Source organism: Opisthocomus hoazin, chromosome 6, assembly GCF_030867145.1.
Source record: "Opisthocomus hoazin isolate bOpiHoa1 chromosome 6, bOpiHoa1.hap1, whole genome shotgun sequence".
NCBI classification, from domain to species: Eukaryota; Metazoa; Chordata; class Aves; order Opisthocomiformes; family Opisthocomidae; genus Opisthocomus; species Opisthocomus hoazin.
The window spans coordinates 79,644,723-79,777,454 of record NC_134419.1 but is presented as its reverse complement, the minus strand read 5'-3'; the positions used below and the strand labels follow the sequence as shown (position 1 = coordinate 79,777,454).

Sequence of the window (132,732 nt, the reverse complement as noted above, 5' to 3'; positions counted from 1 at the left end):
GCCCAGAGCCGTACAGCAGCTCCGGGGGGATGGGGTGATCCCCTACAGCCCGATCTTGAGTGATGGGAATAATTCTTTGTATTTGCTACTCAAGTCGATATCATGTAGTGGGATAACGCGCTACCAGAAACTGCAAGTATACAAGAAATCTATTTATTGCTATTTTTTGTGTAAATCTGTCTATTAGAAAGACATAGTAAAAAAGGAACAATAGAACTACTCCACCACTTTCCATAACCTTTCCCAGTCTTTCCCTTCGGACTGCGCCGAGCGCTTTCTCCCCTTGATCTGGGGGGGGTGAAGCCGTGCCCACCTGCGTGCGGCTCTGCAACCTGGCAGGGGGGTCAGTGGCGTCTTCAAGCTGGAAATTCACGTCGGGCTGCTACAGGATGGTTTAACCGTTTATGCAGTTCTTAATAGAAGTTCCTTCTGAGCTAAAAGTTTCTTCTTAAAACACAAGAAAGTAACCTTTTATAGTGTTTTCTGCACTAATTTTCAAGGCTGAAAGCCACAGCTCGGTCAGTGATATTCAGGGCCTGTGTGAAATGGGGGGACCAGTAACTCTCTCTCTCTTTCTCTCTTGGAAATGTAAGAAGCTGCTGGTGTGTCCTAACGAGCAGCTCCTCGGCATCAGTTGCTGGCCTCACCAGTTTGGCTTTGCCAGCCATCACTTACTGTGTGCTGGACCATATCCTGACATGGTGACTGCATCCGAGCCGGCAGCTGAGCCTTGGGCTTCCTGGGGAAAGGAGGGAAGCGTTGCAGCTCCGGAGCCCCGCGGTTGGCAGACCAAGCCCTGTTGCTGCTTCTGTGAGTGAGAGCCCTGCAGGGACAGATCCAGCACAGGGACTGGTGCGGGGTTTGGGGATGGGGCTGGATGCAGGAGCTCTCCCTCGCTCCTGGTGTGCTGGTGCCCAGCAGCATGCACCATCACCCGCCTCCCCCCTTGCCCATTCCCGCACCAGGGCTGGGAACTGGATCCGAGAGATGAGCTGGAGCCTCCCCAGCATCTCCTCTTCCTCCCCCTCCCCTGGGCATCCTCACTGGAGGCAGACGAAGTTGCAGGCTGTTGCTGCTGTACCTTGCGCCCTTGCTCTGAGCTGCGTGCCCTGGGGATGAGGGTGCTGGAGGGATGCTCTGATCCCTCAGGGATGGAGCACAACTGCTCCTCTGGGACGGTGGCTACCCAAGGCAGCAGGTCCGAGTCCTACCCCCAGAACCAAACTGTGAGATGTAACTGGCATCTACTCCAACTGGCATCTACTCCCAGCGTACTGGTATCTGCTTACCATGCAACAGCCAGGAGCTTAGCACTTACTGGAGCAGCTTGGACCGGGTTTTGTTCTTGGCCAGAAGACTTCCAGGCGCTGGAGGCTTCTGGCAGACCGTGGACCCCCCTTCTCTGGGGCTTGAGTGCCTCATGAGCACGGCAGCATGGCCTTCTCTGGAGGGCAGCAGCACGCGCCCAGCTCAGGAGCAGGGATTTTAGTGCAAGCATTTGTTTTTAGAACAGTTTTACATTCTACCTGATTCCCAAGTGAGTGGCAGAGCGCTTTAATATGTCTGGAAACCAGACGCCTTCTATCCAGCCCTAGCTGGCCAGCCTGCCCGCGACGGAGGTGAAACGCGGTGCCCGGCCCCGCTCCTAGGCTTGCCAGCCCTCCGAATGGCAGGAGAAGGGACTGGGGGTGGAATAAACGACCTAAGCCAACCACCAACTGCAAAGTAAAATCACCCCTGCGATGGGTAATTAGGCAGCAGGCGACAGTAGCTGCAATCAGGAGGGACCGGGAGAGCTCTGTCCTGAAATCACGGTGAAACGCTGCGCTGGGAGCGGAGCAGAACCCATCACAGCTGAGCGACTGAAGAACGACACCAGCGGATTTAATGCTGGGGAAATTAAAGCTGAAGGTTTCCAGATGGAATAATTAGTTCTTGGTACATTTTTTTTGTAACTTGACACTGATTATTTCCACATTGGTTCCCAAAATGGTTTTGGAGGTAGGTACGTGATCTGGTATGCTGTCTCCACCACGGAATCCAGAATAGTAGCGATGTTATTTAAGAGCAATAATCTGGGAAGAGAAATAATTAGGTACGGAAAGTGTATTAAAGTTACTACAACGAGGATAAAGCTCATAAAAATTAAATTGCTCGGCTGATAAAGTGGAGTTTTAAACTTGTAACGAGCTTTGACATAACCGTGTTAACACGGGGAGGTAAACCACCTAATTAAGAAGCTAAGAACATGTATTTGTACCTTGGAATAATGTGTACAAAGTAGAGGTAGTAACGATTTTTCACCTTCTGCAAGGGACCAAAGTGCCCACGACTCGCCCTCCCTCCCCTCATGTATTTTAAATAACCTGAGTTCAGCGTAACCAACTGTCTCCTCGCGCCGCCTTTGCAATCAGCCCTTCCAAGCGATTTGTGAAAATAGCGTGTGGGCTGATGGTAATTAGGTGCCTCAGGAGAAGTCTGTCCTTGGCACGAAACGCTTCTGTCTCTTCCCCAGCCGATCCGGTGCGTGGTGTGTACGTGGGGAGAGCGGTGGGTGGGTGCAGCACCTTTCAAACCCACCCACGGGGCATCCAGGACGTGGCTGGGGGCATCACGGCCGCCCCCAGGAGCCTTCTCCTCGTCTGGTGGATGGTGTGGCCATCCTTCGAGGACCAGCCATCGCTGTGCGTGCTGGAAACGGAGCTCTGGGGTGGAAAATTGCGCCCCGTGGGCAGTTTTGAAGACTTTGTTCAGGAGGCAACCTGCTGAATGGCTGTGTCCAGCCAACGGCAAAGCTGACCACGCTTTTTGTTGTTCTCAGCGTTACCCGCGTTTCAGAGCTGTTCTTGTTGTTCCTGTCGTTCAGAGGTTCACCGCTGGGTTTCAGTAAAGCAGATTTCAGGAAGGGCCTTGCGACTATCAGCTGAAGTGTGGGGCTGTTCTGTCTGATGTCTTACCAGTTAATGCAGTGCTGCTCCCACCTCTTTTCTGGAAAACTGAGCTTTTCTAAAGCGGAGATCAGGCAATAACAAATGGGCTTCCAGGACTGCAAGACCTGGTACGAAGACACCTCTACTTCCAACTTCCACCCAAACCACCATGTTAAAATGCTGAGTGGTCTACAGCAGTGAGGACAATTTTTTTGCCCCTCCAGCATGAAATGCACCTTGCATTTGCGAGCAGACAAACAGCTTGCTGAGTAAGGGACAGACTGTCTTGCTGGACTGTGGGACCTCCTGCCTGCCCGGCTCCTGCTTCGGAGTGTGCAGATTTGATTACTGCTCTTCAGCTTTTATTGATAAACTAGCTACTAGTGGGCACCAAAAAAATCTGAATCTTTATACTCTAAACCCTACTTGTCTTTCTACAAGGGAGCTCATCTGACTATCCATCAAGTATCTCTTCAGAGTAGTAGGTAGATGTGAGATGGCACCATCTGTTGTTTGTTGTTTTGGAATCCACAGCTTTTTGACTAGCTAGATGTTTTGAGCTTGTCACATACCTATTTCTTCTAAATTTAATGAAACAGTTAATTTCTAAGCAAGTTATTTTGAGCAAATTCATTGATCCGACTTCACTGAGAACCTGGAATGCTCAAAATGTCTTCCTAGCTACCTGAGGTACCCGAAACACATGAGGCACATGGTGATGCAGAGGACCAGATCTCCAGGCTTTCAGCGATTGCTGAAGAATGTAAATCAGGAAAGCATCCCTCTTTTGCAAAGTTAAAAATAAAACACCCCTACTGATTGTCTTCTGGGGCATACCAGCTGCAGTCCAATGTCTTCTCTGGAAACCCTCAACGCTAAGCATGTGCCTCAGTATTCTGGAGGACTAGGAAGGTACAAATCTGATTCTGAGCAGGCTCACTTTCTGCAATAGTTCTCCTCGGAGAACCATGGATTCCTCCCAGACAATCTTTAGGCTCTGAAAGACAGGAGGAAATAAGGAAATTTTCTCTTTCTGCTTGTGGTCAGCAACGCCTACCAGGAATATCTCCTGTGGAAAGCCCTTAGGGCCCTTCATGAGCATGTAGACCAGCACTGGGTCAACACACTTGCCTCAGCAATGCTTGTACATAGGGGAGGTGACCATAGCTGGCTAGGAGGGAGTTTCTCCCTCACATCCATTTCCCGACATCAGGGAGAAGCTCCCCTCCCTTCACGTAACGCTTTGCCAAAAGCAGCTACTGGACTTCCAGATTTCACAGGCACGGGGTGCTTGAGGGCAGGATCACTGCCCCGGCTGCATGACACGAAGTCCAGGCACTGATTGAGGATGCGGTCTCATGCATTTTAGCCATCCTCACCTGACCTGCCTGGATTTAGAGGGGAGATGGTTTGGTGCATCTGTGGATTGCTTGGTCCCAAACTAGCATGGGAACTTTCTGGAGTCTTTTAAAGGAAAACCCCGATCAAAGTGAGTTGTGTGTGCTCTCAAGAGTGTTCTGGGACAAAGGGTGGCCAAAGGTAGATAGCTTTATCCTAGGGGTTTTGTATCCTTCTGCACCTGTGAAGTGGAACTGTGGGGATGGCTACCAAAAAGGGTTAACATTTGACCAAAGAGGTATTCCATCTGATTAGTTAAAGAGCAAATCCTGCCTTAAATGACTGTGCTTTTTGCTTTTTAATTCACAAGGGAAATGTTTCCTGCTACTTCTTCTCTTGCATGAGCATGCAAAATATGCTGGGTTTTTGTGTTTCTCTTGGTTTGAACGCCTTTCTGTTTCTTTTCTTGGCTGCCTGAATTGATCTTCCTATATGCAAAACCCTGCAGAGCTTTACTCTGGACTATGCATTAGTTGTTCTGTTTTAAAGAAAAGGAGGCACGTTTGACTTCTGCATCCAACATAATTAGAATAAATTTAGGATTTTATGTGCCTGCAGTCCTGGTGGGTGATGTTTGCCTGCCCCCTCCATGTTCCTGCTTGCAGTTGACCATGCAACAGAAGGACAGTGATCTCTCTTTTGTTTTCCCTTTCTAAACAGCCACTGTTTGAAATTTTGATATCAATAACTCCATCTTTGTACTAAAGAAAACACGCTTAAGGATATTGTATAAGAAATCAGAAAGCAAATTGATTGTAGTGGAAAGGGAATTAATATTTTACAGCTTAACTTGCCAGTTAAGCATCTTTGTGCAATCATGTCCTTCTCTGACAGCTGCTCAGACTGCCAGCAGGTCAATCTGGCACCCAGCAAGGTGAAGATTAGCCATAATCTCCTGGTCGAACCACCAAGCAACCTGAAGGCTGGCAAGTGTGAAGAGAGAGTGAAAAAGGAACACACGGCTAACTTGAAATGGAAAAGTGGCAATGGCAGCGCAGCTCCAGAAATCAGCAGCAGCATTAGGAGGACCCGGTTCATTCGCACCAGCAGAAGGTGTTGAGGTCTGCTGGGGCAGGCTGGGGATGGAGGAATGCTTTCCCACCCATTTCCCCACCCAGAAATGATTTTCTACACTCACCTTTCTGTAAGTCGCAAGCCAGCCCCGCTCCCCGGCTGACCTGCAGGACCACAGGCAAACCCGCAGCTGTTCTGCCTGGTCTCCAGGCCACGGCCAAATCCTCCTGGTTGCTCCTCCATCGCTCATTCTCACACCAACTCATTTCAGTATCTCTAACCTCTGAGGGTTACAACCTGTTACCACCTCTGGAACTCGTTAAGCATGGTGATCCCTTCAACCCAAAGAAATCCAGACGATCTCTTTGTAGGCTTCTATAGTGTCTTCCCTTATTTAACCACTCTTCTCTGCTCTCTGACTTCTTAATTCTTCCTGCCTGTCTCCTGTTGCGGTGCTTGGGTACTTGGCGGTGCTGGTCTGACAGCCCGCCCAGGTTTGCCATGGATCATCCCATGCCGGAGAGCTGGGAGAGCCCTCCCGGGGAGCCGGGTCCCTCAAGGCGATTCTCATCTTTGCCAGGGACTGAAAAAGGACCCCTAGGAAGGCTGAAGTTACGCATCGTTCATGTTTTCCTGCAGTGATTTTTATGCATCAAAGCTACTGTTCACTTGACTCCTTTTTCTTTGATTTCTCTTAATGGGGTTGAAACGGGCTTGGTGCGCTGCATGTGGAAATCGATGGAATCTAGCACAAACCAAATCAGGGATCAGGTATTTCACGCTACAGGGATGGCATCAAAAGGTCATTTTACTCTGGGATTTTTCATTTGAAATGTCTGCCCTGGAGACTCTGTCCAGTGGAGGACTGACTTCTGCTCCGAGGAGCGGTGGGATCCACTCATGCCATGTAGCTCCTCCTCGGTGCAGGCAGCAGCAGCTCAGTCTCACAAGAACCTGACTGATTTAGGCATCGGGGTTTAATCCCTCTACCCAGGCACAGAGGGACTACGGCTTGGTAGCCATCATTTCCAAACAGCGAGATCTGTCAAAGCTTCAGATGAGCTGCACAGGAGAATAAAAATAGCATCTGTGGTTCTGCTAGCTAGAATAAAAGATGTAGGAACAATCAGTCCTGGTGCTGCAGACTGTAAGCTGATTGCTAGCTGGACTCCAGCTCGTTTCCCTTCGTGGTGTGGTACTGCACAATTAGGCGCATGGTGGGTTTATCTGACACATTTCTGAAATATCTGCTATTTACCGCTGTTGGAAACAAATGACTAATGCAGCAGATAAGGCTTAACCCAAGGGAAAGACTATTAGTCTATGTTGTTAGGAGAAAGCTCAACAGAATAATCACCTCACCCGGTCATTTGTTTGGCCAGATATTGTGACAGCTCTGCTTGGGCAGAAAGAAGAGCTCCCCAGATGGGGTTCCTGCCTGCTGCACAGTACCCCAAAAGAAAAACCTGCCTGCCTTCACGCTTGCTTCCTCAGACAGCACCAGATGCCTAAGGATGGTGGAGGAGATTCCCTCTTCTTGCTCCAGCCCCTCTGCACGGTACGAAACGAGCAGTTGAACCCGAGAGGCAGACGCTGGCAAGGATAGCTGCAAACCTCATTCCCCGGGACTCAGCTCACAGCGTGCGTGGAAGCAGGGAGGAATTTCTTTATTAGGGATCTTCTGAAGCGTGTAGCTGCCGAGATTCTGGTCAGTGCTATCATCTACCAGCAACTTCAGCTCGTTCAAACATACATGGCTACAAATATGCCTGTATACAGGGGCTTCCACATAATGCCTTCTGCGTCGTGGTACAGAATGCTGTTCTCTTCATGTGCGTCATACCAAGTTAAATTTATCCCTATGGATGGCTGCTGTGCTGCAATGGAGAGTTAGATCGCCTGTTCCATAAAATAGTTTGGTAATTACCTGATATTGTCTCGCAAGACAACGGCGGCGTGAAGAAAAGTGGTGAATAACAAAAGAAAAGTCTGTATTTAGATTTCAATGAAAGGGATCCCTTTTTGATTGTTTAGACCCATTTTCAGACTTAAAAACGAAGATGATGTGTCTAAACCTCTTATTCCAGTGCTACATTGGCTTTTTGGCTGCCCAGGGTGCGCTTTGTGGCATCGGAGGGCTGACGCGCGCACCCGACAGGAGGCTGCTCAGCTGTCCCTGGTGCCTTTTTCCCCCCGAAGCGCTTCCAAGGTGAAGCTGCAATAGCTGAAAGATGTTATGCCCTAAACACTTCTCTCTTCTTTCACCACAGCCTTTCTATTAACTCTCACTTTGGTCATGAGAGGTGAAAAATACCCCTTCTGTGTCCCTTTCTCACCCTAAGAAAACTCTTCCAAGGCCTAAACTCGATTTTTCTTGCTACAGTTGAGGACTGCTGCTACGTGTGCTACCCACCAGGAGCACGAAAAGCAGACTAACCCCTTCTTCTCGTCAGCAGCCCTTGTGCATATTTACAGCATATTAACCCATCCCTGCTCCCCCCTTTCCTTTCCACTCTTCAGCCCCAGCAAGCCCCCGGCATCTCCAGCCCACCAGCGTCACTGTCATGAACTTCACCGAGCACTGGGGAGAGACTCCCCGAGCCAGTTAGCACCGGAGCTGGGGTGACTGGGAGGGCCTGTTGCTGAGTGCTGGGTGGGTGACTGCACCACGCTCTCGGTGATGTACGCCGTTTCAAGCACATTGGGCTTTAAGATGACTGTAAATGCCCCCTGCATTCACGGCAACGTGTAGCATCATCTTCATCAGAGGAAGAGCACGATTGCCACGGGCGCTGGGAATAAGCTCCAGGAGGAACTGGGGAACTACCCAGACCCGTGTTACTCCTCCCTGGTACTCAAGGACATCCCTCCAGCCTTTGCTTTACGGAAAGTGCGAGGGTCGGGCAGGAGCAGGGTGTGCGTTCAGGGCAGCCCCGGTAAAACGAAGCGACCTGAGGAGGGAGGAAGCAGCCGGTGGCAAGGAGCACTGGGGATGCCACCCACTGCTTTGGGCAGGCCACCCCGTGCTCTGGAGATGAGCACGATGCAGGGACCGAGTCCAGAACGTGAGAACTTTATCTGAACCTTTTCACCTTGCAGAGCGGGGTGAGCGGAGGCTGCCCTCGGCCTCTGGCACCGCTGCTGGGGGCTTGTTCCCAGCCACGGCCATCGCTGCCGGAACGCTGGCTGCGGGCTCGGCTTCATCGCCGCGCTGAGCTGGGCTCGGCATCACTGCCGCTCGCTGGGCTGGCCGGGAAAAGCAGAGCCCGGCAGCGTGCATCGCCTGGCTCTGCTGGGGGGTGCAGCCCTCGTCCCTGCCATCACCCCGCATCCCTGCCGTCACCCCGCATCCCTGCTGTCACCCCGCATCCCTGCCGTCACCACTCGCCCCTGCTGTCACCCCTCATCCCTGCTGTCACCCGGCATCCCTGCCGTCACCCCTCATCCCTGCTGTCACCCGGCATCCCTGCCGTCACCCCTCATCCCTGCCGTCACCACTCGCCCCTGCCGTCACCCCTCATCCCTGCTGTCACCCCGCATCCCTGCCGTCACCCCGCATCCCTGCCGTCACCCCGCATCCCTGCCGTCACCCCTCGTCCCTGCTGTCACCCCTCATCCCTGCCGTCACCCCTCATCCCTGCTGTCACCCGGCATCCCTGCCGTCACCCCTCATCCCTGCCGTCACCACTCGCCCCTGCCATCACCCCTCATCCCTGCTGTCACCCCGCATCCCTGCCGTCACCCCGCATCCCTGCCGTCACCCCGCATCCCTGCCGTCACCCCTCGTCCCTGCTGTCACCCCTCATCCCTGCCGTCACCCCGCATCCCTGCTGTCACCCCTCATCCCTGCCGTCACCGCTCCCCTCCTGGGCTGCAGCGTGCGAGCACTGAGCTTGGACCACGACGAGCCAACCTGCCGCACAAACAGCCTGGGAGACACCCAGACACTTCCCCAGCTGCAGGGAGGATGGCAGCAATAATTTTATTACCTTTTTTAAAGTGTAGAAAAAGGAAGGCTAAGGAAAAAACGCAGTTGGTGCTCGTGTGTGCATCCCTCAGCCAGATGAGCAGCTCTGCCCCGGCCCCCGCTGACCCAAGCAAGCTGGGACTTTCTGAAGCCACGTTAGATAGACAGACTTTCCCACGTGTTACTAAGAAAGTGTCGAGTAAGACTGCCCACGGGCGAGAAATCCTAATGATTTGGATCTATTAATCAGCGGTTTCGATGGTCTAAATAACAACGCTGCTTTGTGCTCGGAATAGTTACACAGAGGCTGCCTCTAGCCTGGCCCCCGGTGAGTTCGGTGGGCTGACGCTACTCATGGCTTCAACGCAGGGAGTAAAGCCCTCGAAGAAACAATCTTTCTTCTGGACCCTAAACAGAAGGAGCAGCCGTGGGGGTGCTGCGTGCCTCGGGAAAGCGCGGCCGTACGTGTCCCCCCGCTCTGGCAGGGGTGCAGCCACGCGCGGGGCACTCACGGCTGCTGCACGTCTCCAGACGCCCCGTCAGCCTGCTCCCTCCCCACAATAAGTCTTCAGCCACTAACAACAAAAAAAAATGCTCTATTTTGCTGTTATTTTCAGTATTCTATAGATGAACTATTGCATTTAAAACCGACTGCTCGAGGACCGCTGCATTTCGGAGGAAACAACCTTCTCCTGGTTTCTCTCCTTGCTGTTGCCGTTATGTTTCGGTTTCTCTGCTCACTTACAATTACCAGGCAGTGATTTTTGAGTTTAACAAACAGCCAAGCACTAAAGCCTTTAGGAGTGATCTTCTCTTGATCTGATTTAGTCACTTTGTAGATGACTCAAATGTGCATTTCCCAGTCTCTCCATGAGGATAATTGTTAGCGATGCATTGCCCTGATCGCGTGTTTATCCACAGGTCATCATAATTTGATTTCAAAACTCCTTGGGAATTACCTTTGCTAAGGTTATTCGCTGCCCCGGGAGGTCCAGTTCCCTTGCAGACCAAATAAAATTAGAGAGCCTGAGGAGTTAAAGATGAATTTCTGAGACCTTTGACTTTCTCCCATGCAGGAGGGAAGAGAAGGCAGGAGGAACAAGCCCACAGGCTGCGAGCAAACCAGTTGCTCACCCCGGGACTGGCTGAACTGGGCCGGAGGATGGAGCTGCTCTCGGGCGGTTGCAGGGGGGGTCGGCGCTGGCTTTTCCCCAAATCACCATGCCCAGGTATGACAGCTCAGGGTACCCGCGTCCGAGCAACCGGGGCTTCATCTTCAACAGGCCACCCACGGCTTCTCCCACGGCCATGCGTAGGGGGGGTGGGTTCGGGTGGTCTCCTGGGGTGCATCAAGAGGAGTGTGGCCAGCAGGTCGAGGGAGGTTCTCCTTCCCCTCTACTCTGCCCTGGTGAGGCCCCACCTGCAGTGCTGTGTGTAGTGCTGGGCTCCCCAGTTCAAGAAGAATGAGGAGCTACTGGAGAGAGTCCAGCGGAGGGCTACGAGGATGATGAGGGGACTGGAGCATCTCTCCTATGAGGAGAGGCTGAGGGAGCTGGGCTTGTTCAGCCTGGAGAAGAGAAGGCTGAGAGGGGACCTTAGAAATGCCTCTAAATATCTGCAGGGTGGGGGTCAGGAGGATGGGGCCAGACTCTTTCCAGGGGTGCCCAGCGACAGGACAAGGGGCAACGGGCACAAACTGAAGCCGAGGAAACTCCAGCTGAACCCGAGGAAGAACTTCTTCCCTCTGAGGGTGCCGGAGCCCTGGCCCAGGCTGCCCAGGGAGGCTGTGGAGTCTCCTTCTCTGGAGATATTCCAGCCCCGCCTGGCCGCGGTGCTGTGCAGCCTGCTCTGGGTGACCCTGCTTGGGCAGGGGGTTGGGCTGGGTGACCCACAGAGGTCCCTGCCAACCCCTGCCATGCTGGGATTCTGTGAGTCTGTCCCGGGTGGGGGGGGGGTGTTCGGGGCGGGGGTCTCCCCCTACTCCCCGCTCAGCAGCATCACCCGCCGGGGCGGGCACTGGGGACGCCCCTTCCCAAATCGCCTTTTTTCCCCGCCCGTAAGGACCGCGGCAGGACCACCCCCCCCCGCCCCCCCCGCCCCTCCCCTCCCCCCGGGCGGAGCCAGCCGCCGCCTCCCTCCCCGCCGCCCCCCTCCCGCAGCTCCACTCGGCGGTGCGGCGGCTGCGGTGCGGAGCGTGGGGCGGCCGGGCTCCGCCGCGCCCCGTGCCATGCGGGATGCTGCCGGCCCCCGCAGCCCAGCGCCCGCCGACCCTGCTCTGGGCCCCCCCCCCCGCCGCCGCCGAGCCCCCGCCGCCCCCCGCCTGGGCCTGGGTGCTGCCGGCGGCCGCGGGGCTCCTCCGGCTCGGGGCCGCCGGGGCTGCCCCCCCCCCCCCCGCCGCCGCCGCCGCCGCTGCTGCTCCCGGCGCCGCCGCCCCCCGCGCTGCTGCCGCCCGCCCCGGGCTGGCGGGTCCGCTGCTCCCCGCCGCTGCTCCCCGCCGAGCCGCCCGGCCCCGCGCTGCTCCGCCGCCAGGTGAGGGGCTCCGGGGTGGGGGGGGGGGGTTGGGGCTGAGCCCCGGGAGCGGCGGGGTCTTCCCCGGGGGGAGCGGGGCTCAGACCCCGCCGCGGCGGGATGCGCCTGCTGCTGCCCGGACCGGGGAGGGGTGCGGGCAGCCCCGCATCCTGCCCGCTTCTCCCGAATATCCCCAGAAACCAAAGTTCGGAGCGGCGGCGGGCTCGCCGGTGCGCGCCGCCGGGAAGATCCCCGTTACTCGCTGCCGTCGGGAGGCTGCGGGAGGTTCCCCGCGCATCCCGCTCCGTCCTGGCGCGGTGGAGGTGGTCGCGCAAGATGCGCTCCTCGTTCTGCCTCGGCTTTACGGTTTGTTTTCCTACATGGAAGGAGCGAAGAGGGCTCGGGGGTTCGCTCCGTGCCGTGGGAGGGTTTCCAGCCTCTCCGGGCGTCTCTTGCGGTTCGGGGTGCGTGGGAGGGTGAAGGCGGGAGCTGCGGGGCTGGCGGAGCGGCAGCGTGCGTGATGCCCCAGCCCGGGGCCGCTCCGGTAAGCGGCAGAGGCGGCTTCGCTGTGGCAGCCCGAGTGCCGGGCGGGTCGGAGTCGAGGGGAAATGCGTTTCCGACGCTGCCTTTGGCTCGCGTTTGCCGGGGGATGGATTTTAAAGACGCTTTCGGGCGGTGTTTTTGTTCTGCCTGTGAGATTCTGCTCGAGCGGAGGAAAACCGAGCTCGCCGGGCGACGGGCAGCCGTGAGCCGGGCACTGCGCGGCCGGGCTGCTGCCGTGGGGCTTCCACGCAGGTCGGGACGGCGGTGCCGGGTGCCCAGGGAAGCACCAGCAGATGGACTGCAGAGACCTGTCAGAAACTGGCTGTGCTCGTCCCTTATCTCATGAGGAGATCGTGAAAAGCATCGGTTTACTCAGGGTAAAACCCCGTTGTTAACTTTTCTTCTTCTTTGTTTTTTTTTTCTCCTTCCCCCCCTCAGTGGATATTTGGAGCTCATTCTCCAGTCATAGGATTTTCCCCTTCTTCGAGCGTGGAATTTGTTCCTGTTTTTCCACCTGTCTACGCGTCTACGGTTCCGCCCCACGCCGGGAAAAACTGGATCGACAAAAGGCTCCCGAACTGCAAGGTGAGTCTGATCCTGGTGTGCTGGGGTGTTCTTAAGGCTAAAGTGCGTAAGCTGAAAAATGCGGTGGGTTCTGTGGATTGCGAAGGCGCGCGGAAGGTCGGTGGTTTGTGAGGCGAAACCCCGCGGAGCAGGGAGGTTGGGAGGGATGGGGAATGCAGCCGTTACACATCTTCACTTCTCTAAGTTATAGAAAGACCAAAATGCCTGTAATATTTATCTCTAGTACGCTGAGTAGAACGTTTTAATTTTGCTACCGGGTGTGGTTATGAGAGTTTTCCGCTCTCCCTCTCCTCTTGGTACTCCCGCTGCTTTTCCCCCAAAGGGATGCGCGGTACGGCGCTGGCAGCGGTGACGTCACCCCGAGCGCTGCCGTGTCCCCGGCGCCCGGGTGCCGCAGGTGGGCCTCGTGCCGCCCGTGCCTCCCGCCAGCCGCGCAGGTACCCACCGGAGCCGGTAAAGCGCGGCTGCGTGCCCTGGTCGCGCCTCGGGAGGCGGCTGGGCTCGCGTCGGCGTGGCGGGTTGGGGACACAGCTGCCGTCAGCTGCGCTCTCCTGCGCGTGATGCTGCGGCAGCTGATTAGTTGTGTTAAATCTGATTAATTTTTAAATGGTCAGAGAAAGTCAGCCTGCAACACCTATGGAGCAGAAATCAGTCTGTTCTTGGAAGTTTGTCCCTGGACTGGGATACTATCGGTCCTGTAGTAGTGAGTTAAAGGTGCTTTATTCTCACTTTTATTTCTGAATCTTGTCTCTCAAACCTTAACGTTCTTTTATTTATTTGTTTTGGACAGATCTACTTGAACAATGCATTTGCTCTGGATTCAGCAATACAGTGGATACATCCCGAGGAGTCGAGACTCTTCCAGGGAAACGAGAAACCTCTGTTAATGACCAATCAAGTAGCCATGGCTGTCGCCAGGCCAGCTGCTGCCTCCAGGCCTCTTCCCACAGTGGTGCTGGCACCTCAGCTGATACCAGGTCAGTAGGACATAAATAATTAAGTATTTACTTTTTTAAAAATGCATCTTCCCACAGATGCGTAAGCCGTTCTCTACAGTAAAGGGTTTCATTCCTCTTAGCTGAAGATCTCTTGCTTGACGTGAGCCTTGATGGCAAAGTGCATTTCATCCTCTAAATGGCTTTGAAGGGAAGAGAAGTCCCTGTGTAATTACAGAAGACTGTAACAGATTATCCATAACTGGTGGCTGACGTGTGGCACGGAGGGGCCGGCCGCTCCCAACGCACTTGGTTTATTTTCAAACGGGAAATTGCCGACGCAGTGCGTGTAGAATTCTGCTTCTGGCCGCTCATTTGAAGGGTGCGGCGTGGCCCGTGTAGACAGCTGTCAGTGGAGCAGAGCGATTGATCCATCGCCTTGTTGAGATTCCGTTGTGCACGGTGATAATTGTGCGATAAATTCCATTAATCCGCGTAACTCGGGTACGTCACAGCCGTTAGCGAAGAGCTGAGCTTTAGGCTTGGAGGAGGACAGGACACACAGCTTGCGGGAAGGCTGAATCTCCGCCTTGGCGCTGCGGTACTCATTTGAAATAGCAGTTGCTCGTAGGAAAGGTTGGGAAGCAAAGTGCTACTGATGCTGAAACTCCTGGCGTGTGTTCTCACCTTCAGAGTCGGGGTACCCGCAATGGCTTGCTGTCATTTCTTCCTTTCTCAGACCGAAGGGGACGTCTGCTCAGCTGGCAGCAGAGCCCCTCTTACTTGGCCCTTGCCCTGTCGAGCACCCCTTATTTAGCGGCGGGGTGGCCCCCGGGAAGCCTGCCTGTGCTTTGCCAGTGGGAGGGTGCTGGAGGAGGTCCCTGCTGTTTGGGTTCGTTTGCCAGGCCGATGGATGAGCAGTGAATATTGTTCTGTGTTGAGAAGTGTTGAACCACACGAACCAGGCCCAGGTTTGGATGTGTTCACAAGCCGTCGCAGTGAGCTGCCATCTCCCCCTGCCAGAGCCGGGAGCTGGGACCGGAGCCCTGGAGTGTGGCCGCATCCTGCCCAGGGAGCTGGTGAGGAGTGAACCCCCCGTGCTCCCGGTTGGGTGGGAGAGGCGCAGGGAGGAGCACGAAGACCCCCCCAGCCATCTTTCCAAACCTCCCCGTCCCTCTTGACACCTGATTCCTGATGGATGCTTGTCCAGCGGCATCCCCAGCCGCGTGCGAGCTCCCGAGCGGGCGCGGAGGAGCGTGCGCGGCGGTGGCGATGCTGGGGGGTGGCAGTGCCAGTGCCCCACGGCCGTAACCAGAAGCTGCTCCCAGGAAGCGTCGTGGTGGTGCTGGAGGTGCTTCCTATATAATCTTTACACTTAAAATGAAGAGTAATAAAAATAACTGAGGGCAAATTGCTTAGTTAAGTGGTTTAAACTGAGAAATTAATAAGCTTTTTGCAGGCTGTGCGGCTGCATTCGTTTGGAAAGCGTGTCTCACGGCAGGCCTGCCTTCTGCAGGTACCGGTGATGATATAATTGTTTTCCCAGTGTATCAGCAAAGTTACCAAGATAAAGGAATGGAGCACTGGAGGCTGGTGGATGGTAGTGCACATATTTAACAGCTGCGAGCTCCAGCTACGAGAAAGTGTTATTTTCTGTAAGAAAAGGCAGCGTGCATATTGCTAAACACAAATTTACGTACGTTTTGCGTATCTGAAGTGAACAGTGACACCTTATTTTCCCACCTTGGAATGACAGCTTGTTTTATGTCTGCTGGATACCGCGGTTCTTGCGAGGAAGGCAGCGTCTAGGCATTTTTGTGGAGAATGGACTAATATTTTTGTCCCCTGCTTTGTGCTCTCTGCCGTGCAGATGAAGTCGGGGCTGGTTTGGTCCCGAGCTGGGTGTGCCTGTCTGACATCGGCACGTTCTGCGCATCCCTCTGCGGTCAGTGCCCGCTGGACATGCGGTGAGGGACCACCGGCAGGACCCCGTGGTGGCACCCACTAGGTGAAAGCTGGAGCCCACCTTGTATATGGTGTCCAGTGCTTTTACTATTATTGAGGCTATTTTAAATGTTTGAAGGTGCGGTCTTGGAGTTTGGCATTCCTGGCTCTCAAGAGCGTCGCTGACAGTGGTTTCTTGCAAAGGGTGTGTTCTTACTGGTTTGTTCAAAGCAGGTTTTCCTAGGAAGCCTTGGAGAACAAGCCTGTCATCCAGCCTCCTGGGAGGGAGGGAGCTGGAGGTGCGGGTGGAAGTGTGGTGGTATCCCTTCAAGAAGCAAAGTTCCCCAGAACTGGTCCAGGAGCGGCCGGTGGGAGAGGCCGGGCAGAGCCCGCTCCGACGTGGCTGGGTGGTGAGGGGACAGAGGGAACCATCCCCATTGAGGTCAAAAATTCAGTGATTTTGCTGAGTTGAGGTGGTGGCTTTCAGCTTAGAGCCCTTGAGATCCGTGTTTGCCTCCTGCTTGCTGGAGGGCGGCTGTAACGTGCGTGGTTAGCGAGTTGATGTCTCCTCTCGTTGCGTGCTCGGCCCCGTACCGCACAGGCTCCGGTGTTGGCAGGGGCTGACAGCGTGCTGGCTCTCCAGCAAACCCCAGTGTGATGTGAAGCCCAACAGTACGTAGGCACTGGGGTAGAACCAGTAATGTAAAGGTCGCTACTGGGCTCCTTACTGAAGGCCATAAGACTCTGCAGCTCATTTTGGGGTATCATGCTTTGGGCAGATCGTCTGCACGCAGACCCAGGAACTCTGTAGGGGGACCTTCGTCCCGTGATAAGGATGTCCATCCTCGCCTCAACCAAGGCCCGGCACAACCAGCGTGGACACGAAGGCTGCTTCCCTTAACGTCGCCGATGGCTCGTTGAATAAACGTCCTCCAGAGCTTCTTGGGGTTCAAGCTGCGGGCAGTTGCTCAGCAGCAGGTGGGAGACTTGCCTAGCTTCGGAATTAGTGTTCACGGTGCAGGAGCTCCAGCTGCGTGGTGCGGTGAATGGAGCCTGGGCGCTGCTTCTACCCCGAGCAGAGGAAGCTCTAGCATGGGAGCATCTGTCTTGGTGTTGAAACATTTGACAGTCCTCAAACAGGTATTTTTTCCCCCCGCATTTCAACAAAAATCTCATTTTCTTGGTGATGATGAGGGTTGTGCTGGGTCTGGTGCTGTGGACGCCTGTGGTAAGACCTGCCAGGGTGCACACAGAGGAACGCGCCGCGGCACGCGCCTTGCGTTCGCGGGGGTCACCTGAGAGCGTGGGGAGGAGACGCTGCAGAGCTGGAAGCCTGGTGATGTTTTTTGTCTTTAAGAAAATGCTCAGAGTATTTTTTTCATTTGTAGCAGGGGCAGTCCAACCTGGAACGAAGCCTTTCACTCTTGGTTTCCTTGGCAGAAAATAGTCTTCTTAAATCAGATTTATTCTTTTTTTTTTTTTTATGGAATGATTTTTCAATAGAAAATATTTTCTGCTAAGTCAAAGCTTCATTGCTGCCTCTACATTTCCACAGTGTCTCTTTGCTCAAAAGCAATCTTTTTGCTCTTTCATCCACTGGTGTTGAGATCAGAAGTGCCAGAATAAAGCGTTCATGTACATTCTTTCACCAGATAGCTTTAGCCTTACCGATCCGATGTAGATGAAAAATTTGATCCTTCCCATTAGTATTCTTGTCTTTCTTTTAATCCCACTAACCTTTAGAGAACTGATCTAATGTTTTTCATCGCAAGTATCAGTATTAGAGTTTATAGACGTGTATCTGTACAGGTATAGTGTTTCAGACACTATGAGTCTATGAAGAAATGCTGTTGCTCTGTTAGATTTGGGTTGCGTTTTCTTAGGGCTTTTCACAGTTTTGAGATACACGAGGCAGGACCTCTGCCTGCTGTGTTTCCTAACCACAAGCTTTGTGTTTGGAGCACATGTGTGTATAGAAGTAGTCAGGCTTTGGGCCTCTGGGGTTGGGTTTTTTTGTGTTTAATGTGCGCATGCTGGGGCTCCCTGGCTGTAGAGCGAGAGCAGCTCGGCAGGAGCCTCGGGACGCCGGGAACCCGCTCTGTGCGGACCATTCAGGCACTTTATGAAGTCTCTGGGCATGCTTGCCTTGAATCATGGCCCTTAGAAAGTTTTGCTTTTCTTACAAGGTTTGTGCTTTTTTGGTGCCTTTTTCGCTATCTACCCTAATCAAGTGCAAACTTTATCCCAGTTAAGATTTTATTAATTTTTATTTTCCACTTAAATTGTAGAAAGAAGACTACATATAATGTGTTTGTGGGAGAGGCCAGTAGTTCTGACCCTTGCATAATGTTGCCTTACCTGCCCCAAGACCTCATTATAAAGAAATCCAGATCTGGGTGATTTGCAGAGGCTGTTTTTGTTTGTGAGGAGCCAGGCATTTTGATTTATTGCGTAGGAGTGGAACAGTGAGCCGTGAGTGGTGATGTTACCGGCAGACTGGTGCGATAGACGGAGTTTACAGATGGAGAAGACAATAAGCTGCTCTGCCTCCCCTTGGGCTACAGAAGATGGGGCTATCGATATGTTTTCCTGTGCGTTGAGATAAATATGCTATTTCGATCAATCCATTGCTTCATTTTATTGACGGATCAACGCGGCTCCGGTTGCTGGGCAGCGGTGTTTCAGACCATGTGCAGTTGAGGTAGCGGGGCCAGCAGGTTCCCCATCATCTGTGTTCTGCAGGTGTCAATACTGGTGCTACAGACGTCTGTGCTGCAGGTCCTCCAAGCGTTAGTGCTTGGTGAAAAGAGAAAATCTCCTTGCGAGAGGCGTCGGGCAGGCTGCGGCGTTTAGAAATTGCTCTTCGGTGAAGTTTGGGTGGCGTCAGAAACGACAGGAGGGGATTAACCAAGAAGCAACCATGTCTCCATCTCCACACAGAATCACAGAATCACAGAATAGTAGGGGTCGGAAGGGACCTCTATGGGTCATCTAGTCCAACCCCCCTGCCGAAGCAGGGTCACCTACAGCAGGCTGCACAGGACCTTGTCCAGGCGGGTCTTGAATATCTCCAGAGAAGGAGACTCCACAGCCTCCCTGGGCAGCCTGGGCCAGGGCTCCGTCACCCTCAGAGGGAAGAAGTTCTTCCTCATGTTCAGACGGAACTTCCTGTGCCTCAGTTTGTGCCCATTGCCCCTTGTCCTGTCACTGGGCACCACTGAAAAGAGCTTGGCCCCATCCTCCTGACACCCACCCTTCAGATATTTGTAGGCATTTATAAGGTCCCCTCTGAGCCTTCTCTTCTTCAGGCTGAACAAGCCCAGTTCCCTCAATCTCTCCTCGTAGGGGAGTTGTCAGTTTTAATTCTGACGACAGTCTAATAAAGAACTGTCATCTAAAAAAATTTAGTTTATGGACTCTACAGATGAAGGGAAAGGGAGTGAGGGATGATAAACAGTAATTCCCATTTTGCTTTTTTTCTTTCTTTCTTGCAGAGTTGTTTTTCACACATCTTTGGAAGCTGTGTGAAGTGTTTTGTGGTGGCTGTTGCCCGAGAGTTACACCGGCCGCGGTGCTGGGCTGGGCTCTGGTCTCAGTCTCCCCGGGCTGGTGCGTGTGGTGGGTGCAGATGCGATGGAGCTGCCGCGTCGGCTCCTCGTTACTGCTCCCTCCTCTCGACCCCTCCGGCAGCAGGAGCTGATCGGGGAACGTGTTCTGGGGGAAGAACTCAAAACCCCTTCTCGAAAGGCACGGGTGGGCTTCAGGCCGGCGCGCTGGGCTGGCTGTGGCTGCGTGACCCCAAACCCACCGCTCCCGGGGCAGCCGAGCTGGGCAGCAGCAGCGGAGCTTCAGGGAACGCTGCTGAAATGGCTTTGCAGTCACAGATGGTGGCCTTGTGACATTTTGGGGTTTTTTTTGAATAGCGGTGGTGATCGTGGGCAGCGGGGAGACCCCAAACCCGGAGATGCAGGCGGTCAGGGCGTTAGGGATTAGCTGGGTTAGGAATAAAAATAAGGAGCTCGTGTATTGCTTTAAAAAGAAGTGAGAGGGGTGTACATCCTTCTGCGAGGGAGGTTTAGGACCTCAACATTACTAACTCTTATTAACTCTGGGGTCAAAGTATTTAACTTCTATTTAATTGAATTGGTGTTTAATGTTATATGAGCTCCATAGCATACACAAACTTGAAACCCTTCAAGATATTTTTTATTTTAAATACCCTTGGAAAATATTTCAGATCCCTTAGGAAGCTACTCAGTAATTTGCTATTTTTTTTTAAATTTTTTTTCCTGTAGCGTTGGGTTCTGGTGGCCTTTTCCCATGCCACTCTCACAGCCGAGCACGGGAACCAGCGCTGCCGCGGGAGGTTTGGTGGCTGGAAAGCTCTGCCCGACATCAAGCGCTGTGCGTTTCCCTGTGCCGGGGGTTCACCCGGGCAGAGACGGGTCAGCAAGTTGCAGTGGGGATCCGTTTGTGTCGTAATGGTGTCTTTGGGCTATTCTGGGCAAAAAAGAGGAGGTGGCCAGGTCGGTGTCTGCGCCCGGGTCCTGTGGTCCTGCCCCGAAGGAGGACCTCCTATGTGGACCTGCTCTTATGGGGCCTTTGGGTGCTTGCGGTAGCTCAGGGGCTGAAGGGCAAGCAAAACCCAGGGATTCATGGGATCATTAGAAACCGTTACAAAGAACGTTATGCTCATGCGTATTAATAAATGCTTACATATATCTGCAGGGTGGGTGTCAGGAGGATGGGGCCAAGCTCTTTCCAGTGGTGCCCAGCGACAGGACAAGGGGCAACGGGCACAAACTGAGGCACAGGAAGCTCCAGCTGAACAGGAGGAAGAACTTCTTCCCTCTAAGGTTGACGGAGCCCTGGCCCAGGCTGCCCAGGGAGGCTGTGGAGTCTCCTTCTCTGGAGATATTCCAGCCCCGCCTGGACGCGGTGCTGTGCAGCCTGCTCTGGGTGACCCTGCTTGGGCAGGGGGTTGGGCTGGGTGACCCACAGAGGGCCCTGCCACCCCCGAACATGCTGGGATTCTGTGAATACTTTTTTTTTTCTCCAAGAGAAACGAAGAGTTCAAGAGGTCTTTAACCTGCTTGAAATTTTCCTCCCTTTTTTTTCACATGGGTCTTCTGGGGAAGAGACTCATAACCCTTTGGAAAGGGTGTTTGCCTGTAGGCAAAACTGAAGACAAAGACTGAAAGACTCTGATGATGATGATGATGAGTGCAATTTAAAATTCATTACACTGTGAAGACTTACTTTACAGACAATACCGATAACTTTTTTTTTTTAAATCTGAAAGGAAAGGTCTTGAATTACCCTTTTTAGGTAAGAGTGGGCCTTCATCTCTCACAAGTGTTGGTAGCCTTCACCCTTGTCTTGTTAAATAGAGTAATTTCTGTTCTTTTAGGTGCTTTTTCTTCAAGGAGGAAAATCTCGTGGTTTCAGTTGTTGAGGAGTGAGATGGTATCAGCAGCCTCAGGGTGGCTTTGGTGTGCTCTGGGTGCAGAGGCCATGTGAGAGTGTGGAGGGGGCAGGGGGAGTGGGGGAGTTTGGTGGGTTTTGGAAGGGGAGCTGAACATGTGCTGTGCTGGATGCGACGCGGCTGGTGGGTCTCAGCGGGGTCGGCCGTCATGTTGCTGAGGGTCGGCTTCCTTCCCGGCAGGCGATGGAGTCTTCTTGAGGGCACAGCATCGTGCCGCGTGATTTGGTGTGTGCCGTGGGACCACCATGTCTGTCTGTTGGGTTTGCGTGCCTGTGTAGGGTGGGCTCGGAGCCTGTTCTTGGTGTCCTGAAACCCCAGGAAGCAAACGCTGGCTTTGGGTGGTGGAGGTTGTGCTGTTCCATCGAGCTGTCTGCTGGCTGGGCACAGCAAGGTGGCCCGGGCTGGTTTCTTCTACACCAGGAGCGGTACCTGATGGTTCAGTGACATACAGGTTTGCTGCGTGAAGATGGGTCTTCTGGATCCAGAAATCGGGTACAATTCACAAACTTTTGTGGACGATGATGCTGTGCTGGAAGAGAAGGCACAACAGAAACATCTCCTCTTTGACGCCTCTGCACATGAACCCTTCTCCACACGGATGGTAGCAGGTAGATACTTGGTGATCAGGCGTCATCCCTTGTGAGGGGTTTGCTGCCTGGTTCCAGTGCCTTCACCTCATTTCACCACCCTCAGTGAATTAGCTGTGAATAATCTCTTCACTGCTTCTTCAGCTGCTCTCTGCTCTTCTTCACGCCAAAATGTGCTGCCCGTTGTGGATGTTTCCCCCCAGTCTGTTTGCCTGAGCAGAGCTGGGAGGCTGGGGAAGGGACTGCAACTGGGGGTGGTTATTTCAGCAGGCAAGGGTTACCGTACTACCCAGCGTGCAGTGGAACGTGGCAGAAAACAGATTGGGGGAAACCACTCTTGCTAGGAAAAAAATTGCATTTTTTTTTTCCCTTGAGGTTATATTGGTGATAGGGTTTTACTACTGTTTTCAAGGCATTTAACTCTTGAAATGCATGTAAATGTAGGGGGATGAATGATGATTCTAAGAAGCCCTTTGAAGAAGTTTTTGGGACTACTGACAGTAAAATCTGGTTTGTTTCTGAGAACTTCTCTCCAGGTTCGCTGAGTTCGGGTGCAAGTCCCTAGCTCCCAACAAGCCACGTCCTAGGCCGGCCTCCTGTTGCTTTGGCAAATCATACGTTACGTTAGAGGTTGGTAAACAGCTGAGATGGTTGTTCAGTTGAATGCACAGCGAGAGGGTGGGCTTGATGACCCCCAGACACCCTGTCCATACTCTCTTCTCAAGTATTAGCAGTTATTGGGGTAGTCCTTTCTTTGTGGAATTCTATAGCAGGAGAGAGGGAGAGAGAACTTCATCAAAGGTGGGGAAATCACCAAAACTTCGCTTTCAACTGACTGATGAAAATTTAATAAGAGGATTGATGAAACTTTAATAAGGAAGCCCCGCTTCAGGAGCGTTACTCATCTGTGCTGGTGGAAGACTTCGGCTATCCGAGCAGCTCGGGCTGAACGTTATTGTGCTGCGTTCCTGGGCTCTTCGGGGAAATTGCGTCTCCTCCAAAAGGAAAGATTCGGATGAGAAGTAAGCAACCTTGCTGCTCACGTACCCTGTAGGAAACCAGTAGAAAAGTCATTTTTCTAGACAACGTTGGTTTTCATGCGAGCTGGAGAAAATGTTTTGTGAATTTTTCCCAACTGCCGATGTCTGGAAGTAGGAATGAGTGCAGGCTCTGGGAGGCCGGGTGTTCAACCAGATCTAATGGTGTTGGTCCTCAGGAGAATGAACTCGTGTTAACTGGTTGGATTAGTTGGGCACTGATTATTTTTTTCTTTTTTAATTTCCATTGTGAATGGGGCTGGCTAGATAATCTGTTTTTTATCTGTCCACGTTTGAATGATCAAAACTTTAATATTTCAGGTTTTTTTTGCCTGCGTGCCTGTTAATTAGTGCATGTGCAGCTGTTTTACGTGAATTCTTCTTGGCATTGACGAGTGCAGTAGAAATAATAGCAGGGTTTTTTGTGATGCTTACTGAAAATACTTGACTTCTGTTTTGCTAATGCAGGGCTTGTTTTGTTGGCAAATAATTCTTTATAAAGAGTCAGGAGCAAAGCTGCCAAAAGTTAGTGTAATAGGTGGCCTCAGGAGCCCCAATTAGCTGCAACCAAAGCGGGTTCCTTTCCAAAACCCTCTCACCCACTCTTTCACCGACGCCAGCTGAGACCAAAGCAGCATTTGGTGTCTGAAAGTCAAGACTTTTTAGGTGTCTGAAGCCAGAGCAGGATGGAAGCATCTGGGCTCTGTAGCTCTGTAGGCGACTATGGTCTTCACCCCAAGGCTTGCCAGGCTGCGGTTCTCTCTTACCCACAGCAGCGGTGTTCACAGAGTCACAGGATGGTTTGGGTTGGAAGGGACCTTACAGATCATCTATTTCCACCCCTATGCCCTGGGCAGGGACCGCTTCCCCCAGCCCAGGGTGCTCAGAGCTCCATCCAACCTGGCCTTGAGCACTGCCAGGGAGGGGCCATCCACAGCTTCTCTGGGCAGCCTGGGAAAGGGCCTCACCACCCTCAAGGTGAAGAGTTTCTTCCTTATGTCTAATCTAAACCTACTCTCAGTGTAAAGCCATCACCCCTTGTCCTGCTGCTCCATGTGCTTGTCAGATGCCCTTCTCCAGCTCTCTTGCAGGCCCCTGCAGGTACTGGCAGCTGCTCCTCCCCGTGCAGAGGGGCTGCATCACCCACCCCAACGCCCCAATGGCCACGCAACCCATGGTCGTGGGTCGATTCCGTGTGTTCCTTGCAGTGATGCACGTAGAAGAGCAACAGCTACAGGCTCATGGGACGCCTGAAGTGAGGAGTCTGATCAAACCGATCTTCTGCAGAGCTGCAGTTGGCTCTTGCTGCCTGAAGGATTTCCACACGAATGGAAAACATTTGCTAAATGACATAATAAGCTAATGATTGCTTAATTTTTGAATACATAGCTCAGCATAGAGGGAGTAACAGCTGGTGTTTGTCAAATTAGGTTTTCTCCTTAAGATTTTTACTACTCATTTTCTTGTTTATTTAACATACTTAGCCAAGATTGAGCTCCGAAGGTCTTCCCCCCCCAAGCTTGTTAGACTTAAAGGTAAATGATATATAGTGTAAAGTGGGTTTGAGCCTGAATCTGGGGGACTTCTGAGTTCCGTGTGAAACAGTTGGAAGTTTCCTGCGTGGCGTGTTGTCAAGATGAAGGACACCGGCGTGTAAAACTTGTAAAACTCAGATGTTTGCGTGCACGTTACGGGTGAAAAACTGGCAGATAACAGTAACGTGGGGTGGTTAATACAGCGAGTAACAGAAGTGTTCAGCTTTGAAATCAGCCAACTTACATTTAGGAAAATGGAGAACGAGGACGGTCGTGCATCATTATGAAGCTGTGGGAGCTGAAGAAAATGCCGACCAACGTGTTCAAATATTTGACTTTTTTATTGAGTTTTTGTCATTTAAATTTCATAGCTCTGCTCAGTTTATATGTGCCTCACTAGTGTCTTTTCCCTCTAGGTTATAATGGTATGTTCGCGTATATGGCGTTTTAATATCTGAAAATGCAGCACCCATAACCTAGGGCTCTAAGAACAACGATTAGGAGAGGGGCTTTGAGAGTCCTTAGAAAATAAGTTATATACTATATTCAAAAGCTAGTGTCTCGCTGAGAGGGACACGCAAGCAGAGGAGGCCAGGTGGAAATTGTTGCCGACTTCTGTTCCATCTTGTGGTGAAATTCGGAATGCTAAAAACATCATCTTAGGTAAATCCCCTGGTTTTCAGTTAAAAAAACTCTGTTGTCTCTCGCTCTTCCGCAGGGGGTTGCCAGAACAGCCTCAAGGCGGTGGGCGGCCATCAGACCCTGGCACTGGCCACCGCCGCCATGGTCTCGGTGGAGCCTGAAGCCCCCCAGGGACCTCCCGCACCCAGCGTCCAGCCCTGCCGCCTGCTGACCTTCTCCCCCATCAAAATTCCGGTGCTGGCTTCGCCGTTGCCAGGTAAGGTCACTCCTGGTGGCACTGACGGGCAGCGTTTTGTTACTTACTTTGCTGCTGAGCGTGAGTTTTGGTCAATACTCGGGGGATATAGGTGGCATTACTGTCATCTGGAATTAAAGTTATTTTTTGTGGTGCTGCTTAGAGGCGTTGTCTGAAATAGCGTGTTAAAAGTGAGCTGGGAGCCCCGCCTGCGTCTGCAGTGTGGCTGTGACGCTGGCAGGCAGTGTGTGAGCTGAGATGCTCCCTCTGCCACCTTGGTGGCTTCTGTGAGAAAGCGCGGTCGTGGCGGCACCGGGTCCGTGCAGCAGATCTCCGGGTGCAGCTGGAAGGCGTCTTCTCGACGTACGATCAAGACTGAAGTGTATTGTTTGGGTGTTTAGAATTATAAAATATGCTGGAAGAACGTAGCCATGGCTTTGTATTTTTTCTGATAGGTTTACATGTGGTTGCTTACTGGAAAAAAATTATATGTTCTTAGCATGACTTGTGTAAGAACTTTCTGAACGTGGCAGCTGGGGCAGGGCTGTGGCATCCCTGGCTCGCCGTGCACGTCGGACTGATTTAAAGCCTTTAGGGGAATTTTTGAAACCGTTTGCACTTTGAATGCTTGATGCTGTATTTCAGAAACGCTGTGTACCAATTAAGTTAAGAATTTAAACTAGTGTGCATTTCCCATCTTTTTGGTACTTGAAGTGTAACACAGCAAGATAGATCGAGACTGAATTTTGCAGAAGGTGTGCGGGTAGGGTTTTTGATGTTCGGATGGAATCTTCATTTGGGGAACGCAGCTTGGTAATTATTGCTCCTGTGGAGCAGCCGTTGGAATCGGCGGGGAGGTGCCTGCCCGGGTTGCGGGGCTGGGGGTCCGGCGAGCAGCCGGGAGTGGAGGCACGGTGGAAGGACGGTGCTGGGGTGAGAGCAGAACGCGCAGCTAAGCGCGGCGGTGGGCAGGGAGTTGGTGGTGCTTCCCCCGGGGGTTACTGCACCCACAGAAACCCGTTTGCAAGTGAGCAGCTTAGAGGAGAATCCGGAGGGGAAAAACCTCCTGCTTGCTTGGTGCTGAAGAGCAGAATGACATTCTGGATGTGTTCTGCCCTGAACTGAGCTGCTCGGGCTATCTGGGAAGGAGCCGGCGCAGGACTCGTGATTTACAGCGGCGGAGGTGAGCTCAGCGTGAGGTGTGTTAGAATCACAGAATGGTAGGGATTGGAAGGGACCTTTGTGGGTCACCCAGTCCAACCCTCCTGCCGAAGCAGGGTCACCTACAGCAGGCTGTAGAGGACCTTGTCCAGGCGGGGCTGGAATATCTCCAGAGAAGGAGACTCCACAACCTCCCTGGGCAGCCTGTTCCAGGGCCCTGTCACCCTCAGAGGGAAGAAGTTCTTCCTCGGGTTCAGCTGGAGCTTCCTGTGCTCCAATTTGTGCCCGTTGCCCCTTGTCCTGTCGCTGGGCACCACTGGAAAGAGTCTGGCCCCATCCTCCTGACCCCACCCTGCAGATATTTAGAGGCATTTCTAAGGTCCCCTCGCAGCCTTCTCTTCTCCAGGCTGAACAAGCCCAGCTCCCTCAGCCTCTCCTCATAGGAGAGATGCTCCAGTCCCCTCCTCATCCTCGTAGCCCTCCGCTGGACTCTCTCCAGTAGCTCCTCATCTTTCTTGAACTGGGCAGCCCAGAACTGGACAATAGTACTCCAGGTGAGGCGTGATCGAATATTGTAATGCCGGGAAGCTCCACCACCCCGGCAGCGGGCTGAGCTCGTGATGATGACCACGTCAGCCCGTGAGAGCCGCCGCTTTCCTTGTGAAGGAGGGTATGGCCGGCTATCAGATACCCCGCTCGGAGAGCCTGAGCAGTCATCCCGTTATCAACCATCCGCAGCACCACACGCTGCTGGGCGTTTGCTCCTGCAGAATGTAGAGCAGCTGTTTGGAAAAGAAAGCTTGGAAATGCGCAGTCCACGTACAACAAACCGGAGATCCCGCTAACCGCTTTTCTCTGTTAATCATCGTCTCTGGAGGGAAGGCTGGCACCTTCCTTGCGTAAAATGCTTGTGTGAAGTTCTTTTTTATTGTGCTGGTGAGGACTGGCGGGTGCTGGGTTTGGCTTCAGCCCCATGGGTCACCTGCAGCCCGGGGAGCTGGGTGGGAGCTGGGTGGGAGCATCCCTGTGTCCCGCATCTGAGCGCTGAGCAGGGCTGGCGTCTGCTGCCCGGCTGCGGGGAGGACTGGCCGGAGCTCCCTGGTGGAACAGGGATGGGAGCTTCCAAAGCTGCGGGCAAGGAGCCGGGCTTGGGGTGGGCAGGAGGGAAGGGCAGGGAGAGGGATGTGCAGAAGCTCTGCGCCCAGCGCGTGCTCGGCAGGGCTGCCCCGGCTCTCGGCTGCCGAAACGCGGTGGGCGAGGTGCTGGCACTGGGTTCAGCTGAATTTACAGGAAAAAAAATGGTCGGTTGGCCAAAGGTGGCTTTCTACTTCAGAAATAAATGTCTCTGTTGCTGTCTAAGTTAGTGGCTGGGAAAGCATCAAGAAAGCGTAATCCAATGTACAGGTAATCCCCAGTGTGGAGCGTGCTTTATAACCCTGTTGGCCCCTCGGTTAAAAACATCCGTGGGTTGGCGTTTATTAAAGATGATTTATTGTTCTCAGAGAAATATGTCTTGGAGAGAGCGTAGTCCGTGGAACCTGGGGGAAGCTGCGTTTTTCTTGGTCCTGGTAGGATTTATAAAGCAGCATGGCAATTAATGAACTTCCCATGTTCTCCTTGTCTAAAGCTGATGCGGGCAATGTTCACATCACAGGAATGAACTTGGGAAACAAGAGTAAATGATTTCCAACTTCCATCTACGTGTGAACTACTTCAATCTACAGGGGTGAATGCTGTGTGCTTAGTTATACGCTGTTAATTGGTTATACTGGAGATCGCTCGTATAACACCACCTTGTGCAGTGCTGTGTTTCTAATCGCAGCGCTTTGTTCAATCAATAATCTTATAATTAAATATTTACTTTTAAGGAGGCCTTTTAATATGATTAGTTTTGCAGCCTTACAGTTTGGCTCTGCTTCTTTCCGCCAGTCTAATTAGTAAACTTGTGGAGTTAGTAAGAACGAGCAAGTTAATGAGAGGAGGTGGGCTGCCGGGGAGGTACGGCCCGGGTCCAGGCTCCGGTGTTTCTCCAGCCTCGCAGAGGGAGTTTTTAGGAGCTTCCTTGAAGCAAGTCACCAGGTCCCGTGAGCGAAGGAGAGCAGGAAGTCTGCTGAGTGCGGTGGTGATGTTTACAAGCTCATTTTAACCCCAGAAGAGGTGTAATAGAGTAGAGGGGGTTTGGGGAGTTCCAACCCTTTGGTGGCTTTTCCGTGCGCGGGATGCGGGGAAGGGTCCGGCGGGGTCTGTGGCCCTGGGCTAAGCAGCCGAGGGAGGGGTGCGCTGCTCCCTTGGCTCTGGGGCGGGAGAAGCTTCTGGAGTGGTTTGTGCTGTTGGGTGTTTGGCACCGTGCTGATCTTGGAAACTTTTAACGATGAAATAAATTTATGGGAAAGATGAAACATAATATAGCCTATATTTAAGGTTGAGGAACCTGTTTGTCGCTGCATGAAGTGGTCTGTGATCATGAGGGGCTACGGCTGCGTGTTACAACCTAATGCAAAACCAAACACAAGCAAAACTCTGACCACCAGCGAGCAGCCAAAAAAAGAAAGGCGGAGGGACACGGCTCTTTGGGACCCTCAGAAGCTCGTGCTCGGGCGTTTGTGTATCCCCCTGGTCTTGGGTTGAGGGCTCGGCGCCTCTGTGCTGAGGCCGATGGCCAGCTCGGGGCACGGCATCCCTGGACGTTACAGAATCACAGAATCCCAGCATGGTTGGCGTTGGAAGGGACCTCTGTGGGTCACCCAGTCCAACCCCCTGCCGAAGAGGACCTTGTCCAGGTGGGTCTTGAATATCTCCAGAGAAGGAGACTCCACAACCTCTCTGGGCAGCCTGGGCCAGGGCTCTGTCACCCTCAGAGGGAAGAAGTTCTTCCTCATGTTCAGACGGAACTTCCTCTGCTTCAGTTTGTGCCCGTTGCCCCTTGTCCTGTCACTGGGCACCACTGGAAAGAGCTTGGCCCCATCCTCCTGACACCCACCCTTCAGATATCTGTAAGTATATATTAGGTCCCCTCTCAGCCTTCTCTTCTCCAGGCAGTTACCCAAACCCACCGTGCTGGGGCTTGGTGTGTGGGAAGTGTTGCTTTTTTCTAGCCGTAAGACATTGCCTTGGGCCCGAGAACCCGCTGCAGCCGCAGTCCCTCCTGGTTCAGGACACGAACCTTCTGCTCTTAACGCTTCTGGGCTTGACGTTTAAACTGTTAACATCCATTGAAATCAGAAACCCAGCTGAATTTCGGTAGGATGTGGTCATTTGGATAAATTGGTGCTACAGAAGCTTGCCTTGGTGCTGCGGGGGCTGAAATGGAATACCAGGGTCCTGCCCGGTTTGTGTTTGGGCTCGTTTTCCGCTCGCAGGATTGACAAGGGTCATTCCTGATCTCTACCAGACGGTTCCTGCCCTTGCCCTGGTCAGGGGCTGTGTGAGGGGGTCGTGCAGTTCGCCTGGGAGCTGCCGGAGTCGGAGCAGCGCGGGGGGCAGACGGGGCCGAGCAGGGGGTTGTGGCTCTCCTTCCTCAGAAGAACCTTGACTTTGGTGAATGTGCGTGGGGAACATGGATATTGAGGTTCTCTTCAAAATTATTTTTATTTGATAATAGTTTCAGAGCAAATCTGTTTCTTGTAGCCACCAGAAAAGCACCCCATTCCCCGCTACCCTTCCAAACCCTGCTGGTGGCCGGGTTCCCGGTGCCCTGACTCCAGCGTGGTACCAGCAGCGGGGATTTGCTGGTGACTCGAATGGCCGCAGGGTCACATCTGCAAACAGGGAGGAGGTGTTGGAGACTGAGAAATCTTGATATCCTGGTATGTGGTGTTAGGGAAAGGTGAAGCTAAATGCAGACCAGATGTGATCTGGAAAGCAAACAGTGCCTGGAAATAGTGAGGCTCTGGGAGACTGCAGAAAATAAATACATAAAATGAAATTAAAATTAAAACAGAATGTCAAGTCAAAAGTCTCTTTGAACTGTGGCACCTGGTGGTGCTGGCTCCTCTAGCCGTGCCCCAGGGAGGTGTAATGGGAGGTCCTGGGCATCTGTGTCGAACTGGAAGAGAGCGTTGTTCTTCCGCTCTCTGCTTCTCTAGACTGGTTGGGTTGGGTTGGGTTAGCCATTGCTCATTTGGGGTAAAAAAAAAAAAAAAAAAAAAAAAAAAAAAAAAAAAAAAAAGGCAAGTGGTGTGGAAACACACGGGGAAAAGCGGAGAATTTTGTTCTGGAAAGTAGCTTGATTAGTTTCTGGAGGAATGTGATACTTGAAATGTTTGCAGGTGAAAACTGGTGCCCCTTAGACTTGGTTTTGAGATTTTTATCCTCTTCAGCCATTCCTGTCTTTAAGTGCTGGTCTCAAGCCATGCAAGACGAGTCCTGTGGTGATCAATCAGTTTTGTAACATAGTTTCTAAATATCTCCACAATTACCAGATGCATTATTCTGTTTTCTGTCCGCCGGAATGTAGGATTCTGTCTCAATTCATTGTGGCATTTTCCCACAACCCCCTAGCAGGCTGCACTGATGCCGTTTTTGTTTACAGAAGTCCTTTTTTTTCCCTGAGATTTTGTATACAAAGTTAAATGTTTCAGTTTTCCTTTGCTGACAGAGATTTTGATGTGCTTGTGATCTTTTAGTGAGGTTGCACTGGGTTTAGCGTTGGGTCTCGTACTGTTCTCTTACGGTGAGCTCTGCTTCTGACCCGTGAAAACGCAGAGCAGCGGCAGCCCCTCGGAGAGCTTGGCTGGAACTATGTGGTGTCTTCCATACAGTAGATAGAGCCAGATAAATGCTGATTTAACCATCTTCTGGTGGTGAATATCTTGAACTTTGTAACTAGACTTCTCTCTTAAAGTGGGTAAAGCTGTGATTATTAGGGACTTCTGCAGTGGTGAAATTAATTCTTTGGCACCACTTTACGTTTGTTTTCATAGAAGCATAGAATCAGCAGTTTGGGTTGGAAAGGACTTTTAGAGGTCATCTAGCCCAACCCCTCTGCCATGTGCAGGGACACCTTCCAGTAGATCAGGCTGCTCAGAGCCCCGTCCAGCCTGGCCTTGGATCTTTCCAGGGATGGGGCCTCCACTACCTCTCTGGGAAACCTGTGCCAGGGTTTCACCACCTTAATTGTGAAAAGTATCTTCCTTATATCCAGTCTAAATCTACTTTTAACCGCTGTTAAACCTCCAGCGATCAGTTTTGGGGAGGTCTGTGTTGTGGTCAGACGGCGTTGGCTCTTGGAGAGAGGGATGTTCAAGATGGCAGTGTGTGACCTAGAGTGCTCACGCTGCGATTATCAACTGGCAGCTTCTGGAGGACAAGGTGGAGTTATTTTACCTTACGTTTTAGCTATGATGACTTGAGATAAGCCTCAGCCAAGCTGGAGATACAGTGTCAGTCCTGTTGGCTCAACAAATGTGAAAACGCCGGCAGCTGTGTCATTCATAAGCTGTTCACTGAAACATCCCTGTGTATCCGACGTAGCCGTGTGAACGCTCCCTTTAACGGGCTTCAGGCGTTAGTGTCTGCTGGGAAAAAATACCAAATACCCTCATCCTTGGAAAAAAAATTGTCCTTGAGCAGATGGCAGCCAGCTGGGTGAATCTGAGATGCGGGCTTGGTACGTGGCACTGTGACCTTCAGGGTGAAGCGTCTGCTTTCTGAGGGTTCTGCGTCCCAAAAGCAGTTGGACCTTTGCTACATCATTTGTTAAATGGTCACTTTGCTCGTCCCTTTTCCAAAGAACCTCATGATTTAGGTTCAACTGTTTGCAAGCAGCAAGTGTCTTATAAGCAATGCTTCTTTGAAAAAATTCAGTGTTTCTTTGAATACAGAATCACAGAATAGTAGGGTTTGGAAGGGACCTCTGTGGGTCATCTAGTCCAACCCCCCTGCCGAAGCAGGGTCACCTACAGCAGGCTGCACAGGACCTTGTCCAGGCGGATCTTGAATATCTCCAGAGAAGGAGATACCTCTAGCTTCCATCAGCCGGGATTAAGAGAGGGTGTAAAAGCTCGTGAGGAGCAGTGGTAGGAAGAGATTCAAACCAGACTGGAGCCCGGAGGTCGTTGGTGATGCAGGGCCGGGGCCGGCCGTGGTCCTGCCTGGAGCATCGCCCAGCCTGGGGAAGCATCCCTGGTTGGTCAGGTCTCCCCCCAGACGGGCTCTGTTCCGACGGTCTGTGCTGGGGACAGCCTTGTCTTGGGATCGGGCACGGGAACCTTCACTGGAATAAAATTCAAGTACCCGGGCATGGAGCTGTTGATAAACGCTGTGCAGCGAGAAGGGTCCTCGCACACTTTCTGTCCTTTCTGCTGAGCACGGGGTCAGCTGTTCTCACATCGACGAGCTGAAATGGAGAAGGTTCCAGCAATGTTACCCGAGCTCCATTTTGGGTTATTTGTTCCTTCTTTTCTTTCTTCTTTTTTCTTCCGCTGGTGGTTCTGCTCGTGCGTGGACCAGGCAGAATGTTCCCTGGCATATTTAAAGTCAGCCTTGCTGCTAACTTAGCTTTTGTGCCAGATTTAACATAAAGACTAAATAGGAGCCTGTGGAGATGCAGCTACTCAGTGAACTGGGCTGCATCTTCATGCTTATTTGCTCTGCTGGTAAAGAGAAAACTTAATTTTCCAGCGCTATCAAGCCAAGTCTGTGAAGAGGACTCTGTCTTAAAAAAACCAAAATGCAATAAAGTTTGGGAATGTAAATAGTGATGTGGAGTAATTGAGATATGGGATATCTAGTAGTCTCTAATACCACTTTTATGGCTGCTGTATTAAGAATTGGGATATTTATTTTCTTACCCTCATATACGATTTCTTAATTATTTGAGTGAAAAAGGTAAGATATGAGGCTGTGGTTATGGACTCTGTAAATTAGCAGTGAGTACAAATATTAAAAAAGGCACCATCTGCCATGTAAACCATTTGCCACCTGTTCCCTTGCTTTCAGAATTATTTAATGGTTTAAATTTAATGTTTTAGCCTGCCACAGAACAGCTGGGAAGTGACTAAGTATTTTTCCTATCAGTACCTTAACGGCCAAGCAACATTCTATGCTAAAAGCAGCTCTTAATGCCAGCGTTTTTCTACATGCGCTTTCGTGTGGCTGTCAGCTTGCTTCATTAGCAAATTCTGCTGATATAAAACACATTTTCATAACAACAATTACTCAATTGTTTTTGTGGTGTTGTTTGGAAGAAACCGCTTATCTTCAGCAGCAGGCAGAAGCGATGGCAAGCTCAGAGCGGTCACGGTGCCTCGTAAGGGGCCAGCGCACGCTGGGGGAAGGCAGCGTGAGTTAATCCTGCGAAACCCCGAAGCTCAGCCTAGCACCTTCCCTCCCCAGTTGCTTACTGCTGTCGTAGGTGAGGCTGAATGAATGAGGTGAGATGAAATTTGTCTGTAAGAAATATTTTCTTCCGGGGAACAGAATTTAATAAATCGAGGAGAGTGAGGTTGGACATCTCTAGCGTCTTCCAGGAGGTTTGTTCTGCTCACCTTCCTCCCAGGGGCCAGTGAGCTGTGGGGCTGGGGAAATTTGTGTACTGCAAGAGCTTTTCTTTCTTAACAAGGTTAATTTAAAAAATGTAATCCAGTGAGTAAATACTTGGAGAGCTTGAGCAGTTCTGGGCCTTTGGATGGTTTCTGCCCGCCCTGCGGGTCCGGGTGCGCTGCGGGGCTGTATCCCCACGGACTCATGGCCATAGTTGAGACGCTTCACGCGGTGGTGACTTGCCTTGTGCGTTTGTGGTTTCAGGTAGTCTAGCCATCATACGTACCGGAGTTCCTAGATTTTAGATGAGCAAGAAATAGCATTTATGGAAAAGCCAGTGAGCAGATGGAAACATGCCAGCCAGAAGTGGGATGCTCGTCTGTTCAGGAAGCGTTTCTTTCCCCTTCCTGGGTGTCCTGCGTCTCTAGGAGTAGAACAGGCTCGACTTGGAATACTGAGTAGCTCTAACAAGCTGCTTGTAAATGATCTGCCCAGCTTTAATGCTGTGTAACGAAGCAAGCAAATGAATGTTTATAGTTATTAAAGTGATAACTTCCTACTCGAGCTAATATTCAGCATAAAATTACTTTTCCGTTTCATATCTGTGTTGGCACGTGCAAGGCCGGCGTGCGTGTACCGTGGGTTTCTAAGCTAAAATAATGCCAGAGATCACATTTAAATCAGTATCAATTTTCTTCTGCCGCTGAACAGTAAATCTCTGCTGGAAACCGCGAGTGCTCAGCTGCCCAGTTAAGACTCTGCGAGAAGCGGGATGATCGTGCTGGAGAAGGTTCTTGTTGTTTGTGTGGAAACTCAGCCATTTCTTTTCTGTCCTTCTTAAAAAAGCTGGATGGCCCCGCACGGCGTGGGTGGTGAGGAGGGCTCACCGAGGCAAACGTGCTGCGTGAGCAGGAGATGCAGAGCAGGCACAACTCTTTGATACTGCAAATTTTTCACACGGTCCCCAAGGAGGAATAAATTCAGTCATGGAGCGTTTATTGATGCGGGTATGTGTACTGGAGTACTGTGTCCAGTTCTGGGCTCCCCAGTTCAAGAAAGATGAAGAGCTACTGGAGAGAGTCCAGCGGAGGGCTACAAGGATGGTGAGGGGACTGGAGCATCTCTCCTACGAGGAGAGGCTGAGGGAGCTGGGCTTGTTCAGCCTGAAGAAGAGAAGGCTGCGAGGGGACCTTATAAATGCCTACAAATATCTGCAGGGTGGGTGTCAGGAGGAAGGGGCCAGACTCTTTCCAGTGGTGCCCAGCGACAGGACAAGGGGCAATGGGCACAAACTGAGGCACAGGAAGTTCCGTCTGAACATGAGGAAGAACTTCTTCCCTCTGAGGGTGACGGAGCACTGGAACAGGCTGCCCAGGGAGGTTGTGGAGTCTCCTTCTCTGGAGATATTCCAGACCCGCCTGGACAATATCCTGTGCAGCCTGCTGTGGGTGACCCTGCTTCGGCAGGAGGATTGGACTAGATGACCCACAGAGGTCCCTTCCAACCCCTACTATTCTGTGATTCTGTGGATGGGCCAAACTGGCTGTATGGTTCGGGACGCAGTCACTCTGTGCAAGTAGACAGTGATTTCCAGGCGCGAAGATGACGTCTGTCTGAGCCTGTCTTGTGTGTCTGTAGGAAAATACGTCTCTAATCCTCCTTGTCCTGGAATATCATTGCTATAACTAACCAGAAGTAGAAGGCAAGATCTTCTGACGGGATAAAAAGGCACTTGTGTCCTGCTGGGGTAGTCCATCGTATCTCTTGCAGGAATCACAGAATCACAGAATAGTAGGGGCTGGAAGGGACCTCTGTGGGTCATCTAGTCCAACCCCCCTGCCGAAGCAGGGTCACCTACAGCAGGCCGCACAGGACCCCGTCCAGGCGGGTCTTGAATATCTCCAGAGAAGGAGACTCCACAACCTCCCTGGGCAGCCTGGGCCAGGGCTCCGTCACCCTCAGAGGGAAGAAGTTCTTCCTCATGTTCAGACGGAACTTCCTGTGCCTCAGTTTGTGCCCATTGCCCCTTGTCCTGTCACTGGGCACCACTGAAAAGAGCTTGGCCCCATCCTCCTGACACCCACCCTTCAGGTATTTGTAGGCATTTACAAGGTCCCCTCGCAGCCTTCTCTTCTTCAGGCTGAACAAGCCCAGTTCCCTCAGCCTCTCCTCGTAGGGGAGATGCTCCAGTCCCCTCACCATCCTCGTAGCCCTAATCCTACGGCCAGGCTGGTATCGGTGACAAATCGGTCCCGCTTCGTTTATGCTGTGTTCCTGGATAAACAGCTTTTTTCTCTCGCGGGAACCAGGAGAAACTGGTTCGGTGTCTTGAATGTGGTATCAAGATATTAACAATAGCAAAAACTTAATTAAATATTTCGTGTAGTATTTGGAAAAGAGAAGCAGCCCAGATCCTTTCGTTCATGCCCAGCTGTTTGCTGGGTAAATGTCATGAAAGTCAGACTTGTTGTAACAAGCAGCTGAGCGTACAGGCAGTGAAGGAGTAGGGTTTTTCCTTTGAAAAATGCCAGCACGCTGCTGCGGAGAGAGCTGAAATCAGATTTCTCGTGTTAGTAATAGCATTTACGCTGTTAAAATACCTGCGGGGTGGATTTTCCCTGTTCAGGAGACAAGCGAGTGGTGCAGACCCAGGCAGTTGTTGCTGCTGGAGCTTGGAAGATTAATACCAACACAGCGGTTAGCAATTTTCCCTGCGGAAAGCACAGGCACTTGGAGGAATTTGGTCTGAACTGGCCACGTTTTGCTTTGTCCCCAGCAGGATGGGCCTCTGGGCCACCGTGCTGCCCGATTCCTCTTGTGCGTGGGGAGTGAGCAAAGGGCGCGCTGGAGAGCCCTTCGCTTCCGATTTTGTGTTCAGCAATGGTTTGCCCGGCCTCATCGTATTTTAATCTCTGTCTTGGAGGTCTGAGCTCCTGCCTGGGCGGGGTGTGGGGGCCCCAGCCCTCTTGATCCCTGCCTGAGGTGGGGGGCTGGGATCCCTGCGGGTATCACTCATGGCTTTCTGGGCAGATCCCTCCCAGTACGGGCAAGCGGGACCCCAGGCGTCCATGGGGGAAGGGTCTTCTCCTCTGGGCATCTGTAGGGGGGAGCATCCCTAGGGAAAGGGTCTCCTCCTCTGGGCATCCATGGGGGAAGGGTCTCCTCCTCTGGACATCTGTAGGGGGGATCATCCCTAGGGAAAGGGTCTCCTCCTCCGGGCACCCGTGGGGGAAGGGTCTCCTCCTCCGGGCACCCGTGGGGGAAGGGTCTCCTCCTCCGGGCACCCGTGGGGGAAGGGTCTCCTTCTCCGGGCACCCGTGGGGGAAGGGTCTCCTTCTCCGGGCACCCGTGGGGGAAGGGTCTCCTCCTCCGGGCACCCGTGGGGGAAGGGTCTCCTCCTCCGGGCACCTGTGGGGAAAGGGTCTCCTTCTCCATAGGGCGCCTGCCCGTGCGACCCCGAGGCCGGATCCCTGGGCTGGGGGCAGTCGGTGGGTCAGGGCGCTTGTTTCGCAGCCTTGCGTTTCAGACCAGCTCCTCGTTAGCTACAGGAGACACCGCTCCCCCCACCCCCCCGAAGGCTTCTCAAGGAGGGATTCTCCTGCTTCGTGTTTTTTCTGTCGCAGACAAATTGCGTTGAGATTTCGGTGGCTTAAAGCAGAGCCTTGGCTGAGCTTGATGGATCGTAAGTGGAGCAGAAGTCTTGGAAGAAAAAAACAAATTGACTGAAAGGAAGAAATAGGTCTTGGGAGGAGAACGTGGTGGTTTCAGGAGGGGAGTTGTTAGATTGCTCCCATCCAGGAGAAGATGAACAGGCGAGAATTAGTGTTTACGATCGTGAGTTTTAAATCAGAGCTGAAGGAACCGATTGTTTTGGTGGCTGCTGTTGTTGTTTCCTTAAATTTATTTATGCAATTAAGCCATTAGGAACTTTGCATGCATTGCCAAGGCTTAATACAGTTACGATGTAATGTTGCTGCAATGCAGAATAATTCAAGGTACGATGAGGCAAGGCCATCTCTTCCGAACTGCGCCTTGGTACCCACAGAAATGTCGTGGAGATCTTGGGATTGGTGCAGCGGAGCAGATATTGTGAAGGTGCATGTGAAAGGTGGAAAGATACAACAGGAGTGACGTTACTTGGTGTGCGTTTCTCTTGAGACAGAGAAAATTTCAAGTATATTATTAGTAAGAAGTGCCTGCTTTTCTTAAAATCATTTTTCATAATACCTTCAGCCGACTTCATTCTATTTTTCAGATTGCTTTTTTTTTTTGGGGGGGGGAAGCTTATTCTGATCTTGTAAAATGAAGCTGTAGTGTGGGTTTCAACCACCACGTTCTCGGTGTTTGACCTGAATTTGCAGTGCTGGATCAGGTCTGTAGGTAGTGTAAACGTGGTGCAAAACCGCCATCGGATGGAGGAAGAAATGCTGTGGTCTCAGTGGATCAATCTCCTCTTGTAAAAGTTGCATCCGCAGACTCTTGTACCTTCTGGTAGAAAATTCTCAGTGTGATGTGTTAGAGAAGGAAATAATTTCACAGCATTCCCTGAAATAGAATGGGTTCTCGAAAGGCTAAGAGTTCGTTAATTTTCTCCTGAGCAGTTTGTCTAACGTAATTGTGAACCGAGTAAACCCCGGGCCACAAAAGCTTCCTTCAGATAATTGAAGAACGCCATTGCGCTTAATCTTGGAAATTAAAAATAACGTAGAAATACCTGTTTGGAAGATTATTTTAAGGAAACCCAAATGTAAATATGGATTCTGGGGAACCGTAGCAGTTCCGGGCGCTTGTGGGGAGCTGGCACAGCCAAGGCAGGACAGCAGGCAGGGGACGCCTTCCCGCTGCTGTCACCAACATTGGTCCAGCGCAGCGGCTACGCCCGCTCAGCTGCTTCGGTGGTGAGGAGCACGCTTCTGGTCACTGCCATGGCATTTTTAACCCGCTGTGGCTAGGAATCGTGCGCCTTTTCTGGTTGGCTTCATGCGTTTCTCAATCAGGCCCCACTGTATAAGTGTAAATAAATTTAACGAGGGAAAATGAATCTTAGTTTGTTGGCCAGAATATAAATAAGGAAAATTAATTAAATTCCACAATTTCAAGTGTGCCATAGCTGCTTCCCTAGAGTAACTAAATAGAATTTCATTGATTTTATTGCACGTTTAGTCCCTTTGCTTCCATGGCGTGACGATGCTGTTCCGGCGGCCGAGGCATCGCTGGGACGGGCTGGGGGCTGGGGCCGGCACCGCGCTGACCCTCACCCCGTGCCGGAGGCAGGCGGGGGGCTGTGGGTGCAGGACCCCACTGCAAACCCCAGCGCCGGCGGGGAGGGGGCTCTGCCTGCAGCCATGCCGGGCACGTGCGGAGCCCGCGGCGGTGACGTCAGGCCAAGGCACATGGCATCACGCCGTGAAAACCTGGAGTAAGATACGGGGGTGAGAAGTGTTCAGCTGAAGGTTTACCAAGGAGCCGGGCTGCTGGGTTTGAGGAGCTGGCAGCAGATAGCCCAGAGCAGAGCGTCCGTCTGTCTCGGGGTTGTTTTGGAGAACGGACGAAGCTACGGAGAGAAGCTGGACCAGACCCCCACCGTTTCAGGGAAGAAAACCCCTCCAGCCAAGTCCTGTATCGTGTCGACTTCCCACTGTGATTTCAAGAACCACTTATCTTAAATCTCGGCTCAGATGCCATCATCAAAATTGTGCAAGAGTCACATTTCTGGTTTCTGCTTTACTGGTTTCAAAATTCCAAACCTAATTTATAACTCAAACCCTCATAGAAATAAGTATTTAAAGATTTTACTCTGAAACACAAAGGATTAGTTCATGCAGAAATAATTACTCTGATACGACGGAGAGAAAGTGGAAGTTCTGGAGGTTTGATACTGCATAATTTAGTGTATTCTCTCAGAATTGCATCCTATTAAATAAGAAGATTGAAATTTTATGCTGGAGTTAGTTTTCATAAGGCTGGCAATGAATCATAAAAGTTTTGCAAATGGGACTGTGTTGAGGAGCAGTGAGAAGCGGTGCGGGGTGATCGTCGTCGTCCCCGGCCCCGGCGTGGGGCCAGTGGGTGCAGGACGGGGACGCTGCAGCCCTCGTCCCTGTTTGCTGCTGCGTCCCTCGGCCTGGGGACCCACCGTGCTCCCAGCCTCGGAGGCTCCGTTACCTGCAAAGTGAGCTGAGGTGCACGTGGCAGAAATCATGGCTCGTGGGTTTGGGGCCCTCCATCCTTGTTTTGCATTTTCAGATGATGGGTTGGATGAAAATCCAACAGGAGCCTTTCATCTGATACTGGCGGTCGTGTTCCTGGGCTCGGGAGGTCCCCCTGCGCAGGGGAGTCACCCCCCTTAGGTGCTGCTGCACTCAGAAACTTGCCGAAAATCCAATACAACTTTTCCTTCCAACTGAGGGGACTGCGTCACGCTCTGGGTCGCAACAGGAGCCGGCGGTGCCCAAAGTGCCCTCGGCGGAGGCTCAGACGTGTGTTCCTCGACACGCGTCCGAAGTGCCGCGAGAGAAACGCGGCGGCGCGGGTGCCGCTCCTCTGCGCCAGCGGTTACACCTCGATTGTGTTTTACTGAAGGGCAGAACAGTAATGGCACGGTCCTGCCCTTCATAAAAGGGAATTAAGAGGAGGCAACATTTAAAAGGAGAATCCATAAAAATTTAAGTTGTTGGTTCTTTAATATCAATATTAATAATTACATAATTTTAAATATCAGTAATTCAAATGTTGAACATGCTTGTTCAGTTCTGGATCTATAAGTTACGACGGCAGAATAAAGCGGACTTTAGGGTGCTGCTATTGTAGCGGTGGTCCCGCTGTGGGGACCTGGCACAGAGGATGCGGTGCCGTCCTCTCTCCCTCCCAGTCTGAGCAGGAGGGGCTGTCAGGCGCGGAGGATGATGGTGGCAGCGAGCGATTCCCCTCTGCAGCGGTGGCAGCGGCTCTTTGCATCCAGCAGTCTGTGTCGGTTCCTCTAGCGTCACGCAGAAGGGATCTGGGGTCATGAAGTCGCAGAATGGTTTGGGTCGGAAGGGACCTTTAAAGGCCATCCAGTCCAACCTGAGCAGGGACATCTTCAGCTGGATCAGGGTGCTCAGAGCCCTGTTCAATCTGACCTTGAATGTGTCCAGGGAGGGGACATGCACAGCTTCTCTGGGCAGCCTGGGCCAGGGCCTCACCACCCTCATGGTGAAGAATTTCTGCCTTACATCCAGTCAGAACCTACCCTCTTTCAGTGTGAAGCCATCCCCCCTTGTCCCATCACCCCCTGCCCTTGTCCCAGCCCCTCTCCAGCTCTCTCGCAGACCCTCCAGGCCCTGGCAGCTGCTCTGAGGTCTCCCCGCAGCCTTCTCCTCCCCAGGCTGAGCAGCCCCAGCTCTCCCAGCCCTTCTTTGTAGGATCTCTTGCCCAGTATCCATCAGCTGGGAAGGTGCAGGGCCCTGGGTCTGTCGCCTGTTCTCCCGGGAAGGGGGGCTGGGAGCAGGAGGCACGGCAGCCCCGGCAGCTGCCCGCACATCCCTCGGGAGCAGCGGGGCTGGAGAGAGCTCCTGGTGGCAGCAACCATGGCCCTCCGTCCATCTTCAGCAGCGGCGAAGCTGGGGCTGGAGATGGATCGGGGACCCAGAGCCCCGCTGCAGCCCCCGGCACTGCCAGCGACTGCTGCTTGTGTGTGCATTCGAGAAGTCCCTTCGGGAGTGACGGTCTGCGTGGTGTCATCTTCTGTCGGGTGGCATTGGTTTTACTGGCCGTGAAAATGAAGCTCGGAAGAGAAACAGTCTTAAAATAAAAAGGTAAACTATCCTTTGTTTTTTTTTTTTTTATTTTAAAGTAGACAGAAGAGCTTGGTTTCGCTTCACACGTTGCTTATTTTGATGGTAAATCTGGAGGAGGATTTAATTCCAGGGGCTTTGTAGCTCGCACAGAGTAAGCATCCGGATTTCACTGGCGTTTTGCAGCCGAGCAGAGCGCGCTCTTTCCTGTAGGTAAAGATGATTTTGCTGCGGGAATGGTGCAGTTTGGAGTTTTTTTCTGAATTAGCATATTGTTTGCTTTGCAGAGGATCGCACTCACCAGGCTGCTCGGGTTTAGAAGGCTGTAGTGGCTTTGGAAGGAATAAAGACGACTGCGCTCGGCGCCGTTGTGGACGCTTCCTCTGCAAGCGTACGGTGCTGGCCGTGGGTTCCCGAGGCGTGCGGCGGGATTTAATTTAATTGTTACGCGGTGGTGGGCTCAGACCGTGCGTGGGAATGGAAAGGGGCATCAGTGCTACCAGCCAGTGAGGTCTGCTGGGTGCTGCCTGGTCCCCGCCTGCGCGTCGCGGGTGCTGGGGGGTCGGACTGGAGTCGCTGCTGGAGCCGGGTGGCATCGCGGGTCTGACAGGGCGCGTGCTGGGCTCTGTCCTGCCGAGCAGGCGATGTCGCGGGGGGCAGAGCGCTTCCCTTTTTGTTATTGTCCCCCTTCTGTCTTTTCTTCTGTCTTTCTTTCTTTTCTTCTGTCTTTCTTTTCTTCTGTCTGTCTTTTCTTCTGTCTGTCTTTTCTTCTGTCTTTCTTTTCTTCTGTCTTTCTTTTCTTCTGTCTTTCTTTTCTTCTGTCTGTCTTTTCTTCTGTCTGTCTTTTCTTCTGTCTGTCTTTTCTTCTGTCTTTGTCTTTTCTTCTGTCTTTTCTTGTGTCTTTTCCCTCTCCAGCCTCCCAGCCTGGGTCAGCTAGAAAAGTTTTCAGTATTTTTTATTTTCCTACTGAATCCCACTGCCTCAGACATTGCCACCATTACCATAATGGCAGCCAGCCCTTAGGTGCCTCATTTTTTGACACAATTCTGGCAAGATTTCTCTTTAACCGGTGCTACCACCTTGATACGTTTTTCTCAGTGTGGTGTTTTGAAAAACCAGGAGAGTGCTCAACGGGAAGGGTGTTGGCGTGAGGAGAGCAGCAGACGTGGGGCACGGCCTCTGTGGGGTCAGGGGCACGAGCCGGTCCCGGGGAGCGTGGGACGCGGGGCGTCCCTCTGTGCCGCTGAGGGAGTGCCACTGCCCGCCTTGCCGGAGCAGTGCCGTGACTCCCAGAAACCCGTCAGGAATCGGAATAATCCCAGGAAGCGCGCCGTAGGGGTCTGCTTGTTTGCGGTTTCCCAGCGGAGGGCTGCGAGGATGAGGAGGGGACTGGAGCATCTCTCCTCCGAGGAGAGGCTGAGGGAGCTGGGCTTGTTCAGCCTGGAGAAGAGAAGGCTGCGAGGGGACCTTAGAAATGCCTCTAAATATCTGCAGGGTGGGGGTCAGGAGGATGGGGCCAGACTCTTTCCAGTGGTGCCCAGCGCCAGGACAAGGGGCAACGGGCACAAACTGAAGCAGAGGAAGCTCCAGCTGAACCCGAGGAAGAACTTCTTCCCTCTGAGGGTGACGGAGCCCTGGCCCAGGCTGCCCAGGGAGGCTGTGGAGTCTCCTTCTCTGGAGATGTTCCAGCCCCGCCTGGACGCGGTGCTGTGCCCCCTGCTCTGGGTGACCCTGCTTGGGCAGGGGGTTGGGCTGGGTGACCCACAGAGGTCCTTGCCCACCCCGAACGTTCTGTGATGCTGTGTGTCTTTTGGTGTCTGTTGTTACCCTGTCCCCTTCCCACCAAGCAGGCTGGAGGAGAAGCAGCCCCTGGGGCTGTGCTGCCTTTCTGTGGGCACACAGGGCAGGGAAGGGTCTCGCGGTTTGGCTTAGACAGCATCGGCACAGGAAAAAAAAGGCAAAGAAACAAGTAAAGAGGATTAATTTTCTGTACTGTGGCTTGTTGGGTGGGCAGTGTGCATGTGTGTACCTCGATCAATGGCAAGGCTGGGCCGGGCGGTGGAGGTGCTGCCGGGCTGGCAGCTCCCTCGGGCACTGGCACGGCCGGTGCTGGGAATCGCACGGTGCCAGGCAGAAAGCGAAAGCTTGGGGCTAATTTTCTTTGTTGACTAGAGCTGCGGCAAATATTTGTTTTCCTTTTTAATCATTCATGTGTGAGCAGTGGTTATTGTCACATCCCTTTCCAGGGGCAGGCGACGGCGGGGGGGTGCTGGGCTGCTGCCTCCTGCCCGTCGCAGTGGCAGAGCGTCACCCTCAGCTGGAAGCGGTGGCACTCAGATTTGAAGACTTAATGGGTGCTTTCTGGAAGCCCACTCAGGTTACTGGCATAAAATACAGGAAATTTCTCTAGTCTGATACTTGGCCTTTTTTTTTGTTTTTACTTTCTTTTTCTTTTCTATGGAACTGCCTCCCTTCGGCAGGAGGGTTGGACTAGATGACCCACAGAGGTCCCTTCCAACCCCTACTATTCTGTGATTCTGTGAATCTCGTTTCATACTTGATGTACGCTGCTGTTAGGAAGCTTGCTGTAAATGGTGGGAAATGGCGCTGCAGATCTCTGCTATGAAATGTATCAAGGTCTTGCCTGGGGTTGAAATCTCAGGGGCGTCTGTCGGTCCCCTGCTGTGGCCGCCCGCCCTGTGAAACTGCAGGAAAAGCTGACGTGTTAGATATGGGGGGTTCCACCTCTGGGACTTCAGGTGGGGAGTCACTGTTTGATGGCTCAGAAGCTGGGTATCTGCTGGGTCGTACTATTCATCTTTACAAATAAAAAGGGGGATGAAAAACTGCCGGACGGGATTTGTGTTTCCTGTCTTCTCAAGATGTGGAATCTAAGCCCGAGCCAAGCGTCTCGGGCGCTGGTTGAGCAGAAGGCCAGAGAGCCGAGCAGTCACGTGGGGACACCAGCTGAGACTCTGGGGATTCGCATCATTTGCTTTTCTAACTGTGGGCCTTAAAGTGGTGTTTAATAGTCTTGTTATTTCTGTTATTAAATATGTCATTTTCCGTACTGTTAGGGTGACTCTTGCTTTTATGGTGATTTTGATGGGGAATCTCATTAGAAATTGGAAAATGGTTTGTGTTGACTTTTGCTGGCCACAGAGCTCTCGTTTGAATTGGGACTGTTTTTTTACAGTTAAAGCCCAGTGACAGAGGAGCACAGAGGGGATTAATTCCTGCTGGAGCCTGCAGACGTGTGATGTCCCCCAGAGGAGGGGGGAGCGGAGCGCTGTCGGCTCTGGGCGAGGTGTCTCTCGGGGAGGGTGTAGGGACTGGAAGAACCATTTCTCCTCAAAAGGCAAGAAATGAGGACACTGAAATCCCATCTTAAAAATAACTCCTCTGAGAAATCTTTTAAATCGAGAAGCTTCAGCTTTCCCTGCCGTGACAACAAGACTTTTGAGGAGCTGTCGGAGTTGTCGCTGCTGCGAGGAGCGCCTGTGGAATGGCAAGGCCATGGCGGGGAGGGGACTGGGGACTGGCCTGACGGCTGTCTCGGGGGGCTGCTGGGGCTGGCTGGCCGTGCGGGAGCCGTGGGAGGTGCAGAAAAATCCGGGTGGTTGGGAGAAGAGAAAGCGGATAGAAGGATCTCAGCCCGGCTCGGCTCGTTGGCAGAAGATGCTCGTTGACACTTAGTACTTACTCTGCAGATTTACAGAAATATTTGCTGACTTTCTATCTGCACATCTTCAGTTCCCACTCCAGCGAGCAATTTACTTCAGCGTTTACTTGTTCCTGAAGTGGCTGTGCCAGTGCAGATTGAAATGAAAGCTTCAAATTATCCTGCCGAAAGAGCAGCACAGCCAGTGCCCGAGCCGCAGCGGGTGCGGGACGCGGGTGCCAGCCGGGGTTTCGCATTCACCGTTCGAGGTATCCCAGCATGGTCGGGGTTGGCAAGGACCTCTGTGGGTCACCCAGCCCAACCCCCTGCCCAAGCAGGGTCACCCAGAGCAGGGGGCACAGCACTGCGTCCAGGCGGGTCTGGAATATCTCCAGAGAAGGAGACTCCACAGCCCCTCTGGGCAGCCTGTTCCAGGGCTCCGTCACCCTCAGAGGGAAGAAGTTCTTCCTCGGGTTCAGCTGGAGCTTCCTCTGCTTCAGTTTGTGCCCGTTGTCCAAATGTGATGACTTCAGCGTTTCCCACCTTCGTTGGAGAGTTAGGGGAAAGCTGCTTGCCTTTACGGTAGGACCAGATACGGAGTGAGGCCTTTGGAGCTTGGGTAAAGGAAAAGTAAGACCAGATTGCGGCAGGCAGTGGTGGAGGACAGCGGGAAACCGTTTCATGGGAGGAGGAACAGCATGGGGAGCTTGCACGAAGGGGGCTGAAACCCACCTTTGCTCCCCCTTACAAGCAAGCATGGGCTGTAGGAGCTTCCCCACTTGACCCAAAGATGTCCAGATTTACTGTCAGAGACTTGCAGAAGTGTTGGGGCTCTGTTTAATGATTTTAACGTACTGGGCAGGGTCAGCTGCCGGTGGCACTCCCACAGGTGTTCCCGATACCTTCTGCTGGTGGTTTGCCATCTCCACTTCTAGACAGCATCCTCCAGCTACCCAGTTAGTGCACGTGCTTGCATTTTGGTTTCCTATGATCCTATGTCAGATGTAGTTACATCCTCACCTTGTTTTTCAGAGCAGCTTTGCTGCCGGGCTGCCGTGCCTCCATCTCTGTCCATCTGATCTCTTCTGCCACCCGAACCTGTTCCGCTGAGGAGAATTTGGTGTCTCTCCTCAGATCATGGCTCCTATTTGCCAAAATAATTCTGAGAAGAAGAAACAAAATAAGTCTCAGCTTTCTCTTTGATATTGGTCTTTACCCAGCTTCTGTTTTCTACTAGGAGCAACGTGATGGAAATTCAAACCTGGCTGGAGGTCAGGGTGCCCTGGGCGTCCAGCTCGGCTGCTTGGTGGGCTGCTCAGGTGGCTGGGGAATTTTGGAAACTTTTATACCCTCAGCCTTTCTGACAAATTCATTTTGCTTGCATAAATTGGCATAAACGGGTAGTTGGAAGATTCAGAAAAACTTCCTGATTCAGCTTGGCTGCAAAGCCAGATTCTTCCTTGAGATGTCCAGTTGCTGCTCAGGGCTTTCCGTGGGAATCTGGGCGTTTGGCTGAACAGGCGTCGCCAGGGGTTTGTGATCAGGTGTGAAGGACGAGGGTGAGGAGGTAGCGGTGAGCCCTGGCTGGGAGTCTGGGCTTGGCTGTGGGCGGGTGGATCACACGTGGGTCATGGACTCATTCGCCTCCTCCAGCACGTGTAGACCCTGCTCTTTTTTCAGGATTTTAAAGTCAGGATCAGATTTCTTTGCACTGCTGATTGTTTCCTGCACCGGTCTCTCTTGAGCTGGAGATTTGTGTGCCCGGTGTCTTTTTATTAAAAGTGACAACTCGTATCGCCGCTTGAGCAGCTGCTTATGTCCCACTTCGCTTGGGGCTGCGTTTCCTGGAGACTCCGTCAATAAGGTTTTTATCACGTTTATGCTGGAAGAATTTTTTTCCTTTTTTTTTTCCTTTTTTTTTAAGGAAAGTCATGGCAGCACATTATGGCAGGTGCTTGCACAGGCGTCAGATGAGTGCCGAGCTGCTTTAAATGCCGTCGGTGTCCATCCACACATCGCGTGCTCCTCCTGTAGGGCTCCAGCTGACGGGGAATCCAGGCTGGAGAGCACCTACAATCTGCTAAACAAGGCTCATCATCAAAGTGGAGCGGCTGATTTTGCTCTGTTTCCACCCAATTGTTATTTCTCTGTGTGTGTCTGCAATATATACTTGATATCAGTACACATCACTCTGAAGGAGAGATTTTTCTAGTGTAAGCTTTAGTAGAAGCGAAGTAATTTAAAACCATGTCAGTCTAGCACAGATTGTAATCTAATATTTGTGGCCATCTTGTCTTTATGATTTGTATCTCGTAAATATCCGCTTGCATGAAATGAGATGAAATCATATTTTCCCTTAGTCTTTAAAAATCAATTGTCCTGTTAACATCGCAGTGAATGAAAATTGTGCATCGTACTTTGCAGTTGTGTGGGGCGGTCTGACCATTTTTCTGGTCTGTTCGTGGCGATGAGGACGGTCACCTCCATCCTTCCTTTATCAAGGAGAAGGGGGGGAGGGTGTAGTTAGGACCCGTGGCGGGTCCAGGTGGTACCCGCGCCAGGAGGTGTAGGAGGGATAAATGGTACCAAACCCATCAGCGCAGGAGGCTGAAGAGCACCCCGAGGTGGAAGGCTTCGGCGGGGGGGGCTCCTGGGTGGGGAGGGCCGTTGGTCCGTCCAGCTCTGGGCTGGGCTGGGTCGGTCCGTGCTGGCGTCGTGCAAATTCTGGCTGCGGAAGGATGACGCCGAGCCTGCCGTTACTGGGCAGCGATGTGGAAGCGGCGGTTTTGTTTTTCCAAAAGCTCTTTAGATAGTTTAAGACCCGAGTTTAAAACAAGACAGTAATGAAGATGCAGGAGGACAGTGCTATATGATCTCGACTGGGCTCTATAGAAGTAATTGCTGTATTTCTGCGATGTGGCTCTGCTCCAGAATACATCTCACTTAATTATCTGAAACTGATAGTGACACACAGCTTGCCAATTATTTGACATAACTTATTTTTGATTTGATCTTTAAGGGAACAAGGGATCACTGCACATAAAAATATAGACCCCGTGAACTCACAAATGTTGTTTTTTAAAAATGACGTGTTTCTCTTAGCACCTCATCATCTTGTTTTCCTGTTAAATTTTGTGTATTTCTTTTCTGAGGAAAACAAACGCCGATTCAGGTTTGGTGTAACCCAGTGCTTGCTGAACAATGAAATATGGCTAGAAAATAGGAGATGCTCCCAGAATTTTCCTCTGATCAGCTACGGTAGTGGAAGGACTCAGTTGCTTCGTAGGTTCCTAGCTGGGTGTTGAAGACTGACCCGTCCAGCCCCGTGGGCTGCAGATGAGCGTCCCCGTGGGCTGCCTGGTCTGATCCCCCAGCCCTGCTCGGGGGGAATTTGTTCCCCCAACCCCAATGCCCAGGTCAGGCTCTCGATGTGAAGGAACGGGCTCCTTTCTTCAGCCTCACGTGAGGATGGAGCAGGAGGTTGGATTCAGGGAGGAGGTTTCGAGCCGTGGAGCAGAGCGGGCTGGCGGTGCTGGGGCTGCCGTGGTGCGTCCAGAGAGCTCCGGCTGCCGAGCAGTCTTGGTGCGTGCCCGTGGTCTGTGCTTTCTGGGTCCCGAGGTGTCAGGAGCAGTCTGTCTCGTGATTTAGCCATAAGAGCACGCACTGGTGCTCAGCCTTGGCTATTTGCATTTGCAGGCAGTGTCAGCTGTGCAAGAAGAATGGACGGTTCTGCACACCAAAACGTTCAGGTTCAGCTCGGTTTGGTTCTGATGCATGGAACAGTGCGGAACGTACGGTCCTGCCTTTACCGTGATGTGGCTGCATTTTGTTTCTCCCTTTGGTTTGGAAAAAAAAACACCCAGCCCAGAAAACTAGTGTTACTTCCACTGTGGGCTGTAAAGTTATGGAGCTGGTGGCAATTAAATATTCAGCTTCCCCACCCTGTCTGTAAATCTGAGCTGGGTGGCTGTGCGCTGGTGGCTCTGTTACCAGATCAGCGTTGTGGAACCTGCACGCTGCTGGAGACCAGTCAGACGTAGAAGATTTCCAGTGAGAGGGCATCTTACGCGATGAAATGGTGGCCTGGGAAAATGGCGTGAGTGGGAAGCTGGAGGTGTGCCCTGTACGTGGGGGAAAGGGAGTTTTGCAGCGCTGCGAAGCCTCCCTGCCTTTGGGAGAGGATATTCATCAGCAGGGGTCTGGTGCGGTGCTTCGGGTTTGGTCTCGGGGGGAAACAGGCTTTGTTTTAATTTCTCTTCGCAGCCCACGTTCTGATTTCTGTGCCTAGCCATACCTGAGGATCGCTGAAACCAAAGGAAGCTGGTGGGGAAAAAAAAGGTGCCAAACAAATGTGTTTACTTAGGATCCCTAATTCCTCTTTAATGAGCTATAATGTCATGCATCATTTTAAGCCCACATTTTGCATATTTTTAAAATACATTTTTACAGAAAACTGTATCTGTTGCCCATACCTCCCAGCTGATCTAGACCTGGTGCAATGTTCTGCTTCCTTTAAAATTTCACGATAGAAAATGTTCCTAGCCCAGAACAGCTACTGTTGCTGTAGCTGGCAGAGAATCAGATGCAGAATACTCTGGTGGGTTTGCATTAATATGGATTGGTTTGGCTCAAGAAAGATCCCTTTTCTTTTCTAGCCTTTTTGGCAGCTTAGAAGGTGCCCTGTTTCAGTTGTTTTCTGTTGCTGATTCTTCCAAGCAGATATTTCAGAAGTAATGACTTCAGTCTGAGGAGAGTGGCTGCTGCGCAGTGCCAAGGAAGCCAACACTTTTCCACAGGCGTTGCAAATTAATTGATCTATTCCAAGAACTTGAGAGACTTCCAATATTTCCAAATATGGGAAACAGACAGAAACACGTTAAGAGCACGCCAAAGCCGAGGTCAAAATGATTTGAGGAGAATTCCCGCTGCAGAGGTTTCAGCAGGCTTGCCCTGGAGAAGGAGCCCAAAGAGCAGATGGGTGGGCTGCTGGTGTCCCTGGCCGAGCTCGCCCACCTGCTGACTCCGACGGCACCCAAAGGAGAGCAGCAGCATCCCCCACTGAGGAGCGGCGTGGGTGAAGGGAGGTGGTGGGGAGCTCGGCCGGGACGTGCAGGACAGCGTCCAGCACATCCCCAGGAGCCGAACGCCGGTGGAGTCCTCACAGCCAGAACCGAGCAGCCCCGAATTCCTCGGCGAGAAAGGATGGTGAAACAAGGCTTTCACAGAATCACAGAATGGTAGGGGTTGGAAGGGCCCTCTGTGGGTCATCTAGTCCAACCCTCCTGCCCAAGCAGGGTCACCTACAGCAGGCTGCACAGGACCTTGTCCAGGCGGGTCTTGAATATCTCCAGAGAAGGAGACTCCACAACCTCCCTGGGCAGCCTGGGCCAGTGCTCCGTCACCCTCAGAGGGAAGAAGTTCTTCCTCATGTTCAGACGGAACTTCCTGTGCCTCAGTTTGTGCCCATTGCCCCTTGTCCTGTCACTGGGCACCACTGAAAAGAGCTTGGCCCCTTTCAAAGCAAGGTGGTTCCATGGCAGTCGGAGGAGATAGCTTGTGCTTGATGGCTGAGACAGCCATGTCTGCTGGCCGGTAAGCACGTGAGGAGATGGGCAATTGCCTCCTTCAGTGATTCTCTGCCCTAATGAGGGCTTGTTTCCTACAGGTTTATGCCTCCTGGTATTTAAATAAGCACTAACTTCAGGTGAAGCTTTTTTGACATTCGGAGCACTTTCCTTTCTCCTGGGTGCTTGGGCACTTAAGAACAGATGACTGCTTTCAGTCCGAGTACAGAGAATCATAGGTTGGGAAAGACCTCTAAGATCATCAAGTCCAACCGTCACCCCAACACCACCGTGCCTGCTAAACAGTGTCCCTTACAGCATCTCTGTCCTCCTCCCTGCCCTGCTCTTCGTGAATGCAGAGATGCTCATTCAGTCTTTGAAAGACCAACCTTTCTTTTCAGGTTTGTACCAGAGCTACTAATGGTTTCAAACAGATTTGTGGAGCAACACAGGTACATTTGGGCAAATACCCTCTAAAAAAGAAGGTATAATGAAAAAACTCTGCTTCTGTAGGAGCCCAGCTGAGCAACAGTGTCCTGGAGCCAGCCCAGCAGTGCCTGGGGCAGCACTGGGGGGAGAAATCTCCTCACGGAGCAGCTCGGTACCGGCCTGCCAAAGGTTAAGTGTCGAGCGGGGATGATGGCTTTTGGGCTGATGCTGTTGGCAGCTGGGTCCTTGGGGTGGCTGTCATATTTCTGCGCCTGCCTTTTAAAAGGTATCTTCAGTCTGGGTCTCTGTTCAAAGCTGTATATACTTGTCCTTAAGATAGCTAAGCAGGCTGGGAGTCGGGCTGGAGGAGTTGGGCTGGGGGGGGCTGTGCAAGCCTCTGGTGCGGGCTGGCCGGCCGGGTGGCTCGTGGTAGGGCTGTGCCGCCGGCGTCACCACCCTCCCGGGCAGGGATGCGGGGTGCGGGACGTTTTGGGGGATGCTGCTGGGGAAGAGCGTTCTGCCACATCTACCTGCTAAAGCCATTCTGAGTCAATTGCAATTAAGAAGTTGGAATTCATTTATTTCATATTGATTAAATGATTTTTCTTGGTACCATATTAGCTGAATTCTGGTGTAAAGGTGAAAAAATGGGTGTATCCTTTAGAAAAGATATGGTGATAGTTCTCCATATTGTCTTTCTGCTGTAGAGTTACGCACGTGTACGTCTGTCTATCTGTCCATCTGTAGTTATGTGTCACGCTATTTTTCATTTAACCAAAGAGTGAAAGTCCCATACTAATTTTCTGACCTCCTTATAGGGCAATTTATTAATCTGATAGAATAGCAGTTAGGTGACTAATCTTCTACACTATCCATTTTTAACTGAGAAAATATATAATTCTACGTCAAAATTCATAAGCCGGCCAAAGCTTTTTCCAGCTTGCTGTGATGGCCCCGCGTCGCTCGCGTCTGTGCCAGGCGGTACCGCAACCTGCTGAGAGCGCTTGCTTGCTGGGAACATACCTTCATCTTGGTATCACCCTTCCATCTCATTGCCATGCTTCTATTTTCCATCCCAGGTCATCAAATATATTATTTCTGCTCCTTTCCAGTATAGTAGCAAAATAGATCTTGAATAGCAAATTCCTTTTTTTTCATTTTTTAAATTTAAAAATAGGAAAAGTCAAACCAAAATAGAACCACGGGGAACCTGGACAGAGAACTGCAAAGCAATCAGGGTAATTCTGCCAAGAGCAATGATGCTGCCAAACTTTGAAGTGTTGTTCCTGTTTGGGTAGGAAACTGTAAAGCTTTTGGTTTATAAAACCCTGCTCCTGTTTCTTCCCTGCCTCGCTCGCTCGGGGCTGTGCTGGGCTGGGAGCCGGGTGCCTGGGGCTGTGCTGCTTCGGCTTCCCACCCTGGCTGGGATAAGTCCTGCGGCGGCTGCGTGGGGCCGCTCCATGTGAAGGCTCGCTTGGACACCCGTGTAGAAGATCGTAGGAAGGGCTGGCGAAGCTCCGGGCGTTATCCCGGCCCCCTGAAGAAAGCTCGCCCATGGGTGCTCCCTTCACGTGCCCGCAGAACGGCTTCTCACAGAATCACAGACTGGTCGGGGTTGGCAGGGCCCTCTGGGGGTCACCCAGCCCAACCCCCTGCCCAAGCCGGGTCACCCAGAGCAGGCTGCACAGCACCGCGTCCAGGTGGGGCTGGAACATCTCCAGAGAAGGAGACTCCACAGCCTCCCTGGGCAGCCTGGGCCAGGGCTCCGTCACCCTCAGAGGGAAGAAGTTCTTCCTCGGGTTCAGCTGGAGCTTCCTCTGCTCCAGTTTGTGCCCGTTGCCCCTTGTCCTGTCGCTGGGCACCACTGGAAAGAGTCTGGCCCTGTCCTCCTGACCCCCACCCTGCAGATATTTAGAGGCATTTCTAAGGTCCCCTCTCAGCCTTCTCTTCTCCAGGCTGAACCAGCCCAGCTCCCTCAGCCTCTCCTCGTAGGAGAGATGCTCCAGTCCGCTCCTCATCCTCGTAGCCCTGCAGTGTCGTGGGAACCATCCCTCTGAATGACAGAAAACGCTGAAAACCAGGCCATATCGAGACAGTTTTTGCTCAGAAAGGTCCTTGCTGTGCTACCCGGCTTTCAGGCGCTTCTCCCCGCCAGCTCCCTTTCTGGCTGAGCTGCGGGCCGGTAGGTGTTCGGCTTGGCTTTGGCTTTGCGCTCAGTTCCGTTGGGCGGAACAGGCGAAGGCTGCTCGCGGGTCAGCCCCCCGACACTGCTGTGGGGGAATGGAGCGCGAGTCCTCCGCCGCTCCCCCAGCGGGTCCGGCCGTGGCTGGCCCGGGGCCCCGCGCAGCATGGCAGCGTGCTGGAGGCTTGCTCCAGCGACCCAGGGCTGGAGGGGAGATGGGCTGGGTTTGCTCCACCAGCCCTGGGTGGGAAGCTGACCTTTTGCTGGTTTGATTGGGGTGGGAGCGGGGACTGAACCTTTTAGCGGTCACGCAGCGTCCGTGCCAGCTGCGCTCATGACTTTCCCTGCAAGGGGTCACCCGGCAGCACCTTCGCCGATCGGCGAGGGCAGCCTCTGCTCAAAATACGGAACACGTTTTGCGGTCTGAAGCGGGGGGAAGATGATAATCAGACTCAAAAAGTGCTGAATGTTTTTAATGAACGTATCTGGGCCTTTCAGAGAAGCGGAGTAAGGAGAGAGAATTCGGCAAAGGTGGCTTCTAGGCAGCCTCAGCTTTAGCCAGCGGAAAATGGCCTTGAGGAGAAGCACGGTGTGGCCTTGAGGAGAAGGTGCAAGCAGAGCTGAGGGGCTGAATGTAGCTGGAGGAGTCTACGTGGTTTGTAAAAACTGATTTGTTTTTTATTACTGTTCCGTTCCTCCTTTGTTCAAGCAAAGAGACTTCTCTTGTCCTTTGCAAATAAGCAGCGTTGCCTCAAATTACCTCATCGTGACGGATGTTGCTTCTGAGGGAAGCAAGTCCCTGATCTTCACTAACTTCTGGGGTCATAAAATGATAAGAGCAATAGTAAAAATGAATTGGTGTGTCTCTGTCTGACTCTGTTACTGACTGAAATTATTAATTTCATTGCTCTCCTCTTTTTGATGGTAAAAGGCTTGTTTATGTCCCGGGCGTTATCACAGACTGACCCTCCCTGTGGCTGATGGACGTTTGGCCGCACCAAGGTGGGCGAAGGGGTTCCTTGCGGGGTACCAGGGTGGCAAGGGTCTGGTGGCCGTGTCTTTTGCCCAGCTCAGCACCCTTGAGACTGGAACAGGCAAAGTCCTCCCGAGCAGTGTTTCAGTAGTGGAAGAGTTGGGTCGGATACGGCTTGCTCGTGGTGCCTTGGTACTGCGCTGTCCTGCTGTGGGCTCCTCTTCCTCGCCAGCAGACAGGCTGCCTTTCGCTGCTGGGCTTGGTGCATCTCGAGTGGTGGGTTCGTGCTGACGCTGCTTGCCTGACCTGCTCCATCCTAGTTACACAGTTCTGCAGGTTATTATCTTCTTTCTCAGCATTTTTGAACTTTATCCCTGTTTCTTCCTCTCAATTCAAGCCCAAATCCCACAGGAGACGTTAGAGAGACAACAGAACCGAGTTAAACGTGAAATGCTGTCAGAGATTTTGATAAGCGAGCTGTGGCTTCCCCGCAGCCCCGTGCGCTGGGTGTTCGTTCCCAGTAGCTGGCTCCGGACCGCGGTGCTGCTGGCATTGCCGGCGTTTCTCACATCGGACGAGGGCTCTGTGAGTGCCCGGTACAAATCCCTCGCGGGCTCGGTGCCTCGGATGGCGAGGAGCGGTGTGTGGAATCGCTCAGCCGCCGCAGCGACCGGGCGACCTGGGTGCTGCCTCGGGCGCCCAGCAGTTTCCAGGAATCCGGGTGAGGTTCCTTCCCAGTTTAATGCTTCTCTTTACACCAGTTGTGTAATTTGGCCGTGTTAGAATAGTTGGGTTATTTTTGAGGAGCCAGATATATATGTGTGTATCTCCCTGCCTAAATACAGGCCTGGATTCCTGTTTGTCGATGACCGTTTGGCTGCGCAGTGTCTGGGACAGCCCCAGGACAGAGGAGCAGCCCTGAGCCCCCTGGTCCCTTCAGCTGGACCAGGGACGGAGGGCAGGGTGGGAGAGGACGGGCAGAGACCTGTAAGGCTGGGGGAGATGCGGGGAGTGTCAGTGAGTGTCAGCCTCTCCCGAAGGCACGGCGGTACCAGGTGCTGAACAAACAAGACGTAGAATACTTGGAACTCCTTCCCCCAAATAACCAAAACCCGTTAAGGTTTATTCAGTTCTTTCAGCCGTGGGTATTTGAAGGATTGGAAGAGTATCCGACTGAAATATTGTGTTTTCTCCGTCATCTTTTCTTGCCTTTTTCTGTGTCTGTCGCTACGTCCTGGCTCCGTTCCTACACTCCTCCTGCGGCATTTACCATTCGCCGTGGCTGGGAGCCGGGCGCTGCTCGGGGAGGCCCTTTGGGCCGACGTGGTCTGTCCCTCTGGCGCTGGACGTTTCCAGGCCCGCAGCGGTGCAGCGCGTGTGCTCGTGTTTGCGCGGCGAGATCGCCGTCCAGCCCAGGGCTCTCCCGGCAGTCGGCAGGAGCCGCCCGGTCGCAGCGTGCCCAGTGCACTTAGGGCTGTTTTTCAAGGATCCGCAGAGGTTGTTACAGAATCACAGAATGGTCAGGGTTGGAAGGGACCTCTGTGGGTCACTCAGTCCAACCCTCCTGCCGAAGCAGGGTCACCTACAGTAGGCTGTAGAGGACCTTGTTCCTCTGTTATGTTTTCTCTTAATTTGATGTCAGATTATCAAGAAGTGCTCCATCCTTTGCTGAGCACAGATTTGAATCTGAAAAATCCACAGAACCCAGGAAAATTTGGATTAAAATTCTGACCCTTGGCAGACAAGGGACAGTTTGGTGTGCTCAGTGCCAGAATTTCTCCTCTCGTCTCTGGACCAGGTTTGGCAGCACTATGTTCATCCGCTCCATGAGTTTCTACGCATTCAGGATTAACATCAGTAGGAAATCAGGAATTGGTGACAAGTTTGTGAGAAATGTGCTCTTCTCCCGAAACAGTTGCTTTCTGTGGGTACTCGCCACGAAAGGAAACATCAGCTAAATCTGCCGCTCTGAGGAAAGCTCTTTGGAGTGCTGAGATTCACTGCCAGTGGTTTGTTCCTATCGATAGGTTGTCTCCTGCTCCAGGCTTTGCTGCTGTTGGGCTCTGTTGGATCGCTCCGTGCAGAAGTGGAATTCCCCTGCACAGCATCACGGGGCAAAGCCCACAGCCTGCCTGGTGTTGGCACCGCACTGCGGGTCCCGCTGCGAGTGTGAAGGCGATGCCTCTCCCGAGCAGAGCCAGGCCGCTGAATATTTAATACTCTTTGTTAATACAACCTCATTACATTTCAATTTGAATGTAAAAAAGAATCGTTGCGGCTCACATTTGACTTAGAAATAAGCATATCTTGGAGTACCTGCTGGGCTTCTTATTGAGTGTGGGATTTTCGGTGTTGCATCAGTGACTTGAAACTCAACAAAATTATAGTGCTAATAGGTTTTCTGTTCTGTGGTCACGGGCACACTGTCGAAAATTACGTTCTTGGGCTTTATACCACTGAAAATTCTCGCTGTCTTTAGAAACCAGAGGTGGTCCTGTCTGTACACAGCAGAATGCAATGAATATACATAGAAGCAAGTAAGGATAAGGCTTCTGCCAAAGCAGAGGGATTCAAACTCTGGTGGGCCAGCAGCAAAGCAAGGTGCTGGGTTAGATTTCAGTGTTATCGCAAAGGAAGCGATTTCCCCATTTTCCCACACCTGAGACCAGCTGTGCTGGCACTGCCGTTTGTTGAAGCCACCGAAGGCGAAGGGCTCCGGAGCGGAGGTTCGTGCCGAGGAACCCTTCCTGAAGTGGCAAAACCACGGTGGAAAAAGCACCGGGAGAGAGAGGAAACCTCAGCCCTCCCATCCTCCCGGGTGGGAAAGAGCTGCTAAGGAGTGGGCACCGGGACGAGTGTGACAGTGGCCAAACCGCCGCAGGTAGAAGAGCAGCCCTCAGGGGGTGCGAGCCAGTCCCCCTCCTGGCAGCCCGACTGGTGGACATCGCCCTCCCAGGAGATGTTCTAGCCGTGGTTTCCACCCGCGCGGAAGCCATCAGCAGAAGGGGTGTGGGGACCGGGACAGAGGTCCCACACGGACACAGAGCTGTCCGGGTCTCTGCGGCAGGGAGTGCCCGAGCCCGGCGCTCGTCCCGGAGGACAGCAGGGACAGCAGCTGTGGTTCAGCAGGCATGGGGGTGTCAGGTTGATGGTTGGACCTGATGATCTTAGAGGTCTTTTCCAACCTATGATTCTATGATTCTGAGCTATTTAAGGTGTGAGTAAGCATTAAATATTTCTGTCCTCTTTCTGAGGCTCTGTGTGTCTTGCCCTTGACTCCAGTCAGTTCTGATGAGAGCTTTTCAGTACCAAGTAACACCCGCGTCCAGTCTCCATCTCCCTGCAGAGAATGCATGGCGATTTTTCGTGTTTTAAGTCGGTGAACTTTATGATGGGTGGTATTTGGATAGTAGTCTTACTTGAAATATAACTTGCCTGTTTTAAAGATGGTTTTTAAATAGCAAGTAGATTAGTGGTGCATCTCAATTTTGTAAAATGCCATAGAATTAATTTGAAACGCACCAAGGCAACGAAGCAGTTGTGTTTAGAAGCTGGTTTGTGATTAGGTGGAGGTGTTTCCTTCTCTGCAGCAAGGACCGTTTCCTCTTCCATTGTGGGTTTCTCACCAAACAAGTATGTCGATTGTGCAGCTGAATTTTAGAGGTTCTTATAAACGTTACCCTGCTCGATTCCCACGCGGGCTGGGCGTCTCGCTGCGTTGGCTTTGCGTGCGAGGTGCCTGGTGCCGCTGCCGTCACCCGGGCACGTTGTGCTCTTACGGTCGATGCCATTCATGCGGCATCCTTACAAAGCCGTTATTAAAAACAAGTCCTGAGATATATTTAGCTAAAATAAATATGAATGACAGACTACGCTGTTCAACGATGCATTAAGATCTTTTGTCCCACGGCGTAACAACTAGCTTTGCAGGAGGCAAATGCGTTACAGGAAGCAAAGCTTTGATTTCGGGAGCGTGATTCAGTGCCCATAAAGCTCAAATTGCGCTGACTTCACCGGGGGTGAGATTAGGCCCACGCTACAGATATTTGCAATATGAATACTTTAAAACAAACTATATGGCCCCTGTTCTTTTGGGTGCAGTGCTGTTAAAGGCTCCTTGAACCACACTGAGGACAATCAGGCTTAAACCCTTGCCAAACTGCGAACCTAGCTTGAAGATAATGTGGGAAGTACCATGGTTTAATTGGAAAAGGTAAGAATTAAAACTGAACAGCCAGCCAGCTCCGCCGTAGCCAGCTGTGGTGCAGTCCAGGACCAGCGCCGCGTTGTTTTGCCGTGGGCAGCATGGCTCCCTGCAACGCGGGTCGTTAACATGCGTGCGCCGTGTAATGGAGCGATGAGAGCCGATGGGTCTGCTGAGGCGCAGAGTAAACATTTGCTAAGAACAGTTCTGCCCTGAGAATCTGTGCTATCCCTTTCAACCTGGTCACGAGCGTCAGTAATGTGTCTGCTCCCTCTCCTGAGCTCTGTTTTGGCCACGAGCAAGTAGGGGAGGGAGCTAGCAACAGTGAGCTGTCTGTATGGTACGGGGTGAAACAAGAAATCGCCTTTAAATGCTCTTTGGTAGAAATAACAAAGGTGGAAAAGTTAGTTGTCTGCTCCAGGAAAAATCTACGAGCTAATTTAATTTGACTCCTGGTGCATGCCTGGGGACAGTGGTTTCTGCTGGAGGTGAGCACAGGCTGTCAGCTGTGTGATGGGGAACTTTCCACTCTCCGGGTGCTTAAGCAACAGCATAAAAATGCCAATTCAGACATGCTGGGTGACGAGGTTGTCCATTATAACCATTCCCAGTTCAGCCAATGCAGCTGTAGCCGTTCCCAGTTTGGCCAGAGCATTATGGGACTTGGCTTCCCTGAGCTGCCCGTGCTTGGGAGCAGAGAGGAGAGAAAACATTTCCTGGGGGTTATCATGGAACCGTAGAATAGTTTGGGTGGGAAGGGACCCTTAAAGGCCATCTGGTCCAAACCCCTGCCATGAACAGGGACATCTTCAACTGGCTCAGGTTGCTCGGAGCCCAGTCCAACCTGGCCTGGAACATGTCTGGGGATGGGGCATGAGGTTGACCTTGCCCGAAGCTGCTTGCGGGAGGAGGGTCCGTGGTACCCCCGAGCCCCACACACAGGGTGGGGAGCCCCAGCCATGGCAGCGGAGCCTCGGGCACCCCCGCTCTCCACGCTGGGTGCCACCATCGGGGGTGCAGAACAGCAACTGCTCATCAGCGACGCGAGTCAGGGCGGCGTGTCGCTTACATGGGACCATTGGGTTTCTGGACCTTCCACTCGTCGGCTGTTGTCCTCCTTTGTCCTTGTAATGTCCTCACTGCAGTTAAACTGGGGCGTCGGTTGCGGTGTTTGTAAGCCACAGTAAAACGCATCTGCACTGAACTAATCTTAAAAACGGACAGATGTTCTCAAAACGCACGGCTGGCTAGGCAGGGCGCCTTGGCTCTGCCAGAATCAGGAACTTCAGAGGAACGATCGCTTTTATCCTCCCTCTTCTCACTGTTGTTTTGTAGTAAAATCTGCCGAGACTTAATGGTAAAATGCGCGGAGTGTGTGTGGGTGCGTGTTAGGTTCTTTACGGTTCGGGTTTAGGTGTTGGTCCAGCCCAGGTTACGTTCAGCTCACGCTGCTTGTATCGCAGTACGGCATTGAACTCAGTCCGCGGAGCTGATTTGTATTCCAGATCCATCCATTGCAAGGACTGCTTCTTACGAGCGCACAGAACTAGAAAGCATAAATATTTATTCCTTAAAGGTTATGATTGCCTTAAATCATTCAAGCTTATTTGGTGAGCATCAGATATAATTAAACTAAGCAGCTGAACTCGATCTGCATGTGTGAAATAATATATATATGTGTGTGTGTATGTATAGGCTTAACTCCAGTGTGGATGGAAGCTGTGAGCTAATTGCTTCCATCACATCAAAAGATGCACTGATAATTTTATTGTTCCTGGATGGGGTAATAAATCAACATAAAGAAGCAGTTGAAATTATATAATGGCAGGTCACGTTTCAACAGGCAGCATACACAAAAACGGTAAGAAAAGAAGCAGGGCTCATCTCAAGCACTGTGTGGCTAACTGTAGGGAGATCATTAAGCGCGTTATGAAAATGACTGCGCTTTTGGATGCAGAGAATTGCTCACGTACTGAAATTCGTGTGCATACCTTCGTGGGTGCCTGCATCTACCGGGCATCCCTGCACACCTCAGAGCTCGGCCGCGATCCCACGAGTGCCTGCCCGTGGAGCCCCGGTGCGGGTGACGCGCCAGGCGGCCGCAGTCCCGGTGCAGCAGGGTCCATCGGGGTGGGAACCGGCGGTGGGATGGCACCGGTGGCCTTTCTGCAGCCGCGTGTGGCTTTGTGCCCTTGGGGGCCTTTCCCCCTTCCTTTGCAGGTTTGAAGGTGGAGAAGGGCAAGCCAGGGATGCCTGGCCGTGCCAGTCTCCAGCAGTTTTTGCATTGTTGTTGTCTTTAAAGATGGTCAGTTTGGATAAATTCAGAAGAGCTGCACAGCCTTTTCCGAGCAGGTTGGTGTAGACAAACAACATACCTGTGCACATACCTCGCCAGAAGCAGAAGAAACCAGGTGATGAAATACCATTTTAATCTGTCTTTGATGACTCTGGTAGCGATAGGATGAAAGTCTCCTTTTGGTTGTCATTAAAATTAATTTGAAAACCCAAGGAGAACCAAACTACTCTTGCTCTATGAAATGTTATTCATGGAATTAATCGTGTAGTAACGTACGTCTAAGGTACAGATGGAAATCCCAGCTGAAGAAATGGTCTCCAAGGATGTGGAAGCCAGGATTACAGTCCGTTCACGCGTGTGTGCTGCTGGGCGTTGCTGTAAAACCGGAGGGGCAGCTGCCAGCCTGCATCGCGTGGATTGCTCCGATGGTCAGAAGCACCTTCGACTTCGGTGCTGGAATTGGTGGTTCCTCAGCGTTTCTTTGTATCCAGCGAGCTCGTCAAAGTTAATAGTTTTGCCAGGGGCTTTGACAGAAGCAGAAAAAAAGAAACTGTCATTGCCTGAGGTCTAAACATCGACTGGAGCTGGAGAATGGTTCACTGTCGTGTTAGAGATGGCCACGTTACAAGTGCCTCCAGTTACAGTATTGTGCTGTAGGTAGCACAACAAGCATCACGCTGACCTGTTCCTTCTCCGTACATGTTTACTTATCTTTCTTTCTTCAAATCAAAAATGGATTATATTTATCATAGCACTTTGCAGGGTAATTTCTTTATCGTGCTACTGATCATGTCTTGCAGGAATTTCTCTTATCCTGACTTAATAGCTAAAAAAAAAGGAGAAAGAGAAATAATAATAGTCTTTCCCATTCTGGTGTTTTTCCTACAGCTTCTTGCCATGAATCTTCCCGTGCCCCCCAGGCAGCCCGTGCTGCTGTCCCGGGGAGGAGACCATACTGTGGTTTGAATTCTTCACCGGTTATGAGGGCGAATCCCACGAAGTCCGGTGGCAGCCTCAATTCCAGTCTGCTTCAGCACCACATGATTGATGATATGAGACAGTGCATTAAAACACCAGCTTTGAAAACGTGCTGTGCTGGCTAGGAAAGAAAATAGCCCCACAGTCGAGGGAATTGTGTTTCTGTAGAGAACGTCACCGGGGCCGGGTAGAACATACGGGCTTTCCCCGTTTCAGTAGTAATTGTGGGCTCGGTGCTTCCCGCTGGGCACCAGCAGATGTTCGGCATCGCTTGGAGCACCAGGAGCCCTTGGAGATGGCACTGCTGTTTTTGGCCTCACCAGAGACCTTTGCACGGTGCAGAAACCCCTGGGCTTGGGCGGTCAGGGTGAAGTCTCATGGACGTGCTGCCGGGCAGACGCTGAGTGGGGTAAACGGGGTTTTCTTCAGACTTTGGGGGGAATGGGTAAACTGGTGGTAGTGGGTAAGCTGGGTTTTCTTTACACTTTCTGTAGTCTCAGTTTCTACTTTATTCTCCATTTGAATAATCTGCTACAAAATACTCAGATTTATCTTTTCTTGGGGATTTTATGGCTTCCGCCACTGTTTCCTGGTCATTGGGGTGGGAGACAAGGGAGTGGAGAAGAGGAAAAATCACCAAGCATCTCACGATGCATATTTTATTTTACTCACACGGGTAATTCAGGTTATATTCATTAGGATATATGTCTGCCTAACAGCAAAACGCACGCTTCATTAGGATAATCAGCGTCATCGTTGTTTTTATTGCGTTTTGAAGGCGTCGCGCCTTGCCAGGTGCCCCGTGCAGCTCTGGGTGCGGACGGGGAGGTGCCTCTGCCCCAGCGGGGACGGCGCTGCCGGCTCCTGGTTTCTTGAGCCGCGTCCCGGAGCCGGGAGGGGATACCTGTGGGCGCTACCGCCGGCCCCGGGGGTACCCAGGGCTCTGCTTCCGAGGCAGAAAACGTGGCCTTTGTAATCATGAAAAATGATCGCTGCAGTCAGAAAGATGACCAGTGTCCCCGTGCTGGGGAGAGTGGCATTCAAGGATCTCCTTTGGCACCTGGAGTCGGAGAAACAAAAATCAGTGGCGAGGTTTGTAGCGTGCAGGTGGGTGTTTGCAGCAGCGATCCCTGTCACTGCGAAGGGCTGAGGGGTTGGGGTGAGAAGTGTTTGAGAAGGAGAAGTTAGGGCAGTAAATTCTGCAGCTTGGCTCGTGCCTGGGAAATACGATGTTATTCCCAGCGTCCGGGCTGTGTCCCTGCTGCCGGCTCAGTTTGGAAACGGTGGCTTCGGAACGGGGTGCGGAGGCTGCCGGTGGGACACCTGGATTTACGGCTGGAAGGAGATGAGGTGGTTTGGGTCTTCCAGTTTCTGAGACGAGGTTTCATGTCTAAATGTACAGTTAATGGGAAAACGATGCTCAAGGTTTGACCCCACATTCAGCAATAGCCGTGAATTCTCGGGGATTAAGTAGCCTGGTTTAATTAGCATAGTTTTAGCAGCAGACCTGGATTACAACTTTATCATGAATAATGTATGTGAGCAATTTAGAGATTTTCCGTTTTGTGAAGTGTCTGAGCAGACTGTGGTTCCCTTGGATCAAGCTGCTGGTTTAACTTCTTGGCAAAATAATTTTCCACGGACGGGGTGTGACGGAAAGAGTTTGTGGTGAGTAACAGTAGAGCCCGGCGGTGTGCTGGTTAGCGTTAAACAAGAAAACTGATCTTGCTGTAGTCTGTTCTGAAAGCATTTGTGTATTGTTGCAAATTCTTGTTTTGTGGGCCACATTTTTATTGGTTTAAATTTACCACCGATGCTTATTTGCTGAGAATCAATGGACATCGTGGGCAGAGCAGACCAGTCACTCAGCTAAACACCAAGCCTGTTGCTTCAACCACGGAACGGTGTAGGGAGAAACGCAGGAGGTTAAAAGAGCATTCTGTGAAAGATGGCTGGGAAACAAGTGCATTTGTTAAAGGCATTTTTATTTACTGGGAATAAAAAAAGAGGTTTCCTTGTGGTTTGAATACAGGTTCTGCCTCCAGGATGGATGCCCATGCGGGTCCACTGATGCCAACGCAGGTCGCCCGGGTCACTGCTGTGTCCGCACCGACCGTGACGTTCGTGGCTGCCAATCTGATGGACCAGACGTTTCCAGGTGGGGTTCTGTGTCTTGGTACCCGTCACTGGCGCGTGTGTCGTGTATTTGTATGCTGCCAGCCGAGCCGTGCTTCCCATGCTGCATAGGAATGGCGGACGCTGAAAAAATCGGCTGAGGTTTAATGACATTTGCTTTAGATAATTGCGAGCGTAGTCAGAGTGTTTCAGATCCTGTTTACTCAGTCTGGCAACTGGCAGCAGCTTTGTGTTTGATGATACGAAAGGCGAGTTTCTGAACTGTCCTTGGGCTCTGCATTTCCCGTGCCAGCGGTGTGGACGAGCGTTACAGGGATAACGCGGCTCTCGTTTGGGTGGCTGCTCCGCGGAGCCTCCTGGCTGAAGCCTGCGAGGATGCTCTGTGCTGTACCGTGTGGTAAAGCCGATTTATTCACTGCCGTGTGCGTGCGGGTGTGCTGTCGGGAGAGGAGGGGCACGGCTCTTGCCAAAGGCTGGAGGAAGCCTTGGGGCTTTATTTAGATCCACATACACACGTCGCAAATCATGATCAGATTTTCATAGGCATTTGGGAATCTCTGTACATGAACATGAAATTCCTCTTATGATACTGTTGTTGTGGAGGTGTTGAAGAGCACAAATGGATGTGCTTGTACTGTGTTGGTTCGTGTATGGATTTTTGGCATAAAAGCTCTCACTTGTCCAGCTAAGCCCTTCCCTTCTTGGGCACCTCAGGCTCACCAGCTCCACGCACGGCTGAGATAAAAGTTTCATAAAGCACGCAGAGGTCAGCTGCGCTGGGCAAATCCGTAAGCAGAGCTTTGAAGCTGGCCTGCCTGCTGCTGCACTTGTCTTGGAGGAGATCCCCTGGCTGAATTTGTGTTGCTGAGTGTTCCAGCTCGCTCTGGAAATCGCTGAAAATTTTATGACGCAGATACCTTAAAGCTGACGGGAGGTTCTGACACGTCTCTTCTGACGTGCTTCCGTGTAAAGTTTCTCCTCTGGTGTGGTGTGCTTTCGGTAGGCGCCTGCTGCTTTTATCAGTTCGTGGCCTGAGGACCACGAACCAGTGGCCAGTTCGTGTGTTTGAGGACCTGCGTCCCCTCCTGAGAGCCACCAGGAGCTGCGCTGGCTGGCTCTGCTGTCGGAAGCCGGCGGGGCAGAGGAGATGCTGAGACTGGTCGAGAATGCAGGGACAGAAAGGTGAAGATCTGTGCAGGAGTCGTGCTGGTCTGCAGGTCCTTGCTTGTTGCAAGATGAAATCGTGGTTTCTAATATATTTCATATCAAGGATGTTTCGTAATCATCTTCTTGGCAGACTTGAAAACACAAATACTCCTGATTTGATACCTCATGCTGGATGGAACTGTAGAAAGCTTTTTGATGAGCAGCTGACTTCTGGTGAGGCCAGCGTGCCGTTCGGTCGCTGGGCTGCCGAGATCAAGCGGCTGTGCTGCTGGGAGGCCGTCACGTTGGGACAGCAGTCGTTAACAGTTTTATATGCACACAAGTAACGTAAACGAGATGAACGTTCTAGTTTTGTTTCCAGCTTTCTCTTGAAAATACAAAATACCACCTTCTTGCTCCTTTTGTCATCTTTGAGTTGCTGCCAGCTACTTTTGAGGGAAAGTTGGTGATTTCCCTCAAGTATAGTATGGATTTTCCTTTTCATGTTTCTGAGGCGATAGCACTCTTTTCTATAGGCTGCTACAAACCGTCGTTGTCTCCAGTGGAAAAACAATCGAAGTAGGAATCATAATTAAGAGCAAACGACAGTAATAAAGGTGTTTTCATGCATCAGCCTCCAAATGCCACAGAAAAGCGAGCCTGCGCTTCGGAAGCTGTTAGAGATGCTGGGAGCCCGGCCAAGTCCTGTGGGTGTCCAGGGACAGCACTGGCGGGGAGATGGCTTAAGAAGATAGGCTCCTCCAAGTGATTTTTTTTTTTTTTTTTTTTTTAATTATTATTATTTAAAAGCTCTGGACCTTCAGAAATTCACTGAGCGTCTTCCACCCCGGAGCACTGAAGCACAGAGGCAGTTGTTCCTAGGAGAGGAGCGGGGCGAACGAGCAGCTGGATTACGGCACGGGAAGCCGTGGGACACGGAGCCCATCTGAACCCGAGGAAGAACTTCTTCCCTCTGAGGGTGACGGAGCCCTGGCCCAGGCTGCCCAGGGAGGCTGTGGAGTCTCCTTCTCTGGAGATATTCCAGCCCCGCCTGGACGCGGTGCTGTGCAGCCTGCTCTGGGTGACCCTGCTTGGGCAGGGGGTTGGGCTGGGTGACACACAGAGGTCCCTGCCAACCCCACCATGCTGGGATTCTGGGATTCTGGGATTCTGTACCGTACGTGCACAGGCCTGTGCCACCGTGTTCGGCTGCCGGGCCCTGCAGCGGCAGCATTAATCCGACGTACAGACGTTATGGGGCGTTACAGCCACGCTTTCCTTTTGCGGTACAGATAAGCCTTTCTTTGGCTCTGTTTCTAAAGAGAAAATTGGGTGTTCAGTGAGGCTTGGCGTGGTTGGATTTTGCTCATGACAGCACCAAATCCTTCCTTCTCTGAAGACAAAATTAATAAAACTTTCTGTATTTCTGGAACAGAAGCAGTCCTGGCAGTGCAACGGTCCTGGCTGCTAGGAACCATTTAATGTTGTACTGGAAGCTGGAGAAGTCCAGTCTCCAGTACAAATCTGACTTTCTGGCGTTACAGCAGGCAGAAGAAGAGCGGAGCTGTAGCTGCCACCCTCACGGAGCTCCGCATTATTTCATAGATAGCGGAGCTCAGACCATGAAGTGCCTTCAAGGTCAGGGCTGAGCTCTTGAACTTGATATTCAAAAAGAACCGCGTGTAAAGAGCTGAGAGGAAGGCCAGGAAGAATCAGCGAAGGTGTTTGGGTGGGAGCCCAACTTAACCAGGGCCAGCCCTGCAGAGGTGCGGGAACAGCTGGAGAGAGGCCGAGAAATGGTCTGGAGGTGTGAACAGGGGGGAAAGGCCAGGCCAGGTGGAACCCCGCTGCAGGTGAGCCCGTGGCGGCTGCTGCCTCCGGCTCGGGGAGGGAGGAGGCGAAGGAACGGGCCCCGTGCCCATGCTGGTGATGCTCTGCGGGCAGCGATGCTGGTAGTGCTGCAGAAGGGAAGAAGCACTGCTCCAGGAGACTTGTTCTACGAGGGGAGACAGCGTTTGGCAGGGCAAACTGGGCAGAGCAGAACATTAAAGGGTGAGGGAGAGCGTGAGGGCAGGAGTAGGAGCCGTTTCCCTGCAGCAGTGAGGATGGGCTGAAGGTGGGATCCCCGCGTGCGGCAGCCGGGCATGGACCCGGCTGAGGGGGTCAGCACTGAAATCCCACACTTGGCTGGAGCCAGGAGCAACAGAGGAGGAGTTGTGAGTCAGTCGGATACGGTTTTTAGGCTAATCTCAAAAAATAAGAGCAACAAGGTTGTGAGGAGAGACAGAACTGACCTGCAGAGACAGTGGTGCGAGAAGAAAAGCAGAGTGTAGGTGGGTGCACCCGAAGAAAATCCGATTCTCTGAAACATTTAGAATCAAAGTTTTAAACTCCCTTTGAATTAACAGAGGTTTGGCCTCTAAATACCTTTGCAAAACAAATTTTTGTTACCTCTTCTCCATAGCTGCTTCTGGAGTGAAGCCCTCTTCCCTCTTGTCTTCTTCCCTCTTCTTCCCTCTTCTTCCCTCTTCTTCCCTCTTCTTCCCTCTTCTTCCCTCTTCTTCCCTCTTCTTCCCTCTTCTTCCCTCTTCTTCCCTCTTCTTCCCTCTTCTTCCCTCTTCTTCTTCCCTCTCTAACTCTGCTCTTCAGAAGATATTTATGATCCCACACCTACATCCTCTGTGATATGCCCACAATAATTTTGCTATTCCACCTTTACTTTCCACACTGTGAATTATTCAAGTCTCTCTGCCTGCCACGGAGCCCGAGAGAAGTCTCTGTAGATACCGGTGTCCTCCCGTCGGCAGCGTCCTTGGCAGCGTGGCAGCGAGTGCGGGAGCACAGTGTCGGTAATGACGCTGCCAAGTCGAGCGGCAGCAGAAGCTGCGTGGTTACGCTGGAAATATGTCGTGGTGGCTTAATTGCCAGACTGCAGTTCATTTTCTGCACTTAAAGAGGGAGGAAAAACAGATTGATTAATGAGGAAAGAGTAAACCTGAGCGCAGACGTGTGCGAGCTGCCAGTGGAGAGTGAACACGCGTCTGGACGGCTGTCCTTTCCGGCGTGTGCAGGGGAGGGGAATCTTTAACGATCTAAGAAGCCCTAACGATGCGGTGGTCTGCTTGGTGTCCTCCTGGAGAGCAGAGCTGGCGGGGGGCAAGGCTCTCCCCGCTCAGGCACCTCCCGGGCTCCGGGTGGCAAACGCAGGGTGGAGGTTCTTTATCTGGACCTTATCCTAAGGAAAGCGGTCGCAAGGTTCGACTACAGAGGCAAAAATAAATCACTGGTGATGCACACAGTGGCTTGCAGGACTTTCTTTTGTTAGTTTATTTTAATTTTTTTACTTCCACGAGACTTTGGACAGTCAGCACATGTCAAATAACGTGGAATTGTATTTCACGTGGGAGTCCCTAGTGAGCTGCATGCTGCTGAAGCTCGCCTGCGTGTGCTGCGCTGTATTTCCAGCAAAAGCCACAGCACGCAAGTCCCTCCCGGGGGCTGCAGCTTTCCTCTTCGGTGCCGTGAGGGAGCTGTTCAAAGGAGGAGGAGAAGAGAGGATGCCTGGGGCGCTGGCAGCTGAAGATGTGTGAGTCTGAGAGGAGTGAGGACGGCTGCCTGTGCACAGCAGCCTCCCGGCCTGGCCGCGCCGGAACGTCCGTGTTCTGTCCTGTTCCTCATGCCTCTGCGCGCAGACGTGTACATGAACGGAAGGGCTGGGCTGCTGCTTAAACCCACGTGAGGCTGGAGACTATAAAAGAATCAAAATTCTAACAATAATAAAAAGCTTTTTTTCTAGGATTGGAGAAATAGTTAAAAAGAGAAAGAAGCAGATCTGGAAGTGGAATTGATGTGATTTCGTTGTTAAAAAGAAAGATAAATCCTAGGTCTGTTAAACATCGTTCCCTGAAGCGTGTTGCTCCATGTTCAGCTGCCCCGTGTTCACCAATATCCGTCTGAGTAAAGGGCTGAGTGAGCAGGAGGTGAGGAGAGGAGACTTGGAGCCTCAGGGAGTGGTTTGATTTTTCTTCGACAGTTTTGGCTTGTCGGGAATGTATTTACTGCACATTAAAAAGAAATCCTTTCCCCTCACAGATAATGGCAAAGAATCGAGTAGAGCCTCCTGCCCGCCAGCCTTCATTTTACATACAGAGAGGAAGAGTACGGCCGTGGAGAGCGACGGCGAGAAGGTCTGCGATGGAATTTCTTCTTTTAAAAACCTCGTGAAATTATTGAACTGCACGAAGCAGAGTCAGGATAAAGGACTGTGCTCTGGCTGGAGCTGGGCTGGGGATGCGGGGCTGTGTCCTACAGCCGGTTTTGAAGGGCTCTCTGTCTATTTAACCTATCTTGGGTGCTTTATAGAGTCTCTGTCACCGCAGTGTTGGAGGATCCGGGGAGGGATGCTCGCGGCTGGTTTTCTCCCCGTGCTGGAGGAGAAGCGAGTCGATGCGGGGGGTGTGCGTGTGGGTGCAGGCACGGAGCTGTGACACAGCCCGGGACAGAATTCCTGGCTAAAGTGCAACAGCAGAGTAGGAGGGATTTTCCTCTGGCTCACTGCGGTGGCAGGGACCTGTGGCGCTGGCTCAGCCCTGGTTCAGCACAGGGTCCCCTCGCTGGGCGTCCTGCTCATCGCAGCGTCGGGTGCGAGGAAGGATTTCCTTCACGGCCTCCGCCTTTCTGGGGTTGCTAATTCGACTGCGCTGTGCACGTGCGTAGCCTTCCTGTACAGATAATTGCAAGGTCTTTAAATAACACTGACAGGTGGGTGTAAACGGATAGGTAACATTACGTGCGACTTACAGATGGGTGATACTACATGTGTGGAACTTCATTAGCTTTTTATAAAAAAGCTGAGATTATTGTATAAAGGAGCAGAACCGAAATCAGACGCCCAGCTGCTGTGGAGTGAGGGGAACTATTTGCTTTCCGCACAGCTGATGCAGACTTCGAGCAAATGGCTAAAGCTGAAAGAGGGAAACCTTCGCCCGAGCATGGGGGCTGGAGGCCGTCTCGGGCTCGGAAGGCAGCGGTGCGGCAGATGCTCAAAGCCGCCTCGGAGCCTGTTCCCCTGCGCTTCTGCTCCGTGCTCCGAGCTCTGTCCCGCGGCGGGGGGACCTGGGGGCTGTGCCGCTGTGTGGTTCCTTTTCATTCAGCACGTTGCTGTCTCTGGGCTCTGTGCAACGAGACCTGCCCGGCGCTGCCGGCGTTCCCCACGCTGCGACTGCGGTGGCACCCGGGCACATTCCTCAGGGCTTCGGGTTGTAAAATACTTCCAAGGTGAAGATCTCTGGACACAGGCTTTGTTATTTTTTAATTAAGTACCTGCTTTTTGTGTTTTGGTACCGCACTGCGCTAGATGGCTGCCTTCCTCCCACACCTCCCCCTGGCAGTGTCTTCCCGTAGGCTCCTGCGACGAGGAGCAGTTCTGCAGCCGGTGGAACTGGCCGTGCCACACAGCCCCGCCGCGCTGTCCATTGCTCCAGCCTCCTGCAGACCAACCGGGCCCCGTCGCGGGGGGCTCGGTGGGGACGGCAGCGCGGCGGGGTCCCCTCCGCCTCGGGGGGATGCTGCTGGCCGAAGCCAGGGACGGCCGCTCTTGCCAGCGTTGCTGTGTCTTTGGGCAGTCCCAGCAAAGCCGCTCGGAGTTACGCCCGCTGCCCCAAGCGAGCCTGGGCAGGAGCACATCTGCTGGGGTTTTGTTTGCTGGGGTGACGTTTTTGTGATTTCCCGTTTTTCTGGGCTGTGGTCAAGGTAGCGGGTTGTCCATAAAGCCACTCGTGGGATGCTGGCAAGAAGGGTGATGCCCTTCACGTTAAAGGGAGCGATTTATGTGCCAATAACAGTCTGCTGCATCGGCTTTATTTGTTGACTAATCTCTGTCTGTCTTTCAAGGATCACTCTTTTAAACTCGTAAATGAGGATGACAGCACATCGAACGGCAACAAGCCCGTGGCATCCACTCCCGTGCCGGGATCACCATGGTAAGCAAATGCAGGCTGACCTGCTGGAAGCCACCGCGCCATGCCGTTGCCCTGGCCAGATGTGCTCGCGTCGTCTGCTGTGTGGGGGAAACACGCTGCCCTGGGCGTGAAGTTCCAACGCTGCGTTCCCGCTCCAGCTCCCCTGGAGCTTTTCCTCGTTGATTGTGTCCTTCGGGAAGGTGCGGGGAGGTGACTGCAAGGCCGTGTGAGCCAGCTCGCTGGGAGCTGAGGGTGAGAGCAGCGGGCTGCCGAGCTGCGGCTCGGCCGGGGATGAGTCTGGCAGGAGGCGACCGATGGCTTCTCTGCCTGCTTGTTGTGGGCACGCGTGGCTGCTCGCCTGCTGCGGGCAGGGCTGGGCTCGGCCCCGCTCCTTGGGCTCCGTCTCACATGTGTTGAGGATCCAGCCTTGATGGTGCTTGGATGGATCAGGGAGGAGACACAAGAGCCAGAAGAAACGTTCTTGCTTTTTAGTGCCAGATCGTCTTTCTCTCCTTCTTATTTCGTTGGCAGGGGGTGACTCTTACTGTCTTGCAAGAATGGGGTTGGTTTCAGGTTGTATCAGTAAAAGTAGGCTGGGTCTCATGGTCACGGTCTCCTGACCATGTTCCCATTCAGGTAACTACATGCTGGGTAACTGAAGCTCTCGTGCATTTTTAAAATTGTAAAATGATGACACCTTCCTTTGCTTTCTGTCCTGAATGGCTGCCTAGCAGTATTTTTTACCTCCTTTACCCGTATAATAATTAGCTGCTGCTTGGTGGCTGACGTCTGTGAGATCTGTGGCTGAGGCACTCCGTGTAGGCACCAGCCAGTATTTGTTATTACCATATTGTGCCATTTTGCAAACTGGTGTTGTAAGCACAGTTGGGTGTCCTGCTTAAATGCAACATCATAAATATGTGATTTATGTCCATCATTGCTCTTCTTGACCGTTGCTACTCTGTGGTGCAGTGTGGAGGAACCGTCTCAGCCCAGCAGTGCCACAGGCAGGTTACGGTTTCACCCGTTCTTACAGGAGAGAGCCACAGGCAGGGTGGTCTCACAGAGGGGTCTCCCAGCACCCCATCTTCTCCTCCAGCAGTGTCCGGGCAGCCGGTTCCTCCCCTGCACTGCACCGTGCTCGGATCCAAGCTTGTGATGTTTTCATCTCTAAGGAGAAACCTTGCGTCTCTGGATTTCCAGAGGACTGTTTAGTGACCCAGCGAATACTCCAGGAGTGGGAAAAGGTGTCCGGGTCTGGTCCTTGGGAGCAGAGGGAGGTGACATAGTCCCCAGCGCTGACAGTTGTCCCGTGTTCTGAGGCGACAACGTCCCGTCTGCCCCACGGCTCGTGATGGAGCGCGGAGAATGCCTGCAGGGTGCTGCAATCACAATTTGCTAATTTTTCTGATAGGTTGAAACTAGATATGCAACACAAATTCAGCAGGTCCTGAGCTGACTCCAACTGCTCCCCACCCGTAGGCTGGCTCCCTGCTTCTGCGGGCCCCGTGGCTGACGTGACATCCCTAAGCATCTGTCAGAAGGAGCTAGACCGGAATTTTTAACGGCAGGAAGGTTTTCAGGAATATTACCCAACTTTACCTACCTTAGGAAATAAATAAAAATACCAAAGCCAAATATCATCATCTTGTGCCTTTACTCAAATGGTGATTTTCTAAAGGGAGACATGAACAAAACTATCTGCATGGCCAGTCTGTGCTCTGTGACAAACAAAACACCATGCCCTCCCCTGTGGAGAACTGAAACTGTTCTTAGACCAAGAGGAACAGGTGAGATGTTACGTGGGGAAAGGGACATATAATTTGACACTTACATGAAGATTAATTCCTCATGGAAAAGTGAAGAGGTGTCATGAGGGACCCCATAATTTCTAACCTGGGGTGGCGGCATGTGAGACCTGGTGACACGTGGTGATTAATCAGCTCCATCAACACCTGACCGGAGGAGCCGTGGGTGCAGCAGAGGCAGAACAGGCGTTTCCAAGCCCGCTGGCTATCATCTCCATCAGATAACAGCTTCTCCCGTCCCACGTGTGTGTGGGAGCATCGCAGACCCCAGGCAAGGTGCTGGTTTCAGGTTTACCATCATTTGCAGCTGGCTCCCAGAGCAGCTCCGATTCTGCGGTGTGCTCACTTGCCGACGAAGGAAATCACAGCACGGGTCATTTCCAGGCAGCGTCTGCTCCTGGGCCGGATTGCGCCTGTGCCCTGACTGCAGTTCTGACATTTAATGAAAGGGTGGCAATAACCCATTTAAATTAATCAGCTGCGTCTGTCCTCCTCACCTACATGCCAAGATTTTTTCCCTTCCCCGGGACGAGCGTGGTATCTGTGGGCGCGGGGGGTCCTGGGTTGGGGTGTTCCTGCAGGAGTCCCTCTGGTGTGTCTGTGGACGAGGCTCGGGGAGGGCGGTGCTGGGAGAGCAGAGATGCCCATGGCTCCAAGGTGCAAAGTAAGAAGTAGGAGTTAGAGCCGATCACTGCGTGCCAGAGGATCGGAGCCTCTGTCTTGGGAGGCTCTGTGGTGATCCAAAACTTTTCTGCTATCAAAACGTTTGGCATGTCCATGTCGCTGAAGTCAGGGTGCCAAAACTTCCCTGGGGTGCGAAAGCGGCTGGAGTCAGCGACTGGGTTTGTGCAGCCAGTGTCGTGCTCCTGTTCGCTGGGAGAACGTTCAGCTCGGCGGAGCGTGCTGAGCGGGGTGCTCGGGCTCGGTGGCATGGTCACACCGGTGTCGTGCTCCTGTTCGCTGGGAGAACGTTCAGCTCGGCGGAGCGTGCCGAGCAGGGTGCTCGGGCTCGGTGGCACGGTCACACCGGTGTCGTGCTCCTGTTCGCTGGGAGAACGTTCAGCTCGGTGGAGCGGGCTGAGCGCGGTGCTCGGGCTCGGTGGCACGGTCACACCGGTGTCGTGCTCCTGTTCGCTGGGAGAACGTTCAGCTCGGCGGAGTGGGCTGACCGGGGTGTTCGGGCTCGGTGGCACGCTCGCACCCAGCTTCTCCTGCCACCTCGCCGCGGCTCCCTGCGGAGGCTGCGCGTCCTTCCCCACGTGCTGGGCAGGGGCGATGGAGGTGTCTGCCCGGGGGTGCACGGAGGAGGCCGCGTTCCCTCACCCCAGTGCCCACAGTGACGGAGCACTCTCCGTATTTGCAGTCTGTTACCCAGACCTGTAATGGCTGTGCTGCCATTCAGCGTGACCTGGATAGGCTGGAAAGCTGGGCAGAGAGGAACCTGATGAGGTTCAACAAGGGCAAGTGCAGGGTCCTGCACCTGGGGAGGAACAACCCCATGCACCAGTACAGGCTTGGGGTGGACCTGCTGGAGAGCAGCTCTGCGGAGAGGGACCTGGGTGTCCTGGTGGACGACAGGGTGACCATGAGCCAGCAGTGTGCCCTGGCTGCCAAGAAGGCCAATGGGATCCTGGGGTGCATCAAGAAGAGTGTGGCCAGCAGGACAAGGGAGGTTCTCTTTCCACTCTACACTGCCCTGGTGAGGCCTCATCTGGAGTACTGTGTCCAGTTCTGGGCTCCCCAGTTCAAGAAGGATGAAGAGCTACTGGAGAGAGTCCAGCGGAGGGCTACAAGGATGGTGAGGGGACTGGAACATCTCCACTACGAGGAGAGGTTGAGGGAACTGGGCTTGTTCAGCCTGAAGAAGAGAAGGCTGCGAGGGGACCTTATAAATGCCTACAAATATCTGAAGGGCGGGTGTCAGGAGGATGGGGCCAAGCTCTTTCCAGTGGTGCCCAGTGACAGGACAAGGGGCAATGGGCACAAACTGAGGCACAGGAAGTTCCGTCTGAACATGAGGAAGAACTTCTTCCCTCTGAGGGTGACGGAGCACTGGAACAGGCTGCCCAGGGAGGTTGTGGAGTCTCCTTCTCTGGAGATATTCCAGACCCACCTGGACAAGGTCCTGTGCAGCCTGCTCTGGGTGACCCTGCTTCGGCAGGGGGGTTGGACTAGATGACCCACAGAGGTCCCTTCCAACCCCTGCTATTCTGTGATTCTGTGATTCTGTGACCAGACAATATTTTAAACCAGATTTGTTCCCTGTGTTTCGTAACAGTTCAGTGTCAGGGTTTCTAATGGTGAGATCTGTTCCTGCCAGGTTTGTGTGCTTCAGAGACCAGCGCGTTTCCATCAGAAGCACGGGGGGAACGGGGGGAGTCAGAATGTGCCTATGATGCTTGTTGCTTTTCATTACATTCAGAAAGTGCAGGCTTGAGATTGATGTTCTCTGTGTTTATTGCATACAGATGTAGTGAAGTAAGACCTGAGGTTTGTGAATGTCTATTAAGGGTGGTGTGACACTCATTTTCGTATTGTTTCGGCTGATTTAAAATGAATGTTAGGATAAGAAGTTGTTGTCACGCGTATTTTAACTAAGCCAAGAAACTGCAGTTTGCACAGCAGCGACTTGTTCTTATTTTTCATATTCAAACCAGAGCCCATGAAGACCATCCTAGAGCTTTGGGGCTGACTGCTGCCGTGGCTGGCTGTGCCCCTCCAGCGCAGAGCGTGGTGGGAGCCGGTGGGGATGCCACCGGGATGCCGTGGTTACACCTCCTCCCGCCAGCGCAGCCAGAAAGGGCTCCCATGGCCCTGCCGGCAGCAGGCACAGCCCTGGCTGTGGACATCGAGGCCATGGCCACCCAGCCCCAGCCATGGGCATTGAGGCCATTGAGGCCATGGCCACCCAGCCCTGGCCATGGGCATTGAGGCCATTGAGGCCATGGCTGCACAGCCCTGGCCTTGGGCGTTGAGGCGATCGAGGCCGTGGCCACCCAGCCCTGGCCATGGGCATTGAGGCCATTGAGGCCATGGCCACCCAGCCCCGGCCATGGGCATTGAGGCCATTGAGGCCATGGCTGCACAGCCCTGGCCTTGGGCGTTGAGACGATTGAGGCCATGGCCACCCAGCCCTGGCCATGGGCATTGAAGCCATGGCCACTCAGCCCTGGCTATGGGCATCGCGGCCATCGAGCCCATGGCTGCCCAGCCCCACTGCCGAGGTTTCTGCCGCTTGCTGCTCCCAGCTATGGCTTTAGAACGTGAGATGTATTTTGCTATGGCTTCACTTGTTGAGCGCACCATGGCGTTCCTCCTCGCCTGGTTCTTTTTCCCTGCTGTGATGGAATACTTCACCTACTGCTTTTTTTGGGTTGTTTAGACCATTTCTATGACATTTTGTTGCTATGGAGAGAGTTGCTCTACCCGGGGCGACTGGGGTGGGCTGGCGGGGCCGGGGGCAGGCTGTCAGTCCGGGACGAGTCTCACCAGCCACCGCAGACAGGGATGAGGTCAGCCAGCCGCGGGTTGATTTCTTGTTCGTGGGTGTACTTGACGTTATCTAAGCACGGCCTGTCCCTACGCATAGGTGTGTAGTCTGGACGGGAGATGACCGGGTCTTCTTCTTCAACCCTACAATGCAGCTGTCGGTCTGGGAGAAGCCGGTGGACCTGAAGCACCGCGGCGACATAAACCGGATCATCGAGGATCCTCCGCACAAGCGCAAGCTGGAAGCTGCAGCAAGTAACTAAAACCCTGTGATTATTTGCCTCTATTTAAACTCAAATGTCGAATTAATGAAACTTGGTCGCTAAATACGTTCGGTGAAGGTTTGATAACCGTGATTAGAATGCTTTTCCTTTTGATATTTCATTTACAGTATTATGGTAAAATTGACGTTGATTGCAAAAATCCTTGTTTTCACTGAAATGCTGAGCTGGGGGATAGAGCGTTCTTGTCAGTGGCAATGAAGAACCAGGTGGCTTCTTACACTGAATTAATCTTTGATGTATAAACTACATCTCAGAAGATGCTGTCTTTATGTTTTATTACGCTCATTTCCAAGACATACATTAGGAATGCATTACCAATGCATTATTCAGCTGCTAGGCAAAAGCAGGTACTCTGTAGCTAATGGTTATCCAGCCCAGTTGTAGAGGGGGAAAAATCCCGGTAGTAAATCTCCAGAGAGTGCCAGAAGGTTTGGTGGAAACATGCTTCCATCTCAACACGACTCTGCCAGTCACCTTCTGACGCTGCGGGTTGCTGAAGGGGACAGTCGTGGCTGAAGAGCCGCGTGCTGATCTGCGGTAACGCGCGTGCAGTGCTGCAAAATGCCATCGAGAAGACACCCCTCGGCTTGTCGGCGACCCGCCGTTTGCTGCCTGCTCCTCCCCAGGACGGCCCGTTTGCCGAGGCGGTTTGCCAAGCCTGGCTTGCCCGTGCCACGCTCCTCGCCGTGCCGACCGTCTGGTCCGCTGCCCGTAGCCTCGTCGTTCAGCCCAGAGTTTGTCCATGCCCGTGAGCAGCCCAGGAGCAGCCCGGCACGCCAGCCTGCCCTTGCCGGGACCATAGTGGCTCCATGTTTTTTTCCACCATGTTTCTCTCCAAAGATTTTGCTTCACAGAATCCCAGCATGGTCGGGGTGGGCAGGGCCCTCTGTGGGTCACCCAGCCCAACCCCCTGCCCAAGCAGGGTCACCCAGAGCAGGCTGCACAGGACAGCCCCAGTGGGTGTTGACTCCCTTTGCCCTGTTACCGGGAGCTGCTCCGCGCCGTGTCCGCGCTCCCTTTATTTCCCGGGGCTTTGTGTTGGCTTTCCCGTGGGAGCGGTGTCCGTAGGACCTGCCGTTCCTGGGAGGACAGCGGGATGCATGGCAGTCGTTTGGAATACCGCCCGGCTCGAGGAGCTGCTGTAATTCTTGAATATTCTGCTTTGCAGCCGCTTGTAATTCTTGAATATTCTGCTTTGCAGCCGTTGCAGCGCAGAGCCTCCCGCAGCTGATGCCTGTGCTTTAGTGCCGAGGTCTAGAGAAACGGAGAGGGAGAATGAGACTTTGGTTGTTCTTTTAAGATGTAGTATTTTATAATTGAAAATATGGTAGCCCTGCCAGTCTCGGGAGGGGACCTGCCCTCTGCCTCGGGCCGTCGGGGCCGCGGGGCGTGCGGCGGTCTGCAGGCACAGCTCCCGGTTAGCTGCCGCCAGGCAGGGGCCAGGCGGGTGCGTTGTGCACCTGAACCACGGTGTCTGCAGGTCTCTACAAGTGAGTGAGAATCAGGATTTGTGTTACAAGCGTTAGCAGAAGTTTACTGGAAAAAAGCTACAAAGAGTGGGTTTCTATTAGCGTAGTCCTTGTCAACATATAGCGTTACTACATTTTTCAGTATAAATTTCAACCATCAGATGCTTGTATATGTTTCATTTATGCGTATGGCTTGAATAACATTGCATCTAATAATTCCAGAGCGTATCTGCCAAAGTTCATTCTTCAGGAGAAAAATATAGCATACGTTTTTTATTACAGGATATATTGAAAGATCAGTTAATTACTGACAAGGGGAATGATGGCCAAAGACAAACCTGAGGATCATTGTTCATCGTGTATAATTAATTAAAGGGAAGAGTCTAAAGTCATTGTTTATATGCACCACTTCCAAAACCTGTTTTTTGCTGTGTGTTCCATCCTTTTTATTTATTATCTATATGTATCACCAAGATTTGATTCATGCGCCAGTTTCTTTATGACCATGGTTTTCATCGTTGCTAATAGTCTTAATCTTCCTTGATCTAACTGGGACTTGCAGTAGCTCAGTGTTTGAGACAGTCAGGTTATAATTAGTATATATTAGCTGCTGAGGTGAAAGGCGTGATTTGTTACCATTTCTCTTAGCTTGTAATCTCGAGTAAATAAATAACACCAATGGGCTGTGTGTTCGCAACAATGGTTGCCAAATTCATTTAGCTCAGTTGCTACCGCTGAGTTTTAATTAGAGTTTTTAAATGAAAGGCACGAAAAAAGTTGGCAAGCGTAGTTACTCCTGGGGTGCTATAGGTTATCTGCGCATCGCTCTGCTGAAAGATCAAGTGCATTTGTAATTTAGGCATAAAAGACAAATTACTCGTTTATCAATTACTCCGCCTCCACAAAGCGTGAGTCCTTGGGAAGATTTATGGAGGTGTCACAGCTCTTCACGAACAGGCTCGTCCCAAGACTCGCGCACCTCCGTCCTCCATCTTCCCGAGCCAGGGCTCGGTGCTGCAGCTGCGGTGACCGCCCGCTCTCCTCACAGAATCACAGAATAGTAGGGGTTGGAAGGGACCTCTGTGGGTCATCTAGTCCAACCCTCCTGCCAAAGCAGGGTCACCTACAGCAAGCTGCACAGGACCTTGTCCAGGCAGGTCTTGAATATCTCCAGAGAAGGAGACTCCACAGCCTCCCTGGGCAGCCTGGGCCAGGGCTCCGTCACCCTCAGAGGGAAGAAGTTCTTCCTCATCTTCAGCTGGAACTTCCTCTGCTTCAGTTTGTGCCCGTTGCCCCTTGTCCTGTCACTGGGCACCACTGAAAAGAGCTTGGCCCCATCCTCCTGACACCAACCCTTTAGATATTTGTAAGCTCGTCCCTCGCTGTCGTTACCCCTCGCCTCAGCACGGCCCCAGGCTGACCCGAATAGCCCCGTTTCCCCTCCAAGGTTCTTTGAGATGGTTCCGTGTTAGTGCAGCAGAGAAACACGTTTTTATCTGTTCCTGTTCCTTCACCCGCTCAGGTGGTTTGTCTGGACGTTTAGGCAGAGGATGTTATTTTCTCAGCTAATTAAAAGAAAACTGACATTCTGACCGCAGAAGATGGTTGATTCGTAGTTGCTACGATCCCTATTCAAAATCAGTCATGACTTATTTAACTCTGTTCCCACAAATGCTGTGGACCCTTTAGCATTCAGGCGAGAACAAGCAGCGCCGTGCCTGGAAGCAGCGTAGGTAAGCTGCTGGGCGTGCCAGGTCCCTTTACAAAACTGCAAATCAGATTTTTGCCTGTGGCTAATGGATTGGCAATGCTTTATCTCAGCTGGTAAATGCTGGTGTTTCCTCTTTGTTCTGGAAAATGAACTGGAATTCATGACATGGCTGGGATTAACCGAATGATATAATTAATCAGCACTAAGCTTGATAGGCCATCAGACTGGGGCAGTGCTCCGCTTCGTGATTTCATGGAAAGATTGCTGTCAGGTAATATTCTTCCTCAAAGCTCTAAATCAATTACTAGGTTTTGTGCTCGGCTGCCTCGCTTCCCTTTCAGAGTCAGTCTCTAACTGTACCAGCAGTCCAGCGGTGCGATGCGATTCGGTCGGCTCCTGGGTGAGCCTACAGATACCATCTGTCACATTTTACTGAGTTTTCCATTGCCTCGACCTTCTAAGCGACGGTGCTGACTCGAACCTTGGCGCGTTTGTCCGAGCCCGTGTCCTGCAGCAGGCAGGGTGCGCAGGGCTGAAACCGGCGTGTCTTGGATCACACTTCTTTATCTGAAAGCTATATGTTAATTAAAGATTGGGGTTTATAAGTGCCCAGTTCACATACTTTTCACCACAAGATTTAAAAATTATATATCCTCTCCAGAAATCCTTGAAAGGTCTTGTTGTAAGATGGCTTCAAATTTATGTTCGCCTCCAAGAAAGCCAATGGAATCCTGGGGTGCATCAAGAAGAGTGTGGCCAGCAGGACGAGGGAGGTTCTCCTTCCCCTCTACACTGCCCTAGTGAGGCCTCATCTAGAGTACTGTGTCCAGTTCTGGGCTCCCCAGTTCAAGAAAGATGAAGAGCTACTGGAGAGAGTCCAGCGGAGGGCTACGAGGATGATGAGGGGACTGGAACATCTCCCCTACGAGGAGAGGTTGAGGGAACTGGGCTTGTTCAGCCTGGAGAAGAGAAGGCTGCGAGGGGACCTAATAAATGCTTACAAATATCTGAAGGGTGGGTGTCAGGAGGATGGGGCCAAGCTCTTTTCAGTGGTGCCCAGCGACAGGACAAGGGGCAACGGGCACAAACTGAGGCATAGGAAGTTCCGTCTGAACATGAGGAAGAACTTCTTCCCTCTGAGGGTGACGGAGCACTGGAACAGGCTGCCCAGGGAGGTTGTGGAGTCTCCTTCTCTGGAGATATTCAAGCCCCGTCTGGACAAGGTCCTGTGCAGCTTGCTGTAGGTGACCCTGCTTCAGCAGGAGGGTTGGACTAGATGACCCACAGAGGTCCCTTCCAACCCCTACTATTCTGTGATTCTGTGATTCTGTGATTCCAAGTAGCTGGAGAACTTTGCGCGATCGCTTCTCATCATGCGTGAGTCTGCTCCGGCCCTGTGGAGGTGGTGAACGGGAGAGGCTCACTGCGTGGCCAGACCGGTCACCACGGGCTTGCTTTACCCAAAGACCGTCCCATCGGGATTCGTAATGTCCGAGCACGTAGCACAGCGCGCGTGCTTCAGCCGGCTCTGGAGGGGCTGTCCATGGCGTCTGGCCAGTGCAGGAGGTGCCCCGCGGGCACGGCTTTTCCTTTGCTCTGCTTTAATAGTGGTGAGATTTGGTAGGACAGGATCGTGCTTGCCCGGTCACCTTGAACTTCACCTCTCTTGGAAAACACCATCTAGTATTCTGTCATTTCATATTATTACCTTCAGAATTCGTTAAAGTGAGGACCACCTCTGCCTCCGCAGGTTGTTCACCTCCTCATTAATAGCTTTTTAATATCTCTGTTGAATTACATTCCACCTTCTGAGTTTACAGGTTGTTTTTCCTATTAATTTCTAATTTTAACTGAGTATGCCAAAGAAGAATTCAGGAAGAAGAGGTAACGGTTCCAGTGAATTTATGTATATTTAAAGCATTATTAAATTCATTTGTGTCTTCATAATGCTCGTATATTGTCAGGAACGTGGAGATCAACCTCTCTTTGTTGTGGAATGCCATTCATTTCTCCGTATTGTCACTTTAAGTTGTAGTTAGTAAAGTGTCCATTTGCGCCCGCTCGTGAGGTCTCTGTTCCTGGGCTTCCCACGCTGCAGCGTCACAGCTGCTGTCAGGTTTTTACCGTTCCTTTCGCAGTGACTTAGTGTATGCTGTGTTCATCTACAGAAAGCATACTGATAAACTTGTAATTTCCCTACAACAGGGAAAAGGAATGAGCAAAGAACAACATGCTTAAATTGAAACTTGAAATAAATGGCCAGATTTCCGTTAGCTTCAATGATACTAAGATTGGACCTGGGTGAGTAACAGCCCCTTGAAATTAGTTGATGAACCTCAAAATACCCACTGATCTCTATTTGTGTTTGGGCATTTTCTAGCAGATCTCTTGGAGTTTCATCTGATTTCATCGAGATCAGACCTCACCATATCAAGTTATTCAAACCCTTTATTTCCATAACCTAAGTTCAATTTTATATTTATTTTTAATTTATTTTTTCATAGTTTTCTAAATAGCAAGCCATGTCTTCGTTACCAGTCTACTGCAAAAAGGGTGAGGTTTGGTGTTTCTGAGATTCCCAAGCCAGCCATACAGTTCGAGTGTTATATTTCTCAACTGATTTGTGGTGAACTGCTGGAGAGTCGCCGACACAAACCTGGCACTGGGTTGTTCCCTGGGCTCTCCATCGCCTTGCTGTACTGGTGGGTGGATTTCTGGAAAAGCAGCATTATATTTGCTTGTATAAGAAAGAAATGGGCTAAGGAAGGAAGATCTGGAGCGAGATGACACTGCGAAGTCCTTCAGGCTGCCAGGACTGAAACGAGTTTGCAGAAATGTCTTTGTAGTTGTGTTTTTAAGGGAAGGGAGGAGGGAGTATCGGGTGAAACAGGAACCAGAGTTAAAGAAAATCATGTCACGAATGAACGATGAACAATTTAGCTCACAACATGGACAACGAGCAGTTTTTCAGAGTGGAATTGGTGGGGTTTATTGCTGTCTCTCATTTGGATGAAGGCATTGCTGAGGGTCTGATGAATTGTGTGTTAGTTTTAAAACTCTCTGTGGAGGGTGAAAAATAGCAAATACCTGAGCAGCGGCCAAAGAGAACAAATGAAAGGTTAATCTGAGGAATTTGTTTTCCCATTTATCTAGTTCAAATCTAATAACTATTTATTTCTTTTTAGCAGATAAATGTGTTAGTTCTTGTCCAGGGGATGAAAATGATGATCTTAGCATCAAAACTAAGAGAAATAAGTAAGTTCTAAAGTTTACTTATCTATATGTAATGTTGGGAAGCTAACGCCTGTTACAAATAAGTGCAAAGAGAAATATAATTATTTTCCTCTCTGTGGCTAACTACACCGATAATTTATGAGAGTCATTCCTAAGGTATCCAGTCTTCACCAAATGCCGTGATTCCTTAAAATACCTGTTTCCCATGAACAGCATCCATTTTGGTCTGAGTTACTCTTGTGCATTTTGAAATGGTTAAAAAAGACTGTATGGAGAAGTAGTTATTTCAAAGACATTGGGTAAAAGCTTGATCTTCATTGGTGTAAAGCAGATATTTTTTCACTGGTGTCACGGTTTCCAGGCTACCAGCTCCGGAGGTATTTCTGTTATTGTGCTTTTATTTGACCTTTATTACAGTGTGTTTTAAACCTTGTGAAGTAACAGGCAAAAAACCCAGGTGCCCGATGAGCAACTCCCTCACCCTTTGCCAAAGCAGCAGGAAAAGCAAGTGAACGCTGCTGCCATCGGAAGCACCTGAGAGACACTTCATTCCCTTCGACCTTTGGCCAGTAACGGCGCGTAGCGTTAGCTGGTCATCGGGCTGGCTGTGCTTAAGGTGCTGGTTTGGACCGTTAAATAAGTAAATCCGTAGAATTAATCTGCATAGATAGCACGTTCTAGGTTTGAGGGCACTGTGACGAGTAAGCACAACAAATGTCTATGTTTTCCAAGTGAATATGTCGAAGATAATTCTATTCTTTCTTACATTGCCGTTATTTTCCTCTGACTTTGGATGGTTCTTTTGGCCTCGTTAAGACTTTCTGTGGATTTGTATTATTATGAAGCAAATATCGGATACTCCGGAGTTGAGTACTTGTAGACTAGTTAAGCATTTAATGCTTAGTATAAAAGAGTATATTTATACTTTATGTATACTAAATATGTAAATATGTGCTTTTACTATTTACATAGTGGTTAGTATTCATAAACAGTATAAAAGTTATATTTAGTATAAAGTATTTAAGAATACTTTACTGACGTTAGCGGGTCTGACGATACTGGGCCAGTATTATGGCCTGTGTGCAGAAGAGGGTATTTGCCGTGTGCTGTTGAGGTGATTCCCTTTAATGAATGGTTGAGAAAATGTGAAAATGCCTTTCCATTAATGTACATAAATGGAATCCTAAAACTCCAGAAGGTTGTTTTTAAGCTGCAGAAAAATGGATTTATTCAAATATTACTGCTTCAGAGTAGGTGTGGGCTTACTGTGCAGCGTGGCGGCAGGTCAAGCAGTGCCTCTTTCACCGCCTGCTTGAGGGTAAGGAGGATGGTCTCATCGTCACTGCAGGTCCATGGCTTACCCCGGAAAGGCAAACTTTGGGTTTTGTAGTCTCTTATTTTCTTTACACTCAAAAGGACATTGTCAAAATTGTTAAGACCCAAATATGGACCATCTTTTTATATTTGCAGAATTTATCTTTTATTATTTTGATTTCCTTGCAGAAATACATTTGGATATAATGTTATTTTTCCCCAAAGCAAACAGGTAAATATGGTTCAAGCTGGGCAATCTCAGCCCATTGCAGAGTTGCTACATGGCTCTCCTGCCTGAATGCATTGTAGCATTTTTCTTGTGGTATATATTTATACCTATATAGATACTTATATACATGTACAAGCATAAATCACGCAGCCATCCAGCTGAACGTGCAGTCATGCCAGCAGTACGGCAGCGTGGCGGTGAGCAGCTCGGATTGCCAGCGATGCCCGCTGCGGCACGGGCAGCCGAGCAGGGAAGAGGGCGTTCGCGGGATGGGGAGGCATCCCCTGGGTCTTGAAAAGCTCATCCGAGTGGCAGGCAGCACAAACCACTCTCAGTGGTGACTTGATGCCACAGAAGTGAAATAACTCGTGATAACGAATGAGTAGCACCTGCCGTCTGTGTCATCATGTGTCTTACACTGTGCTATATTTATGGTGTAACAAATAATATCACTTTTATCATACTTGAAATTTGTAGCAAGATTTTCATTGAGGGGAGATTTAAAGCTCTGAGAACCCTACTGTAAGTTCTATCTTGAACTTTTTAGATAAATCTTGAGATTAGTAGGTACCAATTCTTACTTGCTGTATTTGGACAATTAGTCCAATGAAAGTCAAGGGCAGCATTCACATAATAAACAAGTGAGATGTGGCTTGACAACGCAGCGTTTTCTGAGACTCTGTTGTGACGATCCCAATTCCCCAGAAGTTTGACCTGCCACTAAAAAGCTGTAAAGTGTTTATTTTTCTGTCAGCAGAACATACATCCCAAACTACTACATGACTTCTGCAGCCATTTGAATTTTAAATTCTCTTTTATAACGTGAAGATTTCCTGATGTTTGGCTTTGTATTCTGAAACAATGGCAGAATAGAGAGGTTTATGGATGGACCTTTAAAATACTGACCTTTTACTAAAGAAAAGCAGTCCAAATGCTTGTTTAAATCTATGAATTTTAGACTATAGCTAACAATTCATGACATAAATCCTACAATATTTGACTTTTTTTCATTTCAAACTAGAATTTAGTTGTCCTTGGGATGAAAATCGTGTATGACCTATTTTGCTATGCTAAGATTGTTTTTGTTAATGATCTGGGTGAGACATCCAACTGGAGATTGCATGGTCCTGTCCCACGGGTGTCCACCTCATCGAGCAACCTCCCATCTCCACAGCTGAGACCTGGGAGCAGTGGTTTGCCCAGCAGTTCCAACCACTGCTGCCATCACTGAAATTATTGTTTCGGAGTGCCGTGGGTCTCGGTTGCCTACATCTGTGTGTCTGAATGAGTCAGCCAAAAGCAGAACTGATTTAAAAACTGTGGCTTGTAATTGCTTGTAAGAAAAGCCGCCAAGTTACTCCATGGCATAAACAGCAAAAGGGGAATTCTGAAGCAGAGTCTACTAAAGCGCTGGTAGAGCTCTGAGTTTTGGATAACAGGCTGTGCATCACCAGCTTCTCATGTTCCAAGCTACACGTCCACAGTCCGGATCTGACTTTCTCTCCCTGTGCTTTGTTTTCCTTGGGAAATAGTAATTATATATTAATTAATAATTCCATATAGACTCATAGAATGGTTTGAGTTGAGAGGGACCTTATAGATCATCTCATTCCAACCCCCTGCCATGGGCAGGGACCCCTTCCACCAGCCCAGGTTGCTCAGAGCCCCGTCCAACCTGGCCTTGAACCCTGCCAGGGAGCGGGCAGCCACAGCTTCTCTGGGCAGCCTGGGCCAGGGCCTCTCCACCCTCAGAGTGAAGAATTTCTTCCTTCTGTCTAATCTAAACCTACCCTCTTTCAGTGTGAAGCTGTTACCCCTTGTCCCATCACCCCCTGCCCTTGTCTCAGCCCCTCTCCAGCTCTCTCACAATCCCTCCAGGCACTGGCAGCTGCTCTAAGGTCTCCCTGGTGCCTTTTCCTCCCCAGGCTGAGCAGCCCCAGCTCTCCCAGCCTCTCCTCCCAGCAGAGGGGTTCCAGCCCTCGCATCATGGCTGGGACCTCCTCTGACCCCGCTCCCACAGCTCCAGCTCTGCCCTGTGCTGAGGGCTCCAGAGCTGGACGCAGGACTCCCGGGAGTCTCAGCAGAGCGGGGCAGAGGGGTGGAATTGCCTTCTGTACCAAGTGCTTTCCTCTGTGTGAAGGCAGTGAGGCAGTGAGTGTTGTCCTGCGAACGCTGTTGGGGGTGGGAGCCCCCTCCTCCCGCTGTCCTGTGATGCTCTGTGTGCCTGTCCCCCACCGGCACCCACGCTGCGGGGCTGGCCGGTCCCACCGGGACAGGAGAACCCGGCATCGCTGCAAGTGCAAGGCAGGTTGTGGCTGGATGCTCACAGCCCTGCAGCTGCCGTCTGCAGCAGAACGGGAAATTGAACCCCATCTTTACCCCTGCACAACCGTTACCCACTTATTTTTGCAATACCCACTTATTTTTGCAGTACCCACTTATTTTTGCAATACCCACTAATTTTTGCAATATCGACATCTTTTCTTGTTTAAGTATAACTAAAAAAGGAGGTGTTATGTACTTTCAGGGTTTGTTTTGAACGATGCTGTATTCCCTATTCTGTTTTATCTAAGTAAAGTTACTTAGTGAATCAGGTTGTTCCTTTGCTGCGCAGTAAATCACCGGCTCGACAGAAAGCGCTGTGCTGAAGAAGGGATCCCATCAAAGTTCCATCACAATTCTTCATAATTCAACTAGAGGGTCAGCACACAGATGTCTGGGAGAGGTCTCCAATTCCAGTATTTTTGCATCAGTTGTTCCTTCCAGTGTTCATGTTTATGTCTATATTCACATTTATGTGTTGAATTTACACTGGGAAGAGCAGAGCTGCTGTTTCGCTTCTCCTGCTCTTGGCTTGGCTGGTGGCAGAGCTGGCAGCGGGGCTGGGCGCGGGCTGGCTGCAGAAGAAAGCAGGGCTCCGTCCTTGCTCTCGGGGACGTTTGCACCACCTCTGCCCGGTGCTTCCAGCCAGAACCTGGGCTCCACAAGCTGCTGTTGCGCTTTTATTTATGTTTTATTGAGGTGTAATGAAATTGCTTAACAATACTGAAGAGAAATTCTTACTCAGGCAATGCTCTGATTGTATCTCTACAAAAGAAAAACAATTTTCAGATAAAGTTGGGTTTTCTTCTCAGAATGACAGACGATCTCGGGGGTCTCTGTCCCACCCTGCTCCCCGCGGGTCATCCAGGGACCTGTCCGGGGGGCTGAGCATCCCCAGGGCTGGAGCCCCACAGCCTCCCTGGGCAGCCTGCCCCAGCATCCCCCCCGTCCTCCCAGTAAAACACCATTTCCCTGTGCTTACGTGGGTTTGCTGTGTTGCAGTTCGCGCCCATTGCCTCTTCTCCTTGCAGTGGGTGCCCGATTCACGCAGGAACGCCTCCCTGCCCTGTCCATTCTGAGACTTGCAGGCTTCCACGCCCGTGCTGAGAGGCTGCCCGCGTGTGTCTTTCGGGGCAGGAAGTCACACAGTTTGTTGGGCAGATTACTGTATTATTTGCCAAAGAAAATTGCATTCTTTAGTGTCATTTTTGGTGTGAGGGAGAAAAGTCCGTGTGATTTGCAGCATCATTTTCAATCGCGTGGGAAGGACTGAAGGCAAGAGGGGCTCTGCTGGTGCTTGGCCAGGGGAGCAGTGCGCTGCGTTTCTCTCCGTTTTGGCCTGAAACAGTTCTTTGTCTGTGCTAGAAATTGGATTGGGCCTTTCATGGATCATGTCACAGAAGAAAATTTGCTATTCGATCTAAAAAACGCTGTCATTCTGTGAAGAACACCAGTTTGATATCTCTGAAATCACTAGTAATGCAGCATCATTTGAAGATAAATGCAAGTGTAATGTAATTATTTGTGGAAGGAAGATAATACGCTGGGGCTCACATTACATACTGATCTAATTCATTTGCTTGGAAATAAAAAAGCCTTCTCCTGTTGAAATGTCAAACTAAGTATTGTTCGTAGTGGTGAAGATTGCATCAGTAGAAAATGCAGTTGTGCTTTGTAGGAGGCTAAAAATCAAATCGCCTGACTTTCATTATCCTCGCTTGAACCTGGTGATCATCTGAAGGCACCTGATCTCTTCAGAAAGAGCCTGAATTTGTGCTGAAGCCGTTCATTGCTCGAAGCGTTACGGAGCAGCGGGGTGGACCCAGAGCAGAGGTCCGGTTCTGAGGTCTGAGCTGGCCAGCTGAAGTCAGGGCTTTCGTGTCCTCAGCTCAAGCCCCGTCTCCTCCTGGAGCAGAACCCTTCCTCCCGTCAAGGTTCCCATCTAATCGACCTCTCGCTGCAGATGCTGAGGGCACACGGGGGCAAATCTTCAGCCCTTGAAACAGTGGGGAAACAGGCGTTCGCTTCCAGCGCTGACAGAGCGCGCCGTTAATGGTCTCTGATAAAATTGTGTAGATTTTTATCTGGTTTGAAACGGTGGTGACACGGATTGTGCAGGATTGCACCTGAGGAGAGCATCCCTCTCGTGCTGCCGCAGCTTTGTGGTTGCAACCTGCAGTAAACTGCCCTTCCTCCCCGAAATGAGCACCGCGGTGCTACGCACCGGCGTTTATCCAGGGGGTCTTGTAAGCAAAGGGGCTCGGGCGGTAAGTAGTAGGTGTTTTCTCAGAAACACCTATTTATTCTAATCAGGTGCAGTCTTGGCAGAAGGCTGTCAGGATATACACAGACCTTCTGGCACCGACAAAGGGCAGGTTCTTCGCTGATGCTTTATTGCAGGCGTGTGCGTGCGAGGCATCACCAGAGTACTTCTCTTAGGAGTGAGGTGGTGGAGTGCGTGGGAATGTAAAATAAAGATTAATGTTGACATTGAAGTTTGGAGGCACAAAGACAGAGGGAAGAAAAATAAGCCAAGATGAGTGTCTTCAGTCACTCCTTTGAAGTCTCCACTCCTTGACCAGTTTTATATAAAGCTGTCACTTCTCTGTAGCCTGAAATACAGCGTAGTGTTTCGCTGCCGAGTTCCTCTGTGGTCACCCCGGTAGAGCATCCTTCCACGTAACGAGCTGCTGGAGGTCCCTTCAGGGCCTGCCAGCCTGCGGTTTGAGAACGAACCATGGGTTTGGGTCCCTCCTCGGCTGTCAGCCTCCGCTCCCCGGCTCTGCTCCACGTACACCGAGGAGTCCTGCCGTCCTGGAGGATTTTCTGGAGAGGGTAAAGAACCTCCTTCCGAGCTGGCAGTTACTGAACTACTTTCTATCTTACCTTGTTAAAGAACAGAAGATTGCCAAGCTGCTGACCAGGGGAAGGCTGACGTGGAGAACAAGAGCGAGGGAACCTCGGCACCTCAGATCACGCCTTCCCTGGAGGAGCGCATCACGCATTTCCGAGACATGCTTCTGGAGCGAGGGGTAAGGCGCGCGCTGGCGTTCGTTGACGTGCCTCATTTATGAAAACAGGGCATCATCTAGGATCCCTGCAGGAATCGTTTCGTAACTAGGAGTTAGCAGGCAGAGGAAGAATTATCGAGAGGGGTTTTTTTTCTCTCTGCCAGTGCTGTGAGCCTCATGACCGATGGTGAAGTGTGAATTACAGGTCACCTGATAGCACCTGGTAATGGAGTTTGTAAAGACCTTCAGCCTGGTTTTTGTTTTCTGTGGTAGCATGTACAAACCTGTGCTGAACAGACCACGTAAGGACTACCAACAATATGAGGAGTTTTGGATACCGTTATTTATATACGTAAAATCACCTTCACTAAGGTTCATCTCACAGTGTCCCCTCTTCCCGAGAAGTGATGTTTTTGAGCATGAATGGAATTAATAAGCATACCAGGTTTAGGTCCTAATCCTGCAAATGTAAATGGGTGTATAATGGAGCAGTGTGTGCAGATCTTCTACCTCCAGCACTCTGCAAATACGTGTTCTGTAGAAGCTCGTGTAATTTCTGTAAAGAAAAAAATCCAAGGTGTCTGTTGTTAGGCAGTAAAGCCTATAAAATTTATCACTAGTAATCAGCAGACTTTAAAGGTAGGTAATTAGAGCTTCAGAAGCTCAACGGTAAATTATCTCCACTCCAGGCTGACTTCATTAATACATTTTTTTATTTATGCTTAAAAAATGCAGAAGTGCCATAAAGGAATACTGGTTGAAGATTTCTGCTGGCATATTTTAAGTCAGGGGGCAATAAGTCAAAATTTGAAATTACTGGGGATGTTCTGTGATAGAATTCCTCAGGTGTTTCCAGTGCAAGAGTCAGACATGCTCATAAAAAGAAGAAATTCAGGGAATTTACTGTCTGTTTTTGCTTTTATTTTAAAATGTATAAATAATAGGGTACTTTGTTTTTTCCCTAAGTGTTTTTTAAATATCCAGAGAAGCTGCTGGTTAGCGCGTGCTGGTTGGCATTTCTTGGAAGGCAGTGAGGCCATTAGTGTTATTTTCAAACTGGTTATTTAAGCAAACATCTCCTGCCGTTTCCTTGGAATGCTGTTATTTCTCAAGAAGGTACTTGGTGGCATTAGGGAGAGCATGAACTAGATGGAGTTCTTCAGCGTAGTTCTGAATCTTTCTACGTGAATTATATCAATGAAAGGATGTTCATTGTAACGCTGTAAAAATAAAATGTGATTTTGGTGTAGCTCCAAGACAATAGCACTGTTTTGAAGTCTGTGGCGAGTTTTCCAATGTGAAACTGTAATCTCTGATGTCCTTCTGGAATTTTAAACATTTTCACAAAAGCTTGAGAAAATCTAAGCCTCGTGCTGGCTCCCTCGCAGCCGTGGCATCAAAATAGCCACGTTCTCCAGCCTGGATTTCCAGGAAATTCTGCTCTTTGCTAGGATGGTGTCAGTGAAACAAGGTTATTTTAAGGATTCAAAATGATATTTTTCCCTCAAGATTTTACTTCTTAATATTGGGGAGAAAAAAGGGGGGCCTGGGGTGTCCTGACCTCCACCTTCCAGCTCAGTTTTTCCCCTGTGCTTTGCACTGGGGTTAGGAGCAGGAGTTGAGAACTGGAAGCCCATGACATGCTCGGGTCTCTCTTGCTTGTCATCCGTGGTGGTCCTGGGCCACAGAAGTCACCGTTTATCCTGGGAGGAGATGCCGTTCCCCTTCCCCAGTGCTCGTGGTCCCTGGCTGAATGGCCCATGGTCGGGAAGACGACCGCGACGCAACACACACTGGGAGTTGAGTCAGAATGTGGAGATTTTATATGCGTTTGCAGAGCTCCAAAGTGAGTATCCTGAACAGCATATGACCTGTAGCTAGAATTAAATCATAAATATCAGTAGCCACACTTATTTTAGGTGTGTGTCTGCAGTATGTCAAATTAAATCATTGCCAAACAAAAAATCATAAACAGGAATGATGAGATGACAAATGAGCCCGAGCTTAACTAGCTTTGAGTTCAGACTGGCTGCCTACTGGAAACAAAGCCGATGTCCAAAGGAGAGTATATGAGACATCCTGAAAAAAAGGATTCCTGCTGCTGAGCTTCTGGAGGGGGAAGACCCCAACTCTCAGGACTTCGCCACCCGCGTGGGCACGGAGGGCGAGCCGCATGCTGCGAGACGATGGCGTCTGGAGGAGGCGGCCATGGATCAGCCTGACCTTCGAATTGTCCAGTTTCTAACCACTCTTAAGAGGAAAACCAGTCCGTTCAAACCCACTTTTCTTTGTCAGAGGTTTCCTGTTTGAGCATGCCACTCTGTTTTTGTTATACTTCACATACGTGATGTGGGGGGAGGCCTCGAGATGGAGGAGGCAGCCGTGCTGTTGGAGGGAAGCGGCACGTTTGCTGCAAAAACGTGGTGCTTTGAAGATTTCCAGTGTGTGCACGCATTGACAGCCTGCTTTGGGTTATAATTTAAGTTTTGGAGAGAAGGGGAGTTAAAGATGAGATAATTGCTTGAATGGAAATTGATGCTTCTGTTGTACAAAGGGGATAATGAAATGGATATTTCCCTTTCTGCTGCAGATTCTTTCCATCAGAAAAACGTGGAAGGAGCGTCTCCCAGATACGCACTGAGGTGTCCTAGAGCAAATCAATACTAATGGTGTGGGGGCGACCATAGCATTGCCAGAAACAGATTAAAATTCAACTTCCAACCGCTCCGAGGCAGCCTTTAGAGGGTTCATTAGCTTTCTGAACTACTCTTTTGCTTCAGCTTGGAACATTTCCTTCTTTCACATCCTTATTAAAATTCCTTAATGCAACTGTGTTTGTGTACTTCACAGGTTTCAGCATTTTCTACATGGGAAAAAGAGTTACACAAAATAGTCTTTGATCCACGTTACCTTCTGCTCAATTCAGAAGAGCGTAAACAGGTGAGCATTACCGCCAGTGTAGCTTCTGACGGGCAGCAGACGTCTCCCAAATTAATGGTAATAACAGAGTAATTATCTTGGTAGGATAAAAAGAATTGCATAAAATTAGAATTTCTTTGTTGAGTTTTTCGGTGAGACTCGTGGTGTAGGCTCTGCTCATGAGAAGGTGCCGTCTCCTTGGAAGAGCAAGTGGCAGCAAGTGAGGGTGTGCATGGAGACGGGCTACGGTCTCTTGGGTTGTAGGAACAAACCCTGCTGAGTCTGGGAGACTGGGCTGTAGGAAGGGAAGTGGCCGTAACGTAATGTTTCCACTCTGAATTATTTAAATATGGTAGAGAGACTACTTCATTTTTATTACTTAGAATATTTTCTGGGAGTTTGACAGTATTTACTGCTATATTTTGCAATAACTAAACTTGCTAGACATAAATGGATAGAGCACTGTGGCTGTGCTGGTATCTGTTTGAAAGGCTTTAGTTCTTCTGGCGAGCTGCAAAGGGAAGTGGACTTTCTGCTGCCTCGTTTATTGAGCTGTTAATTATCACTAGGGATCTAAAGGAACCTGAGGGTTGCAGATTAGTCTAAAAAATTTAAGGAGAGATGCAAGGATGTTGCAGGGAAGGTGAACGCTTCTATTCTGTAGTTATTTCTCTTCCGTACCAATCTTTTGTCATCCTGGAGAAGGAACCGTTTTGAATATGGAATTGTCCATTTTATAAATAAACACGATGAAAAATGTACTAATTCCTATTCCGTTGCGCTGGGGCCCATATTGTCTGGTGATTCTCCAGAGAGCTTCCTGTAGGCATTTACGGAGGGACTGGGCACATAAATCTTCATTTACTCCCTTTCCAATATTTTCTTTCCTAAGAAAAAAAAGTGAAATAAAATAATAATGAAATATGGGAACGAAAATGTAAGAGAAACTGCTGGAACAGAAAATACTGCTAGACAAGAAACTAGGCAGGGAGCTTCATATTTATTTCAGGGAATCAGCAAGGGCAAAACCTAGACCTAGATGAGTCAATCAAGTTCTATTACTACTTTCATTTTGTCAGCCTTGGAGGTGATATAATAAAAATACGTCATGAATACACATAATATGATGTGCTTGAAGCGCTGCTAAGGGAGACCTCGTCTGTGGGGTGTATTTAATACTCAAGGAAAGGGTTATGAAAAGCAAGTAGGCACTCCTGTAGGTAGAAGCCCGTGGCCAGGCTGAGGCTGGGTCTGCGAGTGACGTGGTTCAGGCTCAGAGCTAAGGGGGACGAGGGTGATGGTCGGCTGCTCTGCTACCAAACGGGTGAAAACACACTGAGCTTGGGAGCACACGCCACCTGCGGAAGATGTTTTAGCTACTAAGCTTGAAGTTAAGATTTTCAGATGTTCTTTATGAGTAGTTCCATTTAATTAGACCCCATTCTTCTCCAAGAAGTAATTTTAAGAAGAAAGTTAGACTTGGACAAGAGTAGATGCCTGAGTTCTTCCCAAAGTGCAACTCAAATCAGTAGAAGACATTATTTAGGTTTATGGAAACTTCTGCCTTTCACAGATGCTGACTGCGTGGCCTGAATAGCGAGCGTCTGAGTACTTTTAAATTATGCACATGAATTTGTATTGGAGGGAATTAGAGGGGATAAGCAGCTCACAATGAAAGTGAGGAATGAGTGAATGAAGGAGTGAAGGAATGAATGAAGGCGCGAAGGATGGATGAAGGAGTGCCGGAGCATCGCTGGCTCTGCTGCCGTTTTCTTCTCTCCACGGTTGGGCAGGTAGATTGGAAAGGGCAGGGAAAGCATTCTGACCATGATCTCCATGCATCTGAGGGAACCTCCTCTTGACTTGGACTTGTGTTGGGGCGGGTTTGACTTCCAGGAGTGCAAGCTCTGCTGTCAGTGGGTGTCCTTACACAGCCCGAGGAACGTAACGATCTGTTATTGAACATCTGCGGTGTGCTCTGCTTGCTTCCCAATATTTGCCAAGGGGTTATTAACAGTTGAAAGATGCTACTATATTTAAGCAAGGAACCCTGAAGGGTAAAGGAGCAACTGTGTTGAAATAATGAGCTATCTGTTAATTTTGATTTATTGCCTTCATAATACCTTCACTGACACCAGAAAGGCAAGCAAGAACAGTGTAATCTACTTTATTTGCTCCATTTTTTCCATCTCCTCTTATACTCAACTTACGCCACAGCATACAGTGTAATATCTTTAGATTTCCTGGCTTTTTCGTAGTACCTTTTTCATGGCCACTTTTTGATGTTTACTTTTCCAGTGCTGTTTCTTCCCTTTTCCACATATCATACTAAACACCAGTTGTAATTTGGTTACTTTAGCTTTAATGAAATGTAGATTTGCACCTGTACATTCTCCTGGCTGATGAGAAAGCAACTGTTGTAGTAACTGTAGTAATCATATTTAATGTATGTAATTTGTGGTGAAACGGATGGTGAATATGAAAGCTAATAGCATTTTGAGGAGCAGCTCCTTTTGTTCAACAACTTGGTGTGCCACACTTTTTAGAGCGTGAAACCAGCAGAGCCAGGTTTTTGGTATTATAAATGTGATTAAAGCAGCTGGCAGAAATTTGTGACATAGTGAACTCTTAACTCCTTTTCCAAAAGTCCTCATGCTGAGCACCATGCTGCATATTTAGCTGCCAAATACCATTAGAGGAAAGTTGGCGACCATTCCAAACAGATTAAAGCTTTGGGGTCTATGTGTACAGAGGATGATGTGTAAGCTCGTGTTTTTTGACAACTGATTTGAAAGGTCTTCAGGCTTTTTGGGGGGTAACCTACAAAATATTGACGTTTAGCATTATAGACATTTTCAGGAATTCCAGCAAGTTGGGAAAGATGCGAGGTCCAAACGAAAGAAGTGCAGTCAGTTGTACAGACGTACAAAAATAGAGCTGTAGGCATGAAAATGTGAGCAAGAGTCAGGAGATTTTCATTTATGTTGCACATGATGTTTGAATGAAGATGTTATCTGTCCAGATTATACCTTTGTCCAGCTACTTATTTTGTGAGAACGTGATCAGTGCTTCATGAAGCAGGTCCTGTACTGCGAGTCAGCGTGTACTGAGGGCAGATAAGAACTGCAGGTCCCGAGATTGACAGCCCTTTGATGAAGCATAAATACCGTAAAGGCTTTGTTAATAAATGCTGTATCTTGTTTCCCTGTCTTGGAAAGATATTTGAACAGTTTGTCAAGACCAGGATCAGAGAAGAGTACAAAGAAAAGAAAAATAAGTTGCTGTTAGCCAAAGAAGAATTTAAAAAGCTCCTTGAAGAATCCAAGTTATCGCCAAGGTATGGCAATGCCTGCTGAAGATTTTTTGAGATAAGCTTTCTTGTTTAGCCTCTGCTGATCAGCTTTCTCGTTTAGCCTCTGCTGATCAGCCCTGGAACGCCAGAGCGCTGAAGCTACTCCCCATAGCCAGCGTGTGCATCCGTTGTTACTGCGCAGTGCTGACATTTCGTCCCTATTTTTACAATATTTTGTTATATTCCTGGGAAAGGGAATGTGCCGTTTCTCTCTCTGTTCCTTTCTCTCTCGCTCTGTCATTAAAAACATGTAATAGTTTGCATAAAACATTTCTTTTATATGCCTATGTATGGTATAATTATAGAACACACGCACGTATGTATTTGCTATGTAAAACCCCACCCGAATATTAAATCTCATTTATATTAGGCATACAGCTGTAACTAGTGAAAAACTGCGGTTAGGGTTTTTTTTTGATAGAAGAGCAACATAATTTAACAAAGTTAGTGTCAATACCACATCGCTAAATTAAAATAAACCATGCAGTGCAAGGATTTATTTTTCTGCATTGATTTTGAAGTAACGGATCCAAAACTGCACAATGGCAAATGCAGTTCTTAGGATAGCACTTGCTCGTTTGTATATGATATGAAAATAAAGAGGTGTATGTGTTTTAAGTGTGGTTAAACTGTTGGAACTAAGAAATCATGGTTTTCTCTGCTAAACTATGCAGGTAATTGTACAGCACTGCCCGCCTGGACACACGGATAGAACAACGCATCAGGCTCTTTGGAAGTAATAATTAGAAGGGTTTTTTTACAACAAAGCTCAGAATATTCTGGGCTAATGCAGCAGCTAAATGCTGGTTCCAGCAGTGATTTTTTCAGTCTGCAAGAGCAAAATCGTGCTGGCCTGCAGGACAGAGCACATTTTACCGATTAATATTTTTGTTGAGCTGACTGTGAGACCACAGCATCAAAGAAACTCATTCACCAGCAGCAGTCTCTGGCCGGCTTTCGACAGGCAATAAGAGGCCACGTTTGCACTGGCAAATGCTGGACCTGCTGGTTAAGTCCTCAGGCAGAGCTGCCCCTGGGTTTCAGCTGCATTGTGCCCATCACTTGGTTACAAGCAATGTTTTGCCATTTTCAGAGAAGATGAAATCGGTGTGGTATTTCCCCAGGTGTCCGGTACTGCTGCCAGGCCAGGGGATGTGTTAGCAATTAGACACGGGTGTGGGGTTGCCCTACTGTAGGCTAAGTACTGAGATACTGTCCGTAAGTACCGGCAGGCGTAGGTTAAAGCCGCGGTAACTGGGCTGCAACCAACACTGTGTTAAGGATTCAGAATTGTCGCGTCAGCTGTCACCCAGGTTTGAATCGAAAAGCAGAGGTTAGCTCTTGCAGGCTGCCCCGTGAGTCCAGAGCCTGGGCAGTCCGGGCATGGTCTCGCCTCCCTCGTCCCGCCTTTACCATCATGGTCCTGTCCGATACTCCCCAGAACACCCCTCGTTTTTAGTGTCCGTCTGAAAAGTTACGCGAGATCCAGGTCCAAGAGTCTGAGTGTGGAGGGACAGAGTCACAGCTTTAAAATGTCTCTCTTCTGCAGAACAACCTTTAAGGAATTCGCAGAGAAGTACGGAAGAGACCAGCGCTTTCGCCTTGTTCAGAAGAAGAAGGACCAAGAGCATTTCTTCAACCAGTTCATACTTATTCTTAAAAAGAGGGACAAAGAAAACAGGCTAAGGCTACGGAAAATGAGATAAAAACTCCTGAAACTGGCAATAAAGACACAAGTCCACTGCTGTGACTGCAGTAAGAAATGCGAACGAAGGCTGAAGCGTCCGGGGTTGAACTTGCGGCAGCTCGGCGAGGAAGCAGACGTCCCAGAGAAGAACTTGCTCTGGACGGAGTCTGTTGAGCGTGCGTTGAACTTGCGAAGGCTGTTCTGCAGGAGTCTGAAGGATATTTTGTTCTCAAAGAATTAATGTTTCATATTGAAGCTCTCTTTTGTACAACATCCAGAGTTTGATGCATTTCTAATTGCCATGATATGTCAATCCCGTAATTGTTTTAATTATGCAAATTACTTGTAATATACACAAATTATGAATCCAGTGCAGATTTGTAATTAAGCAAAAGCAGATGCCATCCATAACAATCTCAAGATATTCTCATCATTTAAAGGAATTATCTAGAGCAATCTTTTGGCAACTTTATGCGTTAACATAAAGTGTTCAGAGGTGCGGTGGTCGCAGGAGTTCATTACCCGGTGTTCATACGTCTCTGTCCAGTACTCTGAGTAGTAGTAATGAGATATTGTTGATCTTAGTGAAGACTGTGAAAATCTTGGCACATATTCCATAGGAAAACTCTTCAGTTTCGAAAATGGCTTTCTAATTACTGTGAAGGGTGCTTTCGGGCACACAGGCGATAGCAACACTTCCCCGTCACTGGTCCTGGAAAGAAGTTATTTTGTAAAACCATCACCGTACGATTTCAGTTATGTTACTGTATGTGAGAAGTCTGCATGAGATTTTTCTCATCATATTTGTATAAATAAATATTTATCTTTTTTTAATTAATAAATATTTTAAGCCAATTTTCAGGGGGTTTTAAGTGTCTAAACTTTTTGGAATATTGGGTAAAATAATGCAGGTCTCACGGTTTTTACTTGAGAGGTAGAAAACCAGAGAGAGCTCCCACCGCTCATGGTTTGTACGCAGATTCCACTCGTGTCAACTGGAGTTCTGAGCATGTTGAGAGCAAAGTAGTCGCTCTGACTATGAAGGTAGGATATCATGGCTATGGAAATCAGCTCTGCTGAACCTCAGTGCCTCCCTTCCTTTATGCTGCGGGAAAGACATGCTTTCCTCTGTGGTCATAATCATTTTCTCAGTTGACCTAATTTTTAAGTTATTACTCATTAGATTTATAGATTTCTATTTCGTAGGAGGGATTTTGATATTTTCCCTGACTAATGGTAATTTTTCTTTAGATGTGTGCTGGATATTTTTTATAATCAAGGAAATAAAGAGTATTTTCTAATGCTTTGGAAAAATGAACTCAGAATAACTCAAAGAAGAATACTGAACGTAACGTGTGTTTTAGGAAGTATATAGGGTTTCAAACGTCCGTATGAAAAAAATTGCAATTATTTCTATGAGAGCAAGATCTGCCCCAAAGTTGCTGTTGGTGTGAGTGAGGAGCCGTGCTGCTGCGTTGGGATTAACCGGTCAGACAGCCGCTGCCAGTTTTGCCTGGCCTCTGCGAGCGAGGGTGGCACTCGGGGCTGAGCGAGCCGGTAGGTGCCAGTGGATTTTACAAGGCTTGTGAGACTTGTGATAGCCGCTCCCTGACAACTCCATTTAGTGGCTATTTTCCCACCGCTGGAAGAGCCTGGTTTGCTGGCCCCTGTGTGACTCGGGAGTCCTGCGTGGACTGGGCAGAGACAAAAGCTGTTCCCGTCGGGTGGGAGCAGGCAGCAGCGACCCAGGAAAGGTGTTGGTCTTTCAGCAAACCCAAAGACTGACTTCACAGGGGGTTTGGTAAGGTTTTGCAAATTTTGCTGTTAAGAAAGAAGAAAAAGGAAGATGCAGAAAAGCAGTGAGATCTTGCTGTTATGACTGAAAGCTCTTCTGTGTCAGTGGCTTGTACCCCTTGTGTTGCTTTCTGCTTTCAATGTGTGTGGGTATCTGGACCCTACACTGCCATCCTCTAGTTCAAATATTAATAAAATCAGGTATTACTACATTGGGGATTCTCCTTGATTTTAGCATTTCCTGACAATGTCAGAAGTCCTCGTCACGATGTACGATAGTGGATGGAGAATGTGTTTGATTTTCTTGGGACATGCTGTGAAACACAAGAAGTGGTCAGTGCCAGGGGTGATACCTATCTGCTAGAAAGCCTCAGTGTTGGACTCTGTTTTCTTATATTTAAAATGGAGGACTATTAAAATAAACACAAGTAGCCCCATGATACACCAGAAGGAAATGTGCATATTAAGCCACATTGTAGTGTAAACTGCTGATAGTCACTGAGGTAGAATACCTTCAGAGAAGCACTTCAGGTTTGTCGAAGCATGTGATCTCATCCCAAATAATGTTTTATGGACTATTCATTTCACAATACCCTTAACAAATCCTAATCTCACTTCAGGTGCCTCAAATTAAAACATTCTGCTCTCTTGTTATTAACACTTAAGAAAAATGACTTTGTCGGGAGCAGCTGCTTCTCATTGCTCATCAGCAGTCTCCTCAGACGATGGCAGAGCCCGTCCACCACGTTACCTTCTCCCATTCTTGTATAGAAATTTTTTTTGCCAGCGTTTGTGTATCCTGTGTGTAACGCAGAAAACTCCCAAGGAGTTGATGGGAACAGTTACATCCTCCTTATGTGTATACCATTTTCCCCATGTATACAAATTGTCAAAATACACACATTAGCATTGTGCCTATAAATGAATTAGCGTTCATGTCTAGGACGTCAAAGAAAACGATCTCAACTTTTTAGTAAAGTCTGAGATGGATTTAGGTGCTTTTTGCTTTGCCACATTATCCTTTAGATTGGTATGGTATATAGCACATAATAGCCCTTAATATTCTAACTATTGTTGTTTATAATCAGATTACTTCAATAAGATATAACTCCTCTACAGTCAGGAAGGCCTTGAAGGTTGCAAGTGCCTTTGGTGGGTCCAAAAGCTTGGTTCAAGGTCCATCCATGTGTCCTGCAGACGGTTGGGTGAGGCTGCTTTTGTGGAGGTTAGAGGTGGTCTTGCCTCCAGGCACTGAAAAATGAGGCTTATCCCCGATGCCAAATCCAGCAGCACTGGGAGAAAGAGCAGGCCTGATGCTTGGTTTGGTGGTGGTTCCCCAGGGAAGCCCTGTGCGGTGCCGCCCTCTGCACCAATTCAGCCGGTCGCTGGGGAGAACTTCATGGCTGACTGGGAAATGCCACAAGAATTACAGTCACAAAGGTGTGAGCAGCATATATTAATGGTATATAGTGGGTGCCAGGCAATAAAAGCTTTGTGAGTCCAGGGTGGATCCCCTGTGCGGTCACACATACGCCCCAGCACCACTGCAGAGCAGCTTTGGAGGCAGCATTGGTCCGCACGGCTCGCTTACAGAGCACATGCACAGCTCTGAGTTTCTTCAGGGAACGTTGCAAAGCGCTAGATCCGTTACATGGTCAGAGTTAGTCATTTTTCTCAGGAAATACATCTTTTCCAGATTTAGTTATTTCTTTTTTGCAGCATGTCTCAATTTCCGTACGCTGGGGTGCACACTCCAGAGTGCCTTCCCCAGGACACGGCGAGGACAGCCAAATGAGCCTCCCCGCCGTTGCCTCGCTGGCGAGACCTCGTCGGGAATAGGTTTGGATGGAGCTCACCTGAGCGAGGTGCTGGGGCAGCAGCCAGACCCGGGGAGTGCAGCCCCATCGCCAGAGGCCACCAAGGAGGTGAGGAGGTGCTCATGTGAGATAAGACTGACAAAAAACCCCTAAAAGCCTCAGACTTTGTCTGTGCAGTGCCATTAAGTCTAGAAAGGGAGCTCGTTGTTCTGCATGATCGCGCCAGGAGGGGGTAAGCACAGCGGGCGGTGATGCTTACTAAACCTGAACTACTGCACAAGAACAAATCAGAATAAACTGATTTTCATGACTTAGGAGTTAATTTCCAGGACTGTCTTTTTACCTTCTAAAATGAGGGCACTCTTCCTTTTATCTGGGTAACCAAGAGGAAAATCTAATTATTCGTGACTCGAGTAACCCATTGAATTTTTTTCAAGAGTAGTTTCAAGAGAGTAGCACTCTGGGTGGATTGTGACTGGATTGTTCAGATTATTTTGCTACAAATTTTGTTCAGCTTTCCAGGAACCCTCAGGTTTTCTAACACATGTCACGTTGAAATCGGTGCAATCCATCTTTTAGGTCCTGGGCTCACCAGTATCACCTGGCGCGGGTGGACTGATGAGGGGGATTCGTTTATCCCAGGTCACTGGCCCGATGCAGGGGTGGGTGGCTGCCGGGGGTCAGCTCCCTCCCATCTTCCTCCAGCCCAACACAATTTTCTAACCCTGGTCTATTGACAACAGCCTGGTCACCCCCGCGCCCCGCTGCCAAAAGTGCTCCAGCTCGCGGATGGGGAATTTTTTTACCCCAGTAGCAGGAAACACTCCAGCTCCTGTGATGAGAAGTGGTAGTCTGGCTGTTTTGAGTACAAAAAGGTCAAATGATACTGGATCACTGAAAATGAGAAAGAAAAAAAATGTGTGTGTGAGGGAGGCTTTCCTTTCTTGTTGTTGGTAAAGTTAGAAAAAAAATTCTAGGAAGATGTAAGTGGTCCTAAAGGAGCCAATAAAACTGCAAAACACCCTTGAATTTTCTATTTCTACAGGGGAAAAAAAGGGGAAAATAACTAAAGCTGAATCTTCAGCAAGATTTTTGGTGAGTGTAGTCTGTCTTTGCCATAAGAGTAAGAAAACCTTTGCTATATTTTTAAGTACCTAGAAAATGAAACGTAAGCAGCAGCAGAGTCCAAGCCTGCCAGACGAGCAAGGGACACAATAAAAATTAATTTGGCAATGCGGGCAGCAAGGATGAGCTAACACCTTGGAAAGGGAGCGGCTGGTGGTGGTGGAATCTTCAGCATATAGGATCTCCTAGGACCAGGAAATCTTTGCTCAAAACAACAAGATTTTGATCCTAAAGCACTTGTTCAACACCGCTGTATTTCAGTTGATGCCGTGCAAATCCGGAGTTGAAGACTAAACCAGATCCTGGTCTGCTTTGTTGAAAGAGTTATGGAAATTGAACTTGGAATACTGGGGGGGAGGAGAAACCCCACCACCACGCTGTTCCTTTAAGCCGTTCCCTGTCTCCAGGAGCCTCAGCTGTGTCTAATCCCTCCTGACAGGCATTTGGCTGTTTGGGTTCTCTAAACCTGCAGAAGCAGATTTCAGAGAGCTCCAAGCAATTCTTTGCCCCATCTGACTGCTCTTAGCAGGAGAGGATTTCCTCTCCCAACATGACCTTCTCTTGCTGTGGTTTAAGTCCGTTATGGCTTGACCCACATGGTCATGGAAAGCAATGTATGTACTTTTTATTTTGCCTGGAAATTCCATGTATTTGAGACAGCTGGCTCTTTTGTCTGAGCAATGCCCAGTCGTGGTGTGGGACAAGGATCACACCTTGGAGCTGCTTTCATCCCTGTCCAGCTACGTGTGCTGGACACGCATGGTACCTGCTGCCTGCTCCCACGGCGATGTTTGTCCAGATACAGGTTTCCTTCTGCTCGTTGGAGTCTCTGGTTGCTCTGTGTCTTCCTTTGGTTGCTCCACGATCTCATATCTGCAATGGACTTGGTGTTCCTTTGCTCAGGTGAGTGCCTTGGTGTTTTTGGGTATCTGCTCTTTCTCAGTTTTCAAGTTGCAAAAAACCCATTACAAAGCACGTAGTGGTTCCCAGTTTGACCGACAGCATGGAGAGAACAGCCCAGAAACCGCAGAGAAAAGCCCAGAACAGTACGTGCGTAGCAGGTGTAGTGATGAGTTGGTTGGGTCTTCGGGAAACCACTTGAGGAAGAAGAGTGACTTTGAGCTGCCCACAGGGCAGATATCCAGAAGGAGCTCTAGTTTTGCCTCCCCTAGGAACAAAATGATCGGAATTAAGGAAGTTGTAATTTAAAACTAAGCTGAGGTGAAATGGACTGCCGAAGGCTCGAGCTTGTTGCACATTAGCTTCACATGCTGTTAAAATATGAATAATAACTTAGCTTGAATAATGCTGTTTCAAGAGTCATTTGTTTGTTTACAACCTTAGCAGGACTATATTTGGCTAAACATGAGATAAATAGAAGGAAAAAACAAAGGTGATAGTCTTACGGGGTATTTTTCTTTAGGAAAAATGAAAAACTCTTAGTGAATAAATTCTGGACAATACAGGCAATGTGAAAATATACCAAAGACTGTTGATGGCAGGTTTCTGTGGGTTTTTGGCTTAGGGCTTTTCTCTGCTTTTTGAGCTCCTAACAAGGCTACAGAGCTTTGAGTAGATGTTTAGTGGTTCAGCAACAGTTAAAGTCATTTTGTTTCCCTTTCCTAAGTAGTTTGTGGCTCTTTTTTTTTTTTTTTAAACTCAGTTCTTCCTATTTTGATTTCTTCACTTGGGTTTACTTTGGTAAATATTAGTTTCATCCCATTCCTCTGGGAACACGTTTTTATATTGCTGTGATCATTGTTGGGAGAGCTAATCTCTAGCATAAATGAAGAGAAGTCAAAGAAATGAAAACAAATGATGGCAATGTTCCCAAGAGACTACGAATTTACTTTTCTAGATTCACAGCGAGATGCTTTGGGTTTGCTTCTGTGAGCAATTTAACTTGATTTATCCTTCCAGCCGTCAATGAAATATCTATATATTGTATTTCTTCAGCAGTGGCTGTGACACCCGGAATTGTTGCCTCTCCACATGCTTTTCATAATGAATACACTTCTGGCGAGTTTACTTGTATCGTCTGAGCTGTTTTGTATCCAGACAGTTTTTCATGGTTTTCTTCCATTTACTCGTCTTGCGGTTGTTGTATTTAATAATGTCTTCGTATTGGGAAGGAAAACAGGGCAGCAGCTAGAAACGCAGAAGACACGATGCTTCTCCCAGGCGGGACCGAGCGTCACACTTTTCTGCAGAGAGCTGAAGCTCCTGTAGAGTATTTGCCTTTTGAAGAGTCTGTGAAAAGTTCCTTTGAGATAGTAAACTGGGTACTCGGTCTACCCCTGACTGAATGCTTTACAGTTTGTCAAAATTGCTATAAATTGGACTTTTTATCCTCAAGCATCCTATACTGAGCAGGGGGAGGGGGAGATATCAATGCAGAGCCCTGCTGTTATCTGTAATTTTGGCGTGCGTTAACCTGTTTTTTAAAGGTACAAGTTAAAATACGTAGCTGTGTAAGTAAGTGGATGTGTGAAATAGTATTGTGAACCCAACTTCTAGGCGTCAGCAGATGGGCAGCTGTCGTCACTGGCTTGGCTGCATGTAGGTGGCATTGAGAACAGTAGATTTAATTTTTTCTGAGCATCCAAATCTCCTGATAATTGGTAAACTTAATGTGTAGATAAGTGGCTTTTTTGAATTCCTGCTGACCTCAGCAGAGTCAGGCTTCATGGTTTGTAACTGCTTAAATATGGAAAATAGCACAGAAAGCAGGGACTTTGGTCTTCACTTGTCAGCTCTCTCCTGCTCTCCCACATCCTGTCTCTTGCAGAGACACCTGACACCTTCCCAGACTGTAGTTATTTTGCGCTGACAATTTTAATTTTTTTCTAATTTCCAGTCTAAATGCAGCCATAGAAAGCGTGTGGCGATTGTTCTTTCCCTCCTTGAGTGGTTGTTTGCTGGTGTCTGAAGGGTGGGTGTCAGGAGGATGGGGCCAAGCTCTTTTCAGTGGTGCCCAGTGACAGGACAAGGGGCTATGGGCACAAACTGAGGCACAGGAAGTTCCGTCTGAACATGAGGAAGAACTTCTTCCCTCTGAGGGTGACGGAGCCCTGGCCCAGGCTGCCCAGGGAGGTTGTGGAGTCTCCTTCTCTGGAGATATTCCAGACCCGCCTGGACAAGGTTCTGTGCAGCCTGCTCTGGGTGACCCTGTTTCGGCAGGAGGGTTGGACTAGATGACCCACAGATGTTCCTTCCAACCCCTACTGTTCTGTGATTCTGTGTGTTGGCAGAAGGTGCCCTTGCCCCTCCGTTGCCCACCCAGCGGAGGGCAGATTGCTGCCAGCCTCTCCAGCCAGACGCTCGGTTTTGCAGTGGTCTCTTGGCTTTGCTTTGCACCGAATACAGCTCTCAGCGGTGGGGGTTTTTCCAGTGATGGCAGCAAAATGTGGTAATTGGATGTGGTTACCTTACAGGTAGAAGACAAATTTAAATCTCTCATGTTTCTGCTTGAGGATCGCCGTTGGGTTAGCACACGTTAATCCCCAGGTGCCTGACCTCACGTTTCTGACTGTTAAACGTTTCCCGTTGCTGTTCATCCTACCTGCCAAGTTACCGGTTTCTGCGCTTCAAGCCTCCGAAGTCGGAGTTGGGTTCATAAGCTCGTGGTGGAGGTCTTGCAAAGCTGATGCCGTGTGGCCCCGGAGTTGTTCCGTCAGGACATCCCGGTGTTCCTCTCCCATAATGCTGCTTCCCATTCCTTCCCACCACCCGCGCATTCACCCCACCACCTCCCTCGCTCCTAGCAGCTGCCGGGGCAGCATCCTTCTCGAGAGCTCTTCTGAAGCCCGGGTGCGTGGCGTGGGCTGCGTTTGCCTGCAGATTGCCTAAAGAAGTCAGTGCTTTGCCCCAGCTCAGTCGCAGAGCTGCGAGTGGTTCCATCTGCTTTGTCCCCTGACTTGTGCCTGGTGTTTCCTGCTGCTTCTCCCCACTGAAGGTGTGCGGGTTGTGATTGTAGCAGAAGTGTCCGGGCTTGCTTACAGCTCACTTCTGATCAGTTGTGTTTCCATACTCAGGTGTTCAGCAGGGTTGCTCTTTGGAGAGAAAACTGAAGGATTTATTTTTAAAACTACAGTGAGACAGCTGTTCTTGTTCTCTCATCTTCTTTGAAGATCCAAACACATCCCCCTTTTCGTCTCTTTCTGTTTATAAAATGGAAGAATTTGTCAGTATTTATCTCTGAAAATGCTTTTCAAGACTTATATTACAATGTCTTCTGTAGTTGATTTTTTTTGATTTAGCTTCTGATTAAAAAAGAAAGGTACATCTTTGCTGATTTAGCCTTTTTTTTTTTTATTTGCAGGCTCTGAACAATCTCCCATCTTTGAGCTTGTTATTTATCTAGACACAAAAAACCCCCGTCCTTAGGAGTTCTCATTCTGGTCTGAAATGCAATTTTCAGACATTTTTTCAGCTGAGTTGAGGAGTCTCCTGTTCTACTCTACAGACGAGTTGCTGTGCTGTAAGGACTGGGCTGTAGATTTCGAAAGTAGGTTTTCTGCATTTGCCTGTTGGAATCTACTTTCCTTTAGCTGTTGCTGACTTTCACCCAAACCACTTTGGGATTAACCAATTGTGTTTTTTTTTTTCCTAATACATAACTAGCTCTTTGACATAATTCCCAGCACTTATCAAACCAATTCTCCAGATAGCATCATCTTTGGGTAGTAGTTCTTATACTGTGTATTCAGCTGGAGCAGCTCTCCTGGTAAACACTCTCTGTGGTTGCGTTCCTGGCAGAGCACAGCCGAGGCGAGATTTAAATTCCAGTATTGTCATTCCTGATGGAAGAACCTCCACTGACTCCGCCTCAGACTTCTTCTGCAGTGTCTCCTCCTCACATACATAGAGCAAAACCAAACTGCTTCAAGGGACACTTGTGAGGGGCTACGTTCTTCACCACCTTCCCTCAACTTTGTGAGCAGCATGCATTGCTACTGATACCAAATCAAGCCTTAACTGCCCCCAAAGCAGCTGCAGGACTTGAGGAAGGAGGAGGAGGATGAGAGGTGGGTGATAGGAGATCTGGGCAGCCCAGCAGCGTGCCAGGGTGTGGCAGTCTGGAAGGCAAGCTGCAAGCTGTACATTGCCGTGCTCTTGGATAGGCTTTACCTGATGAAGCAAAATGTCATCTTCACATATTTCTCTTTCTCCTGCTTTGGAGAGTGCTTTTCCCTGGCATCACGGGAAAGGAGCGTTTCTGCTTGGAACAAGCACTGCGTGAAAAACAAGAGTATATTTAACTTTAAAGAGCATTTTTAATAAAGGTCTTCTACATCTGAAAACGCTGTGATTGCAAGCACGGTAAGCTGAGACTTTCAAGGCCTGCGTTTACTTTGTATTAAAAATAATTTTCCATAAGATGTGCTATTTTTCCTCCTAAAAGACTAAAATATTGATTTAATAATTCAAAGATAGTCAACTGGAGGTTGATGTGTCTAACCTGCATAGGTCTTCTTACAAATCACGACGGTATGTTTTTGTTTCTAAACAAAACCTGCTAATATTTTCTGAAGAAAATCGGAGTGGCTGTAATGTTAGGAAGTGGGGAGAATCCTCTTCCCTGCAGCCCCTGGCACCGCTGAGAGTGGAGGCTGTGCTCAGAGCGGGGTGCCGGGCACGGAGGCACAGGGGACTGTGCCAAAACTTCTCCTCGGTTAAAGGAAAGGTGTTTGGATGTTTGGTCTAGGAAGGTCATAAAACAGACAAAAATAGAAATTTCAGAAGGACTGGAGCAGTGCTAATGAGCTGGGTTTGGCGGCGCAGTGTGCAACGGTGGTTCTTGCCATGGTTGCCGTTTAACACTTACAATCCGAACGGAGATTAAAGGCATTGAATGCATTCATAAGTTTTGTAAGTGGCCTAAGATAAAATTCAGGCCTTAATTAAAATGTGTTATTTACAGACCGCTGGAGAGCTCTCTCTTCTCTTCCGTTTCCTCCCTTCATGCCTGCCAGAGGGAGCATCTGTTTGGTTTAGGTCCCAGTCCTTCTCCACTCCGGGAAGCAGCCCGGCACGTGATGCCGGCGTGCACGTTGCTGCTGAAACCAGCAAAGGGTGGTGATGGGCAAGAACTGGGAGGAAGGCGTCTCTGCTCCCAAATCATGCCTGACTGCTGGCAGGGAGCGGTGTTGAAATGGTGTTACTGTGTCGAGGGAGGGATGGTCGGTCAGCGCTGGTGGCCATCCCGGCTGTGTCTGCAGCCGAGGAAACCCCTCATGCCCATCAGCCCCAGTGAACAGCCTGGCCGGGCAGGCTGAGCTGCTCTGGGAGGTCCCTCCTGTCCTCCTTGGACCACGGAGAAGCAGAAAGGTTGGTTGGTGACCTGAACTGCTTCTGTTGGACCTTATTCTTCTTTTTAAGCTTATTACTGCATCTTCGAAACCTGGCCATCACTTCATCCCCTACTGAGAAGGAGTAGAGGGGGAAAAAAAATCCTGAACAAATACATTCCCGAGTGGTTTGCTCTGTGTTTAATTACCCTGAAGTGAGAAGGCGGGCAGTTAATGCTTGTCATCTGCAGCAGCGTCCTCCTGGGGAGGGAGCCTGTCATCTGAGAGATCCTTATGGTCTTCAATTTTTGCAAGATGTGAATTCCTCTCTTTTCGCTATCAGAAAAGGCACAGGTTTTGTGAGTGCTTGGCCTCCTTACAGGAAAGATGAAGTAATTTCCAGCTCAAACATCCTCACTTTTCAAGACAAAATACATTCAGCTGGTAACTCCAAACACGCACAGCTGAACGCAGCACGGATAAGACAGATGATGTAGTGGGTCCACGTTTATCCTGGAGACTTTTTTTGAAGGACATAGCCCCCAGGCAGTCTGCATGCTTCACGCTGAGCTGGGGAATGGCCCAAAAGGAGCCTTGCAAGACTTTACCTGACCTCTGGGCCACAGAACTGCCTGCCCTGACGGCGAGGCTGGTGTGTTTGCATCTTTGGGTCGCTGAGTGTCTGCAAACGTCGTGCAAAGGAAACCTTCACCCGCTGCTGCTTTTCGCAGGGGAGGTTTAGGCTGGATGTTAGGAAAAATTTCTTCACCAAAAGGGTGGTCAAGCACTGGAACAGGCTGCCCAGCGCTGAGTCACCATCCCTGGAGGTATTTAAAAGACGTGTAGACGTGTCGCTTAGGGACATGGTTCAGTGGTGGACTTGGCACTGTTAGGTTTACAGTTGGACCCGATGATCTTAAAGGTCTTTTCCAATCTAAATGATTCTCTGGTTCTAAGCAGATGTTCTTCTCGGCCCTGGCAATCTCCATGTATTATTCTGGCCTCAAAGAAGTCACTTAAAAGGGATTCTGTAACTTTTTCCCCAAGAGAACTTTCCATCCATGCATGGATGTCCCAGTAACCTCTGGGGATGGTGGTGGTTGACGGCTGAGGGCGATGTGGGAGAGGGCTGCTTGGCGTTTGCCCTTGCCTTGTGGCAATGTGGATGCTCAGCACGCCTAAATCCACCGCGGAGCCTTTCTGCTGCATCTCTTGTGGCGTCGGAGCAGGATGAGCATCTGCAGGGCACGTCTCCGCGGTCCGGGCTGCAAAATGCCCGGCAGCCTGTCTGCAGGCTGGGGCACGATTCGGGAGAGCTGAGGTCTCACGCTGACGCTGGTGACCTCAAACTGAAGTTAATGGCTTTGTGTCGGAATCACTCGGGTGGGCGTTGGTTGAGTGAGTAAGAAATCGCCGTTGTTGATGAGTGATGGAAGGTCTCAGCAAAGCAGAACCGATGGCCTCTGCGCGCCGCGGCGCTGGCAGGGGCCGTGGCTTTCCACGGGGGGGAATTACCGGTGGCGGATGCTCTCTGCAGACAGTGCTTTTGTCAGAGCCAATTTGCACCAATATGGGCTAATTAAAAATTATTAAATCTTTCAAATCTCTGCCCTCTCTTTATGTTGCTAAAGTCTCTGCAATTGCTATGAATGGAGAGAGTTTTCTAGCTCTCAGCTTTTGAAATTGTTACACCAAAATCTCTGTTGCACTAGGTTGCTTTGGAAAAAGCTTTACTGCTTTAAAATTAAAGTATTTGCTTCAGGCAATTAAAAAAAAAAAAATCTATGTTTCCTTTTAATTTTTTTAAAATGCAAACTACAAATTTCAATACTGAAATGAAGAGCGTCAATATTCTGCTCACTCTTTCTATGAACTGCATGAGTAATTTTTTTCTGACAATTATTTTTTTTTTTGAAAAAAGACCCAAAACAAAAATACAGTGCAATAAATAAAATACAAACTGACTGAGTTGTAACCTGCCAAAGGGTCTTCCTCATCCTGTGTGCTGGAGAGTCCTTGCTGATGGCGGGGTGGCTGTTTGGGGCTCCGTAAAAAGGTGGAAGAAGGAACGGCGTGCAGTACTGGCTAGTGGCTGCCGAGGGTGGCTGCATGGGGACTTCCTGTGTCACTAAAAAAAAATTAAAAACCAGAAATTAGACTTTTCTCTTGTGATTTAGAATTCCACTTTGGAAATGCCTTCAGGTAGTTTCATGAATCCTCTGTTGTTTGCTGCCGGACAAGCTGCCTGGATAACTGGCATCCCAGTTAGGGCTACAAGGATGGTGAGGGGACTGGAGCATCTCCACTACGAGGAGACGTTGAGGGAACTGGGCTTGTTCAGCCTGGAGAAGAGAAGGCTGCGAGGGGACCTTATAAATGCCTATAAATATCTGAAGGGTGGGTGTCAGGAGGATGGGGCCAAGCTCTTTTCAGTGGTGCCCAGTGACAGGACAAGGGGCAATGGGCACAAACTGAGGCACAGGAAGTTCCGTCTGAACATGAGGAAGAACTTCTTCCCTCTGAGGGTGATGGAGCACTGGAACAGGCTGCCCAGGGAGGTTGTGGAGTTTCCTTCTCTGGAGATATTCAAGACCCGCCTGGACAAGGTCCTGTGCAGCCTGCTCTGGGTGACCCTGCTTGGGCAGGGGGTTGGGCTGGGTGACCCACAGAGGTCCCTTCCAACCCCTACTATTCTGTGATTCTGTGATCCCCCTCCCCCGGCAGCGTGTGATCCGAGCTCCCCAGGCTGCTCCTGCCCACGCCGAGGGTTGGTGCTGCCTCAGCCGAAAGGCTCCTGGCGGTGCCGTGTTTCCGTCGGGACCCGCTCCGAGGCACTGCAGCTCGGCTCGACACCTCCGGACGGTCAGTGGTAGACAGCGGTTCCTTGCGCAGGTCAACACAGCTGGGGAGAGCGGCTCTTCCACGGGGCTGCTGCTTTCGGACAGTCCTGCAGAAGTGGTTTGGTGGTGCTGGAGGTAACGGGACCGGCAGCCCTCGGCTCGCAGCCCCGTGAGCAGGGGTGGTGGGACTGCCCCGGCGACGTGGTGTAGGAGTGACCTCCACGCGTGTGCCTGTGCATCCACATGCCCAACACAGGGGAGGACGCACTTGAGCTGGGGGTGATGCTGGCGTGTGTCACAGTGTCAGCTGCTGAGGAGCTCGAAGTCGGTGCTGATGTTGGGTGTCTGTTGGCGTGGGTTACGGATCCGTTGTAGCGATGTGACCCCAGTATGGGTATGATCGTTCACCTTTATTAGTCAGCAAAAACAAGGTTTATATAGCAAAACTATTACAGCATCTGAATGGTTAAACCCCCAGTCCATATATAGGCAAAACTACTGCAACTCGTTGTGATTGGTGCAGAGCTGCATCTCGATGTGAAAACAGTGCTGTGGCAGGAAACAGCAACGTGGCAGGAAGGAAGTGACAGTGTGGCAGGAAACGGTGACCTTCCCCCTGCTCCAGTGTCCCGAGCTCATCGCTCTGCCTTCCCAGCAGGGTTCCGTGTCCGCCGCTCCCAAGGCTCACCTCCGGATTGGAACCTGGGTTGCTCAACGCACCAAGCTATGTCCCCTCTCGTCCAGCCAGGACTCCACAGGTGTCGTTCACACGTCTGATTTACAGCACCTTGTTTATTTAATGATGGGTAGGAAACTGTTAGGAGAAAAAGGACAAGTGAATACCTGCACCACTCTCTAGACCACGTTGATGTCACGAGTTTCACGGCGTGGCTCCAGAGCTGGGTGGTGAAGGAGCAACTCATCAGGGGACCTGTGTTGTCCAGGAGCACGGCCTCGGCTCTTGCCAAGAACACCTACTGCTCGGGCAGCTTTCAGAGCCTGCCCCTAAGGCTACCCAGTACAGACTATTCCCATTAAAAGAAGGGATTGCTCCTTACAGCAAGGGTCTGCAGCCTTGGCTGTGCCCTGCTGTGCTCATCATGGGGTCACCTGCGCTGTGAATGGGGAGTCTTGTGTTTGTTGTTCTCCAAAAGCAAGATTGGGAAGAGAAAAGGCAACTTTTTCCTCTCTGCTTCACTGGTCTCTTTAAGTATTCTGCACTTGTCCTCTGTTATGAGAAAAGTTTTGCCACAGGAGAGATGCTAGGGAAAAACAAAACAAAAAAGCCGTGAGATTGTTTACTTTATATGCTGGGAATTATAATACGAATTGTGCAGAATGCCAAAGGTAAGCTGACACGCGTTCAGGAGGAGGAATTGCCGGTTTACGTCCCAGCGCTGATTTATTCATCCCAGCGCCAGTGGCTGCCATCGCCCCAACCCAGACTGTTCTGTCTCCTCCCGAAGCCGGTCACACGTGTTCCTCAGGGCTTTGGGCAGTAATTCTGGCTGCAGGAAAAACACCTTTCTAGATTTCTGTGCGTGTTGCTGGATGTCTTTTATCTTGGTTGTTAGGCTTTAACTATGAGAAGGAAGAATTTTACCTCCCTCGGTGGAGTTGTCAGCTATTTCTTGGGCGAAAGAAGTAGCTTGTGGTTATCTTTCCGTGGTGAAACCTTTATGGTGATAAAACCATTGTGTTTTCCAGCTGGTATTTGGTAGTGTTGGCCAGAATAAGGAGGAGGTGAGGGTTTTGGTACTTCAAGATATTTATTTTGAAACAGCCGACAAGATGAGAAGTTTTACTCCACCAGTCTGTCCGTAATACTCAGGAAGACAAGACATCATGTTTCGAATCTCACTTTTATTTTCTCACGGTGGCTCTTTGGTGTGTATTTAGCCGACTGCCTCCCGGTGATGGGACCTGCACTGTAAGGAAAAGGCAAAAATCAATGTATTCCTTTACTGGGGCACGTTGTGGGGTTGGTCCCGGAGTGGGTGGGCAGACAGTGAGGCACCGAGGTCCCCGCTTGCAGAGAAGCATCCCCAAGGGCTACTGGGGGAACCTGCTGCAGGAAGCCCAGGAGAAAGCTGATTTTGGTCAAAGTGAATCAGAAACATTGTTTGTTGGTCCAGCCACCTCCAATGTGATTCCCAATTAAATGAAAAAATAGTAATCCAAGCACAACAAAGCAAACTGGAGAACCTATTGCGGTTAATGCCTTTGATAATTTCAATTGCACTGGTGCAAACCCATGGTAAAGCTGATGGTTTGGTGGCCAGTAGTAACTCAGTTCCTCCTGACAGTAGTGACGGAAGCAGATGGTTTTGTACATGGTTATTATTTCTATTTCTATAAACAAACATTTATTCTGACTGCTATGCTAAATATATATACTTTATTAGAAGGTCTTAGCTGCTACTGTGAGTAACGGTAATTACCCAAACCATGTGTTGGGTTTATAGCTAGAGTCTGACACCTACTTTACAGCAAATGAATATATGAGATATGTATCATGTATATATATATGAATATAGTGACATCACTCCAAAGTTTAAAAAACAATAATAAATTGAGCCAACTTTAGTTGATCCTCCACAGCCAGAATAATTTCTAAAGCAATCTCCGTGGCTGTCTTGCATGCTGCTAAGGGTAGTCTAATAGGAAATATGAAATAGGTCTAGTTTTTCCTGGTACTTCGGGCATGAGGCTTTAAATAAGAAAATACGCAGTATAGCTTCACACCGCATCCCTGCATCTTCCCAGCAATTCAGGGAAATGTTCCCAGGCTTTTATTAAATAGAAGATTCTCTATTCTTCTATCTAGCCACAGAAAATCAGCTACTCAGGGACTGAGAGGGAGAGTGAGCACTCGAACACCTTTCTGAAGGGCAGGAGGAAGGGAAAATCAAGGAGAACCCCAGGTAACTGGGGTAGCTCTCCTTAGCTTATGCTGTTAACCAGAGCAAGCACGCTTGGTCCTGGCTCTGCTGCTCCCACAGCCAGCAGCAGATGAAAACACAGAGGATCCACCGCCTGAGCCGCCTCTTTGCTGAGCAAGTGGCTGGAGACAGTTGTGCATTTCCAAAGTCCTGAAGACTCCCCACGCCACTGCTTTACCCTCTCTGGAGGCCGAGGCTGCGGTTCGGTTTGCGGGGGTCTGGCGTTGCTGGACGTGCTCCCCCGGAGCCCTCCGAAGCAGAGAGTCCCCGTCTGCCATGTGGCCGTTGGGCTGCCCAGCAGTGTTTTGCCCAGGCATGCCTGAATTTTCCAAGCCTTTCTCTGGGCTGACTTCTTTTTTTGTCTTTAAGCAAATCATTTTGCAAATCAGTGTGTCATTAGGTAGCAGCGCTACCGAAGGACCCCATAGCACCCAGATGATGAGCTGGCTGAGCCCTACCCATGGAAATGCACATCCCAGATTGACATGGGGTGCTGGAAGGCTTAGCAGGCAGGGCTCCAGCCGTGTGCCCCCAGACCCTAAACTGGTTCATCTCCCCTTAGCAGATAGCAACGGTGCTGCTTGTTGTTGGAGAAAGCCCGTTCTGGGCTCTGCACCTTCCCCTCGGGCCCTTGCTGGCACGGCTGCTGTGGTGAAACGCGTGTAGCCAAACACCAGAACTCCCGAGCTCGAAAATGGCAAATATAAAAACCACTTTTCTGGCAGCACGGTCCCCAGCTGAGCCCGGGCTGGTGTAAAACCACTGCGCAATCCAGCATGAGCTCCAGCTGCGGTGCGTTAGCTTGTGGGTGCAGCCTCGTCAAAACGAAGTGCTTGAAAAATGGACGCTGACAAATTGGAAATCATATTGCTTTATGGAGACTAGCAGAAAAATTGATATTACCTCTATCATTTCCTCTGCTTCCTTCTCCGCTGTGAATGCTCCTGGACTAGGTGCAGCAGTGCATGAAAACCAGCAGAAACAACGCGGGGAAGCGAGAGCGCGTGCCCCGCTGCTCCGATCCCGCGGCAGGGATGGGGTGGGCAGGGACATCTTTCTGCTCCTGTCCTTCAGTCCCCATTGCCCACGCTGCCCTGAACGCTGCAAAGCCGAAGCAACCCCGGGGAATGTGTAGTTCTGTTTCCAGGCTGAAGTGTTTATTGGGGTTGGACCAGCTGTTGGCAGGCAGCTGGTGGGTACCTGTGTGTGCTCGGGGTAGGGTCTCGCTATGCATCCGGCCGCTCCATCACAATCCATCACAAGTTCCTGTTCTTCCACAGCTCCTCTGAAACCTGTCACCGTGCAGCAAAGTGCAGCATTATTTATCAACAAGCCAACAGAACAGTAAGAGGCAGAAACGGGCCCAAGCAGATGGTTTGTCGTCAAAGAACATTGCTTTGCACGCATCCTGCTGGGATCGGATTATCCTTGACTTGACTTTCCTGATCTTTTGGTATGCTGCTCGATAGACGTCCTTCTAAACTGTCTCCTATTTTTTCCCTTTAATTCCTGAACTAAATTATCCGCTCTCCCCTGTGTTTAAGCCAGTTTTGGTTCACTTACTTCACACTCATCGTTTTCAAAAAGTGTCTCTGTTTACAATTTAGCTTATTTAACTTTTGTTTTCATCCCTCTGTTGCTGCAATTATGTGTTATACCTGATAATTTATTCTTGGGGGATAAAAAAAGGGATACTTTTTTCAAATCTGCCAGGCTATTTAGCAAAGCCAGCTCTCCAATGCTGGTAAATCTCCTGCAAATCCTGCAGACGTCCCTCAACTGGGTTGCTATCTGCAGCCCAGAGCATCCTCTCTTATAAAAGGAATAATATTTTTTTAGTTATATCTGGGCTTGATTTAGAAGCCATATGATGGTGATAGTGGTGCAAAGGGATGCCCAAGCCTGCAGGTCCATCTCCATTGCTGCACTCTGCTGACAGCAGCACATTATTGTTGCTGACCCCAAGGAGCTGCTGTCTCTGCTGGTTTCGCTGCCCTCCAAGCTAGTCCCACATCCCAGATGTGGCTCCTTATTGCAGCGTGTCTGCGTTGGTTCTCCTACTCAATAATGTTCAGAAACACAGGCAGTGAGTTGCATTTGCAATCAAAATATTTGTAGCTCAGCTTACATCTCCTCCGTTGTCTCATGACCGTCCTATGAGTGTTTCAGTAGCTCTGAAAGCTGCGGTCGCGCAGACTTTGGGTCTGGTTTCCCTCTCTTGGCTGTGGCAGGGGAGGCTGAGTTGTTGTCAGAAGTTACAGAGCTGCTGCTGTTTGGAGAAGAGAGCACGGTTTTGATGGCAGCCCTGGTGTAAATGACCTTAAATTCTCTTTTCCAGCAACTATTACACACATGTAAATTATGGAGTTAGTTTTTTGCAAACAGTTGTATAGATGAATTCACTCAAATGTTCCCGGAGGAAATAAAACAGGGAAAGAAAGTGGTCAGAGCACGTTACTTGGAAACACTCCGGGGGTATTTGCCAGAAGTTTGTGGATTTTTTCATTCAGTCCCCAGTGACACTTGCTACATCTGGCTCATTAGAGGCGGAGATGACAAGAGCTCCCTATTGCACAGGTTTAAATATACCAAAAGGCTGCAAGCATCAGACCTTGGACGTGGAGAAATGTCCTAGCCACACTGGTGTGGGACATCCCGCTGCCACCATACGTTTGTGGCTCACTGCAGTTGTCCCCATGCCGCTGCCTGTCACCTGCGTGGACGCAGATGCGCTGGGATGCAGCTGCACGGAGCCGGGCGTCCCCGAGCCGCAGCCGCCATCGGTCACGAGGCGACCGTTTCATGTGTCAGGCCTTCCCCAAAGTCCCCAGGACACAGGGACAGCAAAGGCGCTGACTGACGGGTTTAGGGTAAATATGGATTTCTTATCCACCACATTCATTAAGTAACCCAGCATGCTTATGCATATGTATAATCAACCGTTTCCAGCAACTCCTCTTTGCTTTTATCTCCTGATAAAAGGGGAAGCATTCAATTAGCAAACAGAGGCTTTAAAAGGGTGATTAAACAGGGCTCGGGAAATAATAAACCCGTTTAATGAGCAAGGTCTTTCTAGACTTGCCATTTAAGCTACTTTTGTTCTTGGAGAGAAAGAGAGCTCTTGCCAAAAAACCGCTCCCGCCGTGCTAACCAGGGAGCCTGCGTTTCCCACGTGCACGTCGGGTGCCCTCCTGGGGCCATGCTGATGTCTGGGCCACCCAGCCCCAGCCTGGTTCCCCTGGGTGCTGTGCTGGTGCCCCCGGAGAGCCGCCTGCCTGCCCTGCATCCCCTCACCACGGTGCTGGGGGGGTTCTGCCACAAGCTGCTGTGTGGAAGAGGGATCCACCGGCGCCGGCATCACTGCCTGAGCCCACCCCTCAAGTCGCTGTAGATAAAGCATGCTTGAGGAGCCTCAGAAACGGTGTGCTGAGAAGGGTTAATTGCATCTGCAAACATAACTGGTGCAGATCTCATGTCTCTGGCGAGCGAGGGAGAACTGGTCGTTCAGAAGGCATGGACTGAGCGCGGCGTCGGGGCATCCCCCTGCCTTTTCCTATGCGGGTGCTCCGAGGAGCTCCACTCGCCTATGAGACCCTGCCCACCCCCCTTTCATCCCCCCCGGCATGTCTCCCACACCTCTGCGACACTGGCAGTCCCTGATTTTGGGGCTTTTGGGCTGCCTGGCTTGGAAATATTTAAATGCCAAACCAGAGGATACTCAGGGAGAAGTTTACAGCTGTTCGAGAAGGACGTTGGAGGTACAAGGCAAATGAAATTTTGCCTTCAGGCTCCTTTCCCTGAGCACTTTCAGAGCTATATTTTTCTGGGTGCTGCTGGGAGGGCGAGCACACAGCTGCTTCCATTCCACAGCGCTGCCCCAGAAAAACAACACCTCATTGACTGCAGACGAGAAACAGCCACTGTTACAAGCAATTAGCCAGGGAGGTAAAGAGGGCAGCAATGGAGAGGTGCTGCTTCCCACAGCTGCTCCTGTTTGCACTCGCTCGGGGTGGGAAAGTGCCAGCTTCCTAGGAAAAAACTCCCTGGTTTGAAGATGCTACTTCTCGTTTCGGTTGGACTGTGGTTTCCAGCTGGAAATTTCAGTTTCCGTATTCCTGACACAGTGGAGTGAGCCAATGCCCCGCGCTCTGTGCACGCAGCCGTCGCCTGTGATCCTCTCTCATCTACTCAAATTTTTTTTTTTTTCCCTAATCTGGCATAAATGGAAAGTCTCCTTGGTGCACGTTCATCTCTTGGCTTCCCCCGTCTTCCGTGGAGGTTGGTACCATGAACTCCCACAGTGCCAGGCAGGGGAAGCATCCCCATGGGCCAGGCAAGGGTTTTCCAACCTTTCAGTTGTTGACATTTGCATCACTCTCCTGTAATGCCCACTTTTATTGACACCGTGTCACTTAGCGAAGCAAAAACTCCATTACTGTCTGCGTTGTTCCTGTCAAATGTGCTCCTTCCCAGCTGAGCTGGCTTCCTGGAGTCTGCTACTCTGGCGATAATTTTTTGTCAAATTGATGCTTACATCCCTCTGCAATACTTGTAAGTACGTATTAAGTGAAGCTGTTTGCCCTGCATCATTCCTCCATAACCTTTTGTTGAAAATCTCGAGATTGCTCCTAATGTTCTGTTAATTTGCCGTTAGCTCTGGCGATGTCCGGGCCAGGGACGTGCCCTGTGCTGGCTGGGGCCGGCAGCACCACTGCTCCTCCCTGCTCGGCTCGGCCGCTTCCAGCTTCCCTCTGGCTTCCTGGGTAACTTTGCTGCAATAATTTCAAAACATCAAAGCGTGACAGCAGATAGGTTTGAAACCACGCAGTTCTGGTTGGAGTGGGAGGGTTGCAAGCAGGGCGAGGCACCGCGGCTTTGCCAAACCTGGGGCTGTGGTGCTCCGCTCTCCTCCGACTGGAAATCCCACTCTAGCGAACCAAATTTTATGGCAGGCTTTGAAGCCCCACCAAATCCAAGCCTGAAGTCAGCCATTTCCAGGTGTGGGTGAAAGGTATGCTCAAAATCTCAATTTTGGCCGGTGACAGTGCTGCTCCCCGCGCAGCCCTGCCGCCTTTCTGCATCCCAGCCTTGATGGGTGATGCCGCCGGGTGCAGCTACAGCACGGGGCTGGCACAGCCTGCTCTGCCCCCGGCGCAGGAGGGCAGGCAGCTTGGTTGGGCGACGCTGTAATAAATGATATTTTATGTTAAAACTGCAGTAAAATTGAGTTTAGGAATTCCTGTGTAGGAATAGAAGAAATACTCTTCTATTGTTATTCATTTACATAACATATATGCATAACTATGCATATAGAAATTGTAGAATTACCCAGTCCTCAGTTAACTTGGGTACTAATTCAACAAGTTTGTGCACAGACATTAATCTTTCTAATAACCTTCAAGGAAAATATTAAATCTTTGGTTATAATGGGCTCTCCTGGTTTGTTTTCCCTCCTGCTCCGGTTCTGGCCCTGGCCCTGAGAAAGCCAACGCGTGAGGGCAGCGGTGGCCGCCGGGCTTGCGGGCAGGGGCTGGTGCCCCGGGGCAGGGCTGGGTGACAAGAGGGGGCTTGGAGAAGGCTCTTGGCTCCATGCACACACGTGGCGAAAGGTGGAAAGCACCGTCTGGTCTGAGGCTGCCTGAAAGCATCCCCGGGTCCATTTCTTGCTCTCTCAGTCCAATCGAAAAGGAGTTTATTTCATGCCAGAAAAATGGTTTTTCTCTGTAGCTGGTTACAAGGGGTAGCGTTTGTGGTCGAGTGCTTGCTCGGCGTGGTGCAGTCCCCGGCGGTGCAAGGGGAGGGAGCAGGACATCGGTGTCCTGGCGCCGGGAGAGGGACTCGCTCCTCCGCCCTGCGGCAGCAGCCAGATGGCAGGGACTGGGAGAACCTGGGGCTTGGGAGGTTTGAGAAGTGGTTTACTACATCTAGCCTGTAGTCACTGCCCTGCAGAAGCCAGGTCAAAGAAAATTGGATTTTGTTATCGCTGAAAATTCTCAGTTTTGCGAAGAAGTGTCACTGTAAAAAAATTTTTTCTTAGTAGGAGAAAATATTCTTCCCTGACTGACTGTGTGGCTAAGCCAAGTCCAGAACGGATAACAGATTATGCTTTATGGAAGTAATTTCCTTAATCTTGTGGGCTGCTGGAAGGCTTTAATCTCAGCTCTGAGGATCACAGAAAGATATTTTATTACCGCTGGTATTGCTGGTCTGGTTAGGCTTAGAGACTTCTTCACGGAAATCCCGCATGCCCTTCTCCTGAAGATCACATCTTCCTCGTTAGTCTTTTAGTGTGGTTCAAGGAGAAAAATGAACAAGATGAGGTTTTTTTTGTATCAGAATTGTGGGGGTATTGGGGAGTAATTGGGTTGCCCTTTCTGTTTGCTGGCCAGCAGCGTCCTCGAAAGCCTCAGGAGGGCAGGCGGACGTGTGCTCATTCCCGACTCTGCTGCGTTTCTCCTTACCACCCGTGGAGCCCCACTGGTTTTCCAGGACGCTTTGTCATGAAAACCCCCTGTTTGCGTTCCCGGCAGTGCCTCTGCAGCCTGGTTTCCAGCTCCCGTAGCAGCAGCGGTGCTCGATGCTGCACCGTGGTGGCACGGGCCGTGGCAGGACCCGGCGAAGAAGCCCAGGTTGGCCTCTCTGATCATGCCGTCGGGCATTTCACTTCAGTGAAAGCGAACAGTCGTGAAGAAGCCCTCAATCACCTTCCAGTTCCTGTGGGAAATGAAGAATTAAACCACAGCCCTGCCCGCCAAACAAACAGCTCCCTGCTGAAGCTGGGGACCTGCAATGGGGAGGCGGTGGCGTGGTGAGGGGCTCCCAGCAGACAGAGGACCCTTCCCCACCGGGTCCCAGCCAGGCTCCATCCCGGGGGAGCCCATCGCGACGATTTAAGGCCTGGGGAGAGCGGATCATCTGTGGGTTCGGCAAACTAGCAGAGAAGGGCCAAATGGAAATAATAAATGTTTACGTGGCTCCCATAACTAATCTATACTAAATACTTAAATTAATTAATGTTTTGCTGCTGCAGTTGTGAACATAGAGAGAGCTGCTACATCAGCACACGCGGACCCTAAATTAATCTCAGGTTGGAACATCTTACGTTTAGATATTTCTGTTTCCAAAGCAGTGGAGTCATAAGAAACTGTGATTAAGCAAGCAAATGGTGAAACAGATTTTAAAAACCCGCCTTTCTGGGTAAAGTAAAACATATATGCACCTCAAGAGTCTGCAAGCATTGTGGCAATAAAGCAGCGTAGCTTAGAGCAGTCAATGAAAGATGGCAAGGTCTTTCCTTTCCACAGTTCAGCAGATGGTTGAACTGATTGCATGAGTGGTCAGTCCAAACGGGCAAGGCGGAATCGTGCCTTGCTTTGCCATTTTTTCATGGACAGAGGGGGTTTCTGGGTGCCGTGCTCACACCCTGGGCCGTGCCCCTGCTCCGGCCAGCAGCTCCCGTGGACTTGGCTCACCCGAGATGCCAACAAGGACGGGGAAAGGGCCTGGAATTCCTGCGTAGGCTCCCATTTCACACGGGGAGGCATTAGGGATATCCGCGGCGGAATGAAATGTTTTTTAATGTGGTTGGTGAGCTCTGAAACGCCCACTGCTTGATCCGCTCCTTGGAGAGACAGCTAAACATGCCTCGAAAGGATTAGCTGCTCCATACCAGAGCTGCTTGCATTTAACCTGAATAAAGCTCCGTGAAAATATTCCGTGCCAGGATTTTATTTCTCCTGTCATGGAAGCTGGTGTATGATAACATTACCTGCAAATACTGGGGGGGGGGGAAAGGAGAATGTAAAGAGGCAGAACAGAGAAGGCTTAGGATGACTTAAGATTTGGGAAAAGTTTAAAAAGAGATTTTTAGGAAGCTCTTCTGCCTGCACAAGTGTGGCTGTGCATGCCACTAATGTGACATAGCACATGTTTAATGTAAGAACAGATGCCTTTGGGGGTAAAGCTGTTTCACTAGAGATCGGCCTCCCCGAGGTGACGCTGATCTGGCACCGTGCGGGAAGCCCTCACGCGACGGTGGCTGTGCCGCGGTGGGGGACACGCACGGCACGGCTCGGCAGAGACCGGGCTGGCGTTGTCCCGGCAGAGCACCGTGCAGCGGCGGCCGGGCAGCGTGCTAAGCCGCGGCGAACCGAAATCTTCACCGCTTGCAGCGTTGCTGTCGGGAGCTACGGGCACCGTCGCGGCCGCCTGGAAGGGCTGCTCGGAGGCTGTTGCACACACTGAGGAACTTGCTCTGTTCCGTTGTGTGTCTGCGCCACAGCACAGTTCGAAGGAGATGGTTCCAATGTACCGAACCCATCAGAGATGGTTTCACAGAATCACAGAATAGTAGGGGTTGGAAGGGACCTCTGTGGGTCATCTAGTCCAACCCTCCTGCTGAAGAAGGGTCACCTACAGCAGGCTGTAGAGGACCTTGTCCAGACGGGGCTTGAATATCTCCAGAGAAGGAGACTCCACAGCCTCCCTGGGCAGCCTGTTCCAGTGCTCCGTCACCCTCAGAGGGAAGAAGTTCTTCCTCATGTTCAGACGGAACTTCCTCTGCTTCAGTTTGTGCCCTTTGCCCCTTGTCCTGTCGCTGGGCACCACTGAAAAGAGCTTGGCCCCATCCTCCTGACACCCACCCTGCAGATATTTGTAAGCATTTCTAAGGTCCCCTCTCAGCCTTCTCTTCTTCAGGCTGAACAAGCCCAGCTCCCTCAACCTCTCCTCGTAGGGGAGATGTTCCAGTCCCATGTTTACAGTCTTTTCACTGTAAAGCACGCCTGTAGCAGTGTCCTGGAATCTACCAGCAGCACTTCACGGCGCCTTCTGGCAGTTACCCACTGACCGGGTGCCTCTGCCGCGGGCTGGTGGGACGCTGCCTGGAAACACGTGGGAAGCAGGCTGCTCTGTGTGACACCTTCCCGCTGTTAAATGCCGTGAGAGGGCTGAATGTGCCTTCGTAGGCTTGCATGTACCACGCATTCAGTCGTAATGCATGCTAATCTCAAATGAGTAAATTGATGTAAATCTAAATCTAGTTAGTACAGGTCTTTAGTATAGGACAAAATGAGTGTGTAACCACTTGTACTATTTTTCTGCAAGCTTCTCCTGCAAACAGCAGCTATTGCAGAGGGTGCTGAGCCCCTCACCCTCCGGCTGGACCACCCGCAGCCGCCCCAAATCCAGCCGGGGCTGAGCAGGGAGATGCCAGCTCTCCTGGAGCCCCTGCCAGCGCGGCGATGCCCCATGCTGCTGTCACGTCCCCGGGCAGAGGCAGAGATACCAAAGCTCTGCCAATGGTCTAAGAGGCTTTCTGTTTTCAAGCAAAAAGAATTAAAAAACAAAAAGCACAGTGAAACTTAGTGAAGCAGCAGAGGCAAATATAGATCACAGAAAAGTCTGTTTCCAGTAATTGCACTTGAAAAGGGAATTAGATAAAGATTGTAGGGTCGTGCAAGGGGAAGCACTGGCAGGCGTCTCCCAGCCATCCCCAAACCTGCCAAATCTGGATCTCCTGGCAGAATGATCTACAAGGGTGGAATAGGCTGAGAAATTCATAGAATCATAGAATGGTTTTGGTTGGAAGGGACCTTTGAAAGCCTTCTCGTCCAAACCCCTGCCATGAGCAGGGGCATCTCCCACTAGACCAGGTGGCTCAGAGCCCTGTCCAACCTGGCCTTGAGTGTTTCCAGGGACAGGGAATCTCCCACTTCTCTGGGCAATCTGTGCCAGTTCTCAGGTTAATATCTAAATTAATTAGATATTAATAATTAGCCTTTTCTTTGGAAAACGTGAGAGGCCTTGACCTCAGACGTGTAGAGACTATTTCTGGAGCGTGACCGCGTGCCACCCACATGCAGCACTGGGCACTCGGGCACTCGCAGGCGAAGCGCTGGCAGTGTCCCCGCGCCGTGCTTGTGGGGACGGTGAGGTCTGGTGGCCTCTGCCCAGAGCAGCACTCGCTCTGCCGCGTCCCCGCGTTCCTGGGGCTGGGGGAGCCGGGCGTAAATCACCGAGATGCATTGCTGCACGGCGGCCAAACTGCAGCAGCTACTGTGGGGATAAATCTTTCAAATCAGTCGATTTATCAGTGGGTTCACGGTTCCTAATTCAAAACAAGTGAAGTAATTATTGAAAGAAAGTCATTAATTGAAGTAAAGCTCTTTAATGAATATGCTAAGGAGTCGTTCTTGCCGAGACTTGGGAGTTTATTGCATTGTGTCTGGAGTGAAGGAAATCGGTGCGAGGTCACTGGAAAGAAAGCCAATGGGATCCTGGGGTGTATCAAGAAGAGTGTGGCCAGCAGGGTGAGGGAGGTTCTCCTTCCCCTTTACACTGCCCTGTTGAGGCCTCATCTGGAGTACTGTGTCCAGTTCTGGGCTCCCCAGTTCAAGAAAGATGAGGAGCTACTGGAGAGAGTCCAGTGGAGGGCTAAGAGGATGATGAGGGGACTGGAGCACCTCCCCTACGAGGAGAGGCTGAGGGAGCTGGGCTTGTTCAGCCTGAAGAAGAGAAGGCTGTGAGGGGACCTTAGAAATGCCTACAAATATCTGAAGGGTGGGTGTCAGGAGGATGGGGCCAAGCTCTTTTCAGTGGTGCCCAGTGACAGGACAAGGGGCAATGGGCACAAACTGAGGCACAGGAAGTTCCGTCTGAACATGAGGAGGAACTTCTTCCCTCTGAGGGTGACGGAGCACTGGAACAGGCTGCCCAGGGAGGTTGTGGAGTCTCCTTCTCTGGAGATATTCAAGACCCGCCTGGACAAGGTCCTGTGCAGCCTACTGTAGGTGACCCTGCTTCAGCAGGATGGTTGGACTAGATGACCCACAGAGGTCCCTTCCAACCCCTACTATTCTGTGATTCTGTGATTCTGTGATTCTGTGAAAGAGTTGGCCGTGGGGATGACGCAGTGCCCACCCCACGGGGCGTGCGGACCGGCGGGCGATGGGCCAGCGTGGAGCTGCAGGGGAAGCTCTTGGCTTGCTCTTGGCACTGCTTGGCAAGACGCCTGCTCCGCTGCTGCAGCGTGCCGTGCCCTCCCTCCAGCGCGGGGCTGTCCTAGCAGGTCGCTGCTGCTGTGCCCAGCTGAAACTGGGGTGTGTTTCTTCTACTTGAGTGGAAGGTGTTTGATGCTTCAGTGTTCTACTGTCAGAGTTCTCTGCGAAGCTCACGTGGAGAGACCTTGATGACACCCTGTGGCCTGGAAAGGTGACACGGAGGGGGAAGGTGCTGTGTCCAGGGGCGCTCGCTGAGCAGGCTGGCATGGAGGCTGCTGGGCTGAGCTGGCCGCTGCGCTTGCAGTGTTGCTGGGGGAACTGGAAAGCCTCAGATGCGGAGTAAAAGTATGGTACATACCTGCCACCATGGTCTTGATGGGATTGATGATTAGTCAAAATCTCTCTGGAGTGTGCCTTTAGGGTCACTTAACTGGTCAAATCCTTGTGCATCCCATGATCCACATCTCAAAAAATAGAGGTTTGAGGGAGTGTTTTGAAAGAGAGAGCAATTTTCTACTATGTGGATAAAAGAAATGAGAAGGTGAAACAATCTATTCTCTCATTCCAGCTTTATCTGCCTAGGGTTTTCTGCTGCTGTTCATTGTTATTGAGTCTGAGTTTATACTCTAATTATCAGCTCTGACTGGCTCCTATCCCATTTTGCTTCAGCTGATGGAAAGCACCGAGTCATCCCAATGTCTATTAAGCCTCTCGCTGCTCCAGCCGCAGCAGCCCAGAAGGCTGGATGTGCCTGGAGCCCAGCGAGCTCTGCACGCAGCGGGGTCTGGCTGCAGCCGGGCTCGCCACGGCTCTGGGGAAAATTATTGTCTAATCTGGGTCCTGAGATCCGTGTTCATGGGGGGAGCTGCTGGATGCTCGCTCAGTGGCAGCAGAGGAAAGAGGTGAGCTTCCTGCTGGACAGGAACAGCGAAATCCAGGTGTAAAGATACTTTCGGGCAGTGGTGTGTTGGTCTTGGTCTCTGTTATTAACTGGCGGCTTTCTGATAAAATTTAACAAGAGTAGGAGTACCTACTCGCTCAGAGATGGCAGACGGGGAGGGCTGCTGGTTGGCTTTCCTTGTGAGGTACAGACTTCAGTGATACTTTGACAGGGTGTACATGAGCAACAGCCCTGAATTACTCTCTTTCAAAGGTGGCAGCTGCATATGCTGTGCTGTGACGAGTACCTGAGCAGGTATTTGTAATCCAGCAGGACTGCGTTCAATACCCAGCATCGGTTCAGTTTTGCTGACAGGAAGGGCAGAAGGGATCGGCCATTTCAGCACCGACGCTGGCTGGTCTGTGTGCTGGAGTGCAGCGTAGCTCCGTATTGAGACCCCCACTCCAGAGAACAACTTTCTCAGGATGGTTTTAAAACATGAAGAAATCAATAGCAAACTAAAAAACCGACCCAAACAAACTGTCCCAGACCAAAGCAGCAGGAAGAGGCTGGCGTTCAGAGCAGATAGCTTGAGACCTCGGGCTCTGAGGCTGAGCAGAGTTTTGTTTTCAAAGGGCGCTGAATTAGGAAGCGCAGAAAACTCACTGGGTTCCTCAATTTGCTCTTTCAAATAATACCAGTACTGTATTTCATTTACTCTCTTGATAGTGTTTCTTTTGATAGTGTTTTCAAAGCTCTACCTACCTCTCCTTGGAATCGCTAATATTAATTGATTTCCAAAACTGAAAAGTTACAGACAACATACAGCAGACTGGCAATTTATTAGAAAAAGGTATTTTACCTGCAATCAGAAGATTGATCCAAGGACACTCATAGCAGGGGAACTGCCTGCCCACCCCCTCTTATTTCAGTAATCGGTTCGAAAAATGCGTAATCGAGAATGACAACGGGGAAAAAATGGATAGGGCTGGCAATGGCAGGGGCAGAGGTGGAGCTGATTAACATACGTATTCCATAGCTTCTAATGAAGTGCTTTATCTGGAGTGCGGGCAGGAGAAATTAAATCATTTATTTTTGTGACTGTAATAGAAAAAATATAAACAAAATGGAATAAACATTTCAACATAATTTAATAATGTTTTAAGTAATTCTAATTCACATGTTAGTGGCTTGTAGCGTGGTCACTAGTTTCTGTTCCACGTTCTTTTGTCTGAAAGAGAACTCCGGTGAGCCTGCGCCTCGTGCTGCGTGAGACCTCCGAACTGCCAAGTCAAATAAGGGGTCACGGGTACCATCGCCGTTTGACCCCCTCCGTGGCAAATGTGAGCCATCATTTATGCCAGGCTCTCTTTGCTCCTCATGCGGGTCACTCCTGAGTATACCAGCCACGTCTTCTCCCCTTTTCTTTTTTTGTTTAGACTTTTGTGGAGATTTTCAAAAGCACAAGTAGGATTTAGAGAGACAGGTCTTTTATGGACCTGAAGCTTCTTCTCCCCTGGCTGAATGGGGAAGATACAGCAGATGTCTTGCTGACACCTCCTAGCTGAAAATTGGTGAAAGTGGAATACTTTGGTTGTTCTTCTTGTCCTCTGGTGCTCTTGGGACTTTGCAAAACATTGATTTTCTAAATCATTTGGGTTCTACAGCATTCTAGACAAGCTCTTTTTGGAAAAACACGAGGGTTTTGCTCTACTGTTTGTTCTCCCTTTTGCATTCAAAGACCGTGCAAGTTTGCATGACTGCTGCGTATTGACCGTTTCAGCTCAGTTTTGGCCTGTTTTAGAGCCTTCTCCTGCTCATTTATTTACATACTCGTGCTCCAGTCCATTGACCCCAGGTTCTAAGCTGTGTTTCTGACTCGCAGAGGAGTGTCTGTAGCGTTCCCACTTTGTGCCGTAGCAAGTTACTCAATACGAAGACGTAGGAAACGCTTGATCTGCCTGCACGGGCCAAACTCACTCTTGGCTTCCGGCTCCTGCCACCCCCGGAGTACAGGCACTGCTTTTTTGGGTAATGGCCCATATTTACACATTATTCTGTCTGTTGCTTCTGATCATCGGCTCAGGTGTTGTGGAGCAAAACCTCTTAGTCAGGATTAGTTCTTACAAAGCCAAATAGTTAATCACTGAATTTTACCATGGTGAGCGAGGGTTGATCTTCCTTATTTGCTTTAACTTGACACAGCGTGTTTGGATATTTTCATTGCTAGCAGGAGTACTGACTTTTGTTTATTTTATTTACCTGTTGTCATCCTGTGATGCCCATGAGCCCAGTGATACCCTGCTCCGACGCCTCTGACCGTGGGACCAAGCTGTGTGCATGCTCAGGGAGCAGGAGGTGTGCTGGAGGGGGGAGGCACGAGCCCTGGCTCCATCACCCGTGGGCTTGCAGGGATGGCTTCTGTCAGGTCCTTCTCCATGGGTGTCTCAAGTGCTGTCGTTGTAGGCTGGCATGTTTTATTCTGTGAAAGGCTTTTTCTTGAACAAAACAAAGTAAGTCAGAAGTAAAATTAATTCTGTGTTAAAAGTTGTTGGTGTTTTATATATAGCAAGACAGATCAAGTGTCAGATTTAATATCTCTTACTTTTCTCTTTCTAGTTCCATAAATCTCTGCAGGATACCCTCTGATTTATTTTGTCTTAGATTCAACTATCTCATCTTTTTGATTTTTCATGTGTTAACTGATTATTGACACGAATAACTTTCGATGTCTGCCCAGCTCTTTTGAGGTAGCGAGAAATACAGAGTGCATGATCCAAATACAGCCACTCTAGAAAAAGATAAATTTAGGTTAGGACAAAGATTCTACAACAGGTAGAATACTAAAGTTTCCTTCGTATTGCTTGATTTCTGATTTTATGGTACCTAGCCCTTGTAATGAGCAGTAGCACACAGCGAGCAGATGAGCTTGCTCTTCCAAATGATTCCCAGGTCTCATTTGTCCATGCCTGCAAGAAATCTTCCAAAATTTATACTAATGTGTCTTTGGCAAGATGCAGATTCCTCCACCATCAGCCTGCCAATTGACCTGGACTTGTTTGGTACCCACTAAATGTCCTCGCAGTCTGTTTGATTTTTTTGACCTTTGGCTGGTTTCAAGTAATTTGTGGCATCAGCAATTTTCCCATGGTATCGCTCAGTCTCTTTTCCAGAGCCCAGACAGCGAAAGACGCCAATTTAAACTGTAGAAAGTCTTGGCCATTCATGCTTTGACCTTGATTTCTGTTGGCTTGAGTCATGACAAATAAAAAGCCTGAACTTTCTGAGAAAATTCCCAGAAGTTTCTTAAAAGCTGGCTGGGGTCAGAGGTCGGAAAGCTGTGGCGGTAGCTCCCGGGCGGGCGGCTGCTCCTCCTGCTGTGCAGCCAAGCAGAGGAGCCCCGAGCACTGCTCTTCTTTTCTCAAAATACCCAGAAATGCGGAATGACTTCTTTTCGTGCAACAGCTCTGTCTGTGACACCCATCTGCAGCCTCCCCCTGGGGAACCTGGGTGTTTTACACTGCTGGGGACCAGAGATGCCCGAGGAAGGAGCAAGTCATGCCAGGGACAATGCAGTCTACCATCTCATTTATTGTTAACCTCATTTTATTTTGACAAAAATTTGTGACTCAGGCTTGAGGGATCAGTTGAGACATTTTTTTATTTTTTGGGTTTGTTTTTTGTTTTTTTTTTTTTGTGGATAATGCATACATAGGGTGCAGACTGCAGAGTAATGGCCATGAATATTCATTCACGATCTGTCAGTAGCATTCAATGCTCCTTAACGTGATCTGACAGCTTCTTGGCTCGGTGGAGGGGCTGGCAGCCTCTATGCAGCTGCTAACACACAGGTGACAACATGAAAAACAAAATCCCCATCCTCACAGCAAGCATAACCCACACCGGCCCACTCAGCAGAGAGACTTCTCCCATGCATGGCTGGAGGCTGGGGGTCCCTACACCGAGGTCCCTTGGGCGCAGGATGGGGGACAGGGCCGCCCTTTGCCCCGTTGTTCCTGTAAACACTACTTTGCACATTGGTTCAGTGCCTTTTTGCTAGAACAAGAAAGTAAAAAATAAAATTATTGGTGAATTTTACCAGGGAGTCACATATCGTCAGTGCTATTGATCCATTTTGTTTGACATGGTGCTTCTTGACACGGTACAACCTAGTGATCAGAGCAAGGGGAGCCTCCTGAGGCTGGAGCAGAGAGCAGCTAATTTGTGGTCCATGCGAGTAAGAGCTGATATAAAATCTTTCACCACTTTCAGCTAAATTCCATCCTTGTATCAGACACATACGCACGTATTCATGTCTGTAATTTTAAACTCATACCAAATAAAAAGTATTTTCCACACCCATTGAAATTGAAATTAGGAAAATCCTGCTAGATTTCCGTGGACGATGAAAGAGCGAAGTGTTCAGCCCTTCGTGAGGCACCTGCAGGCATTCTGGGGAGCTGGGCAGGCGCAGCCTGAGCTCGCGCAGCCTTTGCTGAACAACCCTCCCTGCAGGACACGGCAGCAGCGGGGCTTTGGCTTTCCAAGGGGAGCTGCGCCGAGCGTGTTTGGGCACAGCAGGCAAAAAGGGAGCAGCCCCCAGCCCCACATTTTCCCCGTGCTTTCCAGAGCCCGAGGCAGCTCCTCAGTGGGGCTCGGTTCCCGGGGGCACTTGGGGAGGAGCTGCCATTGTCAGCCCCGAAGCATCGCGTTTTGCGGGAGGGATGAGAGAGAAACTCTTTCAGATCAACCTTGGGCAGCTTCTGAGTTTGTCTGATACTCTATTCCTCTTCAGCGGGATATTCTTTTTTTCTTCCCACCCATTGGCATTAGATTCAAGGATAATACAGAATTAATCATAAAGCCATTTGGTAGCTCATCTGAAGATTTATATTCTTTTTCTTGAAGAAAAGAACATAGCCTTGTGTAGCTGAACAGCCATGAATCACATCAGTGTCACTGGCAGGACAGCAGAGAATTAATGTTTATTTTGCTTTTAAAATCTGATATTTAGGAAAAGAAATTCTTCATGCATTTTATAGTGTTATTTTTATTACACTTGTCACTCTAGCATTTAGCTGAAATTAGGTTTCTGAGGAAGAGAAATTTGGGGAAGGAGCCTGACGTTGTGATGCAGGTCTGTTTGTATGGGCTGCGTGAGGCACCGGTTCCCTCCACGTAGCCACCCTCAAGTGTCTGGAGTTTCTTTGCTCGTAGCTCAAAACCCATTTCATCCACCACTTGTCTCCATATTTTTCTGCCTTTTTATTTTTCTGTTCCTGTGCATGGGTGATGCCACCAAGGCCCCCATTTCTCGGCTGGCTTCTGCTGCCTGCTTCTTCCTCCGCTCCGCTGCTCCTCCTGCATCTCGCAGCAAGCCCAGCCTCCGCACACAAGGTGCTCCGCGTGTGTCTCGGGCTGGGGCCACGACGCGTGCCGATGCTCAGAGTGGGTTGCCACTGCAATTTCAGCTCCTTTCTGCCCCGTACCTGTTATTGCTGTGTTTGGGTTTTCACTAAGGTGTGAGTGAAGGACGGCTCTTACGCTGCCCCATGTCAAGAGACCACTTGCCTGACCAAGGGTCTCCCTGACATTTCCCACAAAGGCATTTCAGAGTGGTGTTGGGCCCCCAGTTCGATGCAGGGTCTTACTGGTTTCACCGAAACCGCTCCTGTAATTGAAACGAGGGCTCTGCACTGATCTCTGTGGGTTTCAGATTCACCTATCTGACACACACTGTCATCTCACTGAGTTTATCTCATGCAAAGAGTTTGCACTCTAACAGGGTTGAAACCATTTTTGTGTGGGATGCTAAACTCTGCTCTGACTACGATGCAGCTGGTGGAAGGACTGGAGGTGTGTAAAGGCAGGCTGGAAATCCTGGTCTTGTCAAGCAAATACTAAACAAAAGATGAGCAACCTC

At 50.3% G+C, this 132,732-nt stretch overlaps 1 protein-coding gene across 1 annotated transcript; it reads left to right on the top strand.

Moving 5' to 3' along the window:
* The first annotated feature begins 11,543 nt into the window (after positions 1–11,543).
* Positions 11,544–98,970, top strand: TCERG1L (transcription elongation regulator 1 like). Its single transcript, XM_075423942.1, is given in 14 exon segments — positions 11,544–11,696; positions 11,698–11,838; positions 12,799–12,945; positions 13,736–13,922; positions 25,187–25,366; positions 64,083–64,208; positions 69,425–69,519; positions 71,225–71,313; positions 76,690–76,844; positions 83,239–83,308; positions 90,049–90,184; positions 93,014–93,103; positions 96,301–96,419; positions 97,984–98,970. Coding segments are annotated over 14 exon segments (1,845 nt in total). The 3' UTR covers positions 98,141–98,970.
* The last annotated feature ends 33,762 nt before the right edge of the window (positions 98,971–132,732 follow it).